Raw genomic sequence first — 102,819 nt, 5'->3', positions numbered from 1 at the left:
TTCACAGTTTTGGGTAAACAATAAATAAATTACTTTTTTTAAAAAGTATATTGAGAAAAAAAATTTAAGAACATTTTACTTATTAAAATTGAATATGTAGCGTGAAATTCATTATCCAAAAAATATATATATATATATACATATATATAGTGTGAAATTTAAAAGTTGTGGAATTACATTGATGATAACGTTTAGGGTTAAATATGATTTAGGTTATTGAAATATAAATCTATATGAACTTTAATCCTCCAAAATTAATTTCATTGCATTTGGTTAAATTTTAAACTTTTTCTTCTAAATCCTTTTCTTAACTCTGCCAATCTTTTCTGAACACATTTATAACAATAGTTGAAACCAAACTCACTTTTTTTTTTACCAAGGAACGAAACTCAAACTTAATAAATAAGGATGTAATAAAAAAAAACTCATATCTTATTAAATGTCTATCAATAAAATTTGAATTTGATTCCTCTAATTTATCAAAAATCAATTCAGTAGACACATGATACTTATAAAATATAACATGAAATCAAACACACACTTAATAAATAAATTAATGCAATAAAATATTCATATCTTATTAAATGTTTGTATACAAATTTGAATTTGATTTGTATAAAATAAAGAAGTACGTTTTAGAGAATCAAGCGCACACACAATTATTGATTAAAAATTTAATGGTTTCTGTAAAAAATAGTAATGGTCAAAATTATGATAAAGCCATATATATAACAATTTAAAGTTAATTATAATCTTAACTGTGCCGACATAGTTTAGATGAATGATCTTAACGTGATGTGCTTATGCCTAGTTCCATAAAAAATTATAATCTTAATTATTAATTTTTAATTAATTATCATTGAAATTTATATTTTAAAATATATTTTTCTCATGTAGCAAAGCCAAAACAAAAAATAAAAAACCAAATATACATATAAATTAAATTTGTTAGAGCATCTACAATACATCTTACTTAAATGAGTTGTTTATTTTAATTTTTGTAAGTCCTTTAATACCACAATTCAATAATTTATCTCTTTCAAAGGGTAAAAAAATATTTTATTTCTTAAAAAAATTAAAGAAAGTTACTTATATAAACATCAGTGTTTAGATAAATAATGTCAAAGTCAACGATTAATTCTACTAGACAATATTGTTTAATTCAAAATAACATTTAACAATAACTGAATTGTTGTAAAAAATAAATTACATTGAAAATAAACTTTTATCAAAACCTTTTATCATACTCAAATTAAGATAATTGGATAATATATTGAAATTAAAATTAAATTATTTAAATATTACTTAAGATCAATCGTTGACAAAAATAATTATAATTATTGATCATGTTTTAAATATTTTCTGACCGAACTTATTAATTGAAGTCTATTTCGCATAATCAAAAGGATTATGAAAAACCCAAAACCAATTTTCAAAGAAATAACTAGTGAACTAAAAAAGTGCAATACAGTTAACAAATAATGCTGATAAAAAAAGCAGTTAACAAATAATAAAATTCTTTAAATATGTTAATAGAAATTTTATTAAAAGAGATATATGCTTATTTCTACAAGACTGGTCTACAATTAAAAGCTTACCTTCTTATTAAAAAAAAAAAAAAAAAGTCAAACAACTTTGAATATAGTACAACGAAAACTTTTCAGTGTTCTGCGGATTTGCCACGTTTCCTCCTTGGCTTCCTGTGATCCACCACTCCTGATTGCTGCTATTTCTTCCTCTCTTTAATCTTCTTTCTTTCCTTGAGTGGATGATGAGAAGAACCCTATTGCATTCCATGCTAGAGTCTCTTGGGCCATGGCCTCCTTCGGCTTCTGTGGCACACCACACCACAAGTTAAAATTAGTTACCTGAATTAGAACAAAAGAAAAAAGTTTTTTTTAATACCAATTTTGGGCTTCTAGATGTGTCAACAAGACAAGATAGAGATCAAAAGTATTATTTTCTTTATTTTTCATTCAATGATATATTTTAAAAGATTAATGTTATTTTCACTTAAAATTTTAGAATATCTTTTATAACTTTTTTTCCTTTTATCACACTATTCTTTTTACCTTACATTTTTCTATTAAAAAAATGGATCTTGTTGTCATAAAATATATCGTGAGAATTTCAAGTAAAAATATGGCTACTCTACATTTAATGGCTCCTTGTTCATCCATTGCCCTTGCCATTGAAGAAACAGCGCATTCTGTTTCTGCCATTTTTTCTCTCTTCCCTTTTTCTTTATTGATTCATTATCTTGATTTGGGCTATGTTGTGCTGTGTAAACACTCTGCAGTGTGAGACGCTTTCTATGGCCAACTTGGGGTAGCGGGCGACCACATTAGATCAATATCGAATATTATTGTATTATTTTGTGCATGATTAATCAAAATATATGAATTCATTCTCTCATCGTTGACATAATAACATTATCTACTAATTGTATAGTTTGGCATCATTCGGTTTAGATGACGAACGATTCAAACGAATCAAAACTTGGGAATCTATTTATAAGAAGAAAAAAAAAGGCTTACACCTAATCAATCATGTACAAGTCCTATCCTATTTCCCTTGGTAGGTTTCTCTGTACTGTAAAGCATGTTAGTATTTTGCATGTTACTCTGCGTGAAGCATACAAGACACCACTTGAATTAACTAGTGTGTGGTAGTTTTATTTAATTGATAGTTTTAAATTTAAATTTTAAATATGTAACTGTATTAAATATTTAAGAGATATTTGTATTAAATATTTAAAGAGATAATTTTACCATTTATAATAATTTTATTTGATCCTAATGTAATTTTTCCTCATAAAAGATACTTGTAGTGTATGTAAGCCCACTCACTTGCTCTTGAGTCTATATTATAATGTTATTTTAAACTTCAACGATTTTTAAAGCATAAATTAATTAATCTCAACTTTAACTTCAAAGTTTAAGGCTGATCTTTTGTGATTTTGTCTTGTCCCTTTGAGCGTGTAGCTAAGAATGTGACGAATCATAATCGTAATCCTCTAACTATTAAATGCTACGTTCACTACCCCCCCAAGGCATGCATAAACCTTGTTGTTGTTACTTATTACCGTAATGATATGGCGTGTTATTATTCCAAGTTCAATTATTGTACCGGTTGATAAAAATATTTAAAAAAATGCGTGGTATAAAATTTTTAATGAACTCGAGCTATAAAACCCTGTTTAAGTTATATACACATTCAATTATCATATAGGCATCTAACATTTATATTCTAGTTAGTTTTTTTTTTTTTTAATTTTACGAATTGTAGTTAGTTTGTTGAGTCATCTAATTATTTGAAGATGCATTTCACATTAATTAATAAGTTTAACAGTATTTTTGATCATTTTTAAAAACTCCTCCATTTTGGCTACTACTCTATTCAATTTATCTTGTATTTTCCTATTTTGTTTTTGTTTTTTATTCTACTAAATAACCAATAACAGCAACCCATTTAAATCTAATTGATTGATTACAATATGTAAAATATTATAAATATTTAATACCTATCTTCGATAGTAACACTTAAAATTTTAATAAAATTATAATTTATTTTTACATATATTTATATTTTATTATATTGTTAACCATCGATTTTTTATTCAAGATTAGACATAATTAGGTTTACTTCTACAGCTTTCAGATCGGTTTAATGGTCTTTTCAAGTCTTTTAATAATTCAAAATTCATGGTATTTGGCCTTGTCCAAGTGCACAGCAGGCCAGGCAGCGGTTGCTTTGTAATGCGTCCTTCAAATTTGATGTGAAAATAATCATTATTAATTTTATGCACTGTGATTAGCATCTAGGCAAAAGATTACGAATGGTTGTGAATATTCATGAGTTTAAATTAAGCAAGTTTAACGATAAGGACGAGCTAGGCTTGAAATTTTGGAATACAACACCCAAAAGGCCGGCACGTGTTCTATTTTTATTTTTTTTTCTTTTCCTCCTGCCTGCACTGTGTCCATCATGGTTAGCATTGACTTGGATTGCATTTTCTTTTCCAATTCAAACAATGCATTATTTTTGGCATAAAGATGGGACCCTTCATTTGTTTTTCGGGTTTTCAACTTTTTCTGTCTACAGCCAAGAGGGGACCAATCACTGTCTTTTGAGTCAGCACTCAACATAGCTATATGCACATTCAATTACACATTTAAGCCCATGGGATACGTTTACAGGGAAATAAATATCCAAATCCAATCATGCCAATAAAGTCCTTTTTAGCATATGTGGTGGGTTGGAATTATGGCATCAAACTATTTTTAGTAGAACGAAAACGAAGAATTAAGCCCGTATCATTGTTTTGATTTGTTTTGTTTAGGTGGAGAAACTCAAACTATACAAGGAAACTTTGGTGTGTAAATGATCTTTGATACGGTACTCCTACCTCAATGACATTACTGAGAATGAACGGGTCTTGCTTGAGTATCACATTCACATGCCATTAATTGTAATGGTTCTTCCAGGCAGCACACCATGGACTATTAAGAGTTTTTCTTTGTCACAATTAAATACGGGAAATTTCTGAGTAAAAGTAACTTATATTATTAGGTTACTTAAAATTAATTAAAAATATGATTAAATGTGTTTTATTTATGGGTTAGAAAATATTGAACAAGTTAATACTTATATATTTAGCTAACTTGTTCAGAGCTACATAACCAATTATTAATTAAAAAAAGCATTTTAACCGAACAATATTATTTATTTCCACCATTATTGCTCGTAAAACGGGAGAAGAAAAGGAGAAAACTCCAATACATTTAGAAAATTTTAATCCTCATCTTCCACTTAACTGAAATGAAAAGGCATAGGGTTGATATGACTAAATACTACTAAACGATTATAAAAAGTCTTCCATAATCTTTCGGCCAAAGAAAAGAATTAGAATTTAGGACAGAAGAAGTTCATTGATTCGCCAAATAAAGGGACGCGCTGCATGTGACTACTTGGAAAAATTCCAAAATTCCAATTAGAATCCTAATATAGCTCATGGTACAAAATCGTCATTAAAATTAAACTACCTAAGTCAACCGTAATAAGGTTAGATGGTGAAAAACGTTGCCTTTGCCTAAAAAAAAAGGTTACAACAGTATTATTATTTATTAAACGTTTCTTAAAACATCAATAATTTTAAAATAAACATCAATTATTTTAGAACAGAAAGAATACTAGCTATATTTTTATTTTACCATTTATACTTTTCTTTTAGTTTTTGTGTTAAGTTCAGAAGCTGCGTAAAATGATGATAACATGTCAATGACCACTTCATTACAAGTTCCCTTCCCACCACATAGATATGGATAAGACTAAGAATTTGGACGGTGAATGTAACCACCCTTTTTAGAAGCCCGGCATATCTATATCTATATCTATATATATATATATAACATAAAAACATTTGAAAAAGGAGAATTATATTCTATCATTTTCTTTTGTGAGATGCGATGGCGACTATAGGTGGCCACAGTTTCAACTTTCAACACTGGCCCCCTCTTTGTAATCATGCTTCAGCTCTTGGTAGCTGTACCACGAGTATATTCTTCAAATTGAAGGCAAACTCAAGATCGGATGTGTTTTTTTTTTTTTCCTTTTCTACTATCTAGTGCAACTTGTTTTAGGCCGGCCGGGGGAAAAAGCTAGGGATGCAAATAACTTTCACGTTTGATTAGACACATGAAAATTCAGTTTCAGCAGATGGTCCATTTTCAAAGAAAATGACATTTTACAAAGGGTAATAGGTCTAAGGAGCATTCACAAATAGTAAGTCACACTCCTTAATTTGCACTTGCAGTGGTCATGAATGAGTCAAATTAATTATATTTTTCCCCCTTCAAAATCCAACTCATATCGGTGCTGAATCCTTGACAACATGTGTAAGATGATGTTATTTGTTAACCGTATCACACCATATTGGTTGGAACAATATACACTAAACTTCACATTAGAAGCTTGAATAGTTGAATATTTGATTTTAAAACATGATTCAAAACATACATTGAGAACATGAAACTATGATATGAAACTGAAAGATCCATAGATATTGCAATAAGCCAATAAGGGCAACAAAAAAGAGTGGACGCCACTTTCAGCATCGTTATTTTTTTTTTTAAGGTACATGCTAGTTTGTGTAGTTAGCTAAATGTAGAAGGAAATCGGCATGGAAGTATAGCAGTTTCTGAAGCAAAGAAAAGAGTGAAGAGGTATAATTAGTTTGTAGTGCTTGGTGTGTCTTGAAAGAGGCTCAATTGTCAAAGGCATAGTGATGAAATATACAATCACCTTTTAGTCCCATTCTAGTAGCAATGATAAGTTCTTTTACAATGTTGAAACTATATAAGAAATCCCAATAGGAAATCCATATATAACCTGATTGAACCAGAAAGTTAAACCAGAATAGTCATCGTTCACGAGTTACCAATTTTGCTTTTACCTTTTGTCATGGTTGGGGACCCAGCTGATTTTGGGGCCTCTAGATATGATAATAAACATCTGTAAAATCAAATAGCAATCATCATGGATGGGCAAACGTGTTTATGAGAGGCAGTGAGCAAGAGAGTCTTGAGTAACGTTTAGAATTCCTTTATAATAAAAGTCACCTTGCTATGACACGTACGTAAGTTTCATCTAGGAAATCAATAACATATCACTGTAAAAGTACAGCTTATTGTTTTTTTACTGTTACCGAGACATTTTGAACATTGTGAATAGGGGGTGGTGCTGAAAATCTTTAGTTCTTTCATATTGTATTCAATCTGTTGTAAGTAGGTCATAGATTATTCTAAAAATTTGTCAATTGTCAGGTAAAGTGAAGTTATATATTCAATGTAAATTTTCAACCATAGTAAGTAGAGTGAAATTAGTCGAAACATTATGAACTTTTCTCAAAAGGCTAAGCAAACCCGTGCATGGGACTTAATGAGGGAAAACACATATAAAATTGAGATAAAACTTAAATAGTATACCGTAGACGCCTTATGAAAAAGATCAAATTACCTTGGTATATTCATTGCTAGTGACCTACCTACTGAGTTTTCTCTTTGCACCTTCAAGTATCTCAGCCTTCTTCAGCTTGGCATTGGGTCCACTTCCACGAAGCATATCAATTACAACATCTGTGCAAAGACTAATAATACAGTCTTGAGCATTACATAACAAGTAGAATGCTACTTTTTTTTTAAAAAAAATCTTTGACCTCCCATGGAGTGAAAACAATGTTCTCTTTTCCTCTTGGAGGTGGGGCGGGGAAGACAAAAACAACTTGAATGGATCATCTGTGATGATTTCAACACATAATCACAATGGATATCATATCACATGCAACTTCACTTATGATAGCCATCAACTCATTATGTGGACCATCAAGATTATGCATCCACGACAATTTTAGAATCTCCCTTTGAAAGCTTAGTTTTGGAAACTACCAATTCGCTCAATCCTTGGCATATCATTTGGAAGCTGCCAAGATAAATTGAAGCAGCATAAGACAACCGTCACCCAAACAAGAAGATAAAAATATAGAACTTCTGTTGGGCCAAATTCACTATAAGGGAATGTCAATTGTAGGAATTTCCCCCTCGTGCAATTCCCATCAGCCTGACTAAGTGATAAACTAAGTGATCAGAAAGTTGCATATATAACCTAAGATGAATTTCAAGGGCTGACCTTAGTGGAAAAGATTGATAACCTGAGACGAATTTCAAGGGCTGGCATTAGTGGAAAAGATTGTTGGTTTGGCATCCCAACCTATCCAAATCTAAACCAGATTTAATCCAAATAACCAATTGTCATGAATAATTTTGTTTCTAAAGGAAACCACCACTGACTTTCAGCTGCCACAGAAGTAATTTTAGAGAACAACTTGAGATGACTTTCGGCACTGAAAGTTCACGAACATTGACATCAGAAGAATGAACTTGCAAACTCTTGCTAAACAATATGGACAAAGTTTCCACGCCATCATGAGGATATAGCAATGAACTTTTTGCAGTCCATAGTCCCCACACCAATATGGCATCCTGCTGCAGGAATCCTAGAAGTTCCTCCTCAGAGTATTCATTCTGGAGCAGAGTGCAATTTCCTTTGATGTTAATTCAAATTTTTGCATTAAAGTGCAATATACATTTTTTATGATTTTATTTTAATTTAATACTTACAAAAATGTATATTTATTCAATTATCACCTGGTCAACCACAGTTAAATCATAAACTGTGAATCAATGTCTCTATCAATCCAATAACCAATCTAATTTTAAAGATATTAGTTGTGATGAGTGTACCACCACCCAAATATGCAATTTCCTTTTCTTGTTTGTTTCTCTCACTATTTTTTTTTGTTATTGCCATGCTTTGAGTTACACTCTAATGCACACACATACATAGAGACATCAAAACTACAAACACTTTAATAATTAATTTAACAGGAAACCTATAATCTTTTGAAATATATTGTACTACACATGTTAAAAATATTTAGATAACAATGACATATTGCCTATAAACCCGGTAGCATCCTGGTAAAATACAAACACTTTTCATAAGAAAGCAGAAACTTCAGTTTTTGACATTTTATGAATGAGCAACTTGGTGCACATGCCCAAGTTATTTGCTGAGAAATATGTCCACTAATAACATAACAGTTAACATACATATAAAACAGCAGTATTGAATTGGGAATAGAGAATATCTGCTTAAAAAACGAATGCAGTCAACTATGAACAAACATAGGAAGTAAGATGAAGCATGTTGTTGGATCTAGCTAAATGTCGCTTTCTCATCAACAAAAAGAAATCAACTCAGACTCACAATATTACAAACCTCTGGATAGTTTTACAATTTACATCAAGAGTCTATGTGTTGTTTACCACAAGTATCTATGACTTTGGGTTGAAAGTTTTACAATTTAAATTAAGTATCATTAGATTAATAGCCTATGTAATGACATTCTTGCATGCTTATGTTCTGCTCAATTAGTTATTTACAGGTTGCTGATCAAGTTGAATTTAATGTTTCAACAACCAAATGAAAGATTTAATTAGACGTACTTGATCATTATATTATAGGCTTTTGATCCACTATTAAATTTGAAAAAGTTTTCATCAATGGCATCTATAAAGCTAGCAAATTTTATTCCATTATTTATTCCATATACTTATGCATCTATGTGTGCTCGCTTGGAGTGTTAATGGCCAAGGAAAGATATTAAAGTTTTTATTTATTTACTTATTGTCAACAAATCAATAGAACATTGAGTACTGGAAATGGAAAGGATCTAAATAACTAAGGTAGACATAAGGGAAGGGAACCTCACACAACCTAAAAATCTAAAATGAGTAGTTGCTTTAGAATATGCTTTGGGTTCGTTGGACTTGGAGATGTTTGGTGGTTGTGTTGGGGCACAATGGCTATATAAGTTTGGGGGAGAGACAACTAGGGTTTTCTTGGAAGAGGCATGGTAAGACGAAAATATAGAAATTTTGGAGGTGCACCAAGTAAAAATGAGGTACATAAAGCAAATGGCTTACATGATCCAATATCACCTTAATGGTTTCAGAAAAAAAAAGGGCATTTGAATTATGTATCTTGCTTTTTGAATCTTGCACCTCCTAAAGGAGATTGAATGGACAAAAATGTCCCTAGAAAGGAAATCATGATCTAAAACTTCTTGCCTCAGCTATTCAGGAATGGGAAAAAAATACTATTATGGCATATATACATACACACTTCTGAAACAACTATTCCATAATAGAAAAAATTTCTATTCTAGAATAATTTTTCTGGAATTTTTTTTCTATTATGTAATGGTTATTCCAAAATACATATACACTTTCGGAACAACTATTCCATAATAGAAAAATCCTATTGTGGAATAATTTTTCTGGAAAAAATTTCTTTGTATTATGAAATAGTTGTTTTTGAAGTATATATGTATTTCATAATAAAAAAATCATATTTTAGAATAGTTATTCCATGAAGATTTTTTCTATTCCGGAATAGTTGTTTCGAAAGTATATATATATTTCAGAATAACTATTTTGGATACTATGTGTTTTTGGAATGGTCATTCCAGTATACAAGCAAAGGCTAATATGGCTTCTCTTGCACTTCAACAAGGTTTTTTGGGGGAGTAGTGAGTAATGGGGAGTGATGACGCATAACAAAGAGGAATGCAAAAGGGTGGAAGGACTTCATGGAGAAGCATCCACAGGAAGAGGATATTTTAGTATTATGAGGTGCAAGATTCAAAATAAAAAGGTGCAGGATTCAAATGCCAAAAAATTATTGGGTTGTTTCTTCATGGACCCCCTATTGGCACCCAAATACTATTTAAACCCCTTAACCAAAAACTAAAAAGACAAATATATCCTTTATGATATTTAGTTTTTCTTTATCTATAGAAATTGGACACAAGTATCACATATTTTTTTTAATCAATAGGGCATCAAAATTAATACCGAAAAAATTATAAAAATTCACACACTCCTTATTCAAGTAAACTAAATCCCTTAGTATACACAATACTTAATTAATGGAGCTAAATTCTTTGGCATTTAATTAAAAATCTCTCCGACCGGAAGATATTTTCTTTAGTTAAAATCAAGATATATTTTATAATTTATATTTCAAAAGAAATAATATCATTATTACAAGATCCAACACAAAGGAACAAAATTCCAACAGCGATTATATTTTATTTACTCGTGTGTACAAGGTAACATGAGACGAATACGTATAAAAGAAAGAAAAAACCCTATTTCCATTGAACAAAATAACAAATCATATAGCTAGTCCAGAAAAAAAGTAGTAGAAAGATTTTTTGACCTGAAAACAGAAAAAACGCGTGGAAAGAGATTACTCTATCAATGTTACCACTTTCAAGGAAGAGAGAATGGAAAAAGAAAAATTTGGATGACTAATAAGAAAAGTCTTGTGAGATGGTTTGATGGATTTGGTATTTATATGAATAATAAAAAAGTCACATAAAAATCATCAAAATTTAATTAACAAGATAATTCATCAAATTTTATATGATTTTAAATATTAGATGACTTTTTTAAAGATGTAAAAATTGTAATTAAATATTATTGAATTTCCTTGTCCTCTAAAAACAATTTTTATAGTCTTGATTGAATACCTTATGATGTTTAATTAAATACTACAAAAAAAATTTAATAATTTTTTTAAAAACCCTAATCAAATATAACGAGAAAGTGCAGTATTATCATTATTTTTACTGCGAGACGTTGTTTTTTAGGAAGACTATTTTTAATCTGTTCATTAAGTACGTAGTTTTAATGTAGTCTTTAAATAATTTGTATATTTTACATTCCTTAAATACTTTTTTTAGTTCCTTTATAATAATTTTTTCTTTAAAATCCTCCAATTAATATGTACCAAAAAAAAAGCCTCCAAATAATAAAATTACAAATAAATACAATATTGATTTTATAATCGAAAGGTGTTCTACTTCATTTTATCTGTAGAAATAAATATCTTTAATTGGGATAAAGTTGCTTCTTTTCCTTGACCTCTTTTTATTAAGTTGGTAACTTAATGAAAATACTCAAAAGATGGAATTACAAGAATCAAAAAGTACACATGGAGAAGTATCTTGTGATTTTGTACGTAAAATCAAAAGGCTCCAACTATTGCACATAATAAGCCGGCCCACCGGTATTCGTAATTTTGTAATCTTTTTAAAATAATCTTTTATGTTTTTTATGTATATTTTTTTTTCATAAATGGGACTGAAGGAGAGGGATGAGAAGGTTGAGAGGGATGGAGAGGAAGGTCGCTGCTTGATGGGATTAAAATAGATTAAATGGAACAAAAATTTTCTTAAATATATAAGTGTAACTAGTTTAAAAAAATTAAAGTTTAAGTCTAACTTGTTAATTGTTATAGACTTTATTTTTAGGTTTCACCTAATTTATTTGAAAGTCTCATTTGATCTATTAGCTTACTTAAAAGCCAATTTTATATTGAATTTTTTATATAAATCTAATTTCTCACTATATGAACTAATAAGTTCAGACCATTGATTAAAAGCTTCATGTAAAATAAATTATAATCTATAAAAATCAAAATTATTGTTATACTTAAAACATGAGACAAATGTGAAAATATGTGAATTAAATTTTACTTGTCAAGTCTAACATAATTTAAATTTATTACTTTCATGATCATTAACAATACATCTAAATAAAACATAATCTTATTACTCAATAGGGTTATATGTTTGACTCTTTACTTGAGTCAACATGCTTAAAATTTAAAATTTTAAAAGGACAAAAAAATATGATTTTGATATATCATAACAATTTTAATACAATAATAATAATAACAAAATATATAATTTATATTTACTTAAATATATTGGTATGTTAAATTTAAAACATTTTTTGAACGACCTAAAGTTTGATCTTTTTAATCAAATAGATTTTTATAAAAATCTAAATCTGATTTATTTTTGAAAAAGTTTGGCTTAACTTGGATCTGATGTAAACTAGCGATTGATTCCTATAGAGTGGTTTGGCCTATTCCCAGTCCAAGCTGCTGGTAAAAAAAAGTTTTACATGTGAAAGCCAACAATACTCGTCGCTTTGTAATGAAAATGGAAGGTGTGGGAGAGTGTTGAAGGAGTTTTTGAATTGCCGTCTAAAGTTAAAAACTGATGATGACCTATTCGCCACTTATATTATTTTTTTTTTCTTTCAAAAAGCTACTACTAACTAGCTAGTGATTACTTAATTATCATTTACCATTACAAAATATTTTAAAAAAAAATTATAAATTACCACCATTGCTATTTGCGACGATCTCATGACCATTACAAATGGTGACGGTCATATGAAGTTTCTCTAATTAATTAGCTTTTTAAGAACCTCAAAGAGTTATTTCTATAAAGTTTTATAAACAACTAGCGTTAAATTAAGAAGCGGCCTTTTACAATGATGGTAGTATTATGGCCTTTCTCACAAAATGCAACGTCTGAGAGAATGAAGCAACAGTTGCTTGCTTGTGGAAAATAATATATATAAACTAACAAATGATTGGTGACTCTTAACTTAAGTGTACCTATTAGAGTCTACGTAAAGATACTTTCATAATTTGATTTATGAAAATACTTGTTGACAGTTCAAACTATGTATTTGCTAATTTTGGGTACTCTAGTACCTATCATTAGCCGTTTTAGTATAAATAAGTCGTCTTGCTGATAAAAAAGAAAAAAAGAGTATGGTACGTCTATGTAATGATCATCACTAGCTTCTCAACACTTTCAGATCAAAATTAAAAATGTCTTTGGAAGATAAAAACGCAGGCGGCCAACAGTTCATGGAAAACGGGGACAACCATAAAGGGCTCAACAAGTATGCCTGTGCCTCTGTGTTAGCTGCCAATATTGTCTCTGCTATATTTGGTTACGGTAAGTGTATACAGTGTACTTGATCTTAAATATAGTTTCCTCTTATTCTAATCACTAACAAAAAGGTTTTTTTTTTTTTTGTAGTACAAAAAATTACTATATAACATTTTCGTCAGCTTAAAAAAGAAAAAGAAAAAACATTTCCCGTGTGGGTGAAAAACAAGGGTGATTAATTATGAGAATTAAGATTCCAATAGGTGTTATATATATATAATACTTAAGGATTTGTTTAGAGTGACTGTGAGTTTTCGATTTTTAATTTTTAAATGTAATTTCTAAAATAAAATGTGTTTAGTAAAAATGAAGTTAAAATTATTTTTAAAATATTTTTATATTCATTTTCTAAATTAAGAAAAAAAGTTGTGAATTTAATTTTTAATCCAAAAAATAAAATTTTTATATTTGATAATAATATTTTTTTGTTTACACTATTATTATCATTATCATTATCACCATTGTTACCATCATTACAATTATTACAATCACCAATATTATTCTCGTCATCGTCACCTCTACACCATCTTATCATATCACCATTGTTGTACAATTAGTTGTTATTAATACTGCTAATATCATTACATTGTTATCGACATTACTACGACTACTATCATCACCATCGTCAGTGCAATCATCATTGATATCTTTATCATTGTCATTGCTGCGGAAATTACCTCATCACTATTGTCATCATTATCACACAAAAACACTTTTAAAATAATTTTCATATGATATAAAATTTTTAAAATAATTTTATTTTAAATTAATTATTTTAAAAATTTATTTATTTTTTTAAACTAAACCTAAGAATTGATTATTATTTTTAAAATTTTGAAACTCAAAACTAAAAATCACTCTAAACATGACCATGAAAAAATAAGTGTAACAAAATATATATATAACCAATGCAAATATCATTAGGTGGACAAGTTTGCTTGCGATTTTTCATTAATCAGAATAAATCTGCTATTAAACGATATTATATTCTTTAATTGTGGGGGTGCGCTAGGTAATGATGGCACAACTATGGTGTACCAGGGCGGTGGTGGCATGGTGGTTGCACTGGGTGGTGGTGGCACCACCAGAGTGGGAGCAAAGCGAGAACCAGGGGCGTTCCACTTAGGCAATGCATTGGTTGATGCAAAGGTGCGACAATGATGGTGATGGTCACCAAAATTGACAAAAACCACAATGAATGGACACAATAGGAGAAAATGAAAGAAGAATTTTTTTTTTTTTGGATAAGAACATTTAGATTTAGCGTTGGCTTAGCCAATGCTAACCTAGCGCTAGATCGTTAATCACACATTAGTGTCAATTAGTTGGGCTAAAACTTAATTAATGAATTGAATCATTTTGAGTTACCTTTTAAATCAACACTAAGCTAAATATTTGTTTTAGCATTAGCCAAATCAACTCTAAGTTGCAATTACTTTGAAATTATATTAATCACTCATTAATTAATAAGTAGCATGGAAAGGTGATGCTATTTTGAATGTCACCATTAGTGTCGACTTTGATTGACCTAACAATGATGTTAATTTGAAATTAGCCACACTTTAAACTCAAGCTAAAGAGTTTTATTTATATATTTTTTTAAGAAGAATATTTTAATTCATTATTAGTTTTTAATTATTCTTTGATAGTTTATGATATTTTATTTCTTAATATATTATAATATTCTCTCATAACTAGCTGACCATTAAGTCTATTCAAGAACCTTGTCTAATTTCCGTGCTCAATTACCTTTGTAGGGCATTTGTTCGGGGAGCCAATACTAGGGTTATGATATAAATAATTAGCTCCCAGTTAGCCATCGTCCTGCAAATTGTAATAGAAAAAGCGATGAACAGTGGATTTCACGATTTGTTTGCACGAAAAATATTAGTAACACAATTTTTAATATATTTTTTTAAGGCCACACTTTTTTACTAGGTAAAGTTATTAAAAATTATAAAATTAGGAGTGAAGTTCATTAAATAAGAAATGAGAACTTAAAATTTTATTGAATAAAAAATACGTTAAAATGAATGTATTATTAACATATCATACCACTCTTTCTAGTTTGCATTATGTTTAAGCGCGTGATTATTAGAAAGAAAAAGAACGATGCATCGTTTTTTGTCGTCTAGTTCTTGTCTGATTGCGAACTGGTGTATAATTAAGGAAAATACAAAGCGGCTGATGCCATATGATCCTCCCTTTTGTATTATTTTTTTCGTGTTGAGAGGTTCTTTTCTTTTTCTCTTTCGTATTTGACAGAATAGGATCGAGACTTTTTGTTTTTGCTTTTACTGCTGAAGAAAAAGAAAAATTAAAGAATAGAATAACGTACCCTTAATACACTATTTTAAATTTAATGATTTATACTACAAAACCGAAGACTAAGAAAAAAAACCCATTGAGCACAAAGCTACTTCAACTAAGGCCCATGAAACTCAGTGACGGGCCGTCTCACGAGGCCAGAAAATTTGCAATGAAAAGTACCCGAAAAGTAAGGGGTATTAGTTTTTTTTTTTTTTGTGACATCATTTATTTTCTTAACTATTATTTTTAAATCATCTCTATTGAAATAAGATGCGTATGCCATTATTCAAATCTCAGTTTCAGAAGTGGTTTATAATTTTTTTGGAAGTTTAATTTTGAAAATGTTTTGCAAATGATTTCCAGAATTTAAATTCTGAAAGACTTTTAAAATTTGGGAAATTAATTTTCTGAAATAATTGTAAATAATTTTGGGACTTAATTTATACGCAATAATTTAATATATGTTCTGGAATTCAATTTTTGGAAAACATTGGTAAATCACTTTCAAAATTAAATAACTTTTTTTAGGATCAATTAAAAATAACAATATTTAATAATAAAAAAAGCACAACATGTATGTATTAACAAAAGTACAGCATGAATCTCTAACGTGGATTGCCATAAATGATTAAAAATCCGATACAAACTCCTATCTTTTTTCATGAGTGAGGATTTAAATCCTCGAACTTAATATTTACTTTGTGGTTTAGGTTTTAAGGAGTGTTTTTTCACTTATTTGTATATGGAATAAATTATGTTGGAAGGAAAATATTATTCCAGCCAGAAAAAACAAAAAAAAAAAGGAGTATTTTCCGACTTTACTCCTTTGTTGTCTAGGAAAAACAACATGAAATACTCAGGCTAAGGCCCAATTCCCTTAACCAAGGTGAGCTTCTTACGTTGTCCATTTAGAGAATACAAGAACAAGAATTTAGTATCTCGTCATGGGCCATTGTACCGATTTATGGACCTTTTTTTGGGGATAACCTCCCAATTTATCACATCGGTTTCCAGCACTTTCACGGAGTTGCTTTGGGCACCAGCAGAATTGCTGGTACACCCAGTAATTTTTGAAAATCCTCATTATACCCCTCCATTATAAGTTGTTCGGCACTTTCCTTCTTCATGTTTCTTCAACGACCTTGTTTTTTTTTTTCCTTGACCTCCATTCTCGTTAGAGGTTTTCCATGAGAGTTCGTCATTTGGTCTTGTGTCCTCTTTGGTGGAGGTGCATTATTTACAGTAGTTCGTCGGCAAGTGATAGTTGTAGCGGTGGTTGGTTTGGCCATTAATAGCGGAGCTAAGTTCTTGATTTGATTTTTTTTGCATAATACTTACGATTGATAATCCATAAGTTATATAAAATTTACGGATTAATAATTTGTAAGTTATATAAAACTTACGAATTGGTAATCTGTAAGAAACTTATGGATTTGCAATCCGTAAGAAGCATACAAATTGACAATCCGTTAATCTATAAGTAACATATAGATTGTTAATCCGTAAGTTTCTTATGGATTATCAATAAATATTCTTCTAACATTGAAGGAATACAATGTCAATAATTATACAACAATCAAGCAAATATACAATACAATAAATGCTTATTGTTCTTCCATAAAAGGCAATAATATTGCAATGCAACAACACATGAATCTTCTTAAACATGATCAGTATATTCATTGGCATAGATTGAAGGATGAAGATGTTGTATGTGACATATTTTGGAGTCATCCCGACGTAGTAAAATTGACCAATGCTTGTAATTTGATATTTTTTCATAGATAGTACCTACAAAACAAACAGGTACAGACTATCGTTACTTGATATTGCTGGTGTGACACCAACATGGATGACATTCTCTACTGCTTTTGCCTATTTGGAGGGAGAGCGTTCGACTAATGTTGTTTGGGCTCTACAACGGTTTCGATGTATTTTTCTTAAACGTGATACACTCTTTAGAGTTATTGTTACCGATTGATATTTAACATTGATGAATGCAGTGAAAACTATATTCCCTAAGGCTACCAATTTACTGTGTTAGTTTCATATTGATGAGAAAGTGAAGGCAAAGTGTAAAACCTTGGTTGGTTCTTCTGAGCAAGAGTTCGATGAGTACCTTAAGAAGCTTGAAATTGTTTGCTCGCCATAGTCAATATTTGTTGACTATGTGAACCAAACATAGTTGATTCCCCACAAAGAAAGATTTGTTAAAACCTATACAAATAAGGTGATGCACTTAAAAAATATAACAACTAACAAATATGAAAATTCTAGATTTTTGTTGTTGTTAGGGTTTACAATTGAATGGATAAAAATAATTGTGTTTGTTTACTTGATTATGTATTTCATATGTAAAGTTAAATCTATTCATTGAGCCTTAAAGAGACTACTATAAAATAGATTACTATTATTTTAATAGATTGTATAAATATATATTTACTAATTTTTTATTTAAATCTTCATAAAACAATACACAAAAAAAATTTAGACTGCACAACAGTAATTATTGTACATTTAAATATATTATAAAAATCTTACGACAAATTTTTAAATTTCCAATAAATGAGTATTTTTTTTACACTACCCAGTACTATTTATATAAAAATTTATTAATATTACTGGAAAAATACTTATATGACTACATCAATAAGAAAAAATTGTCATTTACATATATACATATTCTTATTACACTAATTTGTACAATATATACTTTTAAAAATTTTGAATCAGTCATACTTAAATATTTTACAAATAAATATTTCAAATTTCAAATATAATTTATTTTCTAAAAAAAAAACATACAATCGTTGTTTATTGAATTAATTCATTATTAAAAATAAACTTACAAAAACAAATATAATAAATGAAATAAATACATATTTAAAAAACACCACAACATATATTTATTAAATAAATATTGTTTAAACTAAATTATTAAATTAACTTAAATTAATAAGTTATTATATTATTAATTAATAAATTAAAATGAAAAACAAGCATACGCATTAACAATCTGTATATGAATTGACAATCCGTATGTCTTATATGGATCCCTAATCCTCCAATGATGCCTGTGCAATAAATCTGACGGAGAAGAGAGGAAAAAACACTTACGACGGCGATGGACAACAACACAACGATTACGATGGTGGTCACTGGTGATGCGAATGACAACATTAACGACAGCGACAGGGGCATGACGAAGAAGACGCATGGAGCAGGAGAAGAAAATGAAAACACTTTTAAAAATTAACTAAAATACATTTTTATTGCTTTACATAATTTGTTAGGTGTAATAACAATTGTTCTTGTGTCAAAAGCAAAACCCGCACTTTCATTATTGCATTTTGTATAACTGGTTACATTCTCAAGTATAATTCATATTTTGGAATAAAGAGATACACAGGATGTAATAATTGGACTACAAGATGCAATAGCCGCTACTTATAGACTTCCCATGCAAAGCGAAGTGCTGAAGCAGTAAGACTCAATGCATTGAATATAGTACTGGAAAAAAAAAAAAAAAAACCCTCAATGCAGCATATACTGTGGATTTAGGCTGCAAGCCTAACTTAAATGCAATCGGAATCATGGTGAACTGTACAAAGGAAGTAATAATTCTCCTTCTTCTTACTAATAAGAATTTAATTTAAATGCATTAATAGTGTAAGATATTTCTAGACCATTATTCAATTATCAATTAATATTATATATGATAATTTTATTAACTTTTATAATAATTATCTTAAAAATCATAGTTAACATGTTTTTTATTTTATTTTTTTAGAATTATCTAACATAGTTTTTTATTGACAATATAAAAAAAACCATGCAAAGTATAAAAAATAAACTCTAATAGTAATAATAATATAATGTCAATGAGAAAAATCTGAAGTACTTGTATTTAAAATCACTGAATCACAAGATAATCAAGGTGGATCACACACGCATAGGAATGTCTAAAAACCTTTTGCGGTACATTTGATATAGAAAAAAAATATAAATAAAAAAGAAAAGGAAATAAACAAAATTGAGTAAAAAGTGAAAAAAATAGGTTATTTGGCAGGAAGAAAAAAATTATCCTTCCTCTTTTTTAGTTATATAAACGATAAAATAAATAGAAATATATACGTATAAAATAGTGTAAATATTCTTAATATAAAAAATGAGATGAGGTATAAATAAGTATATTCGCGACTTTTACAGAAGTTATCATTCTTCCATTTTTCTTCTAAATCCAAAAGAAACACTTTTTCATTGGAAACCCATAAAAAATCTTTTTTTCCTTCACGTTTTAACGTAACCGATTGATGGAAGAATTCTAAATTATACTATTAACTATATTATTTTTAAAAAAGCATATTAATTAGTTTTCTTAATTTTAAATAATTTGTTCAGAAAAAAGATTACGGAGTATAATACTATAAACATTACTCTTTATCTTTAAAAATAGTAATTCAATCCCCACACACAAGTCACCTTGTGTCACCTGCTATTCTTCTTCACAATATATTGATTGTAAAATTGTAAATTTAGTTTCTTTATTTGTTTTAAATTTATAATTATGCTTTATCTATAATTTAATTTACGAATTTATTTTTTTAATTTTTTTAATATGTTATTTCAATCTTCATTCATAAAATTAGATATTAATTGTTACTTATTTTGTATATCTAATTAACGTCAATCTCCAATAAAAAATTATGACATGTGATAATCAACGTCTAATAAAATCATGATACATGACGATCAAAATAAATAATAATGTCTAATTTTAGAATTTAAAAACTAAAATAATGGAATAAAAAAACTAAAATACTAAATTCGGAAATTAAATTATACAAAATCAAAATTATAAATTTGTGATTAAATTTATAATTTTGGCCTGATGGCAAAAATCAGAGTTCTGGGTTCAAACCCGAAACGAGAGCGTGCGTGTGCGTACGGGGTCTGTGTCATTACTGGTCACGGCCTCACAACCGCAGTTTTGCACGGTCTTACATGTAATGCTCTGCTTAATCATGATATTACGTGGCTCGTTGGATTTGGTGGGACACACCTACTCTATTGTTTCAATTTCCCAACGTAGTGCCGAAATGAAAAACTATACTTAAGATAATAGGTCTGGTTAATCACTATTTTTAGGATATAGGTTAAATTTTTTTTTAAAATATATTGTGTAAATGATAGGAAAATGTAAAAAGAATTGTCATTAATTTTTTTCTTAATAAATAATATCCTTAAAATCCTGATTAGCAGTTGCCTATCACATCTAAAACCGTATCTAACGCCTAATCCGACAAAAAAAATCCTAAAATCAATCAATTCAATAACAATAATAATAATAATATCCAGCAAGATGACACGTGTGTGTCGTGGAACAAGTTGCTTGCATTGCATGCATGCAGATGTGTTCAACAATGCCTATTGCCTGGAACCACACTTTAATATTTTATCAGAATATTATATGGCAAGTGAATAGATACAAATAGTGCATAAAACAAATAACACAATTATTAGTAAAATAAACTATGGGAACGAATAAAATTACATCCCTCAAAAGCAACAAGATACAACTGGAATGTCTGTCTTTCTCTCACCTGGGGGTTTGAGGTATTTTTATTTTTATTTTCTTCTTCTTTTTGTGTTTAAAATTTGATCCATGGAGACCAGAGAGGGACCTTTTGGCTTGGTGGATTGGGATCGGATTGGTCCAGTGATTTTGTGTTGACGGGATCTTCTTTGGCAGAACTTTGGTAAGGTTTCAAAGTAGCAACATAGAAGAATTAGTAGAATAAGAATATAGTACTACAATAAGAGAAGGAGGAAAAGAAGGAACAAAATCTAAAGTGGGAGTCAAAGGACCAACATATAGAAAAAGGGAACCGTATTGTAGGAGAAATCCCGCTAATAAGCCGCCCTACCTAAGAAAGTTAACTTCTTGTCAGTATCATACACATAACATCCGAGACCACATTCTGTAACTTCTAATTGTATCCTCTATGGAGGTCTAACCTTTTCGTCAAGTGGTCAAAGGTGGTCTTAAAATTCACTGTATATATGTATGCATCTTAAAAGAACATTTCTTTATCTTTCTATTTTTAAATTTTTTTATTATATTCTCATTTGTCGTTCATGTTTGGAAGTAATTGTGTAAAAAGTTCACCAAAGAAGTTTGTTATTTTTTTAATTAATTAACCATGAAATACTCTATGTCAAGTGGGTATATTGATTAATTGATCCCTTGCTTGCTATTCACATTTTCATTTTTAGAAACATTGTTAAGCGAGTGATGCCTATATATCAAATATTCCTCCAAATTCCAAAACAAAATTAGGAAGCTAATTAAGTGGTTATGTTTATTATCTGATAAAGAAATACAGATTTTGTCCTAGTAATTCGATCCGATAGGGTTTATATCAATTTTATTTGCAATTAAAATAATCCATTAGATTATTTTTTGTAATAAAATTAAAACTAATGTATGATTTTAGCTAAATTGTGAATATGTTAAATTAGTTTTTCATTCTAAATATATTTAATTATTGAAGTGTAATATAAAGATTCGATGATACGAGGCATATAGATAACAAGCACACATATAAAACCAATATAATTTACTATAAAATAGTAAGCTATACCATAAATATAAATATTACATTCATGACTCTTTTTTTTTTTTTTTTTTTTTAGATCTCAAGTGACTTTGATTAATATACATTCATAATTTTTACTCAAATTCTCTTTGTCTACTTAAATTCCTACTCATTTTATAATATTAATGTTTTCTTTTCCAATATCTTATAATTTCATATATCATAACTTCGTACAAAACAACAAAACTTTTAATCCATTAGTTCAATGCGACTAGATACGATTAAAAATGAATTTAGCCTTTTTGCAAGTTTGTTCTTCGGGGCATCCGCATGGATATAGTAGTAATAACCTGAATAGAAATTAATCGCAAAAAAAAATAATAAGTTTAAGCAACACACTCTTCAAACTCAGAAGAATTTAAAAATAAAATGGTGAGCTGAATTATTTGCAACACTCACCGACGTGGTAGCTGTTATGTGTCAAAGGTAGAAGTGGGACACAGCGATGGCAACGTAGCGTTGGATCCTATAGATGCTGCATGACCTTTTTCCGTAACCCTTTTTTTTTCCAGCTTCCCGTTAGAAAATATTATCAGTTGTGTACGTAAACATGGAATCATGGTTTGAACCCCTTTTGCAGATGATCACGAGATTAAAGTCTATATTCAATGTCTCTTGTGTGTTGCTGCTGCGTTTGGTCTTTGGAGTACCCTTATTCCAATCATTTCAAAATTGGACAAAGCTCTCTCTCTCTCTCTCTCTCTCCCTCTCTCTCTCTCTCTCTCTCTCTCTCTCTCTCTCTCTCTCTTATTTTATTTAGCCTTTCACATGATTTGAAACTTGGATTCGAGAGTTGATACTCCCCTGGCGAATATATTCTATTTGACAGATCTGGGTTCTAAAAAATTTTCTAATCCAATAAGTAGGTTTTGCTCGTAGTTTACAAAGCAATATATAGAGAGAGCATCTTTTGGAAAGCGGTGGTACATGGTCGTCCCGTTTGTCGAACTGTGGCTTCATCAATCTCTATGCGATCTGATTCTCACTCTCAGTGAATGTTTTTTAATCTTTTCATCCATGTTCCAGAGGAGTTTGTTTGTTTCGGTATGATGATGTGGGGCACCTCTCTGTTTTTTTTCTTTTCTTTTTATAACAAAACTCTAGTTTTGGATTTTGTTTTATTTTTTTCTGATCCTTTTCTTTTTCTTTTCTTTTCTTTTTGCAATGGCTTCTGTTCTATCTAGCTTTGACCCATGGTTTTAAATTGCAATTGGATCGTGGGAGCTAAAAAATCTTTGCATTATAAATAATTGTAAAAAATTGTGACTATAATTATAAATATCTTGACGTTAGAACTATAATTATAAATACCCAGCGTAATATAAGACCATAAAGCAAAGAAATCTCTATCTCTTATCTCTCTCACACACACTGCACACAGTATGGTTAGCTTAGCAAGGTGGCTTTGCTTTGATTGATGATTACCGAGTAGGTATATCCATTTGAATAGCTTTCTCTCTCTCTCCCTTTCGTGGTGTGATCCAAAAATGAATCAAAATCTGAGGGATCTTCTCTTCAACCACTACAACTTCTACTGTTGTCGCATAAGCAAAAACAATGGGTGTGGATTCGGGGCATGAGGTTACTATGATGACGAGCTTGGCTTTTGTTTCGGATTCACGTGATTCGCACGGTACGGCAGCCAAAAACTGGTTGTTGTTGATGTTGCTTGCTGCTGGCTGCAGATTTGATGGATCGGACGCCCCTATAACAACTAACGGAGTGGGGGTCATTGGAGGAGTGGTCATTGATCTGTTGAAAATGTATCTTCCCATGGACATTAGACACCAACCATAATTTTCACATATCCCACCCTCGTTAATGTCCGTGACAACCCCACCCCCCTTAAAAAATAAAAAATAAATTGTTCAACATAAACATATTGGAGTGCATAAAAATTAAAAGCTTGCAATAACACGAATTTAAATTCAATATATGTTAGTGAGCTTATATATAGAGTAACATTACCCGATTATTGGCTTGGTTTAGCTAGCATACAAGTGTTTATATATTACTAATGTATTTTATGAGGTTTCAAACAAACAAGTAAAAGGTATGGACTAGCTAGTGTGTCCATGAGATTGGGCTAAGTTTCTAATGCAGTATGTTCCGGAAATGAATTTTAAAGAAACCTGTTTTACGATTTAATAAACTATTTTTGGATAGTAATGTAATTTAAATTTTGGTTTGAGCTTTATCCAAAAATTTGGTTTCTTTCTTTGCTCGGTCTTCATTAGCAAAATGTGGACTAGTAGAACTAGTGACAAAGTTCATGTTTTAATCCCAACGGTCTTTTGGTTTGATCTCGAGTTACTTTTTTTATTTATAGAAATTGTATACAATTATCAAGGATTTATAACAATTAATGCACATTATTTGACTAATTAAATTACCTCCTTGATCTCAAGAGTTATGAGTTGGCCACAATATAATGTACACATTTTAATCCCAACGTTTTTTTGGTTTAGTCTTGTGCGTTAGTAGAACTGACCACAATGTTCATGTTCTAATCCTAATAATTCTTTGCTCGGTCTTGTGGATCAACAAAGATGGTCACACATTCACACTTGTGAGTTAGTAGAGCCAAACACAACAATGTTTTTTTTTGCTTGGTTTTGTGGGTTAGTAGAATTAGCCACAACATTCATGTTTTAATCCCAAAGGTTTTCGGCTTGGCCTTCTTGTGAAATAGTGGAGTCACCCACGACACGTTTTAATACAAATGTAATTAACCACAACAATATTTTGGGGGGTTAGTGGTGTTGGCCACAATGTTCATGTTCTAATTCTAATGATTTTTGGCTTGATTTTCTTGTGGATTAATAGAGTTGCTCACAACAAGTTTTTAATACAAATGTAATTTGGTTTGGTATTTATTAAAAAATTGTGAGTTGGTAGAGTTATCCACAATGTTCGCATTTTAATCCTTAATATTTTTTTGACTTCATCTTCCTGTGAGTTAGTGGAATTGTCCATAACGTTCATGTTTTAATACGAATGTAATTTGGCTTGATCTTCATTAAAAAAAAAATGTGAATCAACAGAGTTGTTCATAACATTCACATTTTATTCCTGACATCACTAAGTTAGGGTTTTAATTATCCGAATAATATATTTTCTCAAATCATTATCTATGAAAATGTTTTAATTTGACCTAATTTTGAAACCACTCTCTTCTCCATTCTCTGTTGGATTACCATAGTTGAAATATCTTCTTGCCTAGTCCGATACTTGATTTTTTGCCAAAAAGAACCTGTTATATTTTGAAACACTTGTGCATATAACATGGATAAGTCTTTTATTTCACCAAAAAATGGATAAGTTTTTAGGACATTATCAACACCGGTATTGAGTTAAATTGTTGATGATCTTTGACACAGCAGAATACATTACTGGTATACAATTGAATGATTTAGGAGAAAAGTAATTAAAGAGAGAAAAATAATTATGAATGGAATATGAAAGTTGAAAGTTTTGGGAGTTCACAGGAATATAGTAATTGGACTAGCAAGTCCAAGGATGCAGGTATAGAGTAATATTGGGATTAGAGCGTGGTTGAGGAGGGAAGGGAAAGGAGCGTGAGAATAAGAGGGGGGGGTGGGAAACTATTCCATTTTCCTTGGGAGGGTGGCAGTGGCAGAGGCAGAGATACGGATATTGGTTTGAGACACTAAAACCTCGTGATCGGAAAAGGCAGATCCATGGAAGACTGTTCCCGCTGGTCACGTGGGCTCTTTTGACTACCCATTACCCAATGACCAAAACAAAACCACCACCGTCTCTCTTTCTTTTTTCTCGTTCCATTTCCACCTCACCTATTGCTATAAATCGAAACTACGCAAGGCCAAATCTTACATAAAGTCACAAACAGTGCCACACATAGAAACACAACACACTTGCTTCTAAGTTATACCCTATACCCACACTCACTCCCCGACTGCATGATTCAGTCTTCCATACTTGATTGATTTCTCTCTCCTATAACACACCCACTGGGTGCTCACCTCTTTATAATTATTAATTATAACTCTCATATTCTTTTACTTCTGAACTATATATATCCCTCCATTTGCATTAACGACAACGTGGACTGCAGGTGCTGACTGGTATTTCGACATCTTATTAGCTCACAAAGCTACCAGACAACACCTCCTTCTCATTTCTCCCCCACCCCACTCCGTACCATTCAGCTCTTTCTTCCAAGCCTCCCCTCCCTCCCTTACATTTTTTTTCTAACGTTTTATTATTGCAATTCTTCCCACTCAGTGTACTTCCCCTGCTTTAAATCTCCAACCCACACCATCTTCTTTCTCTCTCACTCTCACAGTCCCCTTTATTAATTCATTCTTCCCTCACGCCCTCAATCCTCCACACCATCAACAAACGAACCGTTTTCGCTATTGATCAACATCGATAAAAGAAGATAAAAGCATGCATCGCTGTTGCAGTGGCTCCCAGGGGCACGTGATGGGACCCTGCACATGTGGTATGTTTCACAGCCAAACCAGCTCCTTCTCCGTGCTCTTCTCCATGCCCAACCACAAACCACCCTACGACCATTCCGACAACATCTATGACTATTCTTCCTTCACTCCCTCTTCCTCTTCCGTTGACTGCACCCTCTCCCTCGGTACCCCTTCCACCCGCTTCTCCGAAGACGAAGAAAAGCGAAGCTGCCACGAACCCCGCTCCGTCTCGAACTTCTGCTGGGACTTACTACAATCTAAACACAACCACCCTCAATCCCATTCCAAATCCTCCCGAACCACCAACACCACCGACCCTCTCCTCGCTCGCCGCTGCGCCAATTGTGACACCACTTCTACTCCCCTCTGGAGAAATGGCCCCCGTGGCCCCAAGGTACGTAATTAAATAACTACTATGCGATATCACTAATTAAACTTCTTGCATATATAATGGTTGAGCAGAGGCGTGAGTGAGTTATTGTAGAATCTTTTATTTTCATGAATAAAAAAAAAACTCATAAGAGTTATTTAATTTATTTTACTTTTTTACTTTATTTTTTAAATAATGATGTTCTTTTTGTTATTAATGGTATTATTTGATCAACATATGTTTTGTTAATGTTTTCGATTTTTGTGTCCAAAATTAAACAGTGTTGTTTTTCTGTGAATTGAATTGCAGTCACTATGCAATGCGTGTGGGATTAGATACAAGAAGGAAGAGCGAAGAGCGAGTGCGGCCGCCGCCACGCCGCCGGCTGCGGCGGCTTCCGGCGGCATGATGGATTCGGCGCAGGTGTACAATAACTCATGGTACGCACACCAGCAGAGTCAGAAGATGCAGTGTTTCTCGCCGGGGATGGGGAGCGAGTTCCGTTTCGTGGATGACGGCGATCGAGACGCCGCTGATAACGGCATTCAGTTTCTCTCGTGGAGACTCGACGTCACAGACAGGACGAGCCTCGTTCACGACTTCACGAGATGAACGAACGTTGAGAAACAAAAAAAAGCATATAATGATAAAATAATGAGTGATGACACAAGATTACAAAAGGAGCTAGCTAGCGTAGTTACCTGGACGATCAAGACCAACAAGCACACACAGGCAGTTATACGTCAACGTTTTACGATGATGTTTTTGATTGCGATGGTTATGTTATGATGGTCTCGTCGATATTATGTTTCTTTTTTCTTTTTTTCACTTTTTAGCTTTTCCTTTTTGTTTGCTTCCTTCTCTTCCCTCTCCCTCTTGCATAAGATGGTATGAGAATGGGATAATTCTATATTCTAGCTTGCTTTTTCTTTAACTTTCTCTTTCAGTTACATATATAAACCTACTTTTTTGTTGCCTCACTTTCCCTCTCAGTTTATATATATACAATTGTTATTGACCATCACATATATGGACCGTTTGAATCAATTAAATGCAAAGACATTATTATTATATTATAAGTTGAGCTTTTGCAGGTGTGCCATGACTCGTGACCATTACCTCCTATGAAAAAACTGTTTGTTTATTCTTAAACAGAGTCTGAAATTTTACAGTGGTTGTTTTCTATTTTTCTGATTTCTACAGCACAGACATAATTTATGTTTATGAACAACACATATATTAATAACCCATATAATTATATTTTGTAAAAAATTTAGGGGGCCATGGCCAAGCTCCTTCTATGCTTCGCCATTGCAGACATTCATACCCGGACATGCATAGATAGATAGATACAGTGATATGCCAAAGCGACTGAGACATGGAAGGTGCATTTAATTCGTCTGAAGCAGATCTAATGGTCCAATGTGTCAACGTTGGATCACGGTTCTCTCTGAACCGGACACTGAGGCTCAGAACAGGAAAACTGAAATAAATGTCTTTTTAGAATAAATCCTATTATTTTTTTACACCCAATTCTCTATAAGTCTACACTATTTCAATACCCAAAAAAAAAATCAACATGTTGTTTTTTATAAAAAAAATAAGTATTTTATCAATTTTTTAAGACATTTAAGAAGACCCTTATATTAATTGTTAATCCCTGATATATTTATATTTAAGGAGTTCATACTTTTTTCCATGAGTTTTTAATGGTGTCTAATAAAAAAGTTTTTACTAAAAATCACGATAAGAATGTACTGAAAATTATTGGTGAAATATATATATATATATATATATATATATAATTAATGATGACACAGGTTAATCAATGTTTCGATTAAAAATTAAAAGTGCAGATTTTGTATTAAAGAAGTTTGTAAAAACTGTTTTTTTTTTATTAAAAAGATAAAGAAGTTAGTATTAATGTACTTCAGGGTTACTATTTTTAATGAAAAATGATTTTTTTATTTATTAGTAACCAGTGCCGCAATTATTAGCGTTTACCTTTTGTTTTTCCCTAGTTTTTTATTGTATCTCTTGCGCATAGCAGTACAGTGAGATACTAGTAATCTTTATCTTCTTCGAATACCACATTGAATCTAATCGTCCAATGAAGTTTATCTTGCAGTAGCTGGAACTGAGCTTTTCATCATAAAACCTAACATGATTGCAGGTACATCTTTTTAGTCATGCAACGAGAATTAAAATCACCAATGTTAACAGAATCGACAAATCCAACCTTAAATTTGTAATTTTTTATATTTTCATGAAGTGACGTTATACTTTTATTTTCATGAAATTATGTCTTTTCTTATGTTAGGACGTGTATACTTATGTTACTAAAATTAAATCAAATTAGTACTTTTAACCAATTATTTAATTCAATGAATTATTTGTTTTTCTTAATTTCTTTTATCAATACTTACATTTATTCATTAACATTAAATATAACAATATATTCGTAAATAAAAAAATTATGCATTGATAATAAAATATAATTTTAGATAAACATTTAATCATAAATTATTATGTATAACCATTTATTAATTTTTATAATAATTATCTTAAAATCATATCAACATAATTTATAATTAAACATTAATATAAAATTATTTTACACTATCATGATACTATCATTGGATCCATCCTAATTTTGTTGAGTTAAAATACAATTATATAAAATTTTGAGATTTTTTAAGTTAGGAATAAAAAAAATCCTTTCTGTATTTTAATTTATTTTTTCTGGTATTAGAATATTTTTTCACCAATTAATTTAATTTACTTTTAGATTTTTGCAGAAATATATCCACAAAACATACGGGATATATATATATATATATATATATATATACTTATCAGTTCTATACTAACAATTTGTTGGACGACCAGGATGAGCGTTTTACAATTATAAAAATCACTTTGTCAGTGTGTCAGATTATTGTTAACTAGCTAGCTGGAGTGAAGAAATTTTATTTTATACAAACACGAGCTTATGAAGGTATCAAACGATCAAAAGCATGAAATAAATAAGCAGCTGCTGCATTGTTGGTGCAGGATTAATTTAATAATTTCTTACTTTCATCTTCCGGAAAATTTAATCATAATTTTTTTATTTATCAAAATACTCACCCCATAGTATTTACCAATCTATTGATCTTTTTAACAAAGTGAAATTATCTTACTGCAAACCATTTAGTGTAGGATATTTTTTTCCGTCATGGGAACTCGTTTTTTTTAAGATTCATGTTCGTTGATAATGTCAAGAGTATATTTGTAATATTATCAGAAACCAAAAAATATGAATGTATTTTTACATCTTAAAAATCTTCCTCTTTCATGAGAATCTTATTATGTTGATTGTTGCATGTTTCATGAAACTCAATTGCAACATGTTTAAATTTCTCCTTGGTTGTCCATTTCAGTAAATTGGTTCTTTATTTAACAAAGTACCTCATATTATTAATGATTTATTTTGAAAATTAAAGTTTTAATGTTTGATATCATACCATTGATCCCTTTTTAACAATGACTAGGGGTGTGCGTTGAAAAAAATGTTAGGTGCAACATAATCCACGTTTTTTCAAATATATCCAATAATATAGTTACTTTTTTTGTTTACCACTTTAGAATGCGTAAACAAATGTTTAAAGTCGTGTAAACGGCAAACCAAACACGCATTGGAGTTTTGAATGGTACGGAGAAATACTTAACCTCAAAGTGGTATTACTACCATAGTTGGATGGACAAACATCAAAAGTGATCATGGTGCGGTTGAACTATTTAACCAACCTGATTTCTCTCGTAATTTATTTTCTTTCTCAATAGTTTCAAATATATGGTCGCCGATACAATGATCTTATTTTATTTTACCAGCCAACTTGACTTGAATGATTCATTGTCATGGATTTTTTCTTCTTCTTCATACATAGACAAATAAGGTTTGTATTGTAAGAAAGCCACTCATCACTGTCCTTATTTTTATTTTTGCTTCGATGTATTCATTGAAAATATTATGATTACTTGAATTTGGTTTACATGATAAAGTTATTATGTTTGTATTTTCAAGGATCCATCTAAATTAGCATGTCTTTGCATGAAATAAGTTTTTCCTTCATTTGTAGGACTCCATGACAGACAAAGGGTGATGCACTGAGATCTTATTTGGGATGACTATTAATCGTGAGTTTTAAATTTTTTTCAAAACAACCACCAAAATTTATTTATTTTTCTCTATTTTTTAGTTTGAAAAAAAAAATTATGATGTAAATTTTCCTTTGAGAATGACACATGATCTGACATTGTTTGTGTTCTCTCAATTCTCTCCAAGGTTGATATTAATGGGTTGGGCTTAAAGTCTCTCATCTTAAGGAAAAGCTAATTACATCACCATTTTTACTCTTTGCACCACCAACCTTTTTATGTTTTTTTTTCAGAACGCCCTTTTAGCGGAAACTGACAAAGTACAAGAAAGATTGCATTACATAAACTAGTTTCCATGATGTAAATTTTAAGTTAAAAAAATAGTTTCAATAAAATATGAAAAAAGTGAAAAAATGAAACATCAAACATGGCCTAAAATGAATCCAAAGAGAAAATGAGATAAATGTCTGGGATATTGTAGGGGGAGGGTGCAAGAAGGGAAGATTGGTGGAGGAGGGGAGAAGGGGGAAAGTAGTGGTGGGCGGAGGGTAGGAAGGGGAGGGTTGAAGGCTAGAGAAAAAAAGGGAGGGTGCAATGAGAAGAGGAAAGGGAGGATGACGGTGGAAATAGTTTGGATATTTCAAAAAGTAAGAACAATTAGGGGTTTTTTTTAATAGTAGGAAAGGTTGTATAAATAACAATATCACTAAACAAAGTATGATAAATGAATTTATACCTTGAGTCCAATAATAGATAAATGTTAGCAAAACTACATGATATTTTCTTTTTCATTATTTTTATCCATATAAATTAAAGATAAACATTAGAAATTTATAATAATTTAAGCATTTCATTCAATCAACTAAATTATCTCTTTTATTTAATATACGCCTTAAGTGACTCATTTTAATTTTATCAAGAGAAAAAAAACATTATATCACTTTTTTTTTGTTAGACCATTCAACTTTTTCCCACTTAACTCAAAGGGGTTTGGTAAAGTGGAGTGAGACAGGATTTCACTCATGTCAAGTTGCATGTTTGAACTCTAATTGATCTCCTTCCGGTGAAATAAATATAAGTATATTTGTAAACGCTCTATGAGCACAAAAACTTTTCCTATCTTAGACTCTGATGTAACAAGCCACCTACAATATTGTTCTAAACTATTATAACATATGATAGCATACATGATACTATTATAATCCTAACATGCTTAAACTAGCATGTAGAGAGAGCTGATATATCATATGAGAATGATCATCTTACGTGACAATGAAAATGTTGATTAACATAAAAGACTAAAATTAAAGCATTTTAAATTTAAATTAAAAACTCATTTAATTATTAAATTATCTATAAGATTTATCAAATAAAAAATTAAATATCTTAAAATTTTAATTTACATCAAGACTATCATCGTAACCACCACCAACACCTTCATGACCACCGTTGTCGTTACCAACATGACTGATGTTGTTGCCACCACTGGTCGCGACGACGATGATCACGATGTTGGTGGTTGTGGTGATGGTGGCAACAGTAACAACGACAACATTCATGTTGGTGGTAGCGTGGTTGACGATCATGGTGGTTGTTGCAGTGATAGTCATTACAGATATGGTGGAAACAATCATGACAATGATGTTGATGATAGGTTTGAGATATTTTAGGATGTCATAAATTAATCTTTAAAATATTTGATTTTCTATTTGGTAAATCTTATAGAGATTTTCTAGTTAAATAATGTTTTAATTTGAATTTAAAATATTTTAATCTTAACCTTTTATTTCAATCTAACAGTTGAGATTAGTCATTCTCATATGATACATGGTATATATATAGTATTCCTTTTCTTTTCCATATACTATACATATAACTACACTATTTAAGTATCATCCAAACTTCATCACTAGATCAACATGCCCTTAGAAAAGAGCTATATATCATCCGTACACATAACTACAAGTTTCAAACAAAAGTCCCCCTTCAAGGGAAATATTTACATAATCCAAAACGCTATGCTAAGGCCCTAAGCTAGTCCCCTCTGACATCATCTACATAACTGGAAAAAAGAAGGAACTTGATTCATAGTTTATCCTTCAGTTCCAAGTCTTCTAAAAAATGTGCGATCTCATGCAGCATCAGTACCATCAACTCTCGTGCCATGCACGATCATCACAGTCATACAACATAACACAAACACAAAAGCAAGGGTAAGTTTAAATAAAAAAAATTATACCATAAAAGGTAAAAGCATAAAGAGATAGCTTAAAGTAGAAGCCTAAATAAATCATCCATTCCCAAATCAAATCAACACTTGTGATATGATGATCTCAATTCACATTTTAATCGCATATGCATATGCATCACGGAAAGTTATGCGGACACGAGTCCATGCAGATTCTTAAAACTCTTAGGTGGTCTCCATAGGCCCTATTCCCTATCATGGTCCAACTCTTTGACTATTTAGGGACTGTTTTTAGCTGACCCTGTAGAGGCGGTGTGATTTTATCGAAATTAGACAAGTGTGGATAATGACTTGCCTCTGTAAGGTTTGAATGACTTACATATATAGGAGTTCGTTCACTCATCTAATCTATAGGTCCATTCTCGTTAGCCATCATGAAAGTTCCCAGCACTAGGTTGAGAGCCCACAAAGTATTCTCAATTCACGTGTCTATCCACATGCAATACCATGTATGCACTATTCATCAGACAAATATGGTACTACAAGTCCATTCTCATTCATAACACATACTTAGGAATCCATCTAGCAACCCCATAAGCCTAGTAGCACCGTAATAATTATCAACAATAAAATCATAAGCCAAACCACGCATTATAAATGTACATCACTCTTCATTTCCTATTATGCGTATATGGCCTTAATGACTTATAAACATGAAAATCAAAGCTATGCTAGCACCATTAAGTTTATTCTTGTCTCATTTAAAATCTAAGAAGATTATCTCCAACTTTTATATTTACCCCAAGACCTAGTTTGGAATTATACTTCACCTAAAATTACAATTTACATGAGACTTTTACTTATTACCGACAACTTGACCTTTGTTTACTAATTTGATAATTTCTAGAGTTATACATAATATTTTTAAGTGAGACCAAGCCATTAGTTAGTTATCATCCAGGGATACAACTTTTATGAAGATCACTTTTCCTAATTCGATCATTTGACTCACCAACAAGATCACTCGACTCACTCAGTGAGTTCTGCTCACCCAGTGAGTAAAACTTTTTTTTTTAAAGAATTTTCTTGAGGCAGTGGGGTTTGGTCCCCCAATGAGATTGCATAATTATGCAATTCACAATTTGCCCTCAAAACAGGGCAATCCAAACCCAAATCCATATCAAACCAATTTTGATCAATTCAACATATACTTTCATCATTCAATAGCCAAAAGTCACGAAATAAACATCAACACTTAGGGTCAACAACAATTTACACATTAAAGCTTCTCTTGCCTAAAATAGTCTCCTAGGTTTCCAAATTCTCTAAGAAGGAAAAGGCAAGGAGGAGCTTGTTGAATCTTTGTGATCTTTCACAGGTTATGATTCAAGAGTAACTAATGGAACCTAAATCAAACATCAGAGCAACTTCAAACTAGATTCTAACAGAAACCCACTTGAGAGCTCATGCAAAAAAGGAAATGGAGCTCAAGGAAATACTAAAAGGAGAAGGGGTTTGTAACTTACCAACTGAAATCAACCAAGGGCTCTAGGATTTAGAACAACAAAACTTCCATGGAGTGAATCCAACCATAGTTAGCTCTTAAAGGGTAAGGTTCATAGCACAATTAGGAATGGAGATAAAAAGGAAGGAGATGGAGAGAAATGAGACTCTCCTATAATGTTTAAGGGTTGATCTCCTTTTTTCTATTTAATTACCTTTTTCTTCTATTCGCACCCCTTATTTATTCATTTTTATAAATGGATCTAGGCCCAAAATTACCTTAGTCCACTAAAACTTATATACCACTAAAATAATCATATAAATACAAAAACAACTACTACACCAAAAAACATGATAACACACTCGAAATCTCTGTTGCAACATAAAATAAATTAAGCACTTAAACACATGAAAGAAATAAGAATACCTAAAAACATGACATTACATCTGACACCATCCCCTCCTCCAAAAATTCCTCTACCATATTTTTTTATAATTTAAACAATCTAAAAATAAAATTACTTGTTTTACATGTGTATTTCAAAACCAGACCCTAATGTGAAGGTTATTGTTGTTGTGACCACCAATATACCATCACCAATGTGTTTCCAACATTCAAATATATATCATTGAAAGAAATGCTAGTGACACTCTTTGAACCAATTTATGGTCATCGACCTAGTTAAGACACCAGGTCAATGGGTCAAAAGTCGAACTGGTGGATCACTTATTAGTCTGGTATATATAAAAATTAAAATTTATACAATATAGTTAACAAAATGTGATAAATCTATAGTTTATATTTTAATATTACATAATTATTTATTAATATAAATTATTTTATTGGATATTATCATTAAATTACTAAGGAAATTCTTGTTATTTTCTACAGTTATGTACAAAAGTAGTCAAATGGTCATGAGCAAATATGGTGAAAATGTATAAATACATATATATTAAATCACATCAAGATAAAGATAATAATTATTAGTTATTATATATTTTTATCAAGATCAAAATTATATTATAGGAGCATATCACATGCTAGTATTAAATAATTAACTATTAACAATTTAACATGTTTTTAGAATTGTAAAAAAATCTCTAAAAAAAATTAAATAATGATCGATTGGGTGAAATCAGGGCAATCTAGTCCGGGTCATCAATTTTGGTCAAATTCGATATGATCAAACTAGGTTGATCCAGGTGGACTACATTTTCAGTCTGATGATTTATCGAACCAGCCAGACCATCGATTCTTGGTTGAATCGGTGTGATCAGTCTAGCTTCCACAACTATGCTTTCAATAGTCTTTATCCTATATTATTTTTTTGATTAACTAAAATTTGTTAAAAATCATTAATTTTGATGAGACTCACTTATCATTTAACGTTTCTATCTCTCGCTTTAGATGTCTGATTAAAAAAAAATGGTGATCACTGGTAAATTTAAACCAATCACAAAAAAGTGTTAAAAAGATAATATAAGCTAATGTTTCTAACATTTTTCAAATTAAAAAGAGTGATTTTCAAGATAATATAAGCTAATGTTTCTAATATTTTTCAAATTAAAAAGAGTGATTTTTCTCCAAAATTTAAGTTATTCATCTAAGGATAATTTTTTTATACTGATTAATATATTTTTCTCCTTTCTCTATATATTTTTTGTTACTAAATAATATATGTTTTTTCATTTGTTTTGTTAATTTCATTTTTCGTTGAAATAAACAAAGAAATTTGACTCTATAAAGTAAATAAAATAAAAGAGATAAAACAATAAATTTATATCTCAAATAAAACAAATAAAAAAATCCAATCTCAACTCTGATTGGATTGACATGTAAATTTTTTAAAAAAAGCCGTCGTTGTTTTCAAATAAATATTATTTAAACAATTTACAAATAAAAATATTATCATTTAAAAATTTTATTTTTTCTCAAAAATTGAAAAAATAAAAACTTGATTATTATAAAGTAAATTTATCCATATATTCAAAAGATTTGCCTAGTCACTTAGTACTATTTAACACGTCAACCGCCATCGTTCTCCCATAAACCCTAAACCCAAACAAGCCGTTAGTTCATTCTGCCGCGTCTCCACCACACTCACGACCATGGAGGCCGACGCTATTGCTGTGGACTCAACGGAGTTAAAGTTGACGGAGCTATTGAAGGAGGTCAACGTAGACCACTCACATCAGTTCTCTAAGCTCGTCGACGACACCGTTTCCGCCATTAAAACCTCCATTGACAAAATCCCCAACGATTTCAAGGTCATTCTTCTATCCGTTTTTCCCTATGCTTTGATCTTCGGTGCATTCAACACTGATCCTTCTCAATTCGCGTGAATTCGCAGGTAACTGCTGATTTAGCTTCGCGCTTTGTTACGGACATTGGTGCTGATAAGGTCGAGTTCAAGTTTAAGAAACCAGCGTCTGTTAAGATTGGTGGAAGTTACTCCATACAAAGTATTGCGAAACCTGAAGTTAATGTGGATCTTATTATCAGGTTGCCAAAGGTACTATCATCAGAAAAAAAAAAAGAAGAACGATCACCAAACTTACATATCAGTTAATGTTTAATTTAATTTAATTTATCAATGTGAGGCTGTGTTTCGATCTTTTAACGGTCTTTAGTTACCTGTTTTCATGCTTTGTTAGGAATGCTTCCATGAGAAGGACTATTTGAATTACAGATATTATGCTAAGAGGTGTCTCTATCTCTGTTTGATGAAAAATTATTTGGAGAAGTCTCCATCTATTGATAGGGTTGAATGGTCCACTCTACAGAATGAAGCCAGAAAACCCTTGCTCGTTGTGTATCCAGGTTTTTACTCTGTGTTAGCTTCGCAATTTAATTGTAATGCCTTTGAAATAATGTTGGTGATGCTAACAACGAAAATATTTGCAGCTGCTAAGCTTGTTGAAGTTCCTGGTTTTTTTGTAAGAATTATTCCGTCAGCTAAGGCTATATTTAGCATAGCGAAGTTAAACTTGAAGCGCAGCAACATTCATAATTTGAGTGATGGTCTGTGCCTACAACACCTTTTTTTCTGTTTCACTGAGATTGTTGCTCCTTCTTTTGATACAGAGTATTGATGATTGATTGTTGATATTATGAAGGGACTGCTCTTCTGGCTACACCGAAGTACAATTCTAGTATTTTGGAAGACATGTTTATAGAAGATGTGGAATTTATCAACAACTATTTTCTTGGATGGAAGGAACTAAGAGAGGCTTTAATCCTGCTTAAGGTTTGATATATGATTTTTTCGGGAGTATTTATGTGTGAGATTCAATGAATAATAATTGTACAATGGAACACTGAAACCATTGCTTGTCTTCATTGATTTAGGTTTGGGCTCGACAGAGAAGTTCGATGCATGTTCACGACTGCCTGAATGGGTTTTTGATTTCCGTCATTTTGGCATATCTTGCTTCTAAGCAACATATTACAAATTCAATGAAATCAACTGAAATAATTCGTATCACGTTGAACTTCATTGGTATGTGTATAGACTTTCCTTTGCAGTTCAGTTCATTTTGTTAAGCTCTTCTGATCATGTCAGTGCACTAAGCTTGGTCTGTTGTGAGAATGAAGTTGCTCATGTTGGTGAATTATGGCAGCACTAAGTGTTGTGTAATATGTTGTGCGTGTGATACACATCCATTTTTCTATAAAATGCTGTAGAAAACATTTTTTAGCTCTCTTATAAGAGTTTAAAATCTTTTTCTTTTAACAAAAAATGCTATGGAAAACTACTGTCTTTGACTTTTATTTTTTGCACTCAATGCATTATCATTGTCTCTTCTGCAATGTATTTGGTTAACAAGTTCTGTAGTCAAAACCAATTACCTTTTCTTTTCCATCCAAAGGAATTACAAAAAGGAAAAAAAAACTTTGCTTCCATTGTCAATTTCAATTTCTTAATGAATTTTTATGTAAAATTTAGCATAGACTGAGAATGGGGATCTGATAGGTATTCCCACAATAGATAAGTATTTATTAATGCTATTGGTTTTGCAGCCACCTCAGAGTTGTGGAGTCGAGGTCTCTACTTTCCAAAGGAAGGCCATAGCAATATTACAAAAGAGGTCCTGATCTCTACTTTTTTTTTTGTTTAATTATTTTTTAGTTTTGTAATTCTATTTTGTGTATCATTTGCATTCATCTTTCATTTATTCTTTGTTCTTTTGTTTTGTTGATTTGGTGGTTGTTTGAAACAATAATTGCTTATTTTTTGAAAGCACTTTCAAAAAACTCTAAAGAAAGCAATTATTTTTTCAAAATAAGCTGAACTTAACTCACACTAGATTGGTGCAAATTTTTAAATAAATCAAACAACATGCTATGATCATTAATTGTTTGCTGTTTATTTTTTATTCATGCAATATGTTGTTTCCACTATTCCAATTTGCAGCAAAGGATGCAACTTAAAGAGTCATTTCCAGTTGTCATATCTCATCCGTTTGGAGGATTCAATTTGGCTTTTCGAATGTCTAGGATTGGTTTTACTCAGGTACTCATGGCCAGCACATCAACCTGTTTTTTTTAGTATTATAAATATTGCAGTACTCATTTTGATTATATATTTATTTTTGGATCTTCTATATTCAGCTTCAAAATGAGGCTACTTTGACACTTAGGTGCATGGAAAAGTGTAGAGATGGTGGATTTGAGGAAGTTTTTATGACCAAGATTGACTATGCTGGTAAATATGACTATTGTATGAGGTAATGCTTCATTTAATGTTTGCTTGTCATTGACAATGTCTGAGAGCCTTTGCCTCTTGTATAGTATTACTTTCTTCCCTATTAAGACTTTCAGCCTTTCAGTGTGCTTTGCACTGTTGTTTATTCTGTCATATATACACACACACACACACAGATATATACATATACATACATATATATATATATATACAAACACACACACACACATATATATAAATTACATTCGTTAGTTATAATCTCACTAGTGTAAGATGTTAGAGCAAGCTGCAATCTTGGAAATAAATTAAATATATAGATGATTAAAATTAAGTCAATATTAGGCATCACAGTTCGATTTTGAGTAGCTCTTCAAAAGCAGGTAAATAACAAAATAAGTTATTATTTTTATTTTACATGACTTATAAAACCTTAGTGATATTGTTCCAGCATATATATTTACATCAGTTGGTGCTGACAGGTCTTCTTTTAGAGACTAGGATGTGTAATTTCCAAAGTTTTGGTCTATGTTGCAGATAGATCAGTTGGCTATCATTTCCTTTGTTTTATATCATTCTGATGGGTGATTATCATTTGCATCATTTATATATTTATAATATCAATTTCTTTTATCCCTTACTTGACAACTTTAAGGCAGTTGGGATATAAAATTTGTGTGTAATTGTGTACTTTGGCAGTTCGGCACTCCATCAAGTTCCTGGTAGACAAAGTAAAATTTAATGAAGGGCAACTGAGCATAGTGTTAGTGAAAGGATCAACTAATTACAAGTGGATAGACTAGAGATTAAGGATTGAGAGTTATAAATGGGTTTTAAATTGGAACGATGGTTGCTTGGGCAGAATTTTAAAGAGAATATATAAAAGGTTGCGGTGAGATATGTTGGTAATTTAAACCAAATATAAAGGTCTTCTATTTATATGGTTTTGTGGCATCTTAATTTCCACTGGTGACATGGAGGGATATTTGAACAGCAAGGTGTTTGAAAATGCTAATATTGGTGAATGTGGAGAATAACATGGATATTGAATTTGATAGCATAATAATTATAATGATGTAAATAAACAGCCCTGTGGCACTTTCTATGATGCATGTGCTTATCTGTGCTACCTGATAACATGTGGGAGACATTTTAACTTTTTCTCCTCTGCCTTCAGTTTTCTTCTTGATGATAGATACTATTCTATCCAGATACTTTATTTTATGATGGGCTATTCTGTCCTTGAATAATTTTCACGATGACTTGCTTCCTGTTATAAAAGCTGTAAGTTTATATTATCTGATGTTTTGCTCTTATAGAATAAATTTGAAGGGAAAGAAGGAGGTATTTGCATCTGGATTTTGTTTGGACGATGAGTGCTGGAGATCATATGAGGATAAAATACATGGTATTTTGTCTAAAGGGTTGAATGATAGAGCCAAATTCATTCAAGTTACATGGAGAAATACACATTGCCAGTGGAGTGTCGATGATGTATGATTTTAAGCATAAATTTCAGTATCTCCTTTAAAATGTGATTCATGCTTTGGGTCTTCTGTTCTGTTTCTAATTGAATTCACAACTTCAGGGCTTGTCGGTACTTGATAAAGTGCCCTTGTTCATAGGAATTTCGGTGAGTACTTTGGAGAAAGCATTTAGGATGGTTGATATTGGCCCAAATGCTGAAAGTAAAGAAGAGGTATATTCTAATGCGCATACCCACTTTTTCATTTTTGATTTCAAATTTGGGTTGCTGTTACCCATGATTTTCACTGATGATTTGAAGCAGGCTCTTGAATTTCGAAAGTTTTGGGGAGAAAAAGCAGAGCTTAGAAGATTTAAAGATGGTAGAATTGCAGAAAGCACAGGTAAGGCATATGTTGTTACAATTCATTTTTTATCTAGTTTGTCTATCATAACTGTCTTTTCTTATTGGCTGAGATAAAGTATCTTGATGACTACTGAAATGGTGCTGGTTTTTTCCCTAAAAATAATTCCAGTATGGGAAATTGAGCAATGGGCGAAGCATCTTATTTTAAAAAGAATAGTTGAGCATGTACTTAGTAGGCATCTTTCTCTGTCCAAGGAAAATATTGTGGTTGTCGTGGATCAACTTGATTTCTCTTTGCTTCATGGTTCTGGAGGTAACAATCTTTGTGAATTCTTCCTTTTTTGGTCTCGTATGGTATATGCTTATCTTATTAACTGCCGTGGTGCTTTTGAAATGATTAATCTACAGATCCTATATCATACTCTGGAAATTTGCTTGGGGCATTTGATGTTTTATCAAAGCGTTTGCGTCTTATTGAAGACCTCCCTTTGAAGGTGTCTAGTGTACAGCCTTTAGACTCTGGTATTTTACCTTTCTGGACAAATATTTTATTTATTCAAATATAATCTCCTTATAGATTTTCTTGTACCATTTTTCAAGTGATCCGTGTCAATGCTGACTGGTGTGTTTTTATAGTTTATTAATAACTGAATTTTTTTTGCAAAGAAGAAAAAATTAATTAATCAAGTATAAGGGTGTTTAAGTTGTACATTTTGAATCTCATTTAAGCTTGAGCTCAATCAAAGTTCTCTGCTTATTGTCATTTACAGCTTTCAGGTTTACATCAGTCTTCCCTCCTGAACCTCATCATCTAGCAAATGAAAAACATGAATCTCTCAGACTGAATAAGTTAGTTCCATCATGCATTCAACCACTGGAAGTTATGATTCAGGTATGGCTTCATGCACCAGTGGTGTTTTTACAGATAATTTATGAAGAGCTAACTTCTTTTCCCTTTACAGCTGGAAGGTTCTGGGAACTGGCCAATGGATGAAATCGCAATTGAAAAAACAAAATCTAGTTTCCTTGTCCAAATTGGAGTGAGGTAGGGGTATGAATCCTTTATTCATTTCAGGATCTTATTCTTTTTCAATATTTAATGTGATATGATAATGTTATCATGGCAGTCTTCAAAAGATGTGGGGGATGACATGTACTGCCACTGAGGATAATGTGGATGTGTTGGTGTCTGGATATGCATTTCGTCTAAAAATTTTGCATGAGAGGGGTCTTAGTTTGCTCAACAAGGAAAGTATGTACTTCCACTTCATATAAGATTATGATTCTGATGATTTAATTGGAAATCTTGCTTCTCAATTTCACTCATCAAACCATTTTAACATGCAGTTGGGAATGATCAAGCTAAGCGGATTCCTTCTGCTGACAAGAAACTTTTTATCCGAAGTCAGCATGCTAACATGATCAATGGGTTACAAAGTCGTTATGCAATATTTGGACCAGTAGTTAGGTAAATATTTGAAGATTTCTATGCTCAGCTATATTCCATTTGCAATTTGTAAATTATGTGGACCTTTTATATGTCTAGACTTGCAAAACGATGGGCTGCTTCACATCTATTTTCATCCTGCTTGGTAGAGGAGGCTGTTGAGCTATTGGTTGCATATCTTTTTCTTAATCCTTTGCCATATGATGTTCCCTGCTCACGGATCACTGGGTTTTTGAGGTGAGTTTCCTAATCATTGTTACTCATTTAATCAAGCAATCGTAATTTTGACAAGATGAAATGACTACTTAAGCAGTGACTGCTTCAAAATTGCATCACATACTGTCAACTCTGTGTAAAATCACTATATTATTGCTTAAATCAGACCTGTATTAAGATAATGCAACATTCTCTCACATTTCTAGCCTAGTCTCTTGCAAAAGTCACGGGCCAATTCCATTTTGCCCTCACATAACTCAACAAACAGATCATACACATCATTATCTCACATTTCTACCACCTCAGCAGTTACATTTTCCCTCTCTTTAGTCATAATCCTCTACATTAAGCCCCTTTCTACCCCTTCTCATATTTGCAAAGGGCTTAGGCCTTTATTCATAAATTAATATTAATTTATTTTCATTTTTATTGTATTATATATATATATATATAATACAATAAAAATGAATATTCTAATTAAAAACAAAAATAATTTTTATTTTCTTAAAGAACAAGGAAACAGCCTCTTTGCATATGCAAGGGTAAGGCTGCGTACAATATCCCTCCCCCATACCTTCGCATAGCGAAGAGCCTCTGGGCAATGGGGTACGAAGTTTTTTTTTCTTAAAGAACAAAATGCTTGTTATGCTTAATATCTATTCAGAAGTCTTCTTAAAAATATTACAATACCATCTTATGCTTATTGATTTCATTGACAGGTTCCTGCGGTTACTCTCGCACTATGATTGGACTTTCTCTCCGCTGATCGTTGACATAAATCATGACTTGAGCCAAAGTGATGGGAAAGAAATAAATGTAAGTTGTGTGTCTGAGTACATGATTAGATAAATTTGATAATGTTGGTTTGGATGTCTTCGGAATTATATTTTGTTTGATTTTCAGGACAACTTTTTGCTAAGAAGAAAAGGTCAGGGAGAAAATGGACAAAGTGTAGGATCAGCAATGTTCTTAGCTACAGTTTATGATAAAGAATCCGAGGCTTGGACTGGATTATCACCTAGTGGAATGGTTAGTTGCCCTTTAAATTTGTAATAATTTTTAGTCTTCTTAGATACATAATGCCTGAGGCCTAATGTTCCTTCATTGCATTCCTTACTCCACTTTGGTGTCACATAATTCAAGGAATATTTTTTAGAATAATATAAGGCTTGGGTTAGGTAAAAATAAATTTCCTGCAAGAATGGCCTCAGTAGTTGGGGTTTAGTAACAGTTGTGTGGGCTGATAATATACAGGAAATTCCCAGTAAGTATAGCCTTAAGTTTTTCATACATAAGTATTCTGATCTGCTGATGTGTTTTAACCTTCATGTCCAAATTTTAGCCCTGTTTCTCCAATGCATATCTTTTAAGTGTTTGCTAATTTATAATTTTATAATGACTTGTTAATTGCCTTGTGATTATTTATCAATATATTTATAATTTTTACCAGGAACTTAAAAGGTTAGTTGCATATGCCCGAAGCAGTGCCAATTTGTTGGCAAAACTCACATTTCTGGAAGAGATTGGTCCATTTAGATGGGAGGTGAGTGGAGCACATTTTTCAGATATTTACTCATTTCAACTTTTAACTGTAGAAGAGATATCTTTTGAGAGACATAATGAATTTTTCTATTCTTGCTGCAGTGCCTTTTTAGAACTCCTTTAAACAATTATGATGCAGTAATTTTTCTCCACAAGGACAAACTCCCGTATCCCCAAAGGCTTCTCTTTCCATCAGAAGTTAATCACGGTATAATTAGTAGCTGGTAGTTTACTTAATTAAACCACCCTTAAATGATTCAAGGGTAAGGGGTATATAATCAGTTGGTAGTTATATTTGTAGCAAGCCAGATGCATTATTTCATAGTCATAACTGGTTTTTCTGTGTGTGGTCAAGTGCGATGCCATCATACAAAATGTTCTAGACCCATGACTATGAAATATACATATGCAGGATGGCATTGGTTCAGACCTCATTTGACTAAGGAATTAAATTAATTAATGTTAAAGAACAGTAATTATTGATGGTTTGATCTTTTAATATTTTACTTTATTTGCTTCCCTTTAATGAGTTATGCTTAATTAATCAAATCATATTCTCATTTGCATTGTTGGCAGGAACACATGTTGCTGAAGGACAGGCCAGCAAGTGTTTCCAACCCTTTTTGTTGCCTAAAGATTTGAAGGGCAGGCCAGAGGAACTTAGAAATAAGTTGCTGGTAGATTTTGATCCATCAAAGTGCTTTATCAGAGATTTAAAGGCACGTACAGTGAAAATGATTTGATGTTGAATATAATGTTGTTTTCCCTTTGCACAGTATCCTCTTTGCTAATTAGATACTATCACTTATCACTTGCAGCAAGAGTTCTCAACCACATTCCAAGTATGGCATGATTATCTGGGAGGTGATGTTATTGGCCTAACATGGGGGGAGTCATATCCTTCCAAGGTATAAAATTTGTGTTTATATTAGTGGATTTTTTTCCAAGTATATTATGAATTCTTAATTTACAAATCTCTGCAAATGGATCTGCTGATCACTGTTTTTTTCTTTCTTAAAAGAAGCGGAAGCACGAGGAAGTAGTAGTTGAGGAAGAATATAACCCTTGCAAGGTGTTAAAAGCGGTGGGGGAAGTTGGGAAAGGATTTGTGAAGAGTATATATTTTCTGAAGCCCCCAAAGCTCATGAATTAATATTGTTTTGGTCATCTTATCAATAAGTATATTGAGATAACTTTGCCCCAGTAACTAGCTAATGTTATCAATTAGAAAATTTATTAGCATGGAGGAATCAGTCCAATATAGGATCAATGTAGTAGAGCACAAGAGTAGAGTACCATTTTGTTGAGGGAAAAGAAGAATTACTGTAGATTGATATTTATGTATATTCTTGTATATGATTCCCTTCCAACTCCACAACCAGCCCAACAAGGATGAAGAAAAAGTTCCCGATTCTTATTGGTGAAGAAGCTGATGATATGGCATACTATACACACGAGATATTTCAATGGAATGTCTTGATGCCCTTGATACACATTCAAGATGTCAGAGATTTTTGCCCGTGCATAGGTGGTGTAGTTATTTTATTGCGGTAATGCTGTTTTAAACTGAATTTTAGAACTCTGCATCTTTAGGTCTTTTGTCCGTCTGAAGGTTGCCAGTACATTAAGTTCTGGAAGCGATTATTTTCATATTCAAGAATGCAGTGTCTTGTTGCTGTAACAATTTTGAAACTTACTGTAGTTTTTTTTTCTCCTTTGGTTTATTCATGCATACTTAGATTACTACTAGTGGAAGCTAAAGCTTAATATTGGCCAATCCAGTATGGTTGTCGCAATGCTGAATGTTATTAATTTCGTCTCGGATTGTTTGATATTTCGTATCATAAAAATCAGCTGTGTTAGTGTCACTGAAAACAAAAGGGTACGAGTGCCAAAACGGATTGGTGTGTTTGCATTGCGCATTGATAGAATTTATTATTGAGGATAATTTGATAACAAGCTAAAAATTTACTAGCCCAGTTTGGTTCTTTGCTTGTTGCAAGTCAAATGAATTTTTAATTTTAGATTTTAAAGAATTGGAGACAAGTTTGCTATTATTAAATGTTTGAATTCAAGAATGAGGAAACATTTGGTAAGGAAGAAAATTTTTCATGCGCCTGAGAATGATGATTTTTGAAAATCATAAATCAATGAAATTTTTTCATCTAAGATTCCTGAAATTCATAAATCAATGAAGATTTAACACAAACTTTCACGTGACTTAATAGTTTTATACATTCATAAACTTTCCCTTTTAAATAATGTTTATATTATATTTATTTTATGTTCTTAATTTATTTTAATGATAAGTAGAAAAAGTAATGGAAGAATTTTTAAAGCATCTTTTTACAAACTATTTTTTCAACTTGTGAAAAACACTAAAATTATTTTCTTTAGTTGTTACTTATTTAAAAAGTATATTTAATTATCATAATTTTAAAACATATTTAAATCAAAAATACCCTTTGAAAGGAAAAAAATTGGCATAAAATGATAACAAATTGATTTCTCAAAGATAACAAATTTAAATTTAATTTTTAAATATGAAAAAATATAATAAATTAATCTTACGAATAATTTAACAACAAAATAGTTCCTAAATTTTATAATTTAATATCAAACTAATTTTTAAAAATATAACTTAATATTAAATTAATCTTTAAATATTACTAATTTAATAACAATATAGTAGGACCAAAAGACAACGAATTTGACAATTTACCTGAATAATTTAAAATAACTCGTTCGTTGCAATTTGCAAAGTACAACTCAGTAACCACCTTCCGTTGGACATTATTAACGATTTATCGCTGTGGAATTACGTTCGAAGTCGAGTCGAAGAGTTTTGGGAGCCAAATGGGTCTTCTGAGTATCATAAGGAAAATCAAGCGGAAAGAGAAGGAAATGCGAATTCTAATGGTGTAAGTTGTTCCTTCAATTCCAATTTCTCTTTGATTCTCTCCATTCATAATACATTAACACCTTGAATCAGTTGTTATTCTGCAGCGGATTGGACAATTCTGGGAAAACCACAATCGTTTTAAAGATAAACGGAGAGGACACCAGCGTCATCAGTCCCACGCTCGGCTTCAACATCAAAACCATAACTTACCAAAAGTAATTTTCACTTTTCACCACTCAATCACATTATAATAGCTATCATTATGTGCGTAGTGTGAAATTATTTGCTTCTTATTATTGTTAGGTATACTCTAAATATATGGGATGTTGGGGGGCAGAAAACAATAAGATCTTACTGGAGAAACTACTTTGAGCAAACAGATGGTTTGGTTTGGGTGGTTGACAGTTCAGATCTGAGAAGGTTGGATGATTGCAAATTCGAGCTCGATAACCTTCTCAAGGAAGAGGTTTGTTCTATCCAAATGTTTATTATTGCTTATTAATAAACAGGTTGTTGTTTACAATAATGTTGCTGGTGTTGATAACTAAGTGTGGGTTCGGAGTAAGTGTTTTAGGAGAGTTTATGAAAATAGGCCATGATATGTCCATATACAGTTTTCAGTTTATTTCAATGAGCTCTTTAGAATAGCTTATGAAAACAGCTTAGAAATTATAATTTAATGTTATTTCCTCTTCAATTATAAAGTAACATATACATAAGTGCTTACATTGGAATCATATGTAAGCACTAAGCATTTATTTATTTGGCAAATGCTAATTAAGTTATTTACCGAAATGCACCCTTAGATTGCCAGTCATGTTTTTGGAAGACAAACCAATTTATAACTTCTATTTGATCGGCATCAGGTTCTATTGATGTTTTGTGCTAATATTGTCTAAGCTTAATACGTTGCATTGAGTAAATGGTTTGAGATTTTTGGTCTTGATCCATTGCTTTTGCCACTTGAAAGGATTATTTACAGTAGTAGTAGTGTCAAAGCAATAGCAATGAGCACTTGCTCCATTGACAATTTGAAGAAATATTTGTGTTAGTTTAAGAAAGTAAACTGTAGTTGTTGCTTTTTGTTTACCCATTTGGAATGCTTACATGATTACTTTTTTTCTTTTTTATTCATGTAGGGTGTTTGTTTACTTTTGGTGTTAACATTGTTTTTATTCTAAATCTAACAGAGGCTATCTGGAGCATCTTTACTGATATTAGCAAATAAACAGGACATAAAAGGTGCCCTTACACCTGAAGAAATAGCTAAGGTGAGCTTAATTTTATGAGTAATTATATATCATATATGAACCACTCTCCACTATAAATATCTCATTAACACTTATCATTGTATCTATCTCTCCTTATCACATCATGCCACCTAGACACCTACTATACCTACACTCCTCTCTTTCCACTCTCTTTCTCTCACTAGGTGTCAAATAGATGAGAGGTGTCCATGAATCATTTTATTAATTTTATATGGCGCTTCGTCCGTAAACTGGATTCGTTTGACTTTATGTGCAAACCCTGAATGAATACCTTTAAGAGAAGCAACCTAGTTGATTCAACAAATTTGAACTGATTTTTGGAATTCATAGTTCTGATTTACTTTAAGTGCTCAAGTTTTTTTTTTTTTTTTGTACTTCTCTATTAGTATTAGCTAAAGTTGAATTCTATTTATTTTCAGTAAACACAGTGGAGCTAAATATCAGAGAAACTAAATTTTAAACGGGTCCAATCCCAAGAACCTGAAACCACAAGTAACTCCAGTTACAATTGTTTCTAAGTTGTTAGATTTCTTATGTGCTCCAACAATGCAGGTGCTGAACTTGGAAGCCATGGATAAATCTCGGCATTGGCAGATAGTTGGCTGTAGCGCATACACTGGTGAGGGTCTGCTTGAGGGATTTGATTGGTTGGTCCAGGACATAGCCTCCAGAATCTACATGCTTGACTGATGCTTGTTTGTGCCATCTTCCATGAAATGTGTGCCAACTTACAAGAGAATTCTCAAACAGTCAAACCCAATATCTGTCTTTGGAAGACATTATGGATTCCCTGTCTCACTGATATGTTCCAGATTTTTTTTTTTAAAATTTTTGGTGGGTGGGGGTGATGGGGGGTGCCTGTAAAATCATATTGGATTTTGAAGTGGCAAGATATTGAATTACTTGCGAGTTACTTACCTATCAAATCATATATGAGAATTGGGAAGACTTGATTATGAACAACTGGAGAAGAATGACTGTGTGAAGCAAGTATTTTGTAATCAAATTAAGTTCATGAACAAAAGCATATGTGCATAAGGAACACCTGTGGACATTTTAAGCACGTAGGCAGCGGACTGCTAGTTCTAAGTTTTCTTTAAATGTGAAAATAACTGTAGTTGAGGATTTCTTTTTTAAAATGTTGTTTTAATGTTATACATGCTTAATTTACTGAAGAGCTCCACGATCAACCTCAAGGGGTACTAGGTTTATTTGGTATTATTTACGGGTAGAGGTAGTATTTTTTTAAATTTTTTTGGGGGTTAAAAAATAAAAAATATTATGTTAAACTTAAGGTTAAATTACTTTTTAAGTCAGTTTTTTATTTGATTTATTCAATATGGTCTCACTTTCTTTCGTTTTGATTCATAGGCACATTACTTGACGAATTGACTTATTAGATTTCCTTTAGTTTTTTTCTCTCCTTTTATATGTTCAATTTAGTTATTTAATTTTTTTTAATGTTGCTCTTTTGTCTGTTTTTAAAGAATGTCGTTTGTGCAGTTGCATGTTAAAGTGAATTTTCACACTTAGCGGCAGTTTTGAGTAACTGACGCGAATTATTTAAAATAAATTATTTTAAGTTTTAACTTTAACTTATTTAAAAGAATTGATTTTATATTTAACTGTTATTATAATAATTTTATTTCATTAACATTTAAAAATAATTTTATTTTATTATATTCTTAAAAAAATAAAAATTGGGCCTTGGGCTATTGTAAATTAAGAAGGGCCGTCCTAAGCTTGAATGCCGTGTGCGGCTTGCCTGTAGTAAAATCAGAAGCCGCGGAAATCTGGTATAGAACGCTGTTGGTATCTTTGCCCCAAATGATTTCTATTGTTGCAGTTGCATTGCAGCCAAAGCCAAGTGATCCCTCATTGATCTTCCCTTTCCTCAAAGTAAGTTAAGTTGCCTTTCGTCTTCTCCTTTTTCCATGCATACTTTTTTTCTGTCTTTAATTCCGTACTTCTGGTAGTCACTGTTTTTTTCCTTAAGAATCTTGTTTACAGATACTATTTTATAGGCTTAGCGTAGAAGTTCCGTTAATAATTACAATGATTTTTTATTGCACGGGAAGAATTTATTTACTTTTTTTTCGCATCCAGTTATTTTCTTTCAGGTAATCATACAAACAGTAAGGTAAACAATTGTTGAAGTGTTTTTCTGTGAATTGTAATAACAAGAGTATTGTTAATATTTTTTTAATAGTTATGTTTTTTTTAAAAAAAAACATCAAAATGTCTTAATGCCTTCTTTAAAAAATTAATCATAATTTTTTAAGCTTGAAGAATTGATTTCTACTTTTACCTCCAGTATACATTTTTCTTCGCAAATACACATTATCTTGTAGAAGAATGAAGTGTTTAAAGAGTATATGTTTTGACTTTTCATTAAGCAGTTTCTTTACATGCTCCTACTATAGCTGAACGGTCCTGTGTTTTTTATGGCTAGACGCTAAAGTGCATGTAATTGTAATGTAACTGTATTTCATCAAGATTGCACATGATTTTGTGCATGTAATGTAATTGTAACCCATAAAATTCATAGGGGTGCATGAAGACATGGAGTAATACATTATACTAATTCCTAAAATTACAAACGTTAATCAATTATAACTTTAACAACAATCAATCGATTCAGTTCATTGTTATGAACTATGCCTCTTTTAATCTTTTAGTCAATTTTGTTATAATTGGCTCATATTGGTCCAGCTATAGTTAATCTTCAGTTAGAGCATGTGTTAGTTGCATTCAGGATCAGTTTTAACTTTTAAGCAAGATACGTTAATTGTGGTAGGTGCTCGCTAGAATGGATTCCAACAACAAGCAGACTGATGAGAAACGACCAGCATCAAGAGACTCATTCTGCCAAAGAAAGAAGTCTGAGAATGGGAGTTTTGTGTCTAATTTAAGAAATCACTTTCATGAATTTATACATGCTTCTGCGGATGAACACAAGACATGCTTGAGAAACACAATTCAAAAGGTAAACTTCTGCTGTGGATATGTGCATCTAGCAAGGTCTCTGTTTATGATGTTCACACTGTTTGTAAGTGATAAATTATATGTTGATTGAAACAGATATTGAATGCATCAAAGATTTTTGGGAAAGACCGTGACAGCAAAAATGAAGGTGACTCTGTACCCCTTCAGTCATCTACAAAGAACTAGAAGGCTTTCTCAAATCATCATCATCAGTAGAGTGATAGAAGAGTTTATAAGATATCCTATGGCCTTAGAATGCTTGATTTTTCTTGACTACAGCACAATAGATTTGTGATACATTTATGTGTCATTGCCAAGCAGTTTGGTCATTTGATTGATTTTCTTTCATAATGTATGTATTGTCTGCAATTGTTTACGACTTAAACATACTTACCAATGTGTTAGGTAGAAGAAACATATTTCACTTTTTCTTCTTATCTTTTTCTCCTGCAAGTACTTGTGGAGAAGCTTATCCAGCTATCATTGTAGTCAAGTAGGACTTTGCTTTATGGTTGCATGAATTTGTAGCTCCGTTGTTAGCAAAGTAAACTGAAGTCAACATTAATTTCTCTGTTATACGAGTCAAGTTGTCAAAATAAGAATTTGCAGGCTTGCAGCAAAGCTTATTTTAGCTTTTTATCTATCCTTATATAAAAAAGAGATGTCATGGTGAATCGTAAGCATCGAAGAAATTTATTACATAGAATTCTGAGAAAAACAAAGTTATTGATGGTCAATGCTTACATTTCTAACAAAACTAACAAACTAGCATTTGCAATGAAAAAAAAAACTGATGGTCAATCCTAAAACGAGTTCTCTAAAAATGGTGTTCTTCTTCACTTTGAAGCTCATTCTTCATCTGAGTTTTAAATCCCTCAGCCTGTACATAATTTGTAACCAAAATAATTACAATTAGCAAAAACACGAAATATTATTTGGTGATCCTCCCCTCCCCCTCCCTCTTTCGTTTAGGTATGCATTAAACATCATCATGAAGTATATTGGTCTTAAATCTAGTCAATAAGATATTCATTAGAATTAAACTAAGTGTAAAGAGTTTCCGGTTGTGATTTTGTTTGTACACTATACATGTTAATAGACATGGTTGAGTCCAAAAGAGAAGAAAGAAAATTAGTAAATTCTAATCGATTGAAATGAGGAAGATAATTACATCAAACTACCTATTTGGCTTATATATAATGTGAAAATTAACAAAGTAGTAACTATTTTTTTACAGCAACCAGTAACTAAATTTAAACGAAGGTTTGTTTGGACAATTTTTTTAATAAACACTCTTAAAGAGAGAAAAAAATAAGATGATAAAATGAATTAAGCTTATTCTGTTAAGTTAAAAAATTAATTTAGTAAAAAAAATTTCTATTTAGTTTTTTCAAAAGTTTATTTTATCTTCGTATTTTCTTCTCCAAATTTGTCCAAACATCACCTATATTTGTAACAATTTGCCTCAGTTTTTGAAGTAGTTTAAGAGGTGGGGTAGACAACCGACTTTTACCAACAGTCCTAGACTTTCTTGTTATAATTGTCATAAAATATTATTCTCATGGGAGATGAGTATGAACACCAGGCCCTACTAGGCAGCTAGAGGATTAATTGCCATTGATCACTTTTAGGAAGTAACATTAATCAGTGAGGACATCATATTGTGGTATTGATCACTTTTATGAAGTAACATTAATCAGTGAAGCTATAAGTATTGGAAATAGTTTCATTTCGAGAAGAACAATTCTACTTATGGGAGGATAAAAATTTGTTTCCATAACAATGCTAAAGGGGAATCATTTATGTTACCTTTGTTCTGCACTGCTGATGTTTAGTTTGCCACATCCAGCATTTCTCGTGTAATCAGGGAGTGGAACCTTGCCCGATTCAATGTTTTTGATGTCCTCTAGGAGTATCTCATATTGTCTCTTGACTTCAACTTCAGTTGTGCCTCCAACAAACATGGCTATGTTGTTCCAACGCTCAGGGGTATCCTTGTCATATATTGCCAAGGCATTCTCAAACAGTTTGTTCTTCTCAGTTGTCCATCTTAGACTGGTGTTAGGAGAAGAAAGTGTGTAGGATGTCATTGCTTTCAGATTGGAACAAAGGGAAAATTCTGTGGACATGTAGTCACTAAATTAGGAAGAATCTTTGACTGCAATAAGGGGAAGTAAATGAGTGGGAAAGCAATGGGTTAGAACTGTAGAAGACTAGTGTGAAACACAAGGGAGTAGGAAGTTGTTGAAGTGAATATTATAAGTCCCTGGATTCAAGAAATGACACTGTAAAACTAGTAATTGGTGCTCCATTAAACTATATATGGAAAGTTCGCGAGTTGTCAAACTAAAGTACAAGTTATTAATATTATTGTTATATAATATGATGATTGTGCAGCTGGGATATTAATGAAAGGATTTAAGTTCTAAAGATTAATCAGTTGCTTCATTTTCAAGTATTCTAATGTTTTTCCTGAAAGGCTTAATGTTAGATAAGGATTACGGTCCCAATGTCCAATGTTTGTTCCTGTGGTTTAGTGGCATGTGATCTTTCAAACACTAAACCGTAGTAATTTAAAAAGACGAATCTAGTGAACTAATATGAACTAAAGAATTGGAAGTATCGATGTTTGCTAATAAATGTCCAGTGGGCAAGAAAATAAAAATGGAACATTTATTATATTATAATAAAATATTTGATACATATTTTTAATCAAAAATATTTTAATATAAAATATTAAATAAATATTTCTTCATTAAGACTTTTATGCAAAAGCAATTAATAACATCTGCCTTAGTGCAACTCATTGGAGTTGAATAAATTTATTATTTATAATTTTTATATAGATCTCATTGTATCAATATTACATTAGTATGATCGAAATTAATTTTGGATTTTTAAAGCAAAGTCTTCTATGAAAGAAAAAATTGTGATTGGAAGGATAAATTTCACTAAAAATTCAACTAAATTTTCCGTCAAATATTAATTATTATTAATAAAATTAATAAATATTTTACCCAGGACATGTTAAAGAAATGTAAAGGTCTCATTATAATATATTTTTAAACTTTATATAACTTAAAAAGTAACTTTTTCTCCACATTGTTTATTTTGTCTTATTAAATGAATAGGAGACCTATAAATCACTCACATTTTGGTTAATTAACGGTAGATTGATTATATAGGCTATTGAAATTTTTATACAAGTCCAAATAAAATATTTTTTAATGAGATATAATGTGAATTAGATTATCAAGGAAGAAAGAAAGAGAAAAAATATTGTAAGTTTAATACTCTGTTAATAAAATTAATATTCTAATAAATTAACATTTGTTTGATAAAAAAATATAATATTTTTAAATTTTTTTGTGATAGTATTTTTTTTTAACCTAATATTGCTTAAATAATCTTTTCTCTAATGATGTAACTCACAAGTGAATGTCAATGCTTATTTTTTTACCTCCAAATGACTCGCAAACATCACTGAACATTTTGATTAACCGTAGATTATATATGTAACAGTCACTTCATCTCACTCAAGTAGTGCAATTAGATTGTAACGGTTTCTCATCTGTAAAAGTAGCATATGCAACTAACATTGGAGTTATTACTACAATAAAACTATACCTTGTTTTAATTTTAATTTTATTTTCACATATTTCTCTTCTCTCAAATATTATATCTACGATTTTCTATTTCTCTCCATCTGAGACTTATGGAAATTGACGTTTATTACTGTACTTGAGTTGCCGTGATATGACCGAAAAAGAAGGACGTGAGATGTTGAAGCCGTAGATGCTAGATACTAGGCTTTAGCTTTTCCAGCAATTTCGTTCTCGATTGAAGAGACACATAGGACGCGATAGACAACACGTGTATACATTAATATTCTTAAATAAGTGACGTTGCTTCAACAAAATTTAATTCTCAGTGTCTGATCTGAACTGCGTCCGCATCAATCCAAATTCTACATGGTGCGTGTTTTTATCAACTATGGGAGAGTACATTTCATTTATTTGTTTGAAATAGGCATTTCTAATTGCAAAAAAAAAAAAAAAAAGGGAAAACAAGAAGTTATGTTTTTCCTTTGGGTCCATAACAACGAATTAAGCAGTGACATTCCAACTACAACACTGACAGACAGGGTCCCAAAATGAGGCTACTGAAGTTTCTTCACAGGTCACCCCGCGTTCCCCATCTTGTCTGTTGTATGTAAAACTTATCATTAATGCCAAGCTTTTAGAATACTGAACTCTTTATTGCAGGAGTATTATGCAGACATAATAATCTTTAGCTCAAAGCAAAAGCAGGAAAAAGAAAATTAAGTTATGGCATTTGTATGATATTATAGTACTATTTTTCAACATGGTTCAATGGATTTTATATGGTATGAGTAATTCTTTTTAATTCCAAATATATATAAGAAAGAGATGTTTAGAAACTCATTATTTGAAAATGCCGGTTTACAAACTCTGCTCTCGGAGTCAAACAATAGACCATGGGACCATTTGATGCGAATGGAAAAAAAACAAGGTCCCACCGAGATTTGAACTCGGGTTACTGGATTCAGAGTCCAATGTCCTGACCACTAGACCATGGGACCATTTGATGCATATGAAAAGATTTTAAATATATTTATAATTAAATCAAAGTTTTTTTTTCATTAACCAATTTTCCCTTTGCTTTTATTTGATTAAATTTTAAACTATTATTATTTAAAGTGATTTTCTATTTTATTCATGATTTTTCTAGAATAAAATTTTTTATTTTATTAACCTTAAATATGAAAAAGAGATATACAAAAATAAGATTCTAAATATTTTTTTCTTTTACTTTTACTTTTACTTTTATATCTCTTTTTCATTTACAATCCAAACAAAACATTAAAGAGAGTAAGTAGTAAACAATGTCTTGAATCTCACATTGAGTGAAATAAGGAATTCAATGTGATACTCAAGCCATGAAATCTCTAAATATGCTTTGTTTTAGTTAAACTCTCAAAATATGCTCAAGTCATAACATTACTACTTATATTTTAATCTCAACTAAAATGTTGAGATGTAGAAAAAAATTACCCAAAATAATATGCACTCAAATTTTGGTTTTCGAGGTGAGATAACTCAATTGAAATTTAAAAGTGGCCAACTTTGAGTGTTAAAATTGGTAAACCAAGAAGTTTCTATCGAGTTATAATCTGACCTAAAACAAAATGTACCATGTTTACAAAAAGAACAAAGAATTTCTGCCAATCCCTAGTGAATCATGTACATTTCGTGTACTCTTATTTTGCTTGTCGCAAGTTTTGCGATTGTTCTCATTATCAATCCGTAGTGATAGACTGATAGCGATTCTTTTCAACATATATATGATTTATCATTATGCTTTTCTTAATTAATATTGAAATTTAACTTCTATATTTCGGTGCGGTTATACAACACATGAAAAAGGAGGGAGGAAATCTGCCCCCTTTCAATGGTCAAAATAAATAAATGTCCGATCCTCTAACCCAATATTTACATCACAAAAAAAAAAAAAAAGATAGACACATCGCGCTCTTCACATACCAAATCTCACTTTTCAAACGAATTGACTAGGCAAAGAAAAAAAAAAAAAAAAAGAGACCTCTGAAGATAAAATACAGAGCCACTTTCATCATGATCCACCTACCAACAGGTACCGTGGGTAAAAACACGCTCAAAACATGACAACTAGACCACCAATTGGTATGGCCTCTCAGCTTCATAGTCGCTTCCTCAATTGAGACCCTTTGCCCACTGCTTTCATATTTTGAGAATCTCTGAAACAGACAAAGTGCACGAGTGTGCTACCATTTGGGTAGACTGCAAAAACACTTGTCCCTATTTTCTTATGGCACAGAGAACACATGCTATCACCGGTTATCTTCACAACTGCTTTCCTCTGACTGTAGAGTTTGTCTTTCACCTGTTCGAAACAAATTGAATCATTCTACAAGCTAGATGCTAACAAAACAGAAGTATCTGAATACGCAAAAGTGTGGCTCATTGGCTCTGCCATGTTGCATCCTACAGTACAAGTACTGGATGGTGCGAAGTCGTGATGATGTATAATAAATCCACTCGGAAGCGAGAGATTATTAAGTCTCTACAAATGCCCCCTAAAATATTAACAGATATATGCTTACCTGAAGGTTCTCACTTTGTCTCAAGCTCTTTATCACCGAACAATTTCGGTACATTTCACTAGATTTTCTCAGAAGGGGTCCAAGAAACGAAAGTAGATCCTGCAGATTATAGACACATTTCTTACCAAATTGAAGAAACCAAAAAATGTTTGACAAAATATAACTTTCTCCTAACAGAACAAAACTCCTAAGAGCAAAAGTTAGATCAGTAAAAACAGTTGGTGCATTTTTTAGCTATGGTGCCCCAACAAGCAGTGGATACCTGTAATTTCGTCTCTTTTGGTAAAAGTTTAAGGGCCTGAGCTCCATTAATTCTATCCCACCTGCGGCTCAACAAATCAAGGACCTCATCAAGCATGATAGTAGAACCACCCTCATCATTATACTCATCTGCATCACCATCACTCCTGCCACTGTCAGTGCTGCTTAAACTAACTTTTGTGTCCTCTGCACCCTCTATTGCAGCAATTTTCTTTGACCCTCGGCCTCTACTTTTTATGGATGGGGTAGGAGTAAGTTTTGGAATGGTTTTATTCTGTGGGGATAATAGATTTGTAATTCTCTTTCCGAAACCTGCTGTGGTCCTTCGAGGATTCAAATAAATTTGCAAAAGTACAAGGTATATGTTGCTGGAATTTTTTGAAGATGGCTGATGCATAGACTCATAGACCCGATCACAATAAGACAATGCCAGTTCTGGAGCATTAAGCTACAAATGAAAAGTACACTCGTTTATTTCCATAATATTCAATAGTTTAAAAACAATGATTTATATTACACACTCAATATGAAACAATGAACTGCATTGGGGATATCAGAAAATGACATCACTGAATCTCCCCTTCACAGTAAATAAATGATTTATATTTGATATACCTTATGAACATACAAAGATAATGCCAGATCATGTTGGTTCATTTTCCCCAACAATATTGCATGCTCTTCATACAATGCATCTAGTGGAAGACGTTTTAGCAAAGCCTCTGGATTGTATCCTGCTATACTCTCTAAGGCAGTCAATAATTTTTTCCTTGTTGGGGAATGATCTTTCTCATCCCATTTTTCTTGAGCACTTAAATCAGCATACCAATCAAGTACTTCAGAAAGATAGATGTGCACCTACATTGCAAAATACTGTAAATTAATATAGAATTTTCTCAAGTTATTAATTATATATAAAACATGCTGACAATTAAACAGCATCAGAATAATGCTTTACCAATTTTTTTAAGAGCTATTTTCATGAAATCCCTCGACCAGCGCCCTCCCCAACCAAAAGAAAAGGTAGTAGAATTGATTAATTCCTTAATTCCTAGGAATAAAATGCAAGAGTCCTCACCATTTCATTCTGCAAATTGCCAGATACTGCATTCTCATTCATTGCAAGCATAAGCTCCAAGTACCTAGCTTGCATGTTTGGAGAATGCTTCTTCAAATATGAGCTCACCATATCTGCTGGAATATTTCCAGACAGAAAGAGGTCTATAGTTTGAGATGGACAGCTTTCAAGAACAAGCATTGAGAACTCTAGAACAAGTATGGGGTCTGTCCCACATAGTGGCTGCATCAGAAACCCGCCAAATTAAAAATTAAGAACCAGAAACAAGCTTTTCAATTTGGAAGAATACTTAAAATCCAAATGTAATGGAAATCGAAATCATTTTTCCAATTAATTTGTGACTACACAGACAACATTTTCCAGTATAGCTAGATGCAGAGGAGAAGAACAGAATTAAGTCAATAAACCAATAAAGGAAAAACCTCTAAAACATTTTCTGTTAGCATATCAGTGCCACAGAACCAAAAAGTCATCTGTTTAATGGCGAAGTGTCATCTGATAAAGACTACCAAATACTGCAAAAGAATAGTACCTTCGTATAATCTCTCCATTAATGCTATAACCTAATGTTAATAAGACCCCCAATAAATACATCAATAACTTCTGCGGAGTGAGGACTTACTACCTCATAGAATCTCATATTTCAGACACTACTGCTTTCTAAATCCTAAGCACCATATATATCAGTTAGTTTTTGAGGCAGTAAAAAATTTAAACATAACAACCTTTGGAAATTTGAAGGAAAAAATGAGTTAATTTTTAACCAAACAAAAAATTACCTTGAGATACTCCACAATATCCTCAGGTTTGAATCTTTGTGTAATTTCAGACTGGCCAGATTTTGACTCATCCACCAATTTGTGAAGAAGTTCAAGAGCATCCTGGTGCAATGAGTTGTGCTTGTAAAGTTCTAATAAAGCAACATGATGATTGCCTTTCCGAAGTATTTCCTCACATATTTTCAAATCACAGTAGTTAACACCTCTCAGTAATTCTAAAGCCCCCGAAGACTGTCCAGTTAGAAGCAAAGCTTGGAGTAGAGCAGTATCCAATACTGAAGCCATCTCCCGAGCTCCTGAACTGACAGGTATATTACCACGCCCCTGACACCAAACAATTATTTCAAAATGATAACCTCAGTAACAACAGAGATAAATTATTATTATCCATTCCGATATTTCAAAACAAATTAAGGACATCAATATTCCCACAGCTATACCATCAATCCTGAATGTGTGTGCTGTGGGGAAGGGGGGTATATCAAGTAAAGTAAGGGAATACAAAGAGCTAATCTTTTTGTGCTCTCATGCTCTCACCCTTCATACACTCTCTGTATATATTTATATACACATGCACCCACATAAAATAAACCTTCATATAGACATGGCATAACATCACCTAGTTGTAACATTGAAAGGCATGAGTTGTAAATTTTACCCCCCAAAATTATTGTTATCACACATTGCAGATATATTAAATATGCAGAAAACAAAACTAGTTTATCTTACCTTGTTTGTTTTCTTAAGCCTATTGTAAGATGCAAAGTTATCCCCAACTGCATCTAAAACAACTTCTTCAGTTCCTTCTGCAGTGGCCTTCTCAATAAAACTAAATCTCTTCTTCTGTAAATATTTTATGAGAGCCATAAGCATATTATGGTTCATTTTTTTGGATTCAAGTGCTGCACTCTCATCAAATTCTGACATATGAGATGTTGATGGGGGTTCCATATCATCTGACACACCTGAAGAAGCTCTGGAGAGATATGAAGCATCCCCATAAATGTCCAACTTCTCCGGATCATGAACAATAGTAGTCTTTGGAAGGATAATGGATGGATACAGGGAAAGCACATAGGTTATTTCTATTTGAGATGCCAGAAAATGTTCCATAGCCTCTTCATAGCTCCCATTGTCAAAAAGATAGTGAGCATATCTGTAACATGATACAAACACATTTAACAGCACTTCGGAAAAATATGAAGTAATGATTAATATGTTGAGCTGATGTAATTTAGAAAATCTACTGATTACTAAATGGGTTTACTATCTTTTTAGTCCTTAAACTTATTAAAATTTCTATTTTTAGTCTTGAACTTTTTTTGTCTGTTTTTACTCCTTTAACTTATTTTTTGTACTAACTTTTAGTCCCTTAATTTTTACTTTGTTACTTCTAGTCCCTTAAAATGATTAAAAGTAAGGACAGAAAAAAAGTTAAAGGACTAAAAGTAAGGATGAAAAAAAAAAGTTTAAGGGACAAAAAACAGAAATAAAAAGTTTAGGGACTAAAAAGATAGTTTACCCTAACTAGGATATAAATGCATGAAAGGTAAAATCTTCCACCCAAACAATTAACCTTATCATTGATGTAGGCATCATTATGCAACTCATAGGGGCCCAGTAGCAACATCAATATGTATACTGATATTCTGGGGACAGAACATGTCACTGAAATGAGTTTTACACACCTAGTCTTGTATATTAATTAACATAATAATATTGTTATGAACATAATAATTACTTAATGACACAAATATTGTTATGAACATAATGATACAATTATGTGCAATGATCAAAATGGTTATGAATAACATAGTTTGGCATATATCTTCTAAAATATAGGAATCCCCAGTACATTGTACAGATCACAGTCTAATTGTATGATACATAATCCAAGAAGAGAATATATTTGTTATTATATTGAGTCAAAGAAATTAGCCACAGTAACTAATAAGTTTATCAACATGATAACAAGAATCACTTAGTAATACTTCTAGTAGCCACAGCTACTAAGTTTAATAAGCTCTTATACAAGGAACACTTAGTCACAAATATAACAAGCATTAGACATTTCTATTTGGTTACATTTGCTATCATGATCATATTGATACAAATTCCAGCTCAACACTATTTCCAGACCTCCACTGTGAGTGCTGATATATTTCAATCATAACTACTGAATCCTACAAGTTTCAAGACATTCAGAAATTAATATGTAAGAGTTTGGAATCAATACAAAATTAAACTGCCAGCAAATCAGTGCTCACGGCTCATAATTAAGATGAACTTAAAATCAAATGTGTTCAACTTAATAGGGGCAATATTACTCCTTTGTTTTTTCAAAAGGAAGAATCTCATAATGGCATATAACCTTATATGAATTGAACCCTCCTTTGCAGCACGAAGACTTGAATCTTCAGGTGGAAGAAGCTTGCACAATGACAAGGCCTCCTCAAAGTTGCCAGAAGCAGTTAATTGGACTATCTGCAAGGTAAATATAAAAATCCTTAACTTCTGATTTAAGTTTAACAACACTACACAAAATTAAGTACAGAATTTGATAATGAAAAGCAAAAAGAAGTGATGTGATTCACTGCTCTGCCATTTGCATTAGAGTCCAGAAACAGGTGCCACAGCAAAAAAGACATCAATCATTCAACAATATTAGCAATACCTGGGCTCCAAGGGGAACAGGAAAGAGGCCATGAATAGAATTATCCAAAGCAAGTATCGTGGAATCATTGCTCTGGCAAAGATGGCGAACATTTCGAAGAACAACTGTTTGTATCAGGGGATAAGGAGCTCGGAGAGACCGAATCTGCCAAATGCAACCAAAACATAGCACATCAATCAATCCACAACCTCTTGACAACAACAAAAGAACCAGGAAATTATTTCAAACAGTCAGTTACCTCCACAAATCTGGGCAACAAAGCTATAGCATACGGCTTCTGAATTACCACTTCCAAAGGAGCTTCTGACCAACAAATCCTACCTTCAGGAAGAAGCTTCCCATTTTGGTCAACAAAAACCCCAATATTCTCCTGAAAAAAAAAATGCACCAACAAAACAAATTACCTCATCTAACCTAAGAAAACAAGTAATACAAAACCTAATGTAGCAAGATCCGAAGAATTGACTCGAACAATAAGATAATACACAATGTATCATATCACCACACATTCATAGAAAAGAACAATACCTTTCCAAGAAGAAGCTCTCCGGAGGGAAGAGAAACAACCAGAGGAGGCGCTAGTCTTCCAGAAGTAAAAACCTCAGACAAAGCTCCATTTGAAGCATTCAGAATCACATATTCTCTTCTAATCCCTAAACATATATTCTCACCGCACCAACACATGGACTTCACCGTATCCGCCACACCAAAATCTTTCACCTCCACAAATCCCCTGCCACCTGCACCACGCGTGTGTTCGTGTGAGCATTTGCAAGATTGATTTTTTACAAAATTAATTTCGGCTAAAATTGATTTTGAAGCAAATTGATTCAAGTTTGGATATTCTTATTCCAAAATCAAGTTAGTTAGTAGTAAAATTCATTATAAAATAACACACAAGTTATTTTAAGTTCCTAACGTGAAATTAAACACCAGAACATTTACCTAGAAAAATGAAGTGGTATTTCAACATGATTTTGGATAAATTAACGGCAATACGAACACGCACTCAATTTCAATTTGAATTGACCACAACAACAACAATGGAGAAACGCGAGGGAAAAAGGAATGAATCAGCGTTACCGTCGTGTCGGAAGATGCAAACGCGCTTCTGCCTGGCGAAGCAGAGGAATCCACGGCGGTGGTCCCAGCAAAAGAGGTTAGCGCCCTTGGCCTTGGTGATGACCGCGATGGTCTCGAAGAAAGGGAGTCTGTGGAACGCGATGGATTCAGAGAGCGAGATGAGGAAGTCTCGCGACTCCACCACCGTCATTGAGAGCACGGGCTTCTTCGCGAACCCGGCGAGGTTCTTCTCCAAGGCGTAGGACTTGGAGCCGTCGGAGGAAGATTCCGTTTCCGGCGCGAATATTCGGAGCGATCCATCGGAGCAGCCCACGAGAAGCTTCGAACCGTAGGATTCGATGGATTCGATCTTGGCTGGGCACTCGCGCACCAGTTCCAGACAATCGTACGCGCTGTGCACCATTTCCTCACACCCCCTTATTTTTTTACATAACTTTAAGCTTGCTTGAGCTTGGCTTTTGGAAAGGAGGACACAATGCATACATTAATCATTAATTGCACTAATCACTTGCTGGTTTATTTTGGCATTCCTCCTTGCAATTTAACTGTTTATATATATATAATGCAAGAATTATTTAATGTTGATTGTGTTTAGTTGTCCAAAATATAAATGATGATGATAAAAAAAAGACATTAAAAAGGTGTTTTTAATCTTTTGTTATTTTTATATTATTTCTGTAAGTAAAAATGTCAAGTTATTATATGTCACATCATAAAAATATATCATTTGTTTTGCAAGTAAAAATGTCACGTAAGAAAAAAAATATTACATTAATAAAAATGTCACCTACTTGTTGTATTTTCTAAAATTATTTTTTAAATTAAATGTAAAACAAAATAAACCATTACAACAATTTAAATAAAAATACAAGTTAGAAAAAATGTTGACTAAAAGAAAATTGGACTTGTTTACGTCACCAAAACATTTAAGCATTGAATATTAAATATAATGTATAGATTTAATTTAAAATTAGTATAAATAAAGACCCTACATAACAAGATAAAACATTTTTATAAATAAGTATGAGTTGTTGTAAATATAATAAAATGTTAAAATCAATCAAATTAGTATGATATTCTAGTTTACATTAACCTAAAGTTCTAAAAAGAAAAAAATAAAAATTCATAAAATATAACTAGAAATATTTAAAGTGTTTATACGATATTCAAAATAAATAAATATATATATATATATATATAACAAATAAAACATAATTTATAAACAAATATGAGTTGTTGTAAATATAATAAAATGTTAAAATCAATCAAATTAATGTGATATTCTAGTTTACATTGAACTAAAGTTCTAAAAAGAAAAAAAAGAAAAATTCATAAAATATAACTAGAAATATTTAAAGTGTTTATACAATGTTTGTAAAGATAAATATCATAAAAAGGGGATTGAAATGTAATTTTCGCAAAATCTAAATCTTTTTTTAAACAACAAATGTATCGTCTGATGAAGTAAAACTTAAGAAAACAACTATCAGACTTTTGCAAAGTGAATCAAACGATAGTTTCAAATCTTTGTAAAAAAAAAAAAAGAGTTTTTCATATGCAAAGATCAAATTCAAACTCTAAGTCAGTTCAAATAGCAAAAGAGAGAATAATAAGAATAAGACATAGAAAATTTATCTTGATTCATCTCAACCATCAAGACTATGTTCAGTTCTTGGCAAATCACCAAGTTTTACTAACTTCAACAAGCTAAAAGTATTTGTCACTGTCACTATTGGCTCCTTGACTCAAGCTTTACTCCAAGTTTGTTACAACCAGTATCATTTGTCTTATCAAGTCATCGTTGGCTTTAACATAAATAAGAATATTTGTTGGTTTGATTGCAAAATGACCAACACTCTATCGTTTTACAAACGCATAAACAAATTTAGCACTTAATCTTTTCTTTTAAGATGAACAAAGTGTTTTGAGAGCTCTTATAAACTTTACATGAATTTACATAGAGAGCTTTTTACATAAAGAATTTGAATAATGAGTGCTTCAATGCATAATTCATGTCTTTAAAGCTTATGGTATTTATACGCCTCCTTCAATCAAGTATTTGTTGTCTCTAAACAAACATATTTCTTCTCTTAAGCTTTTGTTTGAAGAATATGGTCGTTGGGGCATTAAATGCACACACTTCTTCATGTTGGGAAATCACTTTTTTTTTTTTGCTAGCTTGTTGAACACTACAACAAGAAACCACTTCCTTTTGTGTCAAAGCAAGTATGTGCAACAGAGTTCTTCTTTTGATAGCGATTAAGGAATTTCAAAATTTGGTTTCATTTATTCTTCACGGGATTCGACAGATCCTAGGAAAATGTATCCACAAAATAGATTTTAAACATAGAGTATCAAATAAAGTCTTAAATGTCAACTCTAATGTCGTATCAGGTCATGACTTCATCTTACTATCGTCTGAAACATTAAACCCAAACTTTACGAAACATGTTCTGACAGCGCATAAAAAGTAACTTTTAACCTTTGTATTTGTTTACATCAAATCAAAATAATTAAAGTTTTTTATTTATTTAAAACATAAATGTCTTTTTGCTTGTTATCTTCGTGGCAAACATACCAAGTACTGCAAAAAGTATAAAATGAAAGTCCAAGTATTGTATCTACAGGACTCATGTAATACTCAACAAAATAGCAACGCTCACTAACTATGGCTATCAGAACAACAATGATTTTAATTGGATTGTGAAAATATAAATAATATTAGCATAAATAAACAAAAATTGGTTTTTGGCATTTTTATGAACACATTGAGTGTGATAAAAAAAGGTAAAATAACAAAGAATAAAAGAGTTGGGATTGATTTCACTAAATCACCTCCACATGCAAACAAAGATCACTCATCTAGTTCTAAGCCCAATTATTATCATCAACTCACAAAAATACTTAAACATCGATGGAAAGAATATAAGCCCCTTGACTAGTCTAACTAAGTGATTTGCTTTAAGAACAAGAGTTAAAAGATGAATAACAAGCCTTGATTCATCTTTAGACACAAAATTCATTAGGTGTTCCTCTCCATTGCTTAGTTCAAAAGCATTTTCCAATGATAATTCAAACCACGACATCAAGAAAATGGTCAAGCCAAAGAAAGCATCAATGCATAAAAAAGAAAACTCAATAATGAACAATGAACATATATTAATAATAAAAATGTAAACATGAGGATGAGTTTAGTTACATCAACCCCCAAAACGAGTAAATCTAACTACATAATTACATAACTACAAGAAGAAAATAAATGAAAGAGATGATGAGAAATAATAGGAAATCCATGGAGAGCAAGGGAGAAAGCTTCCTAGCCTTCACACTAAACCTTAGACAATTCCCCAAACCAATTTTTTCTTCAATTCACATCCTTGGAGCTTAAATAGGGCCAAACGCACTGCATGATCATTTTGGCATAAAATCCTTGTAACGCCCCTGATTGTTGACTTCTCAGCGACTGACACTCTATGACACTTCACATGGTGACAGTTCACTCAACATCCTTATTTGTCAGAATCTTCCATCGGTTAGAACCTTCCGTAGGTGACCCTTTTCTAAACGACAACAATGTACTTTAATTGTTTCTAGGATCAATGATTATTCCCACAAATCAACATAAGACTTTTCAGCGTGCTTTGTCCTTACTCACGTGCTTTCTGGGGAATTTCCCAAAAGGTCACTTATCGCATAACTGCTCCAAGTTAAGCATGTTTAACTGTGGAGTTTTTAAATGATAAACTACAGAAAAGTATATGCATCTTGTTGGTATAAGTAATACCAATTAATTCCTTTAAGTTGTTCTCAACTATACCATTCCACTCTTGCACAGCTTCTGGATCCCTCTCATTTTGGTGTAATTCTTTCAGGGTGCTACATGCTCACTGGTTTTCGCCTGATTCATTCTCGAACCACATCGTACTGGGAAAGAGTTTTGCTTTGATACCATTTGTAACGCCTATGATTATTAATGTCTCAACAACTTACACACTATGACACTTCACTTAACATCCTTGTTGGTCAGAACTCTCCATTGATTAGAACCCTTTATAGGTAGCCCATTATGAGATCTCAATAATTTGTTTTGGCTACTTCTAGGATTAATGATTGTCCATACAAATCAACACATGGCTTTTTAGCATGCTTTTTCCTCGCTCGCCTGTATTTGAGGAAACTTCATAGAAGGTCACTCATCGCACAATTGCTCCAAGTTAAGCACATTTATCTATGAAGTTCTTAAGTGATAAACTACTTAAAAGTAGATGTATTTAATTGGTACAGATAATATCAATTAATTCCTTTAAATTATCATCAACTGCTACAACTTGTGTTCTTAGCCTAACTTTTGCGCTGAGTGCATATACAAAAGCAACGCCTGTCTAAGTGATTGCACGTTGGGCCTGAGGTTTGCGCTTAGCCTAAATCTTTGACAATAGGAATAATTTGCTGAACGCGCACCAGGTTTCAGTTATGACCCTTTTAGCCTAAAATTGGTCAAAACTATCTTCTTTCTTCATTTATTTCTATACCAAAATAAACTAAAATTAGATGAAAAATCATAGATTTTAACTATTTTAAAACTATTATAATTTATTCAAAACTTAATTATAAATAAGGTCAAACAAGCTTAAATGTATTGAAATATTAAGATAATTGCCTAGAAAATGGTCACTAATATAAGGTTCCTTTCACATAGATCACATATGCAAAATTTCATATTAATTCAAAAACATTTGTTTCCTCGTTCATATAGATTAAAATCGACGTAATATAAACATTTCAAAATATACTAAAATATGAATCATTCGATTACCTTCTTGTTGTTATTCAATTTTGATAAAATTTGACATTTATATTTTTATATAAGAGTAAGAAGATTAAACTTGGAGTAATGATACACATACAACTTATTATTTTAAACACCTGTCAACACCTCTTATTTATTTATATTTCTTTATTCCTATCACATCATAAACCTATATATTTTTCTCTCTCTTAAGGTGTTCAATGGGTGTTTAAGGGTGTCCATGTAATATTTTTCTTAAATCTGGATTGTTTAAGGATTAAGATTTAATGTCAAAAACTCAAACATATTTTTGAAAAACTCACATGACTTTTTAAGTGGTTACATAAAATTAAATTTTGATTGTTCATGTTTGATTGTACTATCCAAATTTAATTCTCCCACTCTCATATAAGATACATTCATCTTATATTCTTATATGATAGTAAGAAGATTATATTTGAAGTAATGATACATATACAACTTATTATTTTAAACATCCCACCAACACTTCTTATATATTTCTTTCTCTTTCTTCCTATTACATCACAAACCTATCAAACCTATATATATTTCTTTCTCTCTAGGTGTTCAATGGGTGTTAGGGGTGTCCATGTAACATTTTTCTTAAATTTGGATTGTTTAAGGATTAAGATTTAATGTAAAAAAATCACATATCTTTTTAAAAAAAAATTCACATGACTTTTTAAGTGATCACATGAAATTAAATATTGATTGTTTATGTTTAATTACATAGTCCAAATTTAATTCTATCATTCTCATATAAGATAATTCCTCTCATATTATATATATATATATATATATATATATATATATATATATAACATATGTTTTATTAAGAAATGATGTTTGTAAAACAAAATATGCAACTAATAGATAGAAAGAGAAAAGAGATAAAAAAATAAATTTGAAATATAATAAATTATAACATAATGGAGAGATATACATAAAATATAATGTAGTATAAATCATTATATATATATATATTATATTTTTTATTGTATTTATTTGAATTTTTTTCTTTTAAACTAATTAAAAAAAGTAACTATTATGAATTTGGGTCTCAACACACTTATTATCTCTAGATAAACCATGTTAAGTTCAACACACTTATTATCTCTAGATAAATCCTATTAAGTTTAACATAGTGAATTATTTTTTCAACCATAAACCATTGCACCTCACCTTCAATCCATACACCTCTTCATAATCAATTATTATAACTTAAAATATCAACAATCTTTGTAACCCCTATCATGCCTACAAAGCACAAGGAAATATTACTTTTAAGTTTTGATCTCTTATTATAAAGATATTTCTTTTATCATCAAAAAGTATAATTTAACTGATTAAGTATCATGTATGAATTATTATAAATTGATAAAAAAAAATAATATTCATAGATCATTTAAACTCGCAAGTTTAGAATTTAATGTTATTTGATATTTTATTTTATATCCTTATTTCTTATTAATATTTAAACACTTATATTATATTAATGTATAGTTTAAATCTTGTTTTTTTAATTTCCGTCTTATAAATTCATTTTTTAGTATTTGTAATAAGTTAACTTTTTTAATATTTAATTTAAAAAGTAATGACATGATGCTTTTGTAAAGATGATATTGATGACGTGATATGAATGATTTATCACGTTACTATTTAACATATAATGACATTATTTATCAATCGTATTAACGTTTTTGTAATAAAGTTTAATAACAAAGATTAAAAATGAAAATTTGAAACTAACATAGATGATAATTTTTTTTATAAAGTTTAAAAATAAAAACACTGAATTACAAGAAGATATACATCCTAACCTTTTACTTTTACACATAAACACCTTTGTTTAATTTTTAAACGCATGTATAACTCTTCCTTCTTGATTTTTTAAAAATGTTTTGTAATATTATACCACAAAATATAATTATATTTTACACTAAACCTTTGGTTTTTACACTAATATTTTATAATAATTATTAAAAAATATTTAAAATAAATTTATTTAATTGATGATTCTCATGAACTGTACGTATATTTTTAAATTTATGCAAATTTCATAAATATAAATAAATTAAAGTAATATATTTTTATTACTAACAAGTAGTATTTATTCTATTTGATATGAATAATTTAAAAGAAAATATGAAATAAATATTTGAATTCAGAGTTATTAATTTTATTGATATGGTGTATCAAAAGAGTAAAATGTCACCTAATTCAATAATAAAAGAGAATTCCCTTAAGAACTTGGTCCCGGCGGGGCTCGAACCCGCGACCTTCGGCTCATAAGACCAACGCTCTAACCAACTGAGCTACGGGACCTAATTGAAAATAAATAATATATTATTTATTCTATCCTTAAATCTCCTCAGTCTAAATTTCACATTTCCACATTCCCAAAGCTAAACACACTGAAAGAACTATCATTTAGACAAGTGCACCTACCTCCTTGTTTGGAAATGGCCACACACCCACACCACAGCTCATAGATTGCTTTGCTTGCTACCATTAAATGATTAAATTACTTTTTTCATTCTACTATTTTTTTTATTATAAATTTATTCATTTTAACATTATTATTTATTTTTAAGAAAATTAAATCAAAATATCCCCCCTCCCCTACTTTCTCCTCATTAAGGGATGATTTTTTTGTTTGGGCGAGTGGGCCTAAAAAAATATTCTCCCTATCTTTTACATAAAAAACAAAGTAATTGGGTTTTTTAATCTTATTGTTTTCATTCTATTTTATTTTCTTAATAAAAAACTAAACGAAGTGTTGGTATATTTTATTTGATTTGTCTTCTTTCACCATGAGTGTATGCATCTATCTCTTTTATTTCTCTAAAAACCAAATAAAGGGTTAGTAACTTTTATTTGTTTAATTCCCTTAGTCTTTGTATGTGTCTCACCTCACTCCTTGCTTCCTTTATTTTCTTTAGCCCGAAACAAGGTCAGTAACTTGTATTTGTCTCCTTCATTTTTGGTAAACTATACAAGGGTTAGTAACTTCTATTTGTTCCATTCTCTACTTGTCTCTCTTTTTGTTTGTATGCGTGCGTAAAGAAATTTAAGGGTAACATCTTAAAGTACAATTAATGTCTCCAATCAATCATCTTAAATACATTGATTGATACAATTCTCTTACATACTTTTAGATGATTGGTTAAAATACTTTTAGGATAAATTAGACAATCCAACTAGAGAAATTTTTGTAAGCATTTGAAATATTCTAATAGTTTGCTACATGCAATATGCATCAGGGTGGTGGTGTGTGTGGTTTAATTAAAGAAATACTTGTAAGTGTGTGGTTTAATTAGAGTAATATTTTAACATTTTAAAATATTCTCTAAAATTGATTAATGCATTTTGGAATGGTGTTGGTAAGTATATGTGTGATTGTAGTTTAATTAGCGGGATATTCTTCAATGTTGATCAATGCAGTTTGTAAGGATATTGATAAATTTGTGTGCGCATAAACATATTGTCTACAGCTTCCATCTTCTTGATCTGGATTTTGGATTGCGAGTCCATCATCACAAATCACACAAACAAGATGTGCACGTTGGAGTAATATAAACACATGAACACATGGTATGATGTCGACACACATTGCAGGGTTTTTTTAGAACAATCCACGGACATCTTGTTTGTCGCTTAGTATTAGAGGTCTGAGAGTCATTGTGATGCCACCATCAAATTAGATGTGATTTTTTAACTGGACGGGTCTCTAACAAAATATATGAGGGGTTTGACGATGACAATAATGATGGAAGGAATAGATGTTTTAATGAGAAAGGTTTATGCTAAGATTATGCTCCTTAAATTAATATAAGAGTTGTTAATTATGATGCATAGGTGGTCCACCTTAAAATTATCTTAAATTAAAAGATAAACAGCATATAAGATAACGTAATTTCTAACTTTATAAACTACTTATCTGTAAAAAGAAAAAAAAATCCATAATTTAATTATATAACTTCATTGGTTTAGTAACCAGATAAAATTAGATGAGAGGGTGATAGATTTTTTTCCCGTAAATATACATTTTTTCTTCTACTTTTTTCCCATCTCCACTACTGTACAAATTCTCAATATATATTATTTGACACATTCTTTTTCTTTTTTATTTTTTTAATTTAAAATATTATAAACTATAAATATTACATTATATAATTTTTTTTAATTGGTTTTAAAATTATTATTTATTAAATTAAATTTTATAATTTTGTTTTTATTTTTTTAAAGAAAAAATATACAGATAAAGAAAAATAAAAAAATTGGATAAAATTAAAGTATAATTTTGTAGTTAAGTTGTATGTAGTTAAATTTATGTAGTGTTGATATTTTTTTTTATTATATTCGTTAATTAAAAAAATAAGAAAATTAATTAGTAGTATTAAAATAAATTAAAAACGCAATAAAAAAATAAACTAAAAAACACAGCTAAATATGAACTATTTTTTTATAATAAAAATATATTAAAAATATCTTTAAAAATATTTAATTAACAATTATTTTTTGCTGTCACCCGAGTCAATGTAACAAGAATATGAACAGATCAATGGGATCAGAGAAAGATGACGACAACTCCAGAGAAAGAGGATAACAACTCGCATTCTTACTTACATGGACTAAGAAGAAAATGAATGGAAGAGTAAAAAAAAAATGTGAAATTTGTAGAGGAACATAAACAATTATCCTATCATATCTTTATCTTAAACTTTTCCTTAATCAAGTGTAATTGTTTAAATAATTTATTGATAATGTAATATAATGTTATTCTATAAATAAGTTGTTAAACAAAAAATCTTTTCATTTTTAATTAAATTTAATGACATAAACAAACTAATTATATTTAGTAATATAATTATATTAAAAATAATTATATTAGAAAACTCAGATTTTAAATAAAAATATTCATATAAAAAATATGTTAAGTAAATTAAATAATAAAACAAAAATAATTATATTTAATAATATTATTTTCTTTAAAAAATTAGAAAACAAAATTACAAAATTTAATTTAATAAATAAGTAATTTTAAAATTAATTAAAAAAATTATATAATATAATATTTATTGAAAAAAATGTGTTTCCGATAAATTGAGGGTGATACTTCATCTCAAAGTACCTAATTGATTAGAGAATAGAGAAAGCGAAGGGAAGGCCCGTGAGTTTTGCGCGTGCGAGAGAGACAGTGGAAAGAAAGGAAAGGGATGACGCTGGGTCTGATCAATGCGAATCCTGTGGTTCACGCCAAGAAAGAGCGAATAGCTCGTTCTGATGATCCTCACGCCGATGACGCCGTTGATCCTCTCGACATCTATGATATCCTTTTTTTTTTTTTTTCATTTTCTCTTCTCCCACTCCCAACTCAACTAACTGTTGAGATCCTTGACTTGGCTTTGACAAATTTCGTGAGGGATATTCGGGATCCCGAACATCCTTATTCCCTGGAACAGCTCAGTGTTCTCTCCGAGGAATCTATCTCCGTTGACGACAAATTAGGCCGAATTCTGTGAGCTTCAACTTTTAATTTCTTGCTATTCTCGTGTTAGCGTTTACTGAAAATGTTTTACTTCTTAATTTGCATTTATTTTTGTTTAGGATAACTTTTACGCCGACCGTACAGCACTGTAGCATGGCCACGGTTATTGGACTTTGTCTCAGAGTTAAACTGAAGCACTACTTCCCTCCTCATTACAAAGTTTGTTCCCCCTTATTACTTTTTTTTTTTTCTGCATGTTTTGACTTTGCTCAAGTATTACCCTTTACTTGTTAGAGAGGTTTCTCGTTTGCTGATTGTATAGCTTGTATTTAAACCACATTTTTGTTTGTTTAGTTTGAAGCTTATGAGTTGCTGGCTAGGAATTTATAACGGATTCGATAACGTGTAAAGGTGTGAATAATGAGAGAGAGAGAGAGAGAGCACATAATCTTTGTTGGCTGTAACTTCCTGTTATCGTGGTAGGAATTTGTTATTTTTATTTCAGTCTCAGCAAATTTCCTCCCCTCACGGATTCATGGGTCTCTATACTAGTTCTTATTTGTAGTGTTCAATGGATTATGGATCTAGATTCCTCCCAGGCAGGGATTTGGCGCATTCATGCAGTCAGTCAATCGGAATTGTTGGATGAAGATTGGACTACTCATATTTTATTTTGGTAAATCAAACTTAAAATAAGTATCCGAGATTTGAACCGTTCACATTGTAACTTGTCAGTCAATCTTGGATGAAGATCAGACGGCTCATATTTTATCTCGGTAAATCAAACATAAAATACTCATCTAATAACTTTTCGATTTTCATCCAATGGTACTGATTCATAACTGTGTGAATGCAATGAATCCAGATCCATGTTCAATGTTGTGGAATGTGGGAAGAGATTATGATTGTTTTGATAGAAAAAAAATGAAGTGTGTATTTTTCCTATGCAGATTTCCTGGAAAAAGTCATCTATTTTTTATTTTCCAATCTGATAGGAATCAATCTAGCTGCTCATCTGGTCCTTTAGTAAGGACATTGCCTGAAAATTCAAAAACTTTTCTTCAGTTCTATTCCCTATGTAAGATATTCAGTCCATCAAAATATATAAGTTAAACAGGGTATTTATATTTGTATAAATCATCGGACCAGGGTCCATTTCCATTATGCGTTTTGACAAGAATTTGACTCCAAAAGAATCAAAGTGATTAATTTGTGACTCTTGGGGATGTGATGTTTGTGCCACACGTATAAAGTAATGAAGATAATCATTGCGTGGCATTTTGAAGTAGTGGTCTGACAGCTGCGATAGCGAACAAAATCAGAGAAAATTACGGCTGGAGTGGGTTGCAAAAAACCTATTTTAACCAAGTAACGACATCATTTAGGGCTGCTTTAGGGGAGTCAATCGGGGATTTTGCTCCCTCCTTTGAATCAGAGCTGGAACTTTACTTTCTCAGTCACTTGTGTGCATTCTGTTATAAAGTAGCACCTACTGTTCTTTATGAGGAACACGCACCCTTTTCTAGCCTCTCCCAGCATTTTCTGGCCAGTTTATGATCATCCTTGAGACCAGGGTTTTAAATAATGCACTATAATGGCATAGCGGAGTGAAGCGGTCCCTAGCCACAATAGAGGCCGCTGTAGAAGGGTGGCTGTTGCTGACCAAACAACGGTCATAGGTGACAAGATAGTGGTGCGATATGTAATTCCAAAAAAAGCCCTCTAAACAAAGAAGTTAGGGTTTTTGGGTGAGCTAATTTTAGGATTTCAATCTCCAAAAATGAAATCTACAGCTGTAATAGTAGTGAAAATGATAGAGAAAATTTGGATTTAGAAGATGATGATTGATGATTCCTATCTAAGAAACTTGTATTTTTCTTTTGTTGCTATTTACTTGTGTGTTTTGTTTAAGACATCTATAACTTTTTATTGTTAATTATGAATGTCATGAATTTTGAGTAATTTTTATCATTTTGGAGAATCTATGTACTATATACATTATATATAAACTATTTAGAAAATTTCACAATAGCAACTATCTCGCTATTCACTATTCCATTATAGCGTTTTTGGGGCTGGCCTTGCTATTTGGTATTTAAATTCCTGAGACTACGACAATTTTCTGGCAAACCTGTCATTGTTTCTAACCAACTGTGATCTTTACTGCTTTGCTTTGTTCTGTCCCTGCATGTTTTTTTTTTTAATTTCTCTAAAACAGGTTTTTCATCTCACTGTCTTGTGCTGTCTTCTAAGTTTTACCCTTAATTTCTTTTATCCTAAATTCTAGTTGGTTAGAAGTCATCCCACTATCCGCAATAGCATTTTCTTGGTTGGCCACCCTGCCCCACTATTTGGGATTGACAACTATGGTTGGTGGTGTGTTAGTTCCCCTTACTCCTGCAGGGCTTTCTTTCTTTCCATGTGAATTGTAGTTCTCGATGGCTCAATGCTGAAAATTCGTTTCCACTCTGCTTAGATGATGGTATAATTGTTTCCTGTCTGATAATTATCTGATCCATTACTCAAATTTCTTTCTGCAGGTGGACATCAAGGTTTCTCCTGGATCTCATGCCAACGAAGAATCAGGTGAAGTTTAAAACAATGGTTACAACAGATCCTCTTATGTTAAAATTAGACATGGCACGGTCATGATCAAATCTTGTAGATATTAAATTTTGGGGGCAGGGTGTATTGAATGTTTATTAATTAGGGGGGTCTATTTAATGTCTTTAAAGAGAGAATTCGAACTTGACTAGTCCTGTACAAGAGAATCCATTCCTAAGATTAAGCCTTGTCCCTCTCCTTTCGTCCACTTTTTACCTTCTGTTTTCAGCAGCATTTAGCATCAGGAGAGACACCATCTCAAACAAAACTAAAAATTTTATATGATCCTATACCCTCCAAAACTAGTATGCTCACGTACTTATGACACCCTTTCACTTTGCCCCTGTACCTCACTGAGAAACTACAGTTTCCTTTGAATTCGTTTCTTCCTGCAACATGAGCTTCTAATAATACCTCAAATCTTCCTTGTGCAGTCAATAAGCAGTTGAATGATAAAGAAAGAGTCGCTGCTGCCTTGGAGAATCCTAACCTCCGCCAGCTTGTGGACGAGTGCCTCTACTCCAATGAACTGTGAACTAGCAGATATGCCATCATAATAACTATTGTACAGGGCATTTACCACTTATGATGTTATAAAAAGTAGTCAATGTGTATGGAAATTAGTTGGACGGATTTACCTTTGGAGAAGCTTTATCTCTTTGAAGCTATTTGATTTTCAGAGGATGTATCTTCCCTCTTCTTACCCACTTCACGTTGTGTTTAGCATGTGGTATGTATGTAAATCAAGTAAGACATCACGATGTCATATTTTTGCACCTTTCACTACAGAATGTGCTGAATCAGTCTGTTTAGGGGTTGACCCGGTCCTTATGCTCATAGTTCATGCCATCCCTTTTAATAAGTTTAGGTGGAAAGTAAGCATCATTTCTTGTGTGTGACAAATGATAATTATATTTGCAGTTATATGTGGCATCGTCTCATTTTTTTAGCTGAGGCAGTGTTGTAGATATCGGATCAATTGTTGTCTGATGCTATTTAATTCTCCCAAGAGCTGTTTGATATATAAACATTCTGGCACCACTACCATGGGAGATGTTGCATTTAGTCATGAAGATACAGGGGATGATTTTTTTTATTTTTAATTTCTTTCTTGGGGGTCAGAAAGGTGAGGGAGTGAGGTTGCTCTATTACAGGTAAGGCATTTCTCATAACTCACACCAATTGCAATAAAGTGGATCATCTTGCTCATTTAAATCGAAATCTAAAATTTATCATTTCCTGAACATGCTTTGAACATCACAGACACAGTCAAGAAGAAATCATTTCCCCCATTATCCTTGGAATGTCAAGGACAAAGGAGTTAGTCTATGTTTGGTTTATTGTTGAAATTGTTGTAATACGCGTTTCAATACAGATTTAACGGATAAAAGCAAAATAAAGGTAAAAGCAAGGGTTCTGATCATTTTGCAAAATGTTTTTGCGTCGAAAGTTATTTTCCACCTGATTTTCATGCATACTCTTAATGCACTAAATCACGAGTTTTGTAATTGGGGCATTTGTAAAGATTTGATGAGAAATATCAGTAGTGGCGAGCTTACCAAACAAAAGATAGTGCAAAAAACATTAAAAATCACCTTTGCATCTTGATACGAGGAATAGTTCTCCTGCCAATTCTGGGTTTTCCTGCTAAGGAAAATAAAGATGACTGCAAATGTTGATTTACTTTACTATACAGGGATAGATTAAAAATTATTGCTCCCTGTTAAATACCAATGACCAATTATCCATTCAATCTTCCTTCATTAGTTTTTTTTTATCAAAAACATCTTTCCGAATTCACGTAGAAAAGTACTTAAATGTATTTTTTTGTTTCAGAAAATGATATTTTTTTTGCTTTTAATTTTATAAAATTTTATTTATTTTCAATTCTTACATTTAACAAAAATGAGATATTTTTAGTCTCTCACTGAAGTGTATAATTTGGTAATTTTTAGAGATTAAAAATAAATAAATTTTTATATGAAACAAAATAAAATAAAATAAAAAACATACACACTATCTTTTTGGACTAAAATTTTATATTTGAGAAAATAAGTAAGTAGATAATTTTTATGAAATCTTCAGACCAAGGGTCTGAACTGAAGGCCATCTCTATGATCCAGCCCAATGATTCATTCTCAATCTCCTTGGACTTGCTTTTGCTTTGGCTGACTCAGCCTCACGATGTTTGATTTTGATCATTGAATTCCACTACGCGGAGAAAAGTCAAAAACAACAATTCTAAGGTAAGACAGAGCGATAGAGAGCGAAAAACATCCAAATATATTATGGTTTTGCAAACACTAATGTCACACTCAATCAACCCCATCACGCAGCAATTGAATAATGTCCATCCAAAGTTGACCCTCGCTTCCTTGTATCTTTAAAGGAATCTGCAATTAAATAACATCTCCCAACTAATTACACCCCCATCATTCACCAAATACCATAATTTCATGAACACAACCAAAAATAATAAACCTCAAGTTTAAGGTTGATGGAATTTAGCAGAAGCTTCAGGTTGTCAAGGTCCCACCACATACTGCTTTCATCTGAATCTGTGAGTTCGGAATGTGCCAAAATTGCTGGCTATGAGAGACTCTCACAATCGTTGAGGCTAAGTGGGGAATATGATTTCATTGATAAGCAGAAGAAGCATAAAAGGGGTGTGGGGCTTCTTGGTAAGGTTTTCTCTTTCAGAAGAGTTTCCTCTCCCCACGGAGTCGGAGAGCCTAATAAGGTGGCGGAGACGGTGGTAAAGAAGGACAAGAAACGCTCTTCTTGGCTTCCCGATCCAGATAGACGGTGGCCAATTCAGGGATGGTGATGGGTTTTTCTTCTTTGGAAACAATTCTATTTGATACATCTGATACTAAATGTAGACATCTTTTTCCAATGAGATTCAAACCTTGATTTACCAGGTCGTGGAAGAACAGGCTCTTTCCGTTAGATTTAACCCCAGTTGGTGTGATGGGTTTTTCTGGTTTATGTGTTTCAAGGCTAAAACTTCAAAACTGAAAAAGGTTTCGTAATCAGCTGCTCTCTTTTTTTGCAAATTTATGTTTGGAATTCATCTTTGCTTTTGTATGTCTGGTTTGTAATTTGTAAACACTCAAGATTCTGAAAAAGAAATTATTGAACAATATTGCAGATAGTATTTGGATTTTATAGAGAATGAATCTGATGTAATAAGATATATAATTTAAGTGTTTTATTGACCAATAAAAAAGCTACTACTGTAAATACTATTCTCTTTTCATGCAGAGCATCTATATTCATTGAACAAATATCTGTTTGTTTTGTGGTAAATTAGTCTAACCATCCAAGATTTGAGTAATATGACTTGTTACACTTCTTACTTTTTGTTTTTTCTCTATCTCGTGCACTCCATACACCCCTAAATGGGTGGTGTAAAAATTGTGTTTTTGGAACGCATGTCCTCTGCAGTAAAATGTAGTATTTGTTACTGTAACTAGCTTATTGGTCAGTTTAACACTTAAATTATACACTTGATCACACTGGATTTTTTTTACACACATTCACATCGATTCTATTTTATTATTTTCTCTCTCTCTTTTTTTCACAGCACGTTATTATATGTGAGTGATATAGATGAACTATTAAAATTAAAATCTTACAACGCAAGCACATGGGAAGCAACAAGAGAGAGAAAATTAATTGCTCTCCACAACCGTGGGTGTGTATAAAAAAAATTCAGAGTATTCAGGTGTATACTTTAAAGTGTTAAACTGATCAATAAACTAGTTACTGCACCAGCTACCAAGTGTTGCTCCATTTTACTGCATATGATTTGCACTCTTGTTTCTCGTTGTCCTTGACATATGTACAAACTGTGTACATTTACACTAATCTTTATAACATAGTATTGCAAAATTGGAGCGGACAATGTGTTTTAGAAATGACAATAGATAAAGACATAATAATAAGGTCAGTGGCGGATGTAAGTTAAAGGGGTTGGGACAATTGCCCCCACAAGGTAATTTTGTTCACTTATACATATTTGATACAAAATAATTTTGCCCCCATGAAAAACAGGTGTTACTCCCATAAAAAAAAAACTTTTTTAAATGAAAATAAAAAAGTTATTGTAAGAGATAAAAAAAGAGATCAAATTGATACTGATTTCATCATTTTATCCTTCTAATTTTATCATTATGCTTCACTAATACTAAACATATACGGTAATTCAGTGGCGCACACACACCTTAACCTATAATTGTATATGAAATTTCTATAAACTCAAGTGATTTTGATTTTCGTAAAAGCTTATAATATTTTTCTTCTATCAAAATATTATATACTATTTTTTCCCCACTTAACAAATTTTACGAATCCACCCCTACTTAAGGTTATATTGTACTTGTTTTCAAACTCACATTTAAACAATAATACTTGAAATAGTAGTCACGTAGGTATCACACAAAAAAAAAAATACTCACATAGGAAATAAGTTTATACATGCATTTTTGTCCACTTGATACCTAATTACTCATACTTGTAGTTGTTACTTGTATTTTAATTAACTATAAAAAATTTAATGAATAAAAAATATTACTTTATTTGTCCCATTATAATTTTCGTATAAGAAAAAAAATTATTTTAGAAAGAAATTATTGATGATGTAAGATTAATTTTGTAAAATTACTATTTTATTATTTTTTTTGTCGGTATAAAACAACCTAAGATGACAATTATTTTAGGACCGAAAGAGTAATAAAAAATACAAATCAATTAAAATATTATTCTAAGAGCTTTAATAAAGCAACAAACATAATTTTTAAAAAATAAAGCATTAAACATAATTATAAATTATTATTTCGTGATCCCAAGAAATATTTTTTTAAAATGCAGAGACTTGGGTTCGAACCCCTGATTTCATAATTATGCATACTTTAGCTAGCATTGAGATAAAAAAAAAAATCTCTACTTGGATGTAGTTAATCGGATCACGAGTGAGGTTATTGACACCTCCATTATTTCTATTCACACTTTTTTTCTTTAATTTTTATGAATTTTATATAAGCTTGAGGTTTTTTTAAAAGGTTAATTTATATAATTATTTTATTATTTAATCACATTTTTTAATAACTCTTTACTTTTTTAGGAATATAATAATAAAATTTATAAAATTTAAAGATTTATTTGACATTTTCCTATCAATGGCTAATCTTCATTAAAACGAACCTTTGTTTGGAGAATTTTCTTTTCATACTCAAGAATTGTGGCTCTTTGAAATTATGATTTCTACAAATAGTTAAAATATGTTTGATTAATCACCATATATTTCTTGGAACTTAAATATTTTCTTGTTTGGTTACACATTAGATTTTTATATTAGAACCTTTTCTTTTTGTAAATATACTCTTTATTAAAATAATTTTTTGTTTAGTCAAATTTTATTATAAATATAGTACTTACCTAATTTAATTACAAGACTAAATAAATTTATATGTAAAAATCACTTGCAATGTTTTTTTGAATAAAATTAACTTCAAACTGAATTTTTACAAATATTAATTATTTGATTTAATTATAACGCTATTTTACGTGATTGAATTATTGTTATGACTTACTAATATATCTATTATAATAAATTATTATGATCAGGGACGGAGGGACGTTCTGGAGGCCCCTGATTTTTTTTTTTAAATTCTAAACTTTTAAGATATAATATCTTATTATTTGATTAATTATTTTTATTTCAAGAGTTTAGTTATAAAAGTATTAAATTTTTAAGTATTATTTATCCCTTTATTAATTTTCTTGTAAAATATTCTATTATCCTTTTATAATATTTATCTTCAAGATAATGATATTCTTTTTTTTCTTTTAAAACAAATATATTATTTTCCTTTTATAGTTTTTATTGTATAAATAATTATATTTTTTAGATAAAATATTTGAGTATTGTTTATTTCTTTTTAAAAAATTTCTTTTATAATCTATTATTACTTTATAAAATTAATCAAATAAATTATTGCATTTACAAATAAATGACTTCATTATCGTTCCTTTTATACTGATTTGGTTATAATTAATTGGTAAATTCAAAGCTATATGTTTAATCTCTGTATATGGAGCTAGCGTGCAAATACTACAACGTAAACTTCAAGACATACTTGTTGACATTCTCTCTTCTTATTGGTTGAGGAAGAAATACAAGAGAATAATAGGTGATAGTATCCTCATATTATAAAACATATATATATATATATATATATATATATATATATATATATATATATATATATAACAGGTATAATAAGTGATATGTTCTACGTTAAAATAAATATATAATCATAAAAAGATTTTGAATTTATAAAACTAAATAGATGGTATATTAAAATAATACACGAGATAAAGATGTGAAAAAATAAATAATGAGATAAACTTAATAAAATAGTTAGTAAATCTGTGTTAAAGAAAAAAGACAGAAAGATATTTTTTTACAATTTTTTTTTAAAATTAAACCTTGACTGAGGATAAATGGTATAAAATTTGGATTTCCTACCTCCCATGAATGCATGTGAATCAAACATGTAAATCCAAATTTCTTTTATTAAATGTCGCCTTAGTATTTTTTACACAGATTCCCATTTGGTATTTTATCAATCTATTTGTAGAAAACACCTTAGTATTTTTTACCCATAAGATTAGCATACGGTATTTTATCAATCTATTTTCTCTCTTTTTAGAATTAGTATAGTAGTAAAATGAGAATTTAAAAATATTAGAAAAATGAAAATAAATGTGAAAAAATTATAAAATTATAATAAATACATGATTAAATTAAAAGTCCGATTATACAAAAAAAGTAAAATTGCTTAAAATATCCAAATCCATAAACTCATTTATATGCTATTTAAAAATCTTAAATTACCTTTCCTTTCATACCATGTTGTTAACCTGAAAAATTAATCTTACATGGTTACTAAAATTACACTTTCTACATGTATTCTAATTAATTTTCAGATATAAACAACCAGAAAGATTACCTGTTACATAACTCTATTCATCTAAATTTAATAGCACACTTATATTCTATTTTCGCTCCTCATTTTTTTTTTCTTTATTACTATTCAACATGCAGATCTGGGTGGATTCGAACCACCATCCTACCAGAGCATGTCAGTGGACAAATGCTCTGATCGCTCTACCGTTTTGAGCTTACAGATCTATCAACGAATATACAATAATTACAAACCATGAAATTTGCTATTAAAAATAAAGATGCACCAACAGATATACAAATTTAGAGCTAAAATAACTTCTCTCAAACAAACCTACTCATGCATTTAGACCCTCTGGAAAAAATTGTACAATATATAAAGACCAATTTTTATAATAAAAAAAACACAAATCCTGGCGAATTTCTTACAAAAATATACTCGCTTATCGAAATATCCATTGTGTACAAACCTGTTTTATTGACAATAACAAACTGAAAAAAAATAACGAAAAAGGTTAAGACACGGATAGTGGCGCTGGGAACCTTTAGGAAAATTCCAACACCGATAAGTACTTAAAAAATAACGTGAGGAAAGCAAGCAACATTGTGTTGCTTAAACAAGTCAATTAACAGATTCAGATTAAGAGCGAAAATATGTAGCTTTATCAGATGAAAAAAATAACGTGAAGAAAGCAACATTGTGTTGCTTAAACAGTCAATTAACAAATTCAGATTTAAGAGCTAAAATATGTATAGCTTTATCAGATGCAAAAAAACAACCAAAAAACATAATTTTTTTTTAAATATTTAAAATTCCATTACTTCATATAAAATTTAAAACTGTGATTAAAAGAAATTAACTTTGACATGGATTTATCTATATAAAACATCCATATTGTCCTGTCGTCCAAAACATTTTATCATTTAAAAAATTAAAAAGTATCTAAAATTCCATTACTTCATATAAACTTTAAAAACTGAGATTAAATGAAATTAACACTGACATGGAGATAAAGAGGACCGAAATAAAACATTAATATCATCCTGTCCTTAAATAACTTGTACTTGAAGGAGAATTATTTTTATCCAAACATCTATGACACTATAAATCCTTAACGTAATGACTTTTTATTGTGTCTCGTAACACTATAAAAATTATTATATCAATAAAAATACATTACACATTATTGACATCATACGTAAAATAATATAACAATAAATAAACACTACTTTATTTACTGGAACAGGTACACTATTTTAAAACTCAGTAACATTGTTTCAGATTAAAAGTAGAACATGTAAACTGCCTCAAGTAGATAACATGAATGATTATTGAATTAAAAATGGAAGTTGACATACATTAAAAAACAGTTGAACCTTCAAAAATAGGAACTTCAAATCGAAGATTTCTGTGGTTCTCAATAAGCAATACTACACAGGTAAGAACTTGTAAAAAAAGAACATGTAATAATATATAAATCGGCAAGTCATCAACAAAAATGATTAGTGAGTTGAAAATGGAAGTCGAAATTGAAATACATTAAAAAACAGTACAACAATCAAAATAGGAACTTCAAATCGAAGATACTTTGGGCTTCTGTTTTCTGTGGTTCTCAATAAGCTTTTAAAGCATACAGGTAACAAATTTATAAATCGGCGAGTCAACCTCAAATAGATAACATATATGATTAGTGAATTGAAGATGGAAGTTGAAATACATTAAAAAACAATGCAACATTCAAAATAGGATGGCCAAATCGAAGATACTACTCTGGGCTTCTGTTTACTGTAGGTTCTCAATAAGCATTTCAAGTATACAGGTAAGAACTTAAACAGAACATGCATTAATTTAATCAGTATACAAATCGCAGCAAAATAACTGTATAGACAACAGAAAAAACCATTTATACTATACAGAATTACTATGTAAACTATAGAATAACTATATATATACAAAGAATAATTATGTATACTGAATAACAATGTACTAAATAACTGAATATACGCTGAATAACTTATTTATACTGAATAATCGCAGCAGAAATATCAAAATAATTGCAGCACAAGGGAATTAAAACAAACAAACATACATACTGAATAACTTGATACCAAGAAAAAATATCATTCTATGCTTGTGTAAAGAGCCGAAGTTATCTTCACCTTAAAGAATTGTAGAAGCCTAACCAGATTCTTTGTAAATCCACGATATTTCTTCAAAAATACCTTGACAACCACAATGATATTGTCATAGCAGAAGTCATATAGCGTCTTCACATTGATATTCCAATCATCGCCAGAAGATTTACAATGTTAATGACCTAATTCTGCATTACAAATGTTGTCGCCCGAATCTGAACTTCTTACAAGTAGATAATTGTACAATTATACAAAGCCCCCGCAATACAAATGGCCCATCTTATTTGGATACAAGTAACCGGAGTTTACCAAATCAAGTAAGATGAAAAAGGGAACAATATACATGACAATTACAACAGTATAGCTTCACAATTTCTATAAACAGTAAAATTATGCATAAGGAAGTCGCAGCAGGCAGCTAATATGAAATGAAGACAATTATTAATAAATTCCTTGGCTCGATTTATTTTCACTATGAATAACGTTATATTAGATTCATGAAGATATTATACCTACCAGAATATTGATGAACTCCACCTAGCATCTTCTGCCAATAAGATTGCCAAAACTACATATTAATATTAATTACATCACCAGCTTATTAATTTAATAGAATATGTTATGAATACTCTGAGGCGCAGTTAAAAAATTAGGCGAATTAAGTATTATGTTGCAACCTAACCGATGATTATGATTAATTTTTAAAATCAAAGCTATCGATGATTTTATCTGTAATTATTTAAAATTCAATAGCCTAACCCTTTCGAATGTAAATTGACAGATAATACCTTACTCGATAGGGGTTGGAGCGAATCCTCTGATGTATCCTCTGATCCAGAGTCGTAATACGGAGTGGAGCGACAGATAGGTAATAATAAAAGGCATAACGAAAAGGAGAGCACAGCAAACACCACACCACACAAGAGGAAGAGACCCCGGGCAACCCCCGTGCGATCTCTCCCCAAACCAATAAAACTTTTTTTATTAACATTTTTTGACCTGCCATGCAAGCGCACCTGTCATGGCAAAGGTCGGATGACAAGATCACTCAGGACTCAATAACCACAAACGACAAAGCGTTTTGAGGCCATTCATCCCGAAATCTCCTACATCCACATATTTTCCACTCCATAGCTTCACATCATAAACTAATTTTACAACATCCGAGATCGGCAACACGTGTAGAACGCGCGAGACACGCTGCTTAATGATCCGATACAGGGGTCTGTAGCGATCGAACAAGCGGAATCGGCTGGATCTACCGTCGGATCTGCGTTCTTGTCATCGATTCTCTGTTGTACCTGCAAAAAAATACCTCAAGAGCCATGCCATATGCAAGACCAAACGACTTTCTACGAAACAGATTCCAAAAGCAAGACGAACATGAATCACACACCTCGGTACCGTAGATCTGAGCCTCTACGCACCAGATCTATGAAAGACCTACAAGATTAATTTAAATAACAAAATCAAAACGCTAATAACGATGGATCGAACCTATATAAAGCAAAATACGATCGAAGGTTTGTCGTACCCGGCCAAAACCACCATCGGCGTGTAGATCTGGATCAAATCCATACAGATCCGGTCACGAAAAGCGTGACGGAGAAAAGGGCAGAAAGAGATCTGGATTTTTCAGAAGAGAAGGATGAATAAGAGAATAACGAAAGGTTTGAAGACGAGGAGGCGCTGAATGAGAGATAGAAGGGAACCCTATGCTTTATTTTATATTGGGTTTTTGGGAACATGGACGGTTGAGATTGCTTGTGTTGACGGTGAGGATTTGGTGACGTGTAACATTAGGTGCGGCTCGTTTATGGGTGGGAAAAAACTATTTGTTATCTGTTTCTTTACAATAATAGAGGGGTATTTTGGTAAAATAAGAGTAGCGTATTGGCGGCTTGGTACAAGGGCGGCAATGACGCGCTGGCTGCCAACAATTAAACGTTGCGTGGTCCTTACGCACAAAGTCGCGTCGCATTGCGTTATCTGTACGTCCTAAATAAATATAAATGTTTTTTGTTACAAAATAAATATCAAATATATATGGTTGACTGACTTGGTCGAGAGATTTTGTTGGTCAATATTTTATACTTTATAAAAGAAGAATAATAAAATTATCCCACCTTGTGGAATAACTGTACTCAATATCTCTCTGCATTTGAAATTAGAAATGTGTGAGCTTATATATAGATTGTATTTTTAGCCATTATAAGCAATAGTAGGTTATTGTTTTTCTTTTAAATAGTCATATATTGAAAGATGAATATATGTGTAATTAGTAAAGATAAAATAAATAAAAATAAGATTAAATTCCTCGTAGGTTTCTAAACTATTTGATATTATTTTCCTTAAAAAAACTATTTGATATTATTTAATCAAGTTTTTAGACTTCTTTTTAATTTTTTTTTAAATTGAACCCTTTTCGGGAGTGGAAGTGAAACTATTTTAAGGGGTGGAGGCATTGGCCCACTGACTTTTTAGAATTTTTAGCATAAATAATATTTTAACGTTATGGTGATTTTTTTATTTGGTGGAATAAGACTTTAGAGATAAAAATATTTTAGTGTTACTTTTTTTTTTTACTTTTTAACAAAATATTTTGTTATCCTTTTATTTTTTTCATTAAAAAGATAATAATATTTTTTTAGATAAATATTTTGCTTCCCTTTTTATACTTTTTAATCGTAGAGATAATTGTATTTGAATATTAGTTATCTGTTTTGTTAGATAAATAATTTGTATTGTGATATAAAATTAATTTTAACTACTGATCATTTTTTAAAAAATATTAAAATTAATTTTAAGACAAGATTAGTAGTTAAAAAAATAATTAGACAAATAAAGACAAAAGAAAAGTGATTTGAGGTAATTGAAATAATTTGACGTAACTGAAAATCAATTTTTGGATTAATTGTTAAATCAAATCAAGTTCAAAATTTAAATTAAAGAATATATTTTAAAAGAAAAAATAAATAAATTACATGTTCAATATTTGAGATAGAGATATGATATGCAACTATGGCTTAAGATAACAAATATTTACTTAAAAAATTATCAATAGTTAAAATAGGGTTATATTACAGTGTAAATTGTTTTTTTTTTAAGATTACTATTATGCAATGTTCCTCAAGTAGAAAAACTGAAACTCCGAAAGTAGTAAATTTCACTGTGAACATAATTTAGGTCAGAAATAAGGCGAGTCATATTTTTTTTTTTTTGGCTATAAGAAGGTAGGGTTTTGATAAAATAAATAAAAGGAGACAGGCTAGAAACATGGAGATGATTATTATAACATGTATAACATGGAGCATGTGCTTATTTGGAAATCCGTTGAAATTATAATAGTACACATTCCTATGAACCTCCTACAATAAGTAAGGTATAGGTTATTTCCTCAAAAGTAATTTTAGAGTTGACTAACGTTTTAAACATAGCTTATATAGTTTGACTCATTATTCTTAGACAATTACTAATAAATATCCTGAAGTTTAAGAAAGTAATAGAGAAAATAATTTTATTGAAAATGAAAAAATACATCCCTATAGATTTTAAATGCACTCTCAGTTGATTTCCAACACAAATTTTTATTTTTCAATTCCTTAATATACACCATATTTCTATCTTTACAAATTGACCAAAGTGCAAGCTAAGAACGTTGCTCCCTAACTACTTGGAATATTCTCCCATCATTGATAACACCCTAGGTTTTCCCACATATACTTATGCGGTATATATATTAGTAATACTTATGTATGTATGTATTATAATGGATGGAAATGGAGTACATTAGATCTATGAAGCAAACTAGCCGTCTTATTCCATGAACAAATAAGTAAGGTATATTCTATCGTTTCTTGGTTACTTAGCAAACAAGACAAAAGGCATTTAGTAATAGTGTGTTTGGGTTACCGTTTTTCCAAACGTAACCTGCGTTTTTTTTAAAAGCAGCAAGTGTATTATTTTTTTGTTGGTGTCTTGAAATGCGTGTAAGGGATGGCGAAACAGTTATACAAAAACACACTAAATTGTCACCCGCAATGCTCCAGGAAATTGTCATTTGGAAAATAAATTAATCTCATGATCTCACCCTTATTGCTCTAGGATACTTCAATTCTTTCACCTGGCTTTGTTGAAGATTTGCGCATGCATTCATAATGGAAATCTCTTGAAAACCCATGCATACCTCTAGAAAATTTAGTTTTTGTCAAATATTTTCATCGTTTTCAATGGATACCTCAGTATTTGTTAAGTCTACTACAATACACTTTCGTTACAGCAGAGAGAATTGCAAATATATATATTGGAAAACTTAGTGATAGACATGGCATATAAGGAAATAGCTTGAAAGATTACTTTGATTAACACTTCTTTCCTAACCCAGTTAAGAAAATTAACCTTCGAGTTTGCTTATCACTCTTTCTAGTTTCCAGGCTAGTGTGGCTAGTGTTCTTCCTTTGAATCTAACCCATTCTAGAGGGAGTTCCAATAATTTTTCAAGAAAACCCCATATTGATATTTGTAGAATACATCAACTCTGCTTTCAAAGAACTCGAGAGATATTTTTTGTTGAAAATAACACCAAATTTATGCTTCATCCATAGGCTAATAGAATCTTTAATTGGTATTGGACTTCTTCTAGCATGGTGTGCCATACTTTTTTTTTTCTTTTTTGTTTTATTAGGAATGCCGGTGATAGGGAAGCAGCAGAGGAACAAGAAATAGCAACCACAGAACCAAAGACGGGTGCAAATAGAAGGAAGATCCAAAAGAACAATCACAAAGCCTTCTTACCTCAATCAGTACGTCTGTTAATAAGGGATTAGTATAAATAGAATAAGAATTGAGCTATTACCTTCCCTTTCTTTGTTTCTGGAGGCACTGCCCTCGAAGCTATCTTCTTATCTGTGTTCCTATCAGCCGGTAACATTTTTTTAAATGTAATTTTTATTAAATAACAAACGAGATTCATTGGATAAAGAATGAAAATTACGTTTTTGAGTGTGTCTATTATAAATTTCATCCAATTTAATAAAAAGTGTTAAGTGTATAACGAATATTCTCTTCCTCCCCTTTTGATGTGGCCATATTCTTTCTTTACTTCCCAACGATTTTGAAACTCTCAAAACATAAATATTATTTTTTGTGAGTGTTCAAAATAAGAAATCCGGGCATCATTCGCTTGTTACATGAACATATTTTTAAACTCTGATCCAAGTTCAATCCTTATAAGATATTTTTTAGTCTCTTTAATAATTTTTTTTTTGTTTTACATTCAACATCCAACCACACAAGTAACATGCAATGTTTCATAGAAATAGCCGCAATGGCTTTCTTTTGTCCCAAAATCTGTTTGCATTGATCATTAGATAAGAGAATCACGCTTCCACTTAAAACCTGAAAGGTTCAAAATGTTGTATGATCTTTTTTATGAAAGAAAAGCTTTTTAAAAGTGCAAAAGTTATTTTGAGAAAAAAAAAAGTATGTTTAAAAAAGAACAAGGCAATACAAAATATTTTTTATAATAATTTTTTCCATAAATAAAATTTTAAAACCTAACGATTATAAAAGTTATTAGCTTCTGTTTTAGTTAACTTTTCTGTTCTCGTTTTATTTTAATAATTAAGTATTTTCAAAATAAAACTACATACTACAAATAATTATTTTTTAATTTATATGCAAAAAATAACTTTTAAATTAATTGAAATGAAATAAATTACTTAAAAATAAATATTTATCCTGATGATGTAAAGACTGTGATGATTGCTGGAAGGTGAACGTTAAGGGTTGTATGTCTATATATATATGGCAATATAGAATTCTAAATCCTTCTTAATTTCCTTGCTCATTCGACTCTTTCAATCTCCAGTTCCTCCTATTTGTCTCTGTTTGAAATTTGGAATGATGGCCTGTGGACCACCAAAGACTTTCTTGTTAGAACTTAGAAGAGGCTTATTCCATCATTCCATGTCTCCGATAACCTATGCCTTTTTATGTCCAACCTCTGTAGGGTCTTTAAACCTCAGTGGCACGTGTGGCACTCTTTGGGCTTAAAAACTCTGACAATCTCTCTGTTGTTCGTTTTCATGGAACAGTTTGGTTTAATTATCTCAACAATTTTACTTTCAATCCTGTTTGGGCGGATTTTAACAATTTTATGCAAGTTAATTACGTCAAGGCTGCAGTATGCGTCATTCTCATAGTCATATACAAGGTCAAATATTCAAAGTTGCTAGTTCCATCAGATCTTGGAGATTTTGGTCCTCTTTTTTGGTGGATTTTAGCAAAAATCTCCAATGATGTTGGTGGTATCATATATTGAACCCATGCCAATTACCCAATAGAGTTTGAATTAAAATTTTTGGGAGACAAAATAAATTTTAACGCACATCATTAATATACAATATCATATTAAGTTACAATATATATACAAAATTGAGAAAAAAAAAATCAATTACATAAAAAAATGATAAATTATTTACATAATTATTACCAATAAAAATAGATAAAATCTATAATTATCTACTTGAACATGCATAAAATATCTGAGCATTAAGATAAAAAAAGTTATATGTTTGACAGTAAGACTCACTTGTCGAGCAGGATAAAAATCAACCTTAGTGATCCAATTGTGTTAAGTGGAAAGATCGCTCAACACTAGATAAAAGTTATTCTAAGATAACATACTGATTTTCTTCTTCAAGAGCTCACATTGAAGGAAAAGTTCTAAACATTACATATTTTAGAAGGACAGTGACTATTTTATGAAAGCATAGGTTGCACAATAATAGCATCAAGGTAGAAAATGAGAGCAATAACAATTCTGTAAAAAGTTAGGGGATAACTGGATTTATATCAAAACAGAAAAATAAGTCAATAACACAATTGGGATAATATATATGTTTAAAAAATAACTAAAGATCAAAAATAAAAACACATATATACTTATGAAGATAAATCGTGCAAATATGAAAAATAAGTCCATTGGTATTGTTGAAACTAAGCTACATGTTAGGTTTTCAAAGAATAAAAAATGAGAAAGAAAGAAAAGCAACTAAGCTATAAGTTTATGTTAAGAAAAAAGTATTAATTTTTTTTTGGAAATGTTAAAATTGTAATTGACTGACAGAGATGATGGACTTTTAATTTTTGTTGAAAGAAAGAACTTTTATCCTAAATTATAAGTTGAGTTAAGATAAAGAAACTAAGTATTAAAAATAATTAATTTTTTTATTAATCATATTATTATAGACTTATATGTTTATAATTTTAAAAAACTTTGGGACTATGACCCCGTCCCATGTAGCTCGGACAGTGGTTGTAACTTTTGCTCCTCGAAGTTGATTGCAATACTTTATATATATTTTACCCCTTCCACTTTGACAATCTAGATTAAACGTGTGGCGCGTGTACTCTTGTTCTTCATCATGTATTTCATATTTCCCTTATTATTTTTCAGTCACGTACTAGAGTTTTCCATTGTATTGAAGGAGTAAGAATTTGAACTGTGCCATCAACTTTATGATATGATGTAAAAAAACAAAATTAGAACTCAGACAAAGTGCATGTGCTATGTCACAGTCGATGATGATGAAGGTAAAAATTGAGCAATTCAAATTACTTAGACAACTCACGAGTCATATGATACACGTACTAATGCACTAAAAAATAAAAATGAAGGTGCTATATATACCTGATTTGGACGTGGCGATTATTCAGTTGTTCCACACGATGGTACAGTCTTCAAACTAAAAGAAGCTTAAATGTCCATAGGTATAGGCATTCGAATTTGTGCATTCGTGGTTTGATATTTCATATTTGATGTCTATATCTTGAACCAGTGGCTGATTAAAAAAAAATCTTGAGCCGGTGCAAAATGTGTAACTTCTATTGTATAAGTGTTTGGGTATTTCTCTTTTTACTTGGTTTGGTTTCATACGTTTTTAAGTTTTTACAAATTATATATTCTTTTAAGCTTCGTAGATGTACTTGGTTTTATATGTTTCATGTTTTTATAGATTATTCTTTGTTTTTAGCTTTGTAAAAAAATTTGAGAAAATAGATGTATTTATTATTTTTATTTTATTTATTTTTTCAAAAGTTTATGGAATGGAAGAAATGGAGAAAAGATGCTCCCCTAATAGTGGGCTTTACAGACATTTTGCTTTTATTCTGCCTTGCCTATCTTAAAATGGATTTTGGCCGTGAATTACTTTCAAATTTAATTAAATGATATAAAAATTCTTGAGCTTAAATCTATTTTTGTGTCTATATTTCTGTACAATTTCTTTTTGTGGTAATTCAGTACAAATTTAGTCTTTCAAAAATTATCATATTTTTTCTTTTACAATTCAAAAAATTTAGTAATTTTGGTTTATTTTTAATTTATAATTAATTTTTAACAAAGAAATATCGATGTGAAATATTAACGATGAAATAATAATAACATATATTACTATAATGAATAATATGCTATTATGATAGATGATATAATAAAGACACATAACTAATGTGATAGTGTTTAGTGTCATGAGTCATATTAATATAGGGATTATCAATGTTACATTATATTGCTTAATTACATAATTATAAAATTATAATTGTCATGTCATTACTAACATATATCATCAATTTTTATTAAATATTTGACAATAATGAATTAAAATGACTAAATTTTTTTAAAAAAACCCAAGTACCAAAATTACAAGTTTTCATGAGAAATCAAAATTACAGGATCATATATAAGAAGCAAAACTGAATTTAAGCCAAAATCCTAATTGAGACATCCAGCATTTCAAACGCTCCTCCGACTTCATCTGAGTTATTCAATTCCTAGGTTTTAATCAATAGCTTGCCAGACTTCGATAATAGTCAACAGGTGCCAGTAAAATTTTAGAAGATTTGAGCATTCTGTTGTTAAATCTTTAAAGACAATGTGATGACATATCTCAGTGTTCTGTTTACTGATTATGGTTCCAGATTGGTTCACAATCCATGATTTTAGTGACAATATTCAAATATAAAGCATGACAGTAAAAAAATAATTTGATTCATAAGACATTTTTTAATAAACTTTTCTATAAATACTTTAAGAAAAAAACTAAACAATTTTTTTTATAAAATATATAACTTTAAAAAAACAAACTTTTGCAAATTAATTTATACATAAACTAATTTTAATTTATAAAAAACACTTATTTTTCCTTCTTATTTTTTTCTTACAAGTACTCATAACAAAATTTATCCTAACAGCCCTATACTTTTTAATTTTCTCATCTTTAAACAACTTGTATAGAAGCACTTTAGTTAAAACAGTTGCGCATGATAACTTAACAACTAGGAGATTTCCAATCATGGTTGAGAAGAACACTGAGTTTGTAAAGCCATTTTTGCTTCTCCCATCCGTGCTTTTTTAGATAAACAAACTTAAAATGAACGAGGGATTTAGAAAATAAAAACTAGAAACGTGCATATGCCCAACTTAGCATATGATAAATAAGCAAAATCATGTCAAAATACAAACAGTTAATAGAACTGTGTTGCTATTATTTTCTGCTGCAAATACAGAGTGTTATTTGAGGATGCCAGGAATATCAATCAACATTGATGATGAATGCAACAATTATCATAAAAAATCAAAATCACACATCTAGGACATTTTATTGCATTTTTTCCCTGTCATTTAACATTGAGACTACAAGTCTAATCCATCCGTTAGCATGTATTTTAATACACCCGAGCCTTGGGAGGGAATGATTCAACCTCATCATCCAATACATTCAAATGCACCGGCCTGTAGTCCAACCGGACCTTCTCGTTCTCCCAGAATCTGCAAATCAATGCACACAAGCTTTAGCTAACATAATCAACTTACTGACACAAGTGTTTTCTACTCAACTGAATAAATGTGAACAATTCAACTTAATCAAAATCATCTCCATGTTAGCCGACTCCACCTACTTTATCTTTTAGAATAGTTGGTTACTTGATAGTGAATCGATTAATCAAACCCTATATGATCATGGTAAAAACATTGATCCTTGTCATCTGTATTTCAAGCTCACACAGCTCTTACTTGAAAGGACATGATAAGGTATTGATCATTCTCACACCTCCATTCTTAACTTAGAGTAGTTGGTCAGAACTCAGAATTCAGAAATATAACTAAAATAAAAATATCTCTCTCACACCAAATGGTTGCTCTAAGGTTTCCAACTTCTCTAATAGGTTGCAAAATACCATGATTCTTACATCTCTAAATTAACCGTCATTGAGTAAAAGATCACTATCAGAGACAATACTAGTAATTTCCCACAAAAAAATGAGCAAGCTCAACTTTGGGATTCATCTTACCACTTGAAAAATTAGGGGTGATTATTAAACTGCATTGATCAACAACTACTCATAAAAACTACACAGCCACTGAAAATCTTCAAGCAAGGAGCCAAGAATCAGCTGGAGGGACTAAATCATCATGTTTTTAACCATACATCATAATACAAGCACAAGATAATGGCAATCTTGTTCCAGAGACTAGTTCGTCAACTTAATGAGCCACTTAGATGCTCCAACATTATATGAAAGTCCAGAGCACTCCAGATCTTAAGAAACAAAAAGCTTAAATACAGCAAGAGCACTCCCACTGGCATGTTTAGTTACATGATTGCAGTTGCAAGCAATGAGCATTTCTAAGGGAGTTCTTACAATTTTAAAAATAGATATTACGTTATAAAATGCAAAATAATGAAAATATGATACAACCCATCTGATCCAAAAGTTCAGCCTCAGTTGTACTCAGGCCCAGAAATTTGGTTGGCCCAAATCTGGTTGAATCATGCCTGCTTAGTCTTTTTAAAAAAAATGTAAAACAGATATGAAACTGGAAAAGAGTCATCATCTCATTCCTATACAAACAAAGCATAGGAATAAGTATTCCATTTCCATTTCATACCCACCCCCATTCCTTTCCATCAAACCAAATTACCCAAAAGGATCAAGGTTCCTACTAGAAAATAGAAATAAAAAGCTCAACTTCAACTCTACTACTCAAGTGCCTGCTTTTGTAAATAGCAAACTAAATAACTGTATATTTAAACATGACTTACCCCACAGTGTGTTTCATCCAGTTCCCATCATCTCTAACCTGCAGAATCCAACATAATATGGTCAAGTACCCTATTCATGTTAATGGTATGAAATTTGCATGAGATAGGGAGAACGGACCTTGAAGTCTTCACGGGCATGAGCTCCTCTACTCTCTTTCCTAGCTTCAGCAGAGTACATTGTGATGCATGCATTTATCAAAAGATTTTCCAATTCAATAGTCTCAATCAAGTCGGAGTTCCTGTGAATATATAACCAATAAACTTTAAAACTAAACAAGCAGAATCCATGAAATAATAGGAACATTAATCATTCCCAAAAAAGGAATTACCAGATTAAACTGCGGTCCTTCACCTGGACATCATGGAAGCTCTCCCATGTTTTATCAATTAATTGACAACCTGTAAAAGCAGCAGATAAGTTCAGAGTAAGAAGTTAGTTACAGGGATAAAATATACATAACAAAAAATGGATTACCTTCTTCTAATGTTTCTTGTGTACGAAACACAGCAGCATTGTTTTGCATTACTCGTTGCATATTCAACCGAATTTGTGAAGTTGGCAATGAGCCATTTGAATTTCTCAATTTGTCCAGCCATGCAATTGTTCTCTGACCAGCATCCTTCTCTAGAGGCTTTTGTTTCTCTCCTGCAAAATGGATGGCATACTTCTATAAAAACTAATGTTTGTGCACACAATCTATTTCAATAACTGGAAAAGAATCTTGCCTGGTCTACGGATTTCTGCAACTCTATTTGCACAAGCTCTACCAAAAACAACAATATCGAGAAGTGAATTTGCACCAAGCCTATTGGCACCATGGACTGATGCACAGGCCGTTTCCCCAGCAGCCATCAATCCAGAAACCACTGCATCTGGATTGTCACCTTTAATGGTAACCACCTGCATTTCAAAATGACATTAAATTATAGTTTTGATTTTTTATGTTATTCATAGAATAATATTAGATAATTACTTTGGGATACAACTCAAAATGCAATGACAATATTAATATTTTTGTGGCCAAAACAAACCCAAACAATTAATATTTGTGCTAGACATGCTCTTACTCAAATATTGTGCACGAGAAGAGCTGAACAGAGGACAAAAGAATGGAGATTGGAGAAAAGTAAGCACAGAGCACTAATTCATCAAGTAAACAATGTTAGAATTAGGTGCAGTTCATGTATCATATATTGAACAAGTTCCCTCATCACATGTCAAATGCATTTAGTTTTAATAGGAATTAGTTTTTAGGAAGTAGCACCCATTTACTCTTTGCCTAGGAAATAGTTCCCATAGCATAATAAGAGTATATAATATATATAGTTGTTCAGCATAACCTAAGTACTGTACAATCAATCAATTTCACTTAAGCAATCCCACCCTATCTCCCTCTATCTCTTCCTCTCCCTTTAAATTCAACAGTTATAGTGTGGTTAATTATCCTAGGTTTTTCTTCTCTTTTTCATTACTTTTTATATTTTTGAACCTTTCAATAGGAAGTCTCATTTCAAACTGCTTGTTTAACTCTACCTCTCCATAATGGTTTGTGGGAATACCGCCCATGTTATAATGTACAGTTGGCAAAACAGGAATGGGTTCCTTTGTAACATCCACACCAGCAAAAATAGCAGCAGTTTCAGAGATGCCAGGAAGTCTCTCTTTGAGCACATCTGGGGGCAAGTGATTCAAGTGGAGATAGATGTGATCTTTCAGGGGTCCTGCAAATAATTTCCAAAGTTAATACAAGCTTACTTTAAAAATGAAAACATCAAATTGTCCAACTTAACTGATAAATGAATATTTTCCAATTACCAATATAGTGAATAGAGAGGTCATGATTTTCATCTAGCTCAGATGATTCATTCATTTGTAGGATTTAATTTTTTTTAAGGAAAAAAACTATCTCTAGAATTTTACATACAAGTTATACAGCTTTAACACTGTTTTTCATTTAAGCACTGCTGCAACAATTACTCACGATATAATAGCAATCAAAATTTGTATTTGTTAATATAAACTTTCACAAAGACATGGATATATCAGCATAAGCCAACATACCTACACCACGACCTTCCCGAATCTCCATCGTCATTGCTCTTGAAACTACATCTCTTGATGCAAGATCCTTTGCAGTAGGGGCATATCGTTCCATAAATCGCTCACCCTCACTATTCCTAAGAATTCCACCTTCACCACGAGATCCTAAAGAGTCCAAAAATTAAAATCAGAAAATGAAAAACACTGCATTCCAATTTAATTGGGCAAGGAGTTTGTAAAGTGGGAAAAGAAAAAAAAAGGCAAGCACAAGTAGCAAATAGAACTTAAACTACACACCTTCTGTGATAAGGCAACCTGCTCCATATATACCGGTTGGGTGAAATTGTACAAACTCCAAATCCTACAAAATTTATGACTAGCATGTGAATGATAAAAAAGACTAATGCCAAAGGATATCATCTTAATATTGATAAGCAACCAAAAAGGAAAAACACACCTCAAGAGGGATCCCAGCACGTGCAACCATGGCATTCCCATCTCCAGTACAAGTATGTGCTGAGGTTGCAGAGAAGTATGCTCTACCATAACCCTGAAGCAGAATAGAAGATTTCACCTATTCGTAAATAAGTGAAATAAAAAAAAAAAATCAACGCCAAACATCCACAAGAAAGTTGTTACCCCTGTGGCCAAAATTGTTGAAGCAGCTTGGAAACGATGTAGTGTTCCATCCTCCATATTCAAGGCAATCACTCCTTGGCAAGTGCCTACATATCCAATATAGAAAGAAATTAGTTAACTTTACCATCAACCAAGACAAAAAAAAAAATTTCCACCATTGAATGCTTGTTTAATAAAGAAATTACCATTGAAAAAGATAACACATTTGTAACAAGTGATGTGAAGCACATGGGAAATTTACTCATCAAGACCAATGAAGGCTAAGACTTCATTAGGTTAATTAATTGCAAATTAAGTGAAAGCAAGATGTTTTCTGCAACAACTTACCATCACTATTAATTAAAAGATCCAATGCAAAATATTCCACAAAAAACTGGGTATTATGTCTCATAGCTTGGCCATAGAGAGTGTGCAATAAAGCATGTCCAGTTCGATCAGCAGCACATGCACAGCGGTAAGCTTGACCACCTATATTATAGCAACAAAAGATGTCAAGATTAAATTTATTCTCAAAGTAAAAGGCTAACAACCTACACCAATTCTGGATATACCTTTTCCATAGTTTAAGCTTTGACCACCAAATGCACGTTGATATATTTTTCCATCCTCTGTTCGGGAAAATGGTAATCCGTAATTCTCTAGCTCAATGACTGCTTTAGGTGCTTCCCTACACATATATTGGATGGCATCCTGGTCTCCTGTAGGCCATAGAGCTTGAATTAATTAAGAAACAAGACAAAAAAGAAAGAAAAAAAAAACATGCTAGCACAAGCACCAAAAGAGGCCTTAGATTATCAGCAAAAGCCCTAAAGCTTCTTTAGAAAGAAAAGTACCAAATTTCATTTTTCAATTTTAGGTAAACAAACACAGGGCATACCTTCTCCATTGGAAGTAGACATATTTTAAGGCAAGATATTGTAACAACTAACAACAAACTCTTAGAATTTATCAAATTTTTGGGATATATGAGATGTAAAATTTCAAAGATTTGGTGAGTTTATACCTAGCCAATCACTTCCCTTGACAGTGTCATACATGTGCCACCTCCAGTCATCTTCAGTCATATTTCCCAAAGCAGCATTTATACCGCCCTGTACAGAATTTTATTCTCATGAATTACTGTTGCCAGCATAGGGGGAGGGGGATGCTTGACATGATAGTGTCAACTTAATATACTTCGGTGCACCATCCAATCCTGTTTACATCATAACTAATTGTACAAGCAGACAAAAATAATACACTATGGGATAATCTCAATGATTTTTTAAAAGCACAAACCTGGCAGTGGAATGATTAAATCATTGTCCATCATTGATACACAACATATTGTATAGTCAAGTTTAAAGTGTCATGTATCCAAAATAATAATGAAGTGTCAAACAAGAATGAATCATGAATGGAAGTGGTGACAATGTTGAAGTGATCCAAGACTGTATTTAAATCAAATCACAAAACATACTACGACTTGCATAAAATTTATATTACAAACCTAAGGAAGCTACTGTTGATTTCATCTAATTGAACTCATCATCCAATAGCCTTCACGAAGTCATTCGTGATTTTTTTTTTCATCATAAATTACACTTCTAAAACTTCGTTCCCCATTGCCCAGAGGCTCTTCGCTATGCGAAGGTATGGGGGAGGGATGTTGTACGCAGCCTTACCCTTGCATGTGCAAAGAGGCTGTTTCCGGATTCGAACCCATGACCAACAAGTCACCAAGGCACAACTTTACCGCTGCACCAGGGCTCGCCCTCCATCATAAATTACACTTAAATGAAATAATTTTTACATTTGGGTACTAGTTAATCAAAGTATAACAACCAAAAAATCCAATGGCGAATAACATAAAGCAGAACAAATAGCCACAATACCAGTGTAACAGAGCGCTAGTAAAGCCCTCATATCATACCTGAGCTGCAACAGTGTGTGAACGAGTTGGGAAGAGCTTGGTAATACAAGCAGTATTGAACCCATGTTCTGAAAGTCCAATAGCAGCTCTCAATCCCGCGCCACCAGCACCAACGACAACAGCATCATAAGTATGATCCACCACGGTGTACGAAGAGTTCGCCCCACTCTGCACAACACAGAAAAACGATTCAGCTTCTGTAAAACATCATCCACGTAAAACTTGCAATAAACGTAAAACGATTCAGCTTCAGTAGAACGTCGTCCACATATAGTGACAGGAAAAAGATCTAATCTAACAGATACAAAAGGTGAAAACGAAATGAAATTGAAGCAAAAGCAAAAGGAAAAGTGATTAAATATCAATTAAATGGAAAATCTAAGAAAGAGAGGAGTCATACAGAGAAGAATCTATAAAAGTGAGATCCAAGTGAGTGATTGGAGGTGGATCTGGTGGAAGCAGGTCCACGGAGTCCACGAGCAATGCACCGCCACATTTTCCGTAGCACACTACTCTACTTCGTTCGTTCGAGCTCGCTTTGTCTCCGATTGGAGAATGGAGATTCTGACTCTGCGTTTGTGCGTGTGCCTCCCACCCCACTCTGTTTTTTTTTTTTTTTTTTTGTTTGCTTTCGTTTCTCACGGCGTCGCAAAGGGAAAGGTGAGCGATGCTTCAATTGGGAACACGTGGATCAAATGCAAAACACTAGAGGTATTTAATTTGACTTTGTTTAAGTGATAATAATTAGACCAATAAATTACAGTTACAATTTTTTACAACTAACGATGTGTTTATTTGTAAAAATGTTAAAAATTTAATTACTATATCAAAACTATAAAAATATTTATTAATAGTTTTTAAGTAATTGAAAATATTTAATATTCAATACAACCAAAATAAATTTCATGTTTTAATTTTTTTTAAGATAGTAGAAACTTATTTTTGTTGTGTTAATTTTATTTAAAAAGCAAGTTTTTCTTGTATTATATATTTTTGTAAAAAAAAAAATGCTCTTGAAGAAGTAGGAAGTCTAAACTCTAAATAGTCGTTAGGGTTGCACGTGCCAATAGCAATGCCCCAAAAATCTGAATAATTT

The 102,819-nt window shown here is 31.3% G+C and overlaps 8 protein-coding genes, 2 long non-coding RNA genes and 2 other non-coding genes across 13 annotated transcripts; 6 read left to right on the top strand and 6 right to left on the bottom strand.

The window, feature by feature from the left end:
* The first annotated feature begins 26,280 nt into the window (after positions 1–26,280).
* LOC114420708 (GATA transcription factor 18-like) lies at positions 26,281–28,226 on the top strand. Its single transcript, XM_028386533.1, has 2 exons — positions 26,281–27,270; positions 27,556–28,226. The coding sequence occupies exons 1-2, from the start codon at positions 26,842–26,844 to the stop codon at positions 27,856–27,858; spliced, it is 732 nt and encodes a 243-aa protein (XP_028242334.1). The 5' UTR covers positions 26,281–26,841; the 3' UTR covers positions 27,859–28,226.
* Positions 28,227–37,108: 8,882 nt separating this feature from the next.
* LOC114420701 (nucleolar protein 6-like) lies at positions 37,109–46,600 on the top strand. The gene is made up of 26 exons (XM_028386528.1): positions 37,109–37,348; positions 37,432–37,593; positions 37,736–37,901; positions 37,986–38,102; positions 38,198–38,328; positions 38,430–38,580; positions 39,102–39,169; positions 39,496–39,594; positions 39,693–39,808; positions 41,103–41,277; positions 41,372–41,482; positions 41,573–41,651; positions 41,784–41,927; positions 42,023–42,136; positions 42,385–42,506; positions 42,577–42,659; positions 42,742–42,866; positions 42,962–43,082; positions 43,161–43,298; positions 43,997–44,093; positions 44,181–44,306; positions 44,728–44,820; positions 44,922–45,027; positions 45,396–45,538; positions 45,638–45,727; positions 45,841–46,600. The coding sequence occupies exons 1-26, from the start codon at positions 37,190–37,192 to the stop codon at positions 45,970–45,972; spliced, it is 3,168 nt and encodes a 1,055-aa protein (XP_028242329.1). The 5' UTR covers positions 37,109–37,189; the 3' UTR covers positions 45,973–46,600.
* Positions 46,601–47,569: 969 nt separating this feature from the next.
* LOC114420691 (ADP-ribosylation factor-like protein 2) lies at positions 47,570–50,167 on the top strand. Its single transcript, XM_028386521.1, has 5 exons — positions 47,570–47,740; positions 47,826–47,936; positions 48,025–48,187; positions 48,912–48,992; positions 49,545–50,167. Exons 1-5 carry the CDS (start codon positions 47,676–47,678, stop codon positions 49,680–49,682), a joined length of 558 nt encoding a protein of 185 aa, XP_028242322.1. The 5' UTR covers positions 47,570–47,675; the 3' UTR covers positions 49,683–50,167.
* A 566-nt stretch (positions 50,168–50,733) lies between these two features.
* Positions 50,734–52,598, top strand: LOC114420679. The gene is made up of 3 exons (XM_028386513.1): positions 50,734–50,891; positions 51,790–51,978; positions 52,074–52,598. The coding sequence occupies exons 1-3, from the start codon at positions 50,820–50,822 to the stop codon at positions 52,161–52,163; spliced, it is 351 nt and encodes a 116-aa protein (XP_028242314.1). The 5' UTR covers positions 50,734–50,819; the 3' UTR covers positions 52,164–52,598.
* Positions 52,599–52,641: 43 nt separating this feature from the next.
* LOC114420686 (transcription factor RADIALIS-like) lies at positions 52,642–54,270 on the bottom strand. The gene is made up of 2 exons (XM_028386517.1): positions 53,787–54,270; positions 52,642–52,857 (listed from the first exon to the last, which is right to left on the bottom strand). The coding sequence occupies exons 1-2, from the start codon at positions 54,104–54,106 to the stop codon at positions 52,833–52,835; spliced, it is 345 nt and encodes a 114-aa protein (XP_028242318.1). The 5' UTR covers positions 54,107–54,270; the 3' UTR covers positions 52,642–52,832.
* Positions 54,271–56,508: 2,238 nt separating this feature from the next.
* On the bottom strand, positions 56,509–56,580 carry TRNAQ-CUG. Its single transcript has one exon. It is a non-coding gene; the product is annotated as a tRNA-Gln (tRNA).
* Positions 56,581–57,346: 766 nt separating this feature from the next.
* Positions 57,347–64,523, bottom strand: LOC114420671 (vacuolar sorting protein 39-like). Its single transcript, XM_028386508.1, has 12 exons — positions 64,016–64,523; positions 63,461–63,672; positions 63,171–63,302; positions 62,933–63,076; positions 62,630–62,742; positions 60,988–61,414; positions 60,259–60,582; positions 59,480–59,701; positions 59,017–59,259; positions 58,403–58,849; positions 58,141–58,239; positions 57,347–57,920 (listed from the first exon to the last, which is right to left on the bottom strand). Exons 1-12 carry the CDS (start codon positions 64,494–64,496, stop codon positions 57,717–57,719), a joined length of 3,048 nt encoding a protein of 1,015 aa, XP_028242309.1. The 5' UTR covers positions 64,497–64,523; the 3' UTR covers positions 57,347–57,716.
* Positions 64,524–71,076: 6,553 nt separating this feature from the next.
* TRNAI-UAU lies at positions 71,077–71,150 on the bottom strand. Its single transcript has one exon. It is a non-coding gene; the product is annotated as a tRNA-Ile (tRNA).
* A 2,802-nt stretch (positions 71,151–73,952) lies between these two features.
* Positions 73,953–77,869, top strand: LOC114420659 (protein AE7-like 1). Of its 2 annotated transcripts, XM_028386503.1 has the most exons (5): positions 73,955–74,156; positions 74,241–74,346; positions 74,436–74,535; positions 76,857–76,902; positions 77,355–77,869. In XM_028386503.1, the coding sequence occupies exons 1-5, from the start codon at positions 74,045–74,047 to the stop codon at positions 77,453–77,455; spliced, it is 465 nt and encodes a 154-aa protein (XP_028242304.1). In that variant the 5' UTR covers positions 73,955–74,044; the 3' UTR covers positions 77,456–77,869. The 2 variants fall into 2 exon arrangements, with proteins under 2 accessions (XP_028242301.1, XP_028242304.1); XM_028386500.1 differs by having other exon boundaries at positions 73,953–74,346.
* Positions 77,870–85,787: 7,918 nt separating this feature from the next.
* On the bottom strand, positions 85,788–87,738 carry LOC114420653. The gene is made up of 3 exons (XR_003668395.1): positions 87,561–87,738; positions 87,423–87,469; positions 85,788–87,327 (listed from the first exon to the last, which is right to left on the bottom strand). It is a non-coding gene; the product is annotated as an uncharacterized LOC114420653 (long non-coding RNA).
* Positions 87,739–89,700: 1,962 nt separating this feature from the next.
* Positions 89,701–91,022, top strand: LOC114405727. Its single transcript, XR_003665289.1, has 2 exons — positions 89,701–89,866; positions 90,711–91,022. It is a non-coding gene; the product is annotated as an uncharacterized LOC114405727 (long non-coding RNA).
* A 4,477-nt stretch (positions 91,023–95,499) lies between these two features.
* LOC114420644 (succinate dehydrogenase [ubiquinone] flavoprotein subunit 1, mitochondrial-like) lies at positions 95,500–102,382 on the bottom strand. Its single transcript, XM_028386489.1, has 16 exons — positions 102,124–102,382; positions 101,724–101,891; positions 100,815–100,902; positions 100,363–100,509; positions 100,139–100,279; positions 99,812–99,897; positions 99,630–99,722; positions 99,470–99,533; positions 99,194–99,337; positions 98,666–98,853; positions 97,858–98,032; positions 97,607–97,777; positions 97,461–97,530; positions 97,250–97,370; positions 97,132–97,169; positions 95,500–95,855 (listed from the first exon to the last, which is right to left on the bottom strand). The coding sequence occupies exons 1-16, from the start codon at positions 102,217–102,219 to the stop codon at positions 95,753–95,755; spliced, it is 1,893 nt and encodes a 630-aa protein (XP_028242290.1). The 5' UTR covers positions 102,220–102,382; the 3' UTR covers positions 95,500–95,752.
* Between the last annotated feature and the right edge of the window lie 437 nt (positions 102,383–102,819).

Source organism: Glycine soja, chromosome 1 (assembly GCF_004193775.1).
Source record: "Glycine soja cultivar W05 chromosome 1, ASM419377v2, whole genome shotgun sequence".
Taxonomy (NCBI): Eukaryota; Viridiplantae; Streptophyta; class Magnoliopsida; order Fabales; family Fabaceae; genus Glycine; species Glycine soja.
The sequence above is the reverse complement of the archived record's forward strand: the minus strand, read 5'-3'. Positions and strand labels throughout refer to the sequence as shown.

Bases quoted from the DNA above. Each gene is read 5' to 3' on its own strand.
- LOC114420659 (XM_028386500.1), top strand. From the start codon at position 74,045: ATGACGCTGGGTCTGATCAATGCGAATCCTGTGGTTCACGCCAAGAAA. The intron at 74,347-74,435 runs GTGAGCTTCAAC...ATTTTTGTTTAG, and splicing joins GACAAATTAGGCCGAATTCT to GATAACTTTTACGCCGACCG. The intron at 76,903-77,354 runs GTGAAGTTTAAA...TTCCTTGTGCAG, and splicing joins TCATGCCAACGAAGAATCAG to TCAATAAGCAGTTGAATGAT.
- LOC114420671 (XM_028386508.1), bottom strand. From the start codon at position 64,496: ATGCATTGTGTCCTCCTTTCCAAAAGCCAAGCTCAAGCAAGCTTAAAG. The intron at 62,743-62,932 runs GTATTGCTAATA...TTTACCTTGCAG, and splicing joins CTGTTCCCCTTGGAGCCCAG to ATAGTCCAATTAACTGCTTC. The intron at 57,921-58,140 runs GTAAGCATATAT...TGTTTCGAACAG, and splicing joins GACAAAGTGAGAACCTTCAG to GTGAAAGACAAACTCTACAG.
- LOC114420686 (XM_028386517.1), bottom strand. From the start codon at position 54,106: ATGTCCACAGAATTTTCCCTTTGTTCCAATCTGAAAGCAATGACATCC. The intron at 52,858-53,786 runs GTAACATAAATG...AATTATGTACAG, and splicing joins ATCAGCAGTGCAGAACAAAG to GCTGAGGGATTTAAAACTCA.
- LOC114420644 (XM_028386489.1), bottom strand. From the start codon at position 102,219: ATGTGGCGGTGCATTGCTCGTGGACTCCGTGGACCTGCTTCCACCAGA. The intron at 101,892-102,123 runs GTATGACTCCTC...TGTGTTGTGCAG, and splicing joins ACTTTTATAGATTCTTCTCT to AGTGGGGCGAACTCTTCGTA. The intron at 97,531-97,606 runs GTAATCCATTTT...CTGCTTTTACAG, and splicing joins ACAAGAAACATTAGAAGAAG to GTTGTCAATTAATTGATAAA.
- LOC114420691 (XM_028386521.1), top strand. From the start codon at position 47,676: ATGGGTCTTCTGAGTATCATAAGGAAAATCAAGCGGAAAGAGAAGGAA. The intron at 47,741-47,825 runs GTAAGTTGTTCC...GTTATTCTGCAG, and splicing joins GAAATGCGAATTCTAATGGT to CGGATTGGACAATTCTGGGA. The intron at 48,188-48,911 runs GTTTGTTCTATC...TAAATCTAACAG, and splicing joins ATAACCTTCTCAAGGAAGAG to AGGCTATCTGGAGCATCTTT.
- LOC114420708 (XM_028386533.1), top strand. From the start codon at position 26,842: ATGCATCGCTGTTGCAGTGGCTCCCAGGGGCACGTGATGGGACCCTGC. The intron at 27,271-27,555 runs GTACGTAATTAA...ATTGAATTGCAG, and splicing joins ATGGCCCCCGTGGCCCCAAG to TCACTATGCAATGCGTGTGG.
- LOC114420701 (XM_028386528.1), top strand. From the start codon at position 37,190: ATGGAGGCCGACGCTATTGCTGTGGACTCAACGGAGTTAAAGTTGACG. The intron at 42,137-42,384 runs GTATTTTACCTT...TGTCATTTACAG, and splicing joins TGTACAGCCTTTAGACTCTG to CTTTCAGGTTTACATCAGTC. The intron at 42,867-42,961 runs GTATGTACTTCC...TTTAACATGCAG, and splicing joins TAGTTTGCTCAACAAGGAAA to TTGGGAATGATCAAGCTAAG.
- LOC114420679 (XM_028386513.1), top strand. From the start codon at position 50,820: ATGATTTCTATTGTTGCAGTTGCATTGCAGCCAAAGCCAAGTGATCCC. The intron at 50,892-51,789 runs GTAAGTTAAGTT...TAATTGTGGTAG, and splicing joins TGATCTTCCCTTTCCTCAAA to GTGCTCGCTAGAATGGATTC. The intron at 51,979-52,073 runs GTAAACTTCTGC...TGATTGAAACAG, and splicing joins TGAGAAACACAATTCAAAAG to ATATTGAATGCATCAAAGAT.